At 43.8% G+C, this 124,849-nt stretch overlaps 2 protein-coding genes and 1 long non-coding RNA gene across 5 annotated transcripts; 1 reads left to right on the top strand and 2 right to left on the bottom strand.

Moving 5' to 3' along the window:
• Positions 1-3,320: 3,320 nt before the first annotated feature.
• Positions 3,321-61,619, bottom strand: ZNF652 (zinc finger protein 652). Of its 3 annotated transcripts, none has more exons than XM_074320612.1 (6): positions 61,347-61,619; positions 23,152-24,303; positions 20,576-20,723; positions 20,094-20,209; positions 19,518-19,662; positions 3,321-11,578 (listed from the first exon to the last, which is right to left on the bottom strand). In XM_074320612.1, exons 2-6 carry the CDS (start codon positions 24,049-24,051, stop codon positions 11,067-11,069), a joined length of 1,821 nt encoding a protein of 606 aa, XP_074176713.1. In that variant the 5' UTR covers positions 24,052-24,303; positions 61,347-61,619; the 3' UTR covers positions 3,321-11,066. The 3 variants fall into 3 exon arrangements, with proteins under 3 accessions (XP_074176713.1, XP_074176714.1, XP_019596193.1); XM_074320613.1 differs by lacking the exon at positions 61,347-61,619 and adding an exon at positions 60,415-60,534; XM_019740634.2 differs by lacking the exon at positions 61,347-61,619 and adding an exon at positions 27,301-27,377.
• A 200-nt stretch (positions 61,620-61,819) lies between these two features.
• Positions 61,820-65,520, top strand: LOC109451951 (uncharacterized). Its single transcript, XR_002138065.2, has 3 exons — positions 61,820-61,942; positions 63,785-64,179; positions 65,285-65,520. It is a non-coding gene; the product is annotated as an uncharacterized LOC109451951 (long non-coding RNA).
• A 24,575-nt stretch (positions 65,521-90,095) lies between these two features.
• PHB1 (prohibitin 1) lies at positions 90,096-99,986 on the bottom strand. The gene is made up of 7 exons (XM_019740669.2): positions 99,895-99,986; positions 98,675-98,789; positions 97,171-97,332; positions 94,861-95,003; positions 94,594-94,710; positions 92,239-92,334; positions 90,096-90,453 (listed from the first exon to the last, which is right to left on the bottom strand). Exons 2-7 carry the CDS (start codon positions 98,760-98,762, stop codon positions 90,241-90,243), a joined length of 819 nt encoding a protein of 272 aa, XP_019596228.1. The 5' UTR covers positions 98,763-98,789; positions 99,895-99,986; the 3' UTR covers positions 90,096-90,240.
• Between the last annotated feature and the right edge of the window lie 24,863 nt (positions 99,987-124,849).

Genomic DNA, 124,849 nt, shown 5'->3' with positions numbered 1-124,849 from the left:
ACATCTTGAGGCCTAGACTCCAGAACTTGCACATCATTTCTGCCGCATTCTCTTGGTCAGAGAAGCCACAAGCCCAGCCCAGATTCTAGGGAATGGAGAAGGGCAAACCTCTTACTGGAAACTCATGGGGGGAGGGGCAAGGGCGTTCTGCAAAAGGGTGTGGACACAAAGAGGTCTGACTCATCCAGGGTCATTATTATTACCATTTACAGTGGAGATCTTGGGAAGGAAGTTTATTATGACTTTGGTACTGGCAGTGGGTTACCGGTCTATGAGAAAGGGCTGCAATGGGCCTGAGATTTGAACTGTCCCTACTGAAGGTGTTGGAATCAGCAATGGTTAGTCTGTGCCGAGGGCTGCAGAGCTCAGACCCAGTCAGCAACAGAAACACATAAGACTTCAGATGTTGGAAGATCCAGTTCAAACAACCTGATTCTATACAAAAGGGAATTCAGGCTGCTGTTGGAATTCAGTAATACACGTATGAGGTTTGACAATTAAGTTCGTGAACTTGTTGCAACGATGTTGCTAACCTTTTTTGACATCAGAGGGATTATTCATTATGAATTTGTACCAACTGGACAAACAGTTAACCAAGTTCACTATTTGGAAGTGCTGAAAAGGCTGCATGAAAAAGTTAGACAACCTGAACTTTTCGCCAACAATTCATGGCTCTTGCATCACGACAATGCACCAGCTCACGCAGCACTGTCTGTGAGGGGAGTTTTTAGCCAGTAAACAAATACCTGTATTGGAACAGCCTTCATACTCACCTGATCTGGCCCCCAGTGACTTCCTTCTTTCGCCAAAGATAAAGGAAATATTGAAAAGGAAGACATTTTGATGACATTCAGGACACCAAGGGTAATACGATGACAGCTCTGATGGCCATTCCAGAAAAAGAGTTCCAAAATTGCTTTGAAGGGCGGACTAGGTGCTGGCGTCAGTGCGTAGCTTCCCAAGGGGAGTACTTCGAAGGTGGCCATAGTGATATTCAGCAATGAGGTAGGTAGCACTTTTCTAAGATGAATTCGCGAACTTAATTCTCAGACCTCGTATGCACTGCTTTAGAACAGGTTTCCTCTAACTGCAGGCAGGACTTCTTAGCGGGTCTTTAAATTAATTTGGAAGTTCATGATCAGCAATTTAAAAATAGGATAGTAAAGGATAAAGGGGGTCAAATATGAGATGACAGAAGGGGATTTGACTTTGGGTGAACACACAATGCAATACACAGATGTATTATAGAATTGTACACTTGAAACCGATATAATTTAGTTAACCAATGCACCCCAATAAATTTAATAAAAATTTCAAAAAAGAATAGGAAACATCAAGTGTAGCACACACAAAGGTATTTTTCTTGACTCTTTAATTCACTTATATAAATAAGCTCATAGGTGTGCATATCGGATAGCCGAATAATGGAAAAATACCTATCTTACTATGGGTCATGGTCAAAGTTTAAAAGCTACTGATATGTTGAGGTGGGAGGAGTATCTACTTTAATCAATAAAAAAAATGTGTTAACATCAGTGTCGAGTCAGAGTTACAGGATGATCGAGAGTAAGAATGGTAATTCTGTGATTTGGGCAGCTTCATTCTGTTCTGAGAGGTTTTAAACAAAGGGAACCCTGAACAGTAAGATTTCCTTTCTATATGCTTACCTCCTTCATTGGAATCAGACAGAACAAGACGGGGCGGGTCCTGAGCCCGAAAGGCTTGTGACGGAAAACAAGCAGTCTTCCGGTTGGCTGCCATAATGGCTCTGCCGGAAAGCCTCACGCGGGTCTCGCCACCTGACATTTTATCAGATAATTACTTGTTCATTGTCCCACTGGAACATGAAACATGTGCTTCCTGACAGCAGGGCTCTGTCTGGTTCACTGCTGAATCCAGGGGCTAGCTCAGTGCCCAGCACACAGTAGGCAGGCAATAAACATTGGTGCCATGAACAAACGGGCGGAGGAATAGATGGCGGTTGGGCAGGAGGAGGAAGCTCATCCTAAACGCCTCATTTTATGGTCATCGCTTTTCACTGAATGTACTTCGTAAGCTGTTTCCATCTGTGCTTATTTTTCTTCAAACCAGTTCAGAATGCAATCATGCTGCTTTTTTCAAATACTGTTTTCTCGGATATGTTCGGATTATTGCTCAGCCGGACTGAGTGGTGTTACTAAAACCAATCAGCACGGAGCCAGGCAGCACCAGAAAAAGAGAGAACTAATCACTTTGGCCAGCAGCCTTGAAAACACGTTCTCCTTCATAAAGAGGTCAGCAGGGTTTGTGGGCGGGGCAGCCTATTAGCAGGACGGAGACAACTGTTAATAGGAGATCCGGCTTGTTCATTTTACAGATAAAAAGGCAAGTAATTGAGCAAGGAGACCTCAGAATGTTGTCAACAGAGAATGAGGAAGAAATGAAGTGAAGAAAGACACAACGGATATGACTACTTTTTTTTTTTTTTTTTACTTTGACCATTAGCATTAAGTTGGTTACCGTACACATCCAAAGGCCCAGCATCTTGGAAATATCATGAAGTGGCACACTTTGTACCAGAGTCTCACAAGAATAAAATAGACAATGCTACATCAAGTGGTTAAAAATACACAAAAAAGTAGTTTTAACAGTCTATAAATTTTTTATACTTAAAATCATGATTGAGTTGAAATAAAAAAGTGCATTTCAATTGCTAAAAAAATAATATTGGTATAGTTAACACAAGGGGGAAAATCAGTACACTGAGGGATCTGACAGGATGCTAGAAAAAAGATGACTCAGGGAAGCGAGGCTAGTTTGGAGATTCAGGAGGGGAGCTGTTCTACCTCACTGCGCTTCCTTGGGGCCAGGCAGCTCTCCTCTCCCTAGTATCTTTCCCATCCGAAGGGATCCTGTCCTACCTACCTGTCACATCCCCAACTGAAAGACTCTTCTAAACTTCTTTGCAGCATGAAAAGTACCTGCCCTACATGAGTCAATTTGACCTTCAATCACGTCTTGGCAGAGGTAGGAGAGGGACACTGCCCCCTTCTGGACTTGACACAAGTACCCCAGCCACACGGCCTCAATCCTTAGGACTTGGCAGGCAGAACAGGGACCAAGCAGCTTCTGTTTTGTCAAACTCCTTTGGACAAATGTTCAACATTCAACAACAAGCTTTGTAAACCTAACACTAAACAATTCCTGGCAAGCAAACTGGATATTCTTTTCTATAAGAAATGAGGAAAAGTGCAAATGATTTCAGTACTACTGGGGAAAACAAAAACAAAACAAACAAGTTACACCTGGCCACCTGTTACCTAAACCACTCACAGCTTTAGTTTCTTTTTTTTTTTTTTTGTCAAGTGTTGGAGTTACAGGTGGACACATCTATCTATCCGTATTGCTCAGGGTCAGACTTGGCTGGGAAAAGGAGCCAGGCAGATATCTGTTAGGAAGGCCATTCCAGGTGCAAATGCCTCCTGGCTCTACAGGAAAATGGTTACGGGCTGGTGTTTCCCTTTAGTTGATGACCTGCTTATTGTGAAGGTGATGCTGCAAGGAGCACAAACAAGACTCATGGTCAGAGAGCTGATGAGGGTTAGGAGGGAGCCCTAACACAAGTGACAAACTGAATTCTAACTGGGAGGGGGACTGGCTGCTGCAGGGGACCTCCCTGACCCCAGGATTTGCTTCCGGTGTAACAGACCTCCACTGGAGCAGAGCAGTGAGAAGCGCGTCCTCCTTCACACTCCAGAGTTACCCCCACTGCTCTTGTCCTACTCAGAGATGTGATGTCCTGCGCTGGTGGTAGGATTTGGAAGAGAAGTAAGGAGGGTGGCCTTCCTGCTCTGTATTTAGCACACAGCGGATTCCCCGGTGGGAAGGTCCGGGCTTTCAGTCTCAGGACACCATTAGTTTAAAAGAATAATGAAGGTGCCTGATCCACAAGGACCTATAACTGACACATCAAACGTTGCATCATGAAGGCTGAGCAACTACTGGACTTAGTAATAAGGGAAAATGTCTTAAAAGGCAAGATCTACAAATAAGCATTGAGCCAAGAGAGGATATTCTATAAGAGACTTAAAAGCGGGATCTTTCTTTAGAAGACTTAGAATCAAGAAGCTAAAGTACTTTGTCGCTCCCTTGTGGACAAAGCCAGTACTGCTGATGGAATAGAACAGAGCCTACATCAATAAATGAGTAAAATGCATATTCCAACTTCCAGAAGATTGAGATGGACTCATCTGATTTTCAGAGGCTGCACACATATCTACGGGGATACAACTTTAGAAGTTAACACCAAAATGATGCGACACGGTTTCTTTCTTTCTTTTGAAAAACCTAATGAGTTGAATAATCAAGCTGACATTTATTTCTAGGAGGGTTTGAGATTCTAAAAGAATAAGATATCTCCCACTGACTTTCAAATGCAATTAAACACAGTTTCGAGTCCTTTACAGGGTATGAGTTGGCATCTCTGTCCTTGTGATCACATGGTCCCTTTCACCTGTAAAAGATGGGGAGGAAGCTGTGTTTGTTCAGAAGAGCCGAATATTCAGAAACTACTTGATTCTTTGGCACACCCGGTACAGAGACAGGCTCTTTGGTTGATCAAAACCAACAATGCAAGTATCAGATTTCCTTCTGCAGCAAAGTCCAGCTTCTACCCCTTCTTGCCCCATCCCCATTTCCTACATGTCCCCCAAATCATTTTCAAGTAATCTGTAACACCCTATCCGTCCCCAATCTCACCAGAGAAGCTCCAATAGAGTAAAAGGAATCTGGAACTAGAAAGTAGAGGGGACACTCTCAGGAGCAAGGGCCCTTTGATACTTGCACCAAGTATTTCTTATCACAGAAGACAGGAAACAAGCCAACAGTCTGTCTCTGGGATGTGGCTCCTCCCAGTGTAAACTCAGCACGGTGCTCCCACTTGTTACTACCTGTGACTCTGAAGAGAAAAGCCACATGTTTCAAAGGGGTCACTTTAGGTCGCCAGTTACTACCTAAAAGAGGCAGACTTCTAGGTCAGTAACAGGGAACTATCAAGGCAAATGAAAGCAAAAAGTATTTAAAAGAACAAGGAACACTTGCTACTTATTTCTGTAGGGACCTACCTTTTGCATTTTGTCACTAGTTTTCCCATTGCAAATAGCCAGTGAAGCCCTCCAATGTCTTGAATTTATTCATTAACAAACGTAACCAATTCTCACACTTTTGCACTGTCCCACCAAAACACACCATCGCCAGATAAAAAGGATGAAGAATCGATTAACAGCTGCCTTCTTAGACTCCCACTTCATGTGGTTATTAGTTAAGTCTCGAAAACCTGAGCATTAGTATTATTAACTTTAAGAGGCATGACATTTTACGTCAACAGGAAAGATTTTAACTAAGGCCAAAATACTCAACCTAATAGCTTTCATTCACTTAAAAAAAGAAAAAAGAAAAAAAAAAACCAACACAACTCAATCCAATTTCCTCATTTTAAAGAGTTTTCAGTTTTGGAGAAGAACTGAAAGGGAACAAGAGACGTGTACACAGCCCAGACTTCAGTTCTGACTATGAAAGAGTAGCCAATTGTTAAAAGATGTTTTATTAATAAGGTGCTCACGTCACATGGAGAGCACACTGCAACTCCCTTTTTATTACATCCTTCATATATTATCTATCAATCATATTTTTAAAATTAATTATATGAGAACAAGTAGAACAGAAAGTATCTGGAAATTTAAAAACAAAAGGATGTCAGAGGCAGGTCAAAATTCAATAAAGGACTTTTGATAAACCCAGAGAGCACTTTTCAATTATTTGACTACAATGAAATTGTGGGTTCAACCTTGCAGAATGTTTCTGGAAGAGAGAGGGCACACAGGAACAGGGCACAGCCACAGCAGCATTAATCAGAAAGGGGAGGCATTCAGGACCAAGATGAGAAAAAGAGGCTCAAACGAGATACTCAATGACCTTCATTTTAAAGGAACATCTAGTTTCTGGTGAAAGAAAAGAAAATGAAGAGTAAGAGAGGGATAAAATCTTTCATCATGAGAGATGCAATAAGTGAATAAAACATAAATAAAAGTTAAAAATGTAACCTAACCATTGTATGAGGGAACAGAACAGAAATATGTTCAGAATCCTCATCCAAGGTTTGAGCTGTTTTGTTGAGCCAAACCAATCGGAACAGGGTGAGTTCCAACAGTCACGGAGAAGGAAACAATCAGAGGTAGGATTCAGACCAGGAACAGAATGTTTCAGGATGCTGGCTTTTTGAAGGCACTCAGGAACAGAGTGAGAGAGACTGAAGCTGCAGTGAGATAATGGAGGCTTAGAGAGAGGTGTATACTCACAGATCTGTCATATGAAAATAAAACAACTCCAGGAACATTGTGACAATACATGTATTATCGAGTAATAAGAGTAACAAGGTAGAAATCCACTTTGTAAGTAGTTTCTTACAACAATATAGCTTCTACTTAGGGAGTAAGAAAGACAAGTTTGTTTTCCAAATAGGCAACTCTGCAAAATAGTTTTACCTTAAATGAAGAATTTGTTAAATGGTACATTATCTGGTTCTCTAAACAAATTTACTGAAGTCAAGCTTCAAAGTTGGGACAACCAAGGAGTTTGATTTTCCTTTGAATCTTGCAAAACCTATCCTCTAAGACAAAAAGATCTGATCATAAAGTCTATAAAAAGGCTACAGAGTATAAAAGTATAGAACTATGAAAGTGGATATATTGATGGCAACTTTTATGGCTTCCATAGAAAGTGTAGAGAGGATCTCTGGTTTGCTTTAACGAGGTAGTGTCCAGGGTTGGAAGGTCATCGTTACCTATTATAAATGCTACAGATGACAGAAGCAGGTTAGCTAGGGCGCTGTTATTGCATAATGCCACTATCTCTAATGGCTAATGACCTCTCATTCCTGAAAAAATGATCTTTTGGGAAATTTCCTATCTTGGCTTAGGCAAAGGAAAATTAAAACCCAATATTTACTTGCTCAATTTTATAGTTTGAAGAATTCCAGGTGAGTTGATTTTCATAATGGTACATAACTGATAAAACTCTTAAATGTAACGTAACCCCTTTTCATTCAATCCTTCCCATCAGTCTAGAACAGCATCGAAATGTGGATCATGTGGATCAGCAATGTAATAAAACCTGTCTCGTCTATACAGTAGCTCAAACAAAAACGTTTCTCTAACTTTAGTTTTCTTTTTTTTTTTTTTTTACAATAAAACCCCACCTACCATCTGTGTTTTACTAACTGAGATCTGCAAGATGGGTAAATATATATACATCTGCAATGGATTCCTATTTTTGCTTGATCGTCTCAAAATTTAAAACTTCCTGTGAAATCAAAATGAAACGAAACATACATATCCATTCAACAAACATGAAAACTGCAAAATTTTTCAAGAAGTAGGAAATTCAAAGTTTACAAGCATCTCTGAGATATTTTGCCTTCAGTTAGTATAGTAGGGACAATCAAATTATAGGGAGCGTCTAACCACAATGAAAAGGTACCTCCAACAAATGTAGCTTTTGAAAAGATGGTACAACCATGGCACTGGCCATGCTCAGTCATTAATTTAGAATGGTTCATGTACATGGTAGACTGTAAAAGCATACGTAACTGATTTGCAAAGGTTTCTTTGAACTACTGTCCAGTTTTATGTGGTGACCTCCCTGCCGGCTAAAAATAAGAATCAAATCACAAATATATGTGGAAATGAAGCCGCAGGCCTTTAAACTGTTCATGTTATTTTCTTCATTCAAATTAAAAAATCTAACTATGAGCTTATCTGACTCAGTTTGAGAAAGCAGCAAGCAGCCTTTCATTAAGGCTAAGAGTTTATATTTGAATGAAAAATCCATGAGAAAAGAATAGGAAAAGAAAAAAAAAAAAAGGCAGTATCAACTCAAGAAAGTCCCTGGGAATTTTCCTCAAGTCTTAACCCTAGCAATGACACAAGCCTTTGGAGACAGTAAAATTAAGTAATGAGAAGCAGCCTCAAGTTGATATCTGTATAATGCTGAGTTGTGGCCCTTGCTGTCTTTAAAAGACTTATTTAAGTACAGATAAGGTCTGAGAACTCAAACTCCACCATAGTTCTTTTTTAATAAACAGATAGCAAGTAGTAAGTTTTGAAGAAGTCATGGGGTGCTGTACTATATGTGGGACAGAACACACCACACAATGTCACTTTTATCTTAGTAAAGGTTCCCAATCAAATTTTTAACCCTGAGTTTGAGTCTCAAGCACGTTAAAAACTGCAGCACACATGTTTAAGGCTTAATCCCGCAGTTCTTACATCCACAAGCATTCAAGTTGTGAATATTCTTAATGCATTTCATTATTCATAGGTAATATGACACTGATGAGGAGCCATTATGTTCTGGCAGATTTTCCTGAAGACCAGAAATCCCGTCAGGAAAGGTATACTTATATAAGGAAAAAAATGGGAAGGTTCCAGATTGTTCCACAGTACATTTAACTAGAACTGTACTGTGTGACAATGGTGATTTAAAAAATAATAATAATAATCCTTTTTTGCTTCTGTTAAGGGTGGTGGTGATTATTTGCTTAATACTGGTTTTCCTATGTAGCAGATACTTTCTTATGGCTATATTCACTTGAGTAAAAAAATGAAAGATGACTACCTGAATTTTCCAGTGTATAATTATAGTACACCTCATAAAACGGTTGATTCAATGGCCTCAAGTCTAGAATTCAGAATTGCTGCCCAATACCTAATTAAATGTAAATTTAATTAGAACAAAATAAGGTAGAGCCAATTAATTAAGCTGCAATTTACATCTTTTTAAAAAAATTCATTTTAATATTATAGGCTTGGTAATGAAATAATGATAGTTACAGCTACGTAAAGGTGTAGATCCACAAACTTATCATGGAATGCAAAGGAGACTGTGGGAGTAACGGGAGGCAGACATTAAAGATACAACAGCCATAAACAAGGAATTAACTTTCCTTATTAGTATGGGTACCTGGGTGTTCAAAGAATGTATACAAAGATTTAAAATAACATTCTTTAGACATGATGTCCGAAAACAGGAAGAAAAGTGTTTGAGATACTTTTCTGCCTCATTCCAAAATTTTTCTACGCTCATTATAGAAGACAAAGGCAATAATCAGAAGGAAAAAAAAAAAAGGAACTGTTACACCAAAAAGCTAGTAGAGAATGCAATGTTTCAAAAATAGGGACTTAACCTCAATGGAAAGAGTTCCATTTTTTCCTACTACAGAGCTAATCAGCCAGAAAAGTGCTTGAAGTATGTCTGCACATTTAATATTAAAAATAAAAATAAATAAAAGCCAGGGTTCTGATTCAGGCAATGATTTAAGAGCCCGAGGAAAGAAAAATGAAGAAATTTCAAGACTGAAAAATCAAGGGAGGGGGAGAGAGAGAAAGTAGACTGAGCTTTGGAACTCTGAGATAAAATAATACAAAATTTTTAGCTACAATTGCATCTAGATAGATTTGATCAGTTAAATACATGTTAACCCTTCTGGTCAGCCTTTCCTATAATAAGCTCTGGATTGTGCTCTTTTGAAGTTTCCCAAAGTTGAAAAAGTCACCTGCCTAAAGGTATTCGGATGCTGCTGTCCTTATCACCTCGGAACACTGCTATCACATAATTATTTGCAGAGGACAGGGCAGCAAAATGTAGGCGTTTTCGTTCCCTCACTGCAATTCAAACTGTGTTGGAATACCTAGCTCAAAGTTGTGGATCTCTCCAGTGATACAACAAACATTTTAAAACTCAGAACCAATTTATGTTCTCATCCAAACTTCTCAGCCACTATCAGCAACATCACATTTGTGATTTTAGCGTGCTGTTTTCTCTTTTCATAACAATTCTGGGAAAATAAAGCAACCTCAAAACGAGAAGTGGATTATGAGACTTCAATTTGTCATCCCATAAAGGTTGAACATGAACACAGTTCACAGGGAAGTGAGAAAGGACGTGACTGGGATGAAACCATCTCCACTACTTCCTCCTCTTAGCAGTGAACAGCTTTACTCAGATGTTCAAGACCTGCCAGCTTCAGGTGACTTCTACGGAAAAGGCCCAATACTCTGCAAATCATCCACTTAATGCACTAACTGAACCGAATGAAACATGGAGGACAGGAACATGTCAGTGAGCCCAACAGACACTTGAGTGTTAAGCAAAGATTTAAAAACTAACAAGAAATTAACGCCAAGTTATGAAAGCAAAAAACCTTATTTTTGCCGTAACCTGGTCTGGAGACCTTCTCAAATCCATCTAGTCTCTGAAGCACCTTTGAGTTGTACGGATGTAAGAATAACTTTGAACTATAGAAGTTATATGCATCTTTAAGAATCACATTTTGATGATTATAAAAATTTTTTTCTATTTTACAACATAGGTCCAGCTACACTGAAAAAATTACACTGCTTATTGAAATACATTTCATTTTAGAAACAGACTACTAAAGAAGTCTATACAAAAACTCTAAAATAATTTCTGTAGTAAAATAAAGGGTGCGTTAGGAGAGCTACACAAAGAAGAAAATTTCCATCTTTCTCTATAATGCTTGATATACTGTGAAACATGGCTAGCTCAACTCTGTAGCCAGCACCAAAAGCTGAAAAGAATTACGATACACAGTGGTACAATTAATGCTCTGGATTAATCTCACAGCCTTCCCGATTAGTACAAAGGAAACCAGGTCTGTCCCCTCTTTGAGGAGAAGTCCAGGATATAAAAGCAAGCATACCTCATCAGCTGATATGAAATTATAAAATTCCACAAGTCTGAGTATCTGAAATTTATAAAAGTCACCAGAAAATGCAAGCAAATCGGGCTTTAGTTTGGTGGTTCCCCTGGTTTAGATGACAGTTCCCTCCGTGAGCTTAAGGTGGGTGGCTTGTTCACCCCCTTGGATGTGCTGACTCACCAAGACATGGACAAAGCTCTTGGCGGAGGCTGAGGAGAGTCTGACAGTGACAGAAACGCTCCCCCACTCCTCTCGGCAAACTCACACGTGGGCACTGCACTCGCGGAGAACGCACGCGAGGAGACGGATGTTAATGAGGCTGTGCGGAAGTGTTCTTCTCCGCCAGGTGCCGCAGGAAGGTGTCCTCCCCCTGGCCTCTGTGGTTTAAAGGCTCGCTCTTAAAGAGAGCTGGAGGTGGGGGCAGGTGAGGGACTGGGGGGATGGGGAGATGGTGAGGGTGGTGAGGGTGTGGGTGGATGTGCAGGTGTGAGAAGGGGTGCGGGATGGGTCGAGGGGGAAGAGTGTTTACAGGATTCATGTTGATGGGAGGGGCAGGGGTTGTGGGTGTGTTCCCCACAGACGGAACTGGGGTGGCTGGGGAAGTTGTCAGTGGGATCTGGACAGCAGGGGGCACGTTCACGGGGCTGGTCACCCGAAAGCACTTCTCCTTGTGGGCCTTAAGCATGTTGGAGAAGCGGAACCGCTGGCCACACACGTCACACGGATAGGGCTTCTCGCCTGTGTGAGTTCTGCGGTGCCTCTTCATGTTGGGGCGGCTGGTGAAGCTTTTGCCACAGATTTCACAGATAAAGGGTTTCTCTCCTGAAATGAACACAGACAGAAAAACATGCTTAACACACTAGGCGGTAATTATGTGCTCCTGTTTTTCCTCATATGAAAAAAGATTAGCGCTCTTCTCCCTGATGGCGTATTATGTTCTAAGCAACAAAGCAAGAGTGTCCCAAAGTTAGGACTTAACAAATAAGAGCAGACACGAGCACGACTTACACACAACCTATCACCTGGGCTTGGTTACAAAGAAAGGGCATCTGTAGCAGTGATCCTGCCCGTCTGTCCTACGGGAAGGACTGTCCACAAGGCTTTCCCGTGCTCAAGGACACTGACATCACAGGTGAATCTCTGCCTCTAAATTTAGGCAAGTTAATCTGTAAGCAATGACATTCCAACCAGAAGTACGACTTTGCTGACAATGTCCTGTGCAGCAAATTAAGTCTCGTGTCCACTCGTACATACTCCTTAGCACTGGGCTTACTCTTTGGTATCGGACTTGGAAAATACTGGCCAGACTCACCCTACAGCGTGAATTTCACACTGCAGTTTTTTTCCCCCAACGGGAGTGCTACTGGCATTTCTTTATTATGTGGGACTACATGGCACATTTGAAGAGCACGCAGCATTCCTGGCGCCAGGCTACTATTACGTTGGTGCAAAGGTGATTGCGGTTTTTGCAATTTTTTTAACCTTTTAAACCGCAATTACTTTTGCACCAACCTAATAAATGCCCCCAAGAGATTCTGATGACAAAAATGTCCTCATACCATTTTCAAATGTCCATGGGTGCGGGGAGAGTTGAGAAGGGGGCTACTGCTCCTGGTTGAGAACCACTGGCCCAGTGAGTCAAAAAGGAAACACAATCCTATAGTTCTAAGGGCACTTAGGGAGAAGTCAGGTTTGGGTTCTAGGCGCTTCCTAACTTTCCTTCGGACTTATTGCTTAGTTCCAAGTTATGTCTGCCTGCTACTCTCCCCAGGCTATAGTGGGGAGATGGCGGCACATGTCCATTAATCACTGTATACAGAATGCTGAGCTGAGGGGAAGACTGCCTGTTACACGTGCTTCAGTGAGCATATGCTTGTACTTCTCAGTTCCTTCATCATTTCTCAGTGCGCCTGGCTTGCGTCTTCACGGTAACTCCTGCTGCAAGAGAGTACCGTCACTTCAATTATTGCTCCCTTTCTTTCCAATAGGTGGCCCTACTCTACTCTATAAGTAATAGCGATTGTGTACCGAGTCTTACTGTGTGCTCGTCACTGGCCTACTCACTTTACACCTATTAACCGTGGTAACCCACCAACAGACCCACAGACCCTATGAGGTAGGTTTCTTATTACCCCTATTCTACTGATAAGGAAACTAAGAAACTCAGCCAAGATTCTATTCTATAGCGAGTGGCGAGCCAGGTTTTAAATCTCTGCAGTCTGGCTCCAGAGTCTATGCTTTTGACGCATAAACCCCAGCCCTTCACACCTCACCCCTCTGCACATCCCTGTGTACCCCAAGCAAAGTTATTTTCTTACTGTTTTCCTCCACTTTGGGACCCCTTCTATACTAGGAGCAAAGACCTCTTTACCTATATTATAGTCCTTATTTCTTCTCTCTGCCTTTAAAAACTGATTATCTCCTGTTGCTCTCCTCCCATGGAAACCAGAATTTTCCTTACTTCCCTGACAAAGAGTCCACTGAACAGTCAGGAGTGACCTGTTTCCTCCATCTCCGTAATCACCAGTACTATTTCCTGACTATTATATTTCTCTTATCTTCCAGCTTTTCATTACTCAATCACTGCCCCTGCTCTTCACTGTGATTTCATGTTCATCTTTCTAGATAAGTTCTGAACCCAGCTTGTTTTTCTTTTTAATCCATTTCGTCCAATCACCTTAAAAACTTCAAATTCTATGTTAAATGGAATGGATTAAATAAATTATGATATGCCCATCTGATGGAATGTACCACTAAAAACAATATTATAAAAGTATAGAAATATAATTTTTAAAATGTTTTAAAGATTTTTATTAAAATATAGCAAACATACAATATGTTAGTTTCAGGTGTACACTATATTTATTCAACAGAAATGCAATTATTAACATGAAAATCTATACTCAGTTAAGATTATCTACAGTCTACTAAGTAAAACAAGCAAGTTATGAAAATGTGTGCATGGCATTATCCACTTTGAATGAAAAATATGTATAGAAAATAAATGGAAAGAAGTACAACCAATGTTACCAGTGATTATTCTCTAGGTAATGGGATTATGAGTGATGCCTTACTTTATTTTTTAAACTTATATGTACTTTCTGTTTTTCTAAACTAAACATGCTTCACTTCTTTAAATGCACACCTGTTTGATAACCTATCGAACTCCTCCCTCCTGGATTCTCCAGAGTAGGTATTCTTCACTCCAAACAGCCATATGAAACAGAGCCAAAGGACCTACTCTGATTATGTGTCTAATGGGAGCAAACACTCGCCACTTGATTCACTAACACTTCTTGGGTACACTGGACACTTCATTCGCAAACAGCATGGATTCGTTGAAAGTTTACTAAATGCTTAGACGTTTAATTTTCTGTTATGTGCTCAAACAACCTGGATCCAATCCTGGCTCTCTCTAATCATCTCTCATTTGTAGTCTTGCAGGCTATAATGGTTTGCCATAGAAACAGCAAAAACTATTAGAACTGGCCTACCATAAATCCATGGATTCAAATTAAAATGGGTCCTTTTTAGTGCTTAATAATCTTTTACTCATTTCTTAATGTCCTACCAAATTGTCCACATTTGTTGTTCCAGACATACGCTCACGATCCCACCTACTTCTAACTCTGATTATTCACCAGGCTCCATCTCCTGACTGTGCTAATGACTGATGTCAAGGTTCCCCTGAAACCTCAAAGTATGATTACAATGAGGCTGAAAGAAGGAAAAATAAAAATGTAATATTTAAAATCAACCACCTGTATAACGTCCCACATTAAGGAAGAGCTAGTAAAGGGATGGCTGGAAGATTTATTAACAGCTAACTTCATCAAGATAACCAGAACAGCCTGTGTATCGATACAGCTAAAGATCTGACCCGTTACATATGACAAAGCGAACCTGATTGTGAGGCACAGTATTGTAATGAGGCTGAAAAAAAGAACATTCTAAATGAAGACAGACAATCTGCAGGGAAGACAGGAAGGAGGAAGAATTTAGTTAGAGGTCTTTTGTACTGTTCCAAGGAAAAGGCAATCTGGCCAATACACGCAAGCAATCCAGTCTGCTTATTATGAGTGTCCTTGAGTAGCATCAGAAGTCCCTATATCGATATATCTAGCCTAAGTCTCTTGCTTGAGCTTTAAACCCATTTTGTAAACTGCCCACTGGATATTTCCACTAGAATATCACATAGACATCTCAAAAGAACAAGTAAAAAAATAAATTCATTATCCTACCTAGCAAACCTGCTCCTCCCTCCACTATTTATCTTGACAAACGGTATATAAGCCCCAAATATGGGACTAACAATTCCCTCTTCCTTCCCACACCACTGATATCCATTCAATCTCCAAAGTTCCTTACACTTTACCTTGCCTATCACTTTAATTTCCTCCACTGCTATCACCACAGTCCTTATTATCACATCATTCACTGCGGGACTACTGGGTACGGGACTACTGCCAGTATCCACCTGACTGGTTTCACCACCTCCATTCTTGCTCCCCACCCTCTAACCCATTCTCCGCACTGTAGCCATAGTGACCTTTCACATGGTTGTGTCACACTCTGCTTAAAATCATTCCAGAACTTCCCACTGTCCCTAGAATAAAGTCCAAATTTTTTTACCAGACTTTTCTTGTTTTTCTCTTTGCGATCTGGTTCCTGCTTACTGCTCTCCAGTATCATGTCTTATCATACTCTCTGCCCCGCACCCCTAATCATCAAACTCTAGCCAACTTCTTTTAAGTTCCACGTACTTACTATGCCTTTATCACCAAACCACTGTTATGCCTTGCTTGTCTATCACCCAACCTGACTATAAGCTCAGTGAACCTAGGGACTATTTCAGTCTTGTTCATTACAGTAGCCCCAGTTAGCAGATTCTTATACATAAATATTTGCTAATTCTAGGACAGGTATTTCCCCCTACTTGGTAATACTCTCTGAAACTGACATATACTTACAATCGATGGCATGCCATTGTTTAATTTGCAGGACTGTTTTAGTGGTACATAAATTACGCTTGTCTTACAAATGATGGCTTCATGGATTCAATGAAGTATGGTACTCACCATTAAGATTATTTAATTACCTTGCTTTGCTGTAATTCCTTGTCCCTGACAATCTTTTGATTATAATTTAGCTTCTAATATAGTTTATTCTTTAGGCAAAGAATATGCTTACCAAAGACTATAAGAGTTCTGAACCACTTGCCACTCAGCCTTTTCACTGTAAATTAATAAATTAGCAATTTTATTTATATATCATTAAGACTATTTAGCACACCCCACTCCCTCTGATCCTGATCTGCTTGAGTACACTGACAAATTCTAGAAGCTGCGAACCAGACTCTGGATGGTGCTTGTTGCCTTTATGATGTCCTGTGTATCCCTCCATTTTATGACTTGCTACATTAAATTTATATCAGAATCATTAAGAATGTAGTTCTGTAGACTGATGTAGACTAATGTAGACTGTCTTGGATAAATTGTGTAATTTCTGAGCCTCAGTTTCCTCATCTGAAAAATGAAGACAATAATAGGTGATTGTGATAAGCTGAAAATACAAGGAAAGTGCTTAGAATAGTATCTGGCACACAGTACACATTCAATGCACTTTAGTGCTATTGTTATTATTGTTATTACCACAATCACTATCATTGAATTGTAAGCTCCTTGGGGGGAAAAACAAGTCTTAATTCATCCTGTGTCCCTAGGCACTTAGCGCTGTGGCTGGTACAAGAAGAATCAGCAATTACTCTATGCGGAACTCACCCTGAGTCCATCCACAACATCCTAGGAAACCCTGCCTGAGGGTTGGTCAGTTTCCCTAGATAAGATCTGCCTCACTTCTCTTTAACTGCAAACAGCCCAATCAATGTCAGTTCCTGCAATGGCCTTAATCCCCATCAAAACATAGTCTAAATGTGGTTTCATCCAGCCTTAAGAGAGCTATCCCTCTTCTTTAAAGCTAACCCTTCTCCTTGTATCTCCTCAGGTACTACTGTCATCCTTATTTAATATCAAGGAACCAGAGGCTGACAGAGGTTGTCACAATGTCACTTAAGGTCACAATGCTAGTAACTGGCAGAGTCAGGTTTGTCCAACTCCACCATATATCTATTTTCCCAATTTGAGTATTACAAACAGTATTACAAGGCAGGTGACAAACCAGGGGAAAGTATTTTAACACTGGTGTTGAACAAGGTCTAGTACATATATTAGGTTGGTACAAAAGTAACTGTGGTTTAAAAGGTTAAAAACAATTGCAAAAACCGCAATTATTTTTGCACCAACCTAATGCATAAAGAGCTATTATAAACAATAAGAAAAAGTCAAACGTTGCAACAGGAAGATAAACACAGAAAAGGTACAAGCAATCCAGAAAAGAAAATATACTGATACTCAATAAACATATGAAAAAATGTTCAATTTTACTTAGTAATTAAGTGCAAGTTAATACAATAGAAACCATTTCTCATCTATCAAATCAGCAAGGATTTTATTTAGCATTGGAGAGGGTTGGGGAAGTAGGTGTTTTCACGCACAGCTGGTACCAGTGTATGTGGATGGCTATTTTGCAACATACCATCAAGTCTTAAAAATGTACATATCCCTTTTCCCTCATAATCCCATTTCTAGGAATTTATCCTAAGTAAATAATCATGAATGCATTTAGCCACAAATTTATCATATATTATTTGTAACAGTAGAAAAATTAGAAACAGAAATCTAAATGTCTAATAGGGAACTGGCTAAATAAAAATGGAGATAACATGCTTTACTTTATAGGACTGTTGTAAAAATTCAATTATATTGATTAAATGAGAATGTATGTAAAGCACTTAAGATAGTGTCTGGAATATATGTGCATAATAAATAATGGCTATTATTACAGCAAATTTACAAGAAGGAATATTATAGAACCATTAAAATGATATTGCTACTAATGACAATATAGTAAAATAAAAAGCAGGTTAAAATAAAGTATAAAGACCCACTTTTGTTTTATTATTAGGTACACGAACACATGAATACTTATGCATAGCATTTATCTATATGAAGAAACTAAAGAATTTTTAAGAAGTGTATGCCAAAATGTTAACAGTAGTGCAGTGATAAGATTATAGACCATTTTTATTTTGTTTCCAATTTTCATATTTTCAAATATAGTTCAATAAGCATGTACTACTCTTTTAATGAGGATAAAAATGTATGTAAGATTATTATTATTATTTAAGTAAATTTAGGTAATTATATTCCTTTAGAAGAAATAGGAAACGTTCACCTTGCCTATCTGGCCAAAGAATGCTTAACATAAAATTTTATTTAGCAAATACATTAATCACAGACATATACACTCTGGATTCATATTATGGACACTTAAGGGTCTGAAGAAAGAATGAAGGACAAAGGGGAAGGAAGAAAGAGAAAAAATGCAGAGAAAAAGAGAGGAAGGAATGGGGAGACAGACGCACAGGGAGAATGGCAGAAAACCGGAAATGAGTGCAGAGGCAGAGGCTTAAATGGCTGGAGGTCCCTTTCAATCTTGTGACAAACATTTACGGGGCACCTACTATGTGCCAAGCACTGTGTATGAATTTCACACAATTTCTTTCTTCAAAAAACACTTATTTTCTGTCAAGTTCATAGTTTCCTGTTGAATAACTAAAAATTGAATCCTAAAACGTGACTCAAAACTTAGAGCCTATCCAAGAGCCACCAAATTAATTATAAGAGAAGTTGTTAAGTACTCCATATATTCTGCTATCCATTTAGGCTTCTAAGTTATTAACTTTTGAGGTGTAATTTACTTAATTCAATTCCTCTCATGGTCTCTTATCTAGTCAAATTCTTAAAATCTGAGTTTGCTCTGCTCCGAATGGGGAAGAAGTCTACCAGGCAGGCATTTTTCTTTGGACTTCCACAGAGAAATGGAAACTAAAGCGATCCAGTCATGGGCAGAATTTCCCCACCATTAGTTAAGCAAAAAGAACAGCAGGCTAAGCAAGATAACTTCTTATGGTTCTTTCTAGCTCTGCTACTCTGTAACAGACTAACAGAACCAAGAATCAATCCTATGATTAGATTTTATTTAGAAACCTGAAAAATGTTTCATACTGTGCAATTTGTGCAAAGACAGCTAATTCTGGTAAGACTGAGATACAATGATGGTGTTTAAAAGGGGAGCTGTTACTTTAGCCAGCTCCTTGGAAGGTGGATAGACAAATGCTTACAAGATTCAAATCCACGCTATGGAGCATATACCCCTGAAAACACAAAGTGGATAAAATACTAAACCTCATTTGATGGGTGTGTCCCTGAAAAGGAGTGAATTTTGGTAAAGCAAAGCCAATCAAGCCTGACGACTACTGAGAGGGTATTCTATTTAAGGCAGTCAGTGTCCTCCATTTTTCAAAGGTCTAGAACCTGTTGCTTAGAAAAATAATATGCATATACACAAAAACAAGTTTTGTACCATTGCAGGAGATCCTGTGCCCCAAAGAAAGAATCCATTTTCTTGAAGGAATGTGCAGGTAAAAGGCCCTAACAAATAATCCTTTTTAAATAAACTGAGTTATGAAAGCCTAATTATTCAGTATGACAAATTGGTATGTTTCTGTATCGGGTTTATTTAAAGTGGAATTCCCACTCAGAACGCAAACCGGTGGTTTAGATTTTTAAACAGACTCACAGGTGATCATCAATCAACAAGTACGTGAGACACAGCTGTGCCCTCCCCCAGAAATTCTTACCAGTGTGTGTTTTCATGTGCTCATCGAAGTACTGCTTCATGTTGAAGTCCTTGCCACACCACTGGCACATGAACTGTTTGTGCCCAATGTGGATGCTCATGTGGGAGCGCAGCTGGTACTTGTACTGAAACCTTTCGTCACAGTTCTGCATTGGACACAGGGGAGATTTCTGAATGCCAAGCACAGCAGCTTTACATGAGCCCACCCTACAGTCTCTGAAACAGGTTTATTTTTCATTTGCAGAACAGAACCTGCTTCTGTCAACTATTTGGCTCTGCTATATTTCTGCAGCTGAGTTATTCATAAAAGGGACATTTCTCATATAATGGTCACTGACGTATACCCAACTTCTCTGAATTACTAAGAAAAATAACTCATGTGTTAGTCCCAAATTTAACTTATCCCAAGAGAGTTCACAATGTGTTAAAAATGACATTTCTCTCAGAGCATGTGTTTGAGGTTCTGTGGAAATGCAGCCTGGCGCCCGGGACTACAGCACACCCTTCTCTCACTGCCTCACTGTCCACACAAAGGAGAGTCCCTAGGCCTGGGCCTGGTGGGTAGCACATTCCTTACCTCACATCTGAAGGGCTTCTCTCCAGAATGCTGCAAGGAGTGCACCTTGAGTGACATACTGCGTTTGAATGATTTTCCACAGGTTTCACATGTAAAAGGCATGTCTTTCGTGTGTGCTGCAACACAGAATGCACTTACACTCAAAATAAGTCCATCCCAAAGCCCGAACTGAAAAAGATAGGTGTCCTACTGTAAGGTCATCATGCCAGCTTCACTTTCTACACGCTAATTTGGGAGGCTTTAATAGCAATGTTCTGAAGAGAAAAATAAATAGCAATGTTGAAAAACCACCTGGGTGTGGAACACTGTATCACCCAATTTGGTGATGCTTCCTGAAGACATGTTGTTGCATTTAGTCTCAACAAGTCAAAAGTGACTAAAGTAAGGCAGGTCCTCATAGCCTGCCCAATCTAGAGCATAAAACACACCAAAGAACAAGGGAAAATTATAGGTGTGAGAGAAAAGCGGCCAACAAAACTTACCAACCATGTGTTTCCGCACATGAGCCATGGTATAGAATTTCTTCTCACAAATTTCACAGGAAAATTTCTTCTCTGCATATCCATGGACAATCTTGATATGTTCATGAAGGGACCAGAGTTTCTTGAATGATTTGTTACAGGAAACACACTGAGCAGGATAAATAGAAATAATCTTTATTTACAGGGCCTCACCAAAAGCCAAACCTGCCTACTGGCAGATGGAATGGGTGTGCTTTCAATTCACGGCACAAGGCCAGAATCCAAACAAACGCTATTCCTCCATGGAGTCCACGTTCCAGCACCATCGGTGTGTTCTAGTTTCTAAGATGCATCTTTTAGGGACACTTTGGGAGTATGAAAACAATGGCAAAAAGACAAGAACAAATGGAAAGTGCCACTAATATCGAAGAATTAACTGCTTTTATCAAATTTGTATTGTACCAAAAAAAAGAACCTTCAAGTTTTTAAAAAATATATGGATTACCAAGAGCAGTTGCCTCCTACACATGGGTCACTATGCAGTATAATAGGTGTTTACCACAGATTACAAACTAATTTAAAATTAGCATAAATAAAAATAAGGTAAAACACATTAATAGTTACAGAGCAGAAGTATAACAATGTTTTTGTACCTCAGAGAATGTATTTAGAGCCTTCATTAATACAAATTACTGAGATTTTGTATTTTCTCAAATCTAACTTGCTCTACTAAATATTTCCCTCGGGCAGAATTTAATGTAACCTCTACAGTGTTAGGATCATCCTCCCTTTCCCCTTAGAGCCCAGCTCCGCGTCTCTCGTATAAGCATCTATAGGAAGCACATGCAACCTTTCCTAGCTCTTTGTAATATGAATTATTAATAGTCTAGTGTATCAGGCATAAAGTGTATCAAACTAAAATGATTCTGGTTAAAGCAGAACAATATAGGAAGTTCTACGTAACCATCAGACCCTGGGATACTTAAAGGAACAAGTTGGTATTCACTGTAAATAAAGATCTCTTAACATTAGTGTCACTTCAAGAAAACAAGGACTCTGAGAAGAGTTAAAAAGATAAGCCTCTGGCTGGCTATTGCTCGAGAAAAGCACAGACAGCTCCTTATGAACCATTTTTTGGGGGCAAGGTTTTAATTTTTATTTGCCATAGGTCATCAGGATTATTAGGATCTATACATAAGAACAAAGCAGGGTTCTTTAGGAAATCTAAAGAGTTCATTTAGCGGCATCCAAAAACCTGAACACAAGTTTAAACGTATAATGGTAAGGAATAGAGAGGAAAATCACAAAAAAGATGTATTAAATGTTTCTGTACCTTAATAAAGCAAATTTAAGTTTTTTTAAAAAAGCTACATAAAGGTCAAGATCAAGATACACCTTTTCAGCAATGAATCACTACCAAGCCTAAGTTCGACCCCTAGGGTGCAGCACTGAATCACACTCCCTTTGGCCCGAACTGTTGGAGAAAGTCACCACCAAGCAGGGCACTGGCAGTTACTGGAGGGTATTGGCATCATGACTCAGTCTTCTTTTATTTACCCAGCGTTTGGGAGATCAAGTCACAACTGGCAAATCAAAAAGCAGTGAATTTTTAGCAAATGTAAATTATATTTTTTAAAAATCTCTTTCAAGTAAAGCAATGATCTCAATTGTTGATCAAAAAAAGCAAGAGGAAATGTGAAAAGTAAGTAGCACTCCAGGAAACAAAGCAAAAAACAATTTCGTCTTTTAAAAGAAATTTAGCTTAAATATGGTACAAAATATGTCTATTTCACATATGGAGACATTAATAGACTTACCTTTTATAAATATTCATTGCTACGCATTCACATGTACAAACCGATAAAGCCCAACATAATATAATTCACTCGCATAATATAATCACCTCTTAACCTATCACAGTACAGTCCTTTCAAGACACCAGGCTGGTTTGCACACCATGTTTTGTTACCTTACCAATATGGTACAGTAGCATTACATAACCCTACTGCCAAGTGGGCAACATTTTCAACCAGCTCAGCCTCTGTTTAAAGTTTGCATATTCCCATGGGCTCAGCCTCTTGACAAATTTAGTGTTGTCATCTCTCCACTGGTAAAAGCAAACTCACTCCTGGAGGTCTTCCATTTCCACGGGTCTCAGTCATTATGGTTTTTGTCAGCTGCTCTAGAATCTGGCATCCTTTTAAGCCTAGAAAGGGACCTTTCTCTACTCCTGAACTTTGCTCAGTATTTCCCACCTTGACAGAGAAGATGCCAGAATGAATATATTACATGTCCTACCACAGTGAATCTCAGTGCCAAGTCGGTGTTGACTCTACCTCCTGGGAATCACCTACAACAGATCCCCCTGCCAGTGTACCTGGGTTCCCACTAGTCCAGCATCAGTTATATTTAATGCTTGTGAAATAAAACGTTAAGCTTGGGTTTTGAAAAGACCAAAGCAGGAGCTTTTAAAAAGAGAAATTGGTGAAATCTGTCCCTTCAGCCTCTATTGTGTTTATTCTCTTGGGCGATACCAGGTGAGTCTGAACAGCCAGGTTCTATCCTGGAAAGTTTGCCCTCTCGGTGATGAAACCTACCTGAATATTTTTTTCACAGTCTGTTTGCTGGTGAAGGGACAGCTCACTTTCCAGGACAAACTTCTTGCCACACTTATCACAAATCTGCATGCGCCTATGAGTAACGTTCATGTGCTTCTCCAGGTACCAGCGAGTATTAAAGACCCTGGGGCACTTCTCACAGGTCAGAGTCTCTTTCTCTTCACACTTAGCTTTCTGGACTGGTGCTTTGGGCTCCTTTGCGGCCCGCTTCTTACGCTTAGGTGGCTCTACACTCTTCCTACGACCTCTTGTAGTTCTGGGAGTAGGGGAAGTGGCAGCTGCGGCAACAGAGGCAGCTCTCCTCGTTCTCCTTTGTGTAACGCTGACTTTCTCCACTATCTTCTCCTTTTTCTTCTGCCTTTCGTTCTCTCCATAGTCATTGCTGTCATCTGTGGCCTCTTCCTCACTCTCTTCCTCTTCCTCCTCACTGCTTGTCTTAAGAACAGGAGTCTCTTTGGACTGAGAAGAGACACCCTTTTCCCCTTTAGATACATTTAATGTTTGATTATTAAGGTTTACCTCCACTATGATCTGCTCCCTTTTGTAAGAGACTTCCTCCTCTTCCTCTTCTGTGTCATCAGAATTCTCCCGGTCTTCTTTAACAGCATGCACGTCAGACACTGCTCTTGTCTCCCTGAAATATGGCTGTTCCTCTGTTTCATGGAGATGCGGTTTGCTCATCTTGGTGTCCACTAACACAGAATAAGGACTTCCTGATTCCCTTTTGTACACTTTGGTGGACAGGTCAAGCTCTTGGTTGGCACCATGATAAAAGGTAGATGGCACTTGACCACGACGGCTATCCTCCTGTGCCATCCCTGCTACATGCACAGCACAGTTTTCAACCAGCTCCTGACAGGAACTGGCTGTGTGGCTCATTGGTAAGTGGCCCAATTTATTAAGCAGTTCAGACTACAGAGAAATAGCTTTAAAACAGGGTAATTATGAAGACTCAAATCTTTTTCCATCCACAAAGAATCAAATGAAAAATAGGTATTCCTGGAACCTGTGTGCAATTCTTCCAGTGTTGCAGCACCAAAGCATAAGTCAAAAGGTTTGGTATTATGGCAAGAGCAGAGCACTAGTGACTTTTCTTTTGAAGAACGCTCCAAGTGACTTGGAGCATTTTATCTACAAAGAAAAACAAAGAGGAAAAAAGGTCAGACACCACTATTTCTTCTTATAGCATGAACTTATATTATAAAACAAACACAGCTTAAAATAATTAAACTATATATATACAAATATGTATATATATTTCTTTATCTTGCTTAAATGGTTCAGTGTGGGCCATTATTTTACTGGGTTACATGAGTCATTATCCACCCAGGGTACTGAGATACCCTTAGCACAGCGCCTAGGTGTTCAGTACATATTTGATGACAGCTAAATGAACAGCTACTATTGCATAGCATCCATTATCCTACATGCTATGGGACATACTGATATGTCAGAATATACACTTGTACATGGTCTCTATCCACAAGGAGTTTACAGTCTTGTTATGTAATATGTGTCACACATGAAACATGCAAGCGCTATATACTGGCTGGCTTTCTTTACATTATTAGTCACTACAACCCACCAAAATGAGAGCTCATAGAACAAAAATGGTTGTGGGCTAACTAACCACTGTGGACCAGGAAAATAAAACAGCTAATTGACCTAACTCCTGTAGAGAGAGAAAATGTCCCTGGCTTTAAATAATTTATAATCTAAGTATAGATACTACTATAGATATTACTGTTTTCAGGTTTATTGGAGTAATTTCAAAGTTGCGAAGTATTTTTAAATTTTTTCTATCCATAGCTCACTAGATCTACTCAATAACTGGGTGATTTTTCATGTGTCAGTTGCACAGAAGTCTAAATTCTAAGAAACAGTAACCATCAGGTTGATATGGTTCCAAGAAAAATAAAACCATCAATAAAAAAAAAAAAAAGATCAGAAGGGCACATAATTTGCTTTGTGATATACCTCACACTGCTGTTTAGCCAATCACCTAAACTCTGGGTCATATGATTATTTCTGCAAGCACATACCCTGTCTCGTTGACGAAAGGAAAAATACTGCTTTGTCCTTTTTGTGCAATGTGCACATGCATTGCAAAGGTCCTTATTAATTATTTCTATTTAATAACTACCACAAAACTTTGGGGTTGATTTTTTTTAATTACAAATTTATTGGGGTGACAATTGTTAGTAAAGTTACATAGATTTCAGGTGTACAATTCTGTATTACATCATCTATAAATCCCATTGTGTGTTCACCACCCAGAGTCAGTTCTCCTTCCATCATCATATATTTGATCCCCTTTACCCTCATCTACCACCCAGGGTTGATTTTTAAACTATTCTTATCTTCCATGTTCTTTCTCTTTATGGATGTCTTCTTTTAAAAAATTATTTTACTTTCGTTTTAGTGAAAGGAGTGGTGATAAATGCCACTATGTTTTACTTGTCATCTGAATAGATATATTTATACTTTTTTTGTACTTATGAATGAGAAAAATTATGCCTCTGAGAGGCTTACTAACTTGTCTAAGATCTATTCAATAATAAAAGCAATGTGTGACCCCAGGCCTGCCTGACTCCAAAGCTCCTGGTCTTCCTATTTCTACTATGACACATAACACTCCAAAAAACAATTTAAAATCAATTATTCCTGTAACCACGTATCTTTTTGCAACAAACAGTTTCATACCTCATATTTTAAGTAGAAAAATCCTGGTAGCTTTATTTTGCATGTGCCAAAACTTCTGACCCATGGAAATAAGGTAAACTACTATAAGTACTGTTAAATAAACTTACTCAGATTAATTATCTCAAATTAAGCAAGGGAGGAGAGACAGTAAAATTCAATTAACCAGCAAAAGCTAGGAATTAAATAAAATGTAGGAAGACAAAGAAAAGTGAATGAAGGGAAATCCCCTGTGGTAGTCATAAATGCATTCTTCCCAAACACTTCTGGGTGCGAGGTAGGGCTGCATTTTTTAACCCTGCCCCCTCCCTGTAGCTGGGTGGGGCCCTCTGACTACTTCTGGCCAGTAAATCATGAGTAAATATGACACACAGAAGGCCAGGGCATTTTCGAACCAATTTGAGACCCTCCAGACCTCTCTTCCCTCTGCCACAGGGACCAGCCATCTTCAAGGTGATCACTTCTATCAAGCTGGTTCAAGGGATTAAAATGACCTACAGGATATGCACAGTACAGTGGATTTTTTAACAATTTAATTGTGTGTGTGTGTGTGTTTGTATGTGTTTCCAGAGTGTGTTTGTTAAAATCACTGAGCTCTTGTGTTGTTTACTCCTGCAGCATCATCTATCCTAGCTGATACAAGTGGGATCCAGAAGTGGGGTGCTGTCTTATCAAAAAAAGTAAAATATATGGAAAGGGCTTAGGAGCTGGGTAGGAGGAGGGAAGGAAACTGTTACTGGAGGCTAAAAGGATAGCAACTCGTACTATGCAGTGGTCAGATTATTGGTAAAACTATCACCTAATTATCTCAGATATAGACATTATGCCACAGAACTTATAGCTCTAGTGGGAAAATGGACTATTCAGAGAAAGTGTTGGTTACTGTGGGCTGCATTGGACAAATTATTACATGAAAAGGATGAATTCAGAAAAAAAATTGATCTGTTTATAATCAGGAATAAAAGGAGTCCAGAAAGTCAGCGATTTGTAGGGTTAGAAGCAAGTGCTTAACATAAAACTAAGAAGGTCTTTGAGCTACAAATGCTAATTAGAATTCAGTCTTGAGGCAAGGGCCCAGTGGAAGATTTGGCCTTCATAACCATTGATAAAATACTCCAATTGATTAAGGTGGGCCCCAATAAAATAGCTTTTCTAAAATGAGACTAAAGATGAGGTTTTCTCACCCAAGCAGTGTCTTAATCTGTATGGCTACAAACCATATTTCCTAACGTGAATTAGTTTAAATGTTATTAGTAAATAGAGAAATTATGTCAGTAACACGAGAGTTACGTTGGTTTACACAAGATTTTTTTCCTGCAAGTTAATGTCTGAAGTGATCAGGAGAAAGCTGTCTCAAAAACAAACAAACAAACAAAACCATAGCAATATATGAAGACCTTAAAAAAGCTAAACATCCTACTTCTGTACCTTCCTTTAATGCAAGTGGTCAGCTGCTTCATGGGCCACTGTACTTTCCACTTTATATCCGGTGAAGCTGAGAGTGTTTCTCCTCCTGTGTTTAGAAACGAAAGTTTCTGATTGCTAAAGCCTCTACCACACCACAGACCAAAATTTTTATTGTAATGAAACTGGTCTCTATTGTAAGCTAATAGCTTCAAGACCCAATCTCAGAGGAGGAAATAACCAACCACGGATTAACTCTATAGAGGTTCAACTGACTGATGCTGATTTAATACGCTGCTATTTTTATTACACTTATTATAGTTTTTGTTAGCGCACAGGTTAGTGTTCCACAGATTTTGAGCGTTCTGTCCCAATGCATAAGCTCTGTTTATTTCAGTGTATAATTTTGCAGAATTCGGGAACGCATACATGGAATTATAGCAGAAGTATCTGTTCTCAAAATGAAGTCAAGGAAGAATTACGGGACCAATAAGGCAGAGCTATGCAGCAAATCTAAGAAATATGGTTAGAAAAGAACTATGGATGTGGCTAAGGAACGTGGAGCTGACCGGAAACAAATAAAAAGCCAAGGAAGTTTCTGAGAGTTACACTGCCAGAAGAACAGCAGCCTGGGCTAAAAGGGGCTGTGACTATTCAATACTTAAAACGGTCTTTGGGTTCCCAAGCATCTACGGCAGGAAGTGCCTAAGAAAGCTGTTCATCCCCTTCAGGGGGCATATTCCTCAGTGCCCATTTTGGATATAGCCAAGGACGAGAATAGAAAAAAAAGAAGATCCAAAAGGATGAAGCTAGGGAGCAAAGAAAAAACAGACAAGTGAGCTACTGCTAAGAAGCCAAATCAGCATCTATTCAAGAATATTCCCCACCCCTGGAGGGGGCCCATTTAATGACTGCTCAGGATTCCAGAATCTGCGGCAGTCCATTGACTGCTATGTCGCCTATTCCCCCGCGGCCTTTAAAATGGGAAGGTTTTTTGTTGTTTTTAATTATCCTGCCGTTAGTCCCAATTGTACATTGTATGTGGGGGCAGATCATTTGTCAATTGCTTTCATGGGTCTCTGGATCAAAAAGAGCAACATCTGGACCTGATGTAGAAACCACTCCGCATCATCTCCTCGTAAGTAGGCAACCAATCATCACACCCTTGCTTTACTCAGAAATCCTAGACTTCTACTTTGATGCCAAGATTGGATAAGACCTTGGGGTTCCCTACCTTGGGAAGGAAGAGAGTGTATTTTGTCTGTGAGACAGAATAGAGTGGATATCTGATGACCAAAAGGATGGTGCTGTTTACCAAGTATTTTCAGCTCTCTGTCCCCCTGGCACAGGCAGTGCTGTGCTTCCTGGTCCCCCATAGTTTCGTGGGACAGGACTGGTTCTGGCCATCATGTTGCGAAATAAGTGATGTGAGTCACTTCTAAGCTACTGTGTTTAATTGCTAATGAGAGACCTCTGGACCTAGCATGGCAACCAGTGGTGTGCAAGATGTGTGTTCCCGCAGCCTGAATCACTGAGCCATAGGAGCAGAGCTCTCCTGCTGACCTATCATGGCCACACAGTGGGAAAGAAATCCTTCATTTTTTCAAATAAAAAAGTTTTTTTCAATTACAGTTGATATGCAATATATTAGTTTCAGATATATAGCATAGTGGTTAGACATTTATGTTAAGTTACGAAGTTATCCCCCCAGTAGGTCTAGTACCCACCTGATAGCACTCACAGCTATTATATTATTGATTATATTCCAAATGCTGTACTCTACATCCCCAGAAATCCTTATTGTTTTAAGCGACCAAGATTAGACAGTGGTTTGTGACTGCAGCATAACCTCGCTAATGTAGCTCTTTATGAATATGTAGATCTATACACACTACATATCTCAATTGTCTCAGTCTTAAGCTAGACAGCAGAGACAGAATCTAAGTGAAAAAGTTAAAAAAAATCAAAGACAAGCGGCTGAATTCACAAGGAATTCTCTACTTAATAAATTAGCAAATAAGACTATTCTTTCTTTTAAAAATTAGAAATAAAATGCTTTATTCTATTTTAAATGAGGTGCGAATATATGCATTCCCATGTGAACCTGAAAGTGACATCTCGCCACTATTAAAATCAGGAATACTCCCAGAAACATCAATAAATCTCACTGTCACAAAAGAAGATGCAGTCTAATCGTTCACTTTGAAACACACATGGGCTGTCTGCCCACATTTTACTTTCGTCATTTAATTTTGGCACCTTTCCCCTGTTTGAGTTTTGGTAATAATCTTCCTTTATTTTCTTTCCAGAAAACTTAAAATAGCTCCTAAGGGCAAAATAAAGTAACCTTTACAAAACCAAAAACACATTAGGGAAATTAGAACCTTCCATGTTCCATTATCCAACTCTTAATATGTATCCTTAGTTCTAACTTATTATAAACCATCTTAACTTAGTTTTTCAGAAGCATCTCTAGGTGAATACATTGAGTTCTAAGAACCTGAAAGTAGATAGAAAAAGCAAACAAGAAATAACCCTCATTGGTATTTAAAGCTGTTTACATTCACCTCTCTATGGTATTAAAATAACACAAGTTCATCTGTTCTTAGAGATCATTTTCTACTGTTTCATAAAATAAATTCCAAAAGAAAGTGGGTCAGTCCTAAGTGTCTTGCTATAATTAATGTATGCAACTTAGGAAAAAATGTGGTGTTTATGTTAGAGGGTATACAAATTGAGAAGCAACGAGTCCTGGTACTCTAATAGCTTGACCAGCTACTGGGGAGAAAATACAATTTTAGGAAAAACAGTTAGAGAACATGACAGTATATTATAGCTAGCAAAGTACAGCTTCCAGAATGTGCCTTTTTCAATGCCATTTTTTTCCAAGTGGACTACGAAATAAGTTTACAATCTTCAAGAGTGTTTATTTAAATTGAGTTTTAAAAGGAAAACAATTAATTTTGTTCCACGAAAAGTTTTAATAGTTTTTGACAAATTCAACAGGTTTTTTTTTCTATTAAAGTATGTACCTATGCACCCTCCTCATACATTAAAAAGGTTACATCTGGGATGAGTCTTTTCAAGTTGAAAGGGCAACCTTGTAAGGTACATCAATGCTACCTCTGCTTACTCCACTTCCTTCAGAAGCACTTCCACAGACTTCCAAGGCACTGCCTGACCCTGGGCCTGCTTAATGGAGAGCTTTCTAAAGCATACAACTACCTATGAGGATCACGCCAAAACTAAAACTACCAAGAAACGGAAAGGAACAAGGAGGGAAAGATAAATATATATCAGCAAAGTTCTTCCAAAAAAATGATCCACTAGGAAGAATGAACAGGATGAAATTTAGGTCTGTAATCGTGATGGTCTGGCAATTTATTCAGAGCTATGCTACTTTTGCAGAAGGCTACTCACTTCTTTCTCATTTTAGGAAAGGATGCTAATGACTTTTGCCAAATAGCAACTAATCTCACAGTCTTTGGATGGTCAAATCATTATTTAACTATGTGCTTAATATGAGTAAAAAAAAAAAAGTGAAGATCTGAAAACTTAGAAGAGAAAGAAATCCTATCTAGTTGGAGAAATCAGGAAAAGTTTTGCAAAGGATAGTACATTTCAGAAAAGCTTGAAAGACAGGTAGGTTTTAGATTGGTAGAAATGAAGGCCAGTTTTCATGGCAGAAAGTCATTTCTAGTGAAGGAAAATCAGAATGGGGTAATAATGGGGTATATTCCTGAACAAGAGACAATTTAAGTTGTTTAGTTTTACTAGACTATAGGGCTTGTGGAAGGGAGCGATGGTAAAAACTATTGCTATGTTGTAGCCAACCTTGAAGGCTGAGATGAAAAGTTAATATGGATGGCAAAACAGAACCATCAAAAGTTTTTAAAGAAAGAACTCATATGATTAGAGTTGTGCCTTACAGGGGTCAAATTATATGACCGCAGACAACTGTAGGCCTATGTTTATATCTTTGAAATATATAGCTAATGAAACAAATATACAATTAAGCAAGAAAGAAGAAATTTAAAATAAGTAAGGAAACTTAAATGGAAAAAAATAAAAGTAGGAAAGTAAGATATACCAGGAATTAGGATAAAATCAAAAGCACAAACCATTCTATACTAAGTCCTATATCAGTACTGACTAAAATTAAAATTGAAAATATTTGAATTGTAATTTTAAAAACTTTTTTACAAAAATGTGTGCCTTGTGAAATAATTACTTAATTTACCTATCTAGTAAATAAATAGAGTTTAAAATTATGTCTATACTAAAAGCTTTATTTTTTCTTAATACTTGCCTGTAATGAATGAAATCTCACTATGTCCTGTCGTTTCCTTAAAAATAATCTCTAAGAGTAAGAAACCTTTCAGTCTACTTACAGTGTAACATGGAGGTCTGAACTACTTATGATGCTAAACTGCTATGTCATTTTAGCAAGTGTAGTAAGAATCATTTACATCCCTCCGATCTTGTTCTTTTATTATATAAAACAAGCCATAACATTATGGCAAAGAATGTGTGACCAAACAGGCTTAACGATGGGACCAATAACTAGGGTTTATATTTAACCTAATTTTGGTACTGTCAACCCTTAAATTTTACCATTTTATATACCTCAGTCTGCCAACTTGAAAACCAGGAGCTAAGAAAAGAAACTGCAAAACTGAAAACCTTGGTAAATTCTACATTCTGATCTACAAAATGCATATAGTGGTTGAGATAATAATTTGCATTTATATGATGCTGTATAGTTTACATAAAGCACATCCATCATATATTTGTTACACAGTTATTAAGTGCCTGCTGTGTGTTAGGCACTGTAAGAACTGGAGCCATCAAGATGTTGAAAGGTCTAACTGGGGAGACAGACATGAAAACCAGTAATCACAACACAGGGATAAAAGGTAATCACAAAAGACAGCTTAGCACAGTGGTGAGGAGTACAATCTGTGAAACCAGAATGCCTGCATTAAAACCTGGGGCTGGCCTGGTGGCTCAGGTGGTTGGGGGGCGCTGTGCTCCATGCTCCTAACGCCGAGGTTGCTGGTTCGATTCCCACATGGGCCAGTGAGCTGCGCCCTCTACAGCTAAGATTGTGAACACCAGCTCTCCCGGGAGCTGGGCTGCCATGAGCAGAGGGAGCGCAAGGCTCATAATACCAGCAGGGGCCAAGGAGCTGTGTCCTACACAACTAGACTGAGAAACAACGACTTGAACTGTAGTGGTGGTGGTGAGGGGAGGCAGAAGAAGGGGCAAAAAATAAAATAAAATAAATAAAAAATAAAACAGCCAATTACTTAAAAAAAAAAAAAAAAATCTGGCTCTCGCACATACTAGCCAGGTGGCCTTAGGCACGTTATTTAACCTCTCTATGCCTCATATTCTGCATCTGTAAAAATGGAGAGAATAGTGCCTACCTCATGGGACTATTACTGGAATTAAATGCTTACAAGAGTACTTAGCAACAGTAAGCACTATTATTAGTGTTTCTTGAACACACTCATCAATATATACAATGTATAGTGGCAGTGTGGAAAAGGAGGTAAGTCAAAGAAAGTTTCAGAGATGAGCTAACGCTGGAGCTGGTCTTGAAGGACAAGCAGAAGTCAGAGATGGAGAAGGGAGGTAGGCAAGTTGCACACAAGAACCACTATATGAAAAAGGCAGGAATGAAACCACCTAGGTTGTTCCTCTTATTTAAGCATCAATGCCCTACAATGACTTGGAGTGTTGTTCCTATTTCACAGCTGAGGCTCAGTTGAATAACCTTCCCATTGTCACTGCTGGTAAGTGCTGAAGCAGGGACTAGAACTCTGGTTTTCTAACTCCTAGTCCCAGTTCACCCACTGTCTCCTATTGAGTCAAATGATAAACAACAATTATCTCAAAGATGCACTTAGGCCTTGAACAAAAAATACCTACACAGCACAAAGTAGAACAATAAATTTTTTTTGTTTTTATTTAAAGGTCTAAATTTTATCCTTGGCTAGTGGAATTCACACCTCCCTTCAGAATGCCCTGTTATATTAATTCACACCAGTACATTTCAATTTGATCACCTGCAGTTTGTTTCACAGTAACCACTTCTGACAAACAAAAGATTGAAAATTTAAATTATATTTTAGTTAAATTTGTTGCAAAAAAAATTGTTCAGTTTTCAATGGATAAAACCTAAAGTAACTTAAATTTGCTGTGTAAAGTGGAAGACACAGATATAAAATTTACAGTGAAAAGGGTTCTCTATCATAGGATCTGTTTAGTCACATACTTACAAATGCCCTTCGTTTCCAAAGCTGCTCACAAAATCCACCTGGGATACTCTAGAAAAGCTACCAACACCAACATGTAAGTCAACTTTACAACAAACAAAACCTCAAATGACATACGAGTATATCACTGGGCCGTATTTTATTTTATTTATTTTGTTAAGGAGGGTGCAGCTCACAGTGGCCCATGTGGGGATCGAACCGGCAACCTTGGCGTCATCAGCACCATGCTCTAACCAACTGAGCTAACTGGCTGCCCCTCACTGGGCCATACTGTAGATAAACATTATAAAGAGTTCTCAGATGCCTATATTTTATATCATTGAAAAAATATAATTAATTTTAGTGCAATCTCATCTAATAAATTTTAATGTCAGAACCATATGAAACAATTATTTTTTAAGCAGTCCATCTAATCCACTACATTGAGAAATACATAGCTGGCACCTTTGGTTTTAGACAAAGCTTTTATAAAAATAAAAATTCACTGTCGCTTTTTACATATGCATTTAAATCATACTGACATTGTGTTTCCTCAATAACATGCAAGTAAAGCTAGCAGGAGAGGACAAAGGAGAGGTACTCCTCCTAGATACTACCTAATTACCTTCAAGCATCAACAACCTCACGTTTCCATATAAGACAGTAAAACTACTGTGCATTACTCATCACACAGCTGCTTAAGCAACCTTAACTTGCACCAATAACCCCCAAGGGCCAAAGAAGAAATCAAACACTAAGCAGGCTACAGCCGTGCCTGGATGATCAATGTATACTCAAAACATCTTTCCATCCTTCAATTCAATTAACAAATATCGTCTCAACAAAGAAGTTATTTTTAAAAGCAGGGTAAGAATTTTACATTACTGTTACCTTTTCCACTAAAATCTGACCATTAAAACCCTGACTACGTGAGTGCTTGAATAACACTCAGTGTCCTTAAAAGCAAGCAGAAGAACATATCCACAATATACACAACCTTGGAAGGTCTCAGTCTTAAACACCTAAGGTAACACCTTCGGTTAGCACTGAGACAGATTTAGAAGGTACCGATGCTCACACTACGGCTGCCTGTAATGTAAGCCATGATAAGAGGCCTGTGTACATGTCAATTTGACTAGATCACCGTGAACTTGAATTAAAAACTCATTTAGAAAATGAAAATAACTAAGGAATGCCCTTATTACATTCCCATATTTTACAAAAATTAAAATCACAAATATTTTAGATGTGCGAACATCAGGAAATATTGGAATTTGATTTATATATTTGACCTACCAAAAGACAAAGGACTGTTATTGTTTCATCATTAACAAAAATTTTTTTGACACTTCAAAAATTAATACTTGGGTGGGGCAGACGGGTGGCTCAGTTGGTTAAAGCATGAGCTCTGGGCAACAGGGCTGTGGTTCGATTCCCACATGGGCCAGCGAGCTGCGCCCTCCGCAACTAGAATGAAGTCAATGAGCTGCCGCTCAGCTCCCAGATGGCTCAGTTGGTTGGAGTGTGGGCTCTCAACCACAGGGTTGCTGGTTTGACTCCCACAAGGGAGGGTGGGCAGCGCCCCCTGCAACTAACAACAGCAACTGGACCTGGAGCTGAGCTGCGCCCTCCACAACAAAGATTGAAAGGACAACAACTTGATTTGGAAAAAATCCTGGAATTACACACTGTTCCCCAATAAAAATCCTGTTCCCATTCCCCCAAAAAATAAAAATTAAACAAATAAAAAATTCATTGATGGAATTAAATGGTATTCATTCATTACTTTTAAAAAAATTAACACATGGGGGAAAAAGTTTAACTGAACTAGTCTTAAACCAACAGGTATAAACAAACAGTCTAAGACACAAATATATGAAACCAGATGGGAAGGTTTAACCCAAACCATGACATACCCAAATCATGGCTCGTGGAAAAAGACAAATTGCTAATATACCGTCTGCCTTTTCTTTCCCATAAGTCTGTATGTTGCTCTCCTTAGCAGCAATTCTTAAACTTTAGAAAATCTTTGGAAAACTACAAATCTTTTCTCCCAGAAAAATGAACAGACAAAATTTTACATGCAGTTTCAAGGAGTTGGCCCATTCCCTGGATCCCATTCCCTTAGAGGGGTCCAAAAACCCGTCTAAGGACTTCTGTTACAGGGCAGAGTTAACTTTTTCATATTTGTAATGTACATTTAGATTAGGTTTGTACATTAAATTTTTCTTTACCTTCTTTGCTCTTCTTCCTACCCCCTTTTCACCCAATATCTCCAGCATATCCATAGTCATTAATGAATTAACAGTTGAATGAAAGAACATCATTAAAATGTAGAAACAAAAGATCTTAGCATGAACCCCTTATGGCACCAAACCAGGTATACGACCCTGGACAAACCAATTAATCTCACTCAATCTCAGTGTGTGCCCTGTAAAGCTAGAACAACAGTACTCAGACCTATCTAATCTGATAACACAGGCAAAGTTCCTAGTACATGGGGCTTTCAGTTCTGGCTCCTCCCTATTTGAGAAGATTTTTCCTTAAGAAGTTACAGATTATGGATGGCAGAGCAGAGATTTATGTAATTTTAGAGTTTGTTGCATGCATTTTTCCATAGTAAACCTGAGGTAGTGAAAATGGGAAAAAGGAAAAGATTGGGAAGAGAAAGCTGAAAAAAATAAAATAGGCTACAAACAACCAAAGAAAGAATATAAACTGAACGTTATCAAATTAAAAATGTCTGTGAGTCAAAGGGCACCATCAAGAAAGTAAAGAGACAGAATAGGAAAAAATACTTGCAAATCACAGATCTGATAAGGGTTTGTATCCAGAATATATAAAGAACTACAATTCAACAATAAAAAGACAAATAGCCCAATTTGGGCAAAGCATTGACTAGACATTTCTCCAAAGATGATATACAAATAGCCAACAGGTACAGGAAAAAATGCTCAATATTTTTAGTTATTAGAAAAATGCAAACCAAAATCACAATATACTACTTCACACCTACGAGGATGGCTATAATCAAAAGCTGGGGAGTAGCAAATGTTTGCTGGGATGTAGAAACATTACTGATGGGAATATAAACTGGTACAGCTACTTTTGAAAACAGTCTGGCAGTTCCTCAAATGTTTTAACCATATGACCCAGCAAATTCCTCCCCTAGGCATGCACTCAAGAGAACTGAAAATATATATTCAAACAAAAACTTGTGCATAAATGTTCACAGCAGCATTACTCATAATAACCAAAAAATGGAAACAATCCAAATATACATCAACTGATGAATATATAAATAAAATGTATGTCCAAACGATGGAATATTAGTCATAAAAAGGAATGAAGCACTGGTAATGTTGTACAACCCAGATGAATCCTGAAAATGTTATGCTAAGTGAAAGAAGCCAGACACAAAAGAAGTCAATCACAAACTGTATGATTCCATTTATATGAAATGGTCAGAATAAGCAAATCTATGGAAACAGAATGTGACTGACAGAAGCTGGGGGTAGGAAGAAAGCAGGGCGTGACTGCTAATGGGTTCCAGGTTTCTTTTTAGGGTGATGAAAATGTTTTGGAACTAGACAATGGTGATGGTTGTTACTTCTGAATATACGAAGAACCACTGAATTGTACGCTTGAAAATGATGAATTATATGGTAGATGAAAGTATATCTCAATAAAAAATAAATAAAATGAAACAGACTATCAGGACACTAATAGTCCAAAGGTGATATTTTATATTAAAATGACATTACTGATGTACTGAATAGGTCATAAACTACAAACTGCGCTCTAACAGCAGTGATGCAATGAGACTGAGTGCTGAGAGTCAGAGCATCTGGACAGGCTCTACTTGGGACTCTTCCCTACAGCTGGGCAGGTAACTGCATTTCGAGCCCTCAGTTTTCTCCACTATACACTTAAGTGATTCCCTTCCATCACTGACATTTACTGTTTGTGCTGAGCATTTGTTTCCATTCTCCTGCCTAATTCATCTGGTCGTCTACTTCCATACAGTAATTCCCAACTTTTTCAACATTAAGGGCTACCATATATTCCCCTCTCCTGCCCCCCTCCCTGCCCGTACCCGTTTGCCATGTTCCCACAGAGCACTGATTCAAAAACTTGTAAGAATTTGCATTCAGGTCATACTTTTTATTTTTTTACCAACCAAATATAAAAATAGCCTAGCATAGCTTTTTGGTTAGACTGTCCAGCTTTGCCATAATTTCCATTTGACTTTTCGAACATGAAAATTAGTTTATGACTCTCAGATTGGGGACAGACACCTGGATTATCTACAGCCTTGAAATAAGTATGACACTAAGTTGGATTGAGACCACAACCTTACCCATGGTATAAACACAAGTTTTCCCAAAGACAACACTGGGTCCAACCGCACTTTCTCAGGGTGGAGAGCGACATCACTACATTTAATATTGTTCCTCGGATGATTCTATTCAATCATCTGCCTTCATCAGAAAGCATTTAACGCAACCTGCCAAATGGGATGCAAAAGAAATCCACGAAGCCTCAGATACCTGCCGTATCCACTGCTACCTTTGCTTTTTTATTTTTTATTTTATTTATTTATTTATTTTTTAGATTTTATTGGGGAAGGGGAACAGGACTGTATTGGGGAACAGTGTGTACTTCCAGGACTTTTTTCCAAGTCAAGTTGTTGTTCTTTCAGTCTTAGTTGTGGAGGGCGCAGCTCGGCTCGAGGTCCAGTTGCCGTTGCTAGTTGCAGGGGCACAGCCCACCATCCCTTGCGGGAGTCGAGGAATCAAACTGCCAACCTTGTGGTTGAGAGTATGCATTCCAACCAACTGAGCCATTCGGGAGGCAGCTCAGCTCAAGGTGCCGTGTTCAATCTTAGTTGCAGGGGGCGGAGCCCATCATCCCTTGCCGGGCTCGAGGAATTGAACTGGCAACCTTGTGGTTCAGAGCCCACTGGCCCATGTGGGAATCGAACCGGCAGCCTTCGGAGGTAGGAGCATGGAGCTCTAACCGCCTGAGCCACTGGGCTGGCCCCGACCTTTGTTTTTTTTAAATGTCCCTCCTCCTTTTTTCTAAAACATGAGTTGTAGGCTGAGCAAAACAAAACCAGATAACAATGCCACAACTGTATCAAAATTCAAGGCAAAAGTGCCCAACTACTCTGTAGGTGGCGAAGAGCAGACCTTTACTCAACAGCCTGTTCTGTGTTGGATGCTGGCAAACTGACCGATGGCTCCGCCCCCTTGGTTGGGAAATACAGTGGGACACAGAGAAGAGGGGTCACTGGGGTTTGGGTTGGTACCCCAACCACACTGAGCTACAGTTAACGAGTCTTCACTGGACACCCAGGGTATCAGTCTTGGAAGTGGTGGGGCTGTGCTACAAGTGCTGCTACTCATACATGGCGGTTTTCTGCGAACGCCCACATCTCCTTTTTCCCTCCAAAGAGAAACAGACTTTCAATTTTTTTCTGATTGTAAAGGTGAAGCTTATAGGTCAAAAGGGTTTATACACTAAGTGTTTTCTGTCTAATTCCCATACTCCACGCTTTATTCACAAGCTTTGACTATCAACTACATGCAAAGGACCAGGGTCTAATATACGTATAAGGAGACGATATTTATTCATTTATTCCTTCAAATAATTGTTGTATAGGCCCTAACCATTACAAGCGTAAAATTTGTTTGGGAAGCAAGAACTATACACCAAAATAAGTCACAATTGTCAAACAAAACAAATGGTATTTAAAAGGTGCCATATAATTATTTAAAAGGGCAAGAAAGATGGAGAGTGGACAGGGTGTGGGAGGCCCTGCGCAGACAGAGCATGAGATCTGTGCTAAGTTCTGAAGAGTGGGAGGGAGCTGCAAAGGCCGAGAGGAAATTAGAAGACAGGCTGAGGAGAGGGCGATGTGAGTAAAGCTGTCACCATGAATAAGCACAGTATATTCAAGGGGTGGCAAAGATACAGGCCTAGCCAAAGGAATCTCACAGGAGATTAGAAGGTGATATAGTTATAAATGTAGAGAGTACGGAGGGACAGAACATGGAGGTTTTGATTGGAGGGCTGAGAAATACAGGCTTTACTGAAGATGGCAGAGAGAGCCAAAAAAGGAGAAATCAACAGAACATACTCATTAGATGTAAAGGATGAAGAAAGAAAAGGATCAAAGAAGATTCAGACAACTTCAATTTCCATTCCTATGTCTAACAGGAAAATACAGCTGGGAGATATCAAATTCAGAGATCACATCTAATTCTATCTTTTGCACAGTGTCTAGATGAGCTTTTCACTAAATATTACTAAGATTCCTTTATAATGACAACCACTGCCAAAAAATGAAGTCCAAACCTCCTTCAAGATTAGACCCTTCAACCTTATCTTGTAACCTCATTTCCCTCCTCATCCCTCCAAAAACCCTTTGCTATGCCCCAGATTTAGGGTCTACAGAATGTTCCCTGAGCATGCCACATAATTTCTCTGTGTCAGTCATTCGTGTATTCTGTCCCTTCCAGCTGAGCATGTATGCCCTTGTCTTCTTCCCTAACAACTGAATCTCACTAATATTTAGTTCAAATACCACTTACTCCTTTTGAAATTCCCTAGCCCCTAGCACTTCTCCTGTTTGTATTTCCACTCTAATGCTCCTGCCTCTATTATACTTATTTCATTCTATATTGTATGAGAATCGTTCATATTCCCATTGCCAGTGATTGATTTAGAAGTGGGCCCATGACCAAGTTTCGGACCATGAGATTTAAGTGGAAGTCAGCTGGAAGGCTTCTGAGAAAGATTTCCAAACTCTTAATAAGCATAAGAAGGCAATATCCACCACCTTCTGCTGGATTTCATCTTGCCCAGAAATGATGCCTGGAACTGTGGTCCCCTTCTTGCATCCCTGATGGGAGTTGGCCACAGGACAAAGCAGATATGTCCAAGATGGCAAAGCAGAAAGGTGGATAGAACATGGTTCTTGATGACATTGCTAAACCTACAGATTTAAAGGCATCATGTTACTTATAATGATAAATTTTCCTCCTTTTCAAATTATTTTGAATTGAATTTTCTATCATTTTTGCCCAAAGCATCTTAATTTACACAGTAATGTTTGAGATGCAAATCAGGCATCTAAGTAGAGATGTCAAGTAGTCAACTGGATAGATACAGAAAGAATTTAAATTTGGGGGCTGGAAAGACAGAATAAATAGAGCTATAGGGAACCCTAAAGGCAGGGGAAAAAGAGCCAACAAAAAAGAGAGAAGAAATGAACTCTGAGGTAAAACGAAAACACTAAACTACAATGCACAGAAGCCAAGAGATAAAATTTAAAATTTCTTTCAAGAAAGAAGAACCCATCAACTTTACAAAATGCTGCTAAAAAACTAAGACAGAGAAAAGTGACCACTAGATTTACTGACTGAATAATTCCAGAACATGAAGGCTCCCTTGTCCTTCCACAAGGCTCCAACTCCCTGGAAAAACAGGAGTCTTGAGTTAGTGTAATGGTTACAGGACCAGACTTGGGCTGAGTTCGGGAGCTCACACTAGCTCTGGGGCCTCCTCAACCAGCAGGCTGCAGTGTGATGAGGAGGGAATGGACGCTGAGGAACAAGCTGGAGTGGGACTCAAACCAGAGAAAAGGTCTGAGTATGGTTTTTAAAGATGGGCGAGATTTGAGTATGCTTAAACGCTGATGGCGGAAGGAGCACCTCTTACCATAAAAGAACTCCATTACAAAAAAACATTTTGGAATTCATTACAACAGGAAGTTAGTTTATTAAGCTTTAAAAAAATTATATATAGAAGAAAAAGCATGATAAAACCACAATCTTAAGCTCCACCTCATTTTAGAACATATCAACCTAAAGAACAGATACGTTACAAAAGGTAGTAATAGTAAATAGTAAATGGAAAGTGCTTCATTTTCTCTGGGTTATACTGTGTTTCCCCGAAAATAAGACCTACCCGAACCATCAGCTCTAATGAGTCTTTTGGAGCAAAAATTAATATAAGACCTGGTACCGGGTATAATATAATATAATATAATACATACCAGGTCTTATATTAATTTTTGCTCCAAAAGACTCACTAGAGCTGATGGTCGGGCTAGGTCTTATTTTCGGGGAAACACGGTATCATAAAGATGATTCCAATAGTAAAACACAAACTCAAAGTCCTAAACCACAAAAGCCCAGATATTTTCAAAGCCCAGGAAATCTATAACATAACTACCTAAGACCATGTGGAATACCCTCCTAAAAACACTTTCAGTCTTCAACATGTTCTCAAACCTGAAGTATTTTTCCCTTTGGTTTTACTGAAGAAATATATTGTCTGGAAATAAGCTTTCTATAAACTAGTGTACAACAACCACATAAGAAAATATTAAGACATTTTTATGTTCACATCAGGAAATTCAAAAATTTAAAACCACTCCAAATTAAAATATGACCACTTCAAAGAAAAGGGGCTAATTTCAAAGTCAAGACCAGAACAGCTTTTGAGACAAACCACTGCATGTTGCAGAAACAGTAACCTAGTTTCATTTTGAGTACTGTGTTTGTTGCCCTCAAGGGATCTACAACTTTCGAGCAAGATTGTTTTATTAAATGCCAGATAACAGGTAAAGCAAAGAGGGGGGAAAAAAACAAAAAACAATACATCTTCATGCTACAACACATCTCAACTCTTTAAGGGAAGAAAAGCACAGTCCTGATGAATACATACACAAATATATGCATCCTATCGACAAGCATCTGTTATTGTGAGATAACACTAAAATTTTAACTCAAAGCTGAACTACAGAACATGTGGCAATTTAACAATGTGCTTGTGAGGAGAAAAGAACCCTCAGCCATCACCAAAATCATTCTTGGCTATTTGGTCCCTGGCACAACAATTAGTCAGTAATAACCTGAGCACGGAAAGCCAATAGATGTTTAAATACCCAAGTGTTTACCACATAGGATTCTTAATTATCTTTTCCCAAAACATGGTTCTCTATATGGACTTGTGAATGACTATAGTTCAGCAAGATAAAAATCCCGAATCGCCACATTTCTGAATGAACAACCTGTTTCAAAACACTATCCCCTCATAAACTCCTGAGAAGTTACTTGTAGGGTATAAACTAAATTAGTAACAATACACACTTTAGATATTTATATTTTACCGGCAATGGAATATCTAAAAAATATAAGCCTATGAACAGCAAAGGCACTAAGCCCAAGAGGAAGTGAACAGACTCCTGGCTTGCAGACAAATGAGTAGGTGGAGGAAACGCTTATGTGGGGAGATGTTTTATACAGTGCTTTTCTTAATCTAAAGAAAACCACAGCTCTTCACAATATATGTGCTATAAATAGATGTAATCAGTCAAAAACCTGAACAATTTGTTTGCTTGCTTGTTCGGTTTTTTTGTTTGTTTTTTGTTTTTTAACAACTTTTGTCATAACCCAAATGCAATGAGTGGTCAAGATAAGCAAGCCAACATAACCTAGCAGGTTGCCCAGTCAGAGAGGCCTGGGGACATATGACAAAGTCTAATTCCCCGTTATCTATTTATGTTGAAGAAAAGATTTTAATTAGTAATATAGGTTTTTATTGTAATATCTTTAAATATACTTCCCATTCCAAAGTCAAAGAATTTTCACACTTTTTCTATCATCACTTTGGCAATATATTTAAGAAACGTGGCTAGAGAAACCAAAGATAGTTTCAATCATAGAAACATTGTTCAACTAATTGCTCCCTCCCTCCCTAGCTTCTCCCTGCCAAAAAATCTAAGAATCACAAAGTTCCTGTCAAAGAAGTATTAGTCTCTCTTCTAAAAGGAGGAAATTTAGGCCCACTGTCTAAAAAGTGAGTCAGAGGAACTCTGAGCGAGCAAGAGCTCGCTGAATACATACCAGCAATGCTCTTTCCTTCCTTAACATAAAATCCAACCAGAGGATAACTGTGTTTTGGACGTGGAGGAGAGGGCTGGTGATAAGGAAGTTATCTAAATTTTCTAATGTTTTCACAATAAACATGTATTATTTCTTCAATAAACAAAACAACTAATCCTAAACTTAAAAAATAAATGAATTCATCAAACCCCTTCAGATTCAACATATGAGATCATTTAGATGCAAGTGTGGGTGAAAGAACATTTTTTTTAAAGTGCAAACATAGTGTAACTAAGCTAAAAAAACACTTAAAATCTACACCAAGCCTCAAATTATCAGCCGACTTTCAGTAACATTCAACAAATATTTATTGAGCACCTATTATGTGTGAAGTGCTACAGCTATAACTGTAGACATGATAGATACGATCCCTCGCTTCAGGAAGCTTACAATATTGCCAATTAGTTTATAAGTAGGGTGACCATATGTCCTACTTTGCTGGGCAAAGTTATGGTTTACACCCATTTCTCCCAGAGTAATTATTAATAATGTCCCTCTCACACATCTCCCAGTCTAGACAATAAATATACTGTTACCCATTGATGCAAAAACAAACTATTGTTCCTACAGGGCTACATGTTTGTAAAATGTATATCATTTCAAGGTTTTATCTCTTCTTTTATTCATTTTTATTACACATTAAACTTTCTTAAATTATAAAAACTAACATTTTAGACATTCATCTCATTTTGTATATGTTATATAATGAAATCAAAGATTTGCCTTCATCAAATAAAAGGAAATCAAAATCTGATTTTATCACATCCAAATGTATACTAAGTAAATAAATCAAATGAATAAAAAATAAAATCTTTAAAGACTGTAAGTCCCTTGAGGGCAGGTAGTTCTTTTTAAAATACTACATCAACATTCTAGTCTGTCTACCTCAGTAATGAGAACATAATGTGGTTTCCAGATATTTCCCACGAAAAGAAAACTGGACAGCAAATGTGTAAGAAGAGTCTGTAACTATCTGTCACAATGGAAAGCAGGAAGCTGTCAAAGACTACTGGAGCTGTGTCGAAAAGACTCAAGAGCCAGACTGATACACGCCTATGGACAAAGATAAGACAACTGAGGATCAACAGGATTAATAACAGTGGTGAATGGAAACACATCAAGTATGTTTAAATCCACTGGTCACCTTTAAAGGATGCTAGAAGAACCAATTCATTCTTTTGAAAACTGGTAAGTGAAGGGCAAGAATCAAGCATTTAGTTTGTCATTCCAATCAGATCTGTGCCATAAGGAAACTAAATACTTGTGGAGGGGAAATTTCTTTTATAGAAGTATTCCAGCTAATAAATGAAGAAGAAACTATAGCATTAGACATCATTTTGCAAACCCAATGAATAGACACAGGCAAGCTCATCAATGGCTGATAACCGTACCAAAAAAGAAACCAGCACTATATGTCTCCTGGTAGAATTATATGTCACCAGCTATTAAACAGTCTTGTCCCACACTCACCAGAAAAATTAAACTTTAATCTGATCAAGGCTGTAGATCTAAAAACCAAATTACAGGAAATAAAAGGGATTGAGGAACATGTTAAATGATACCACATAGACTCAATCAGCAAAACCCAGACTATGGGAAAGTATACAACAAATGATCTGGATTCTTCAACAAAAACTGCAAGGAGAGGGAGAGAGGGAGAGAGAGGGGGAGAGAGGGGGACAGAGTGGGAGAGAGGGGGACAGAGGGGGAGAGGGGAGAGAGGGGGAGAGGGGAGAGAGGGGAGAGAGGGAGAGGGGAGAGAGGGGGAGAGAGGGGAGAGAGGGGAGAGAGAGGGGAGAGAGGGGGAGACAGGGAGGGGGGAGAGAGGCAGAGAGAGGGAGAGAGGGGGGAGAGAGAAAGGGAGAGAGGAGGAGAGGGGGAGAGGGGGGAGAGGGGGGAAAGGGAGGGAGAGGGAGGAAGAGAGAGGGAGAGAGAGGGAGCGGGGGAGAGAGAGAAAGAGAGAGGAAGGAGAACCAACAGATTTTTTAAAGAGACTTAACAGACATATTAGCCAATCACTCTTCTTTGGACCCTAATTTGACATTCTAGCCTGTTTCTGAATGTTTAAAAAACAAATATGAGTCAACTGGGAAATACGAACACTGACTGAACACTTAAAGATGTCCAGTAAGTGTTTTAGTGTAATGATACTGTAGTTTTTTAATTGTGTGTATACAGAATTTTGAGTTTTCCATAAAGGTTATGTAACCTTTTTGAGCTATGGATTCCTTTGGCTCTCTGGTGAAACTTATGAAACTCTTCTCAGAAAAATAAAATTAATAAGGAAATCAAGCATATTGTATATTAAAATACAGCTGTCAAAATAATAAATGAGTTATGATATGGTAAAAAAAAAAATTCTTATATTTATAAATAATATGTCTAGAATTGCTTCAAAATAATTGGAAGGAGGGGAGTGTAGTGAGGGTGGATATAAATGAAACAAGATTGGCCATGTCTTAATAATTGTTGAAGCTGGGAAATGGATATATTAGGCTCATCGTACCTTTTCTTTATTTTTTAATATTTGAGAATTTCTCTAATACAGAAAGGTTTTTTTCAAAAGCAGTATTTCCTCTTTTGAAAGACCAATAGTAATATCATAATTTAGAAACAAAATAGGACACTATAGCCTAACGAAGAAAAGTTTATAACTACAATTATCCTTTTGATATGACAGATGAATGACAGATGAATTACAGATGAAACAAGTGTGAAAATCCTCCCCATATTATGACTATATTTAACTCTCTTTATACAACTTAAATTTCACATCTCTGAAGACTATAATGTAAGCAATATGGTATATTTCTGATTTAATAAAACTTGAATCCCAAATACGCTAACTTGTTAGAAAACAATTTGCCTAGTTAAGATCCTCACTGTCAAGATTAGAACCCAACCTTCTAGACAGTAGCCACTACTCTATTCCAGACACTAATTTAGCTTTTAATTTTTCAAGGACAGAATAAAACTGAACCAAAAACTTCGTTTGTCTTCATGTGGAACTTACTATGTAGACCCGCCTACAGGTAAGGTTTTAGATCTATGTGGCCCAAATGTTTAGTAGCAGCTGGTATTAAAGCTGCTTTGTATGTGTTCTCCAGCTGACATACTACATACCATGTTCTGCCACCTGTGTATGTATAGGTCCAACTAACAGACCGTTATCCAAACAAAGTACATGCATGTTTACTGTGAGGCTTAAGGGGGAGCAGAAGACTGTTTTAGATGCCTTTCTAAATTTGCTGTGCTATGAAATAGCCAGGATTCTCCGCTTATTCAGTCAGGATTATGGTCGTCTTGTTACTGTGAGTACAATGGGCTGAAGCATTTCGCTGTATAAAAATCAGATGTAAGCACAGGCCATGACCATGGCTCTCATTGTTAAATGAAAACCCACCTTCTTCCTTCCCTGGATTGCTCCCTCCATCCTGGGTCAGCAAATGTCATGTGTCCTCAATGCTAAGCTGCACATTTTGTTTCTAAACCAAGAATGCTACATACTTTTCCTCAGTTCTAGGATGTTAATCATTTTAAGTTCTTGTTTTATGGTCTAGTTTGCGGAAGATCCAAACGAAGCAGCTAGTCTCTGACTGAGGCTCCAAACCTCATGTTCCATTTTGGCTATTTTTTCTACCTTACTCTACTCACTATCTAAAGAACCAACAAGTCCTACTTTTAAAAATTGCCCTGTTCCAACTGCTAACATAACTTCCCAGTTCAGGCCCTAATCACTTCATACCCAGATTATAACAGCTTTTCAAACGACAGAGATCTTCTAAACTACATTTTCCTAAAGAATTAGGATCAGGTAACTCCCTAGCTACAAAACGCTTTATTGGTTTCTACTGACTTGGAATAAAGCACAACTCCTCAGCGAAGCATTCAAAAGCCCCTCACCATCTGAGCCCAACTGACTTTTCAGTCTTGGCCCCCGAAGTCCTCCCCTCCCCCCAAACAGCCTCACGCGATTTCTCAAATGCACCCTGACTTCTTCCACCTCTGAACCTTTGATTATGTCACTTTCCTTCTACCTAGAACACCACCACCACCCCAAGACAATTATAAAATAAATCCTGGCTTTTTTCTTCTTCAAGAACCACTTAATACTTAAATTCTCTCAGAGCAAGATATTATAGAGAAACCATTGGCATAGTAGACTCTTGACTATCACTTTCTTTTTTTTAACTTTTTTTTTTTTATTGGGAAACAGTGTGTGGTGTTTTTTTTTTCCAGGACCCATCAGCTCCAAGTCAAGTCGTTTTTGTTTTATTTTTAATCTAGTTGTGGAGGGCACAGCTCGGCTTCAAGTCAAATGGTTGTTTTCAATCTAGTTGTGGAGGGCGCAGCTCACTGGCCCATGTGGGAATCGAACCGGCGACCTGGGTGTTATGAGCACTGCGCTCTAACCAACTGAGCTAACCGGCTGCTCTTGACTATTACTTTCAATTAACAGACAAGTTATTATCATAGTAAACAAAAGGTGGCTGCTTTCCATGTGCTCCTGGAGATAGGGACTTGTAACTGTACTGAAAAGGGTACCACTGTGCAAGAGCTACACTCACTGATGTTACAAATCGTGTTTCCGCAAAGACTACAAAAAAGGGTAGAGACAAATATCTTCAACACTACCCTAAAATGGCCTCGGGCAGAACTGTCTGTGAATGTCAAAAGATAACTTTCAAAGGTACTGATGTCAAAGGTAACTTTGTTTAAACAAATACAGAGCTCTAGGTGCGTTATATATGGTACATACATTTGTATGACTAAAATTTATCTATGAGCAGATATTCAAACTTATTCAAGTATAGAGTTTAAAAGCTTGATTTAAGATGTTTCCAAATAGAAGAATATTAGTTGAAAAACTAGTGAAATCTGAATCAAATCTGGGTTAACACTAATATACCAATGTTGGTTTTAGTTTATGTAAGGCTTTACCATGGTTATGTCAGACTTTAACAACAAGGGGAGCCACATGAGGGGTATAAAGGTACTCTCTCTGCAACTTTTCTATAAATCTATAAGTATCTCTAATTTTTAAATTTATTTAAAAACCGAAAAAGGAGAAATTATTGGGATAACACAACTTGAGTTATAATCACTTTAATTAAAAGATTTTCTTTGAATTAAAAAACCAGGTTGCTTTATCAGTCTATTTTTCTCAAAACTGAAGTTTTAAAAACTGACTGTTTAAGCTTTGAAGTTTTTAAACATTCGCAGATTTACTTGGTAAAGACTAGCAATTAGCAAACAGGCTGGGTTTTTTTCAGCAGGATCCAGGTCCAAACATGTGTAGATATGTGTTATGGCTTAAATTCCAAACTGGCTAATGCCAAGATAACCTGACTGACTTCTGACATTAAATGGCATGGCCAACTATAGCCCATAATGCTATGTGAATACGGAAGAACCTTCCTTAGAGCAGTTCAGCACTATTTTCCTAAGTGTGAAGTGTGCTTATTTTTGGACCCAGAATTCACCAGTAGAAGATAATGCCATAAATATAAAAAGATGTGTATACAGGGTATTCATTATAGGATTTATTAATTGGGATATTTTTAGAATAATTGGTATCCCCTTCTTAATTAAAACACCTTTGCTTTCATTTTTGTTGAAAGCAAGCAACATTTTCATTTTGTTTTATATGCCAAAGTAAAACAAATATAATTATTGCCTTTTTCTTCCAAATCCTTAAAGAGATTACTATCTAGCACTACTTATTATAAAAACTTGAAACATAAATAATAAGTACAGACACTGACATACTACATAGCCATCTAAATTATGATATAAATTTATACAAACTAACAAAGAAATATGTCCATATTGAAAAAAAAAGGACTAAAGAACACGTGGGAATGGGATCATGCAATCGCATAATGTAAGACCATGTACACTCACTCGCATGTATGCATACACCGTGTTTCCTGAAAATCAGACCTCACCGGAAAATAAGCCCAGCATGACTTTTCAGGATGACATCCCCTGAACATAAGCCCTAATATGTCTTTTGGAGCAAAAATTAATATAAGACCTGGTCTTATTTTTGGGGAAACACGGTATGAGGTCGGACCATTAAGTTTGCAAACTCATCCTAGAAAAAGTGCTACACACCTCATTGCTGAATATCACTACAGTCAGCTTCGAAGTACTCCCCTTGGGAAGCTACACACTGATGCCAGCTTTCTGGAACTCTTTTTCTGGAATGGCCATCAAAGCTGTCATCATATTACCCTTGATGTCCTGAATGTCATCAAAATGTCTTCCTTTCAATATTTCCTTTATCTTCAGAAGTAAGTCTTTGGGGGCCAGATCAGGGAGTAAGGAGGATGTTCTAATACAGTTGTTTCCTCGCTAAAAACTTCCTCACAGACAGTGCCATGTGAGCTGGTGCATTGCCGTGATGCAAGAGCCACGAATTATTGCTGAAAAGTTCAGTTGCTGAAAAGTTCAGGTCGTCTAACTTTTTCATGCAGCACTTCCAAATAGTATACTTGGTGAACTGTTTTTCCAGTTGATACAAATTTATAATGAATAATCCCTCTGGTATCAAAAAAAGTTAGCAACATTGTTGCAACAAGTTCGCAAACTTAACTGTCATACCTCATATACACTCCTGTTGGGAGCTATCTCAGGACACGGTGGGGTGTGGGTGAAGAAGGACATTCTTTTGTTTTTTTCTTTATATCTTTCTCTAGTCCTTAGTTTTAAATAAGCATAATTATTTTAGAAAATAATAAAAGCTGTTATTTTTAATGCTATTATAGAAGCAATTTAATCTCACATGCAAATACAGACATTAAGGACAAGTACCTAAATACGTCATTTTTTAAAAAAGTGTCCCCAATTCATGACAGAAAATGGCAAAATATTTGTTATTAAACTTACTGTAAATGATAACCCCAGAAAGCGAAGAAATATTATAAAAACATCAGATATTAGCCAGACTATAGGTTGTCAATGTTAACTGCAACATTAGCTATATAATTTTAGCATATAGATATGACACATGCTATCACAGTATTACTATGTTTAGCTCCAAAGGATAAATTATAGTTATAAATATCAAGTTATTCCATATGGATTCTCTCTCTCTCTCTCTCTCTCTCTCTCCTCTCTCTCTCTCTCTCTCTCTCTCTCTCTCTCTATATATATATATATATATATACACTGCTTAAAATGTTTGTACGTTAGCTGAGATCAGTCAATAGATTTTTTTCTACAAGCAAACACAAATGTGTCCTCTTGCCAAGGATATCTTTCCCCTTCAAAGAATTTGGGGGCTGCAAGAGAACTTATATTCAATATTCTCTATCATATGAGAGATGAGGAAACTGAGAGATGAGGAAACAAGAAGCTCAGAAAAGTTAAACGGCTCCTCTAAGGTCAACAGCTAGGTCAATGGCAGAGCTGGGCCTGTCACTCATATTTTGGTCATAAAGCTCAAAATGAATTATTCCTATTTACCTATTAGAATGACTAAAGTAACATACTGACAATATCAAGTACTGACAAAGATCCAGAACAACTGGAACTTTCATATGTTTCTGGTGGTGATGCAAAAGAGTACACTCACTCTGTTTATAATCACCCAAAACTAGAAACAATTCAAATGTTCTTCAACTGGTGAGTGGATAAATTTGTGGTACAGCCATATAATGGAATATTACTTGTCAATAAAAAGGAACAAACTGCTGATACACACAAAAACTTGGCTGAATCTCAAAGGCATTATGCTGAGTAAAAGAAGCCAGTCTCAAAAGGTTACATAATGCATGATGCTATTTACATAACAGTCTCCAAAAGACAAAAGTATAGCGATGGACCCCAGGTCAGTGGTTGCCAGTGGTGGAGGGTGGGGGAGAGTATGAATGCAAAGGGATGATGGAGGGAGTTTGTTTGGGTGATGGAGCAGTTCTGTATCCTGATTGTGGTGGTGGTTACAGGAATCTACCCATGTACTGATGTTCACAGAACTGTATGCACACCAAAATGTCATTTTTGTTGCACACTAATTTAAAAATTCAAACAACTGACTTACTCAGTTTCTGGTTTCTAAAAGCCAGAAATATTTATGGATTTTAAATTCTGGTTTTTGAAATGAATTTTTCAACTAGCAAAATGATTTAATGGGTATTTGCTTTAAAAAAATCTCAATGTCAAGAAAAGTACATACTCAGCTTGGCAAGTTACATAACCTCACTTTGTCTCAATTTCCCTGTTGGCAAAATGGGGGTAATAATATGTACCTCAAAGGGTTACATAAGGATTTAAGTGGTAAATGCTATGTAAAAGGTTACATAAATAAATAAAATATAGGCATGTACACAGGATATATAACTTTGGGTACAGAAATGAAAGAAAACTCCAACGAAGCAACTTTTAAATTTTGTCCTTCTGGAGAACCAGGTTCTGAGGACTGCTTTTCTGATAGGGCCATCTCTGAAATATAGTCCAAGCCAGAGTCTGATTCAGTTCACACAGAACTAAACATTCCCTACTGAATTCTTGCTGTATTTTTATTCTGTAACCTCTCTACACAAGTAAACTATTGTTTGAGCCAGGCTTTGTGTTAAAGGAAGTTATACTGTAGTGTTTAAAAACTCTCTATGTGTTTATTAATCGTCTCAGTTCTGCCTAACTTAATGAATCAACAGGCAGGCTGTGTGCATAGTAGCAGAAAGTGTACTGCCTCCTGGAAGACCACAGCTTAAATGCGAGGCAAAACAAGGACCTGACCATAAAACCCTGCCCGCGTTCTAGGCAGGCTAGAATTAAGAATTATTCTTCTATGAAGCAAGTAAGTTCATAAATATAAGGATTTTCTTAATGACACATTTCTTAGCGTTCTACTTGAAACTCATACTTCTAAGCATAGATTTTATCCCTCCTGCCTACCCCCATTTCATCTACTTCAAGAAAATACATTTTGTGAAGCACTGTACAGGTCAGTGATTTTCAAGCTGCCTGTCCCAACCCAATTTTTAAAAATGAAATGGAATAGAACAAAAAAATAACAGACTGCCTCACATAGTAAGGAAGTGCTGTTTCATGAAGCTATGGTTTCAGATGTGGTGAGAGTGTGAATATGAGTGAACAAAGGTGGGCATGCGTGCACTGCTTCTTACCATGGATCATGGTCAAAAAGTTTGAGAAATTGTGCTATATAGGGAATCAAATAAACAACAGTTCTAGATTTAGAACAGTCCCACCCTGCAACAGTTGGCACCTGTGGACATGTCTTTTAGCGCTCAGTGCAGCACCTGGCCTTAGAGACATAAATCATTTTTAAAGAAAAGCAAAAACCTAACTTTCAATTTGAGGTGATGAAAAGGTTGAAGAGGGACTGGAAGGCAGAACAAACTACCTTTTGGATTTTGTTATAATACCTGACAAGTTAGGAGAGACACAGAAGTGTAAATATTCTTTACCACAACCTCACAGGAAAAAATTATCATTTGAAATTAGATCATTTTTCTGCTATGCATGTATTTTCCAAATTTAAGTTAAACATTTTCTTACTTAGCAATATTAAGTTTTTCTAAGTTACCATAGTATACAAGATTAAAAAAAAAAAGATTAAAATATATTTTATGTCAAACAGCCAATATTTTCTTTTAGAAGAGAGCAAGATATACATTAGGATAATAAAAGTAAAAATGTCTCTGCTTTTGAAAAAAATTATACCTCTAAAAGTCTTTGCTATGTAATATATGTAAAGACTTTTTCTCTTTGTGAATAACCTTTTAGATAATAGCTATATTCCAAGATAATCTGGCTTTACCCACTAGGAGACTGTAAATAGCCTATCAAAAAGATGAGTGGTCCACTAAAACTTATACTAAAATCAGTCTTCACATTTAAAACCCTCTTACTATTTTAAAATTACCTAGCTTATTTCTTCTCTAGACTAGCTAAACTAAGTGAGTTTCATATGCTAACTCTAACAAGGTCAGTGCTAAAATTGCTATTTGCCTAGTAGCATCAGTTTAGTGACTAGTTACTTCGCAGCAGGGTTTCTCAAACTCAGCATAGTTGACATTTTAGACCAGATAATTCTTTGTTATGGGGGGCTGTCCTGTGTACTGTTGGATATTGAGCAGCATACCTGGCCTCTACTCAGGAGATGCCAACAGCACACCCCCAGCCATGCTCGTGACAAAGATGAGTCCAGACATGGCCAAATGTCCCTCGGAGGCAAAATCACTCTTAGGTGAAAACCACTGGTTTACAGGTATAAACTTTAATCAATATTTTCATGTTTGGGCAAAAAGGAGGGGAAAATGGCATTACTGCAATTAAAACAAAAAATTTGATCAAATTCAGTTTTTAATAGAAATAATGCTTCAGCAATTATTAAAGTGCATGGAGTATATACAAATGCATGCCACCAACCAACTGGTTGACGGGTCCACCAAATTTCTAAATATTCAAAACAAGGTAAACTACATTTAAGTAAGTTTTTCATGTTGCTATTTGTTTAAAACCTTGGGTTTCCAAAAAGTTTAAATATATAGCAGTTATAAAAATTATATTAAATAAAAAATATTTTAATAATTAACAATACAGGAAGGATTGTGATTTCAATATTATGAAATGATATAGTAAAATAAATAGCAGTTACAGAAACAAATCTTTCAAAAGTTGTAATTATTTTTAAGACATTTTCTATCATACTTAACCCCTCTATTTCAGGATAAAAGAATACAGGGTTTTCTGTTAGGTTGGCTTGGGAACTCTCTTAATATTGTGAAAATTCAAGCCGGGTTTTTGAGAATGTAAAAAAGAAATAGTTTGAAATTATTGTGCCCCATTAAATATCTTAATATTTAATTTAAAATATGACATTACGGTTTTCCTATGGATCAGTTGGGGGATACTTTTAAAATAAAAAAACTATTTAATAGGTATACATTCACATGGACCAAAAATGTTAAGTACAGAAAAGTATGTAGTAAATAGAGCATCATTACTCATGCTAGCCAAAACCAAGAGCAACCCAAACGTCCATCAGTGGTAGAATGGACAAATAAATTATAATATATGCATACAATGGACCAGTATATGAGAATAAACTATTGCTCACACAACATGGGTAAATCTTACAAACATAATTCTGAGATAAGGAAACCATACACAAATGAGTACATACTGTATTCCACTTACGTGAAGCTGGAAAAAACAAGCAAAACTAATCTATGATGCCAGAACTCAGAATAGTGGCAACCTTTGGGAGAGCGTTAACCGGCAGAGGACAGGAAAGGCTTCTGGGATGTTAACCTATTTTTCGTTCTAGAAATAATCTGTGTAATCTGCTGATTACACAGAGAAAAGTCTGTGATTTTTCTGGGTACTCCTATGCTTTCCCTACTTTTCTGTTACTGTCTACTTTAATTAAAATTTTACTCTAAAAAATAATACAGTGAAGCATTTCCCTCGAACTCAGTTCCTTCATTCATCCAGTTCACTCCCCCGACTGACAACCAATATTATTAGTTTCTTATGACACTGATGATTCATTTCTTGGAGTTATTTTATGATATGTAGGAAAATCCCCAAATATAATCACTCTCCCATCCAAGCTTTTATACAAACAGTAACACATTATATTCCTGTTATTTTCATTAACAATATAGCTTAGAAATTTTCCATAGCTATATATAAAGTTTACTCATTCTTTTCTGTAGCTATGTGAAATTTGTTCATTTCATGAATATACCCTAATTTATCTAACCAATTCTATACTGATGGACATTTAGTTTTTTTCCCAAACTTCCGCGGAATTAATTTAAATGAATTTGTATGAAAAGGAAGGAAGGAAGGGACTGTAGGGTTCTCTACAAGGAGGACCTTTAACCTCAAACTCCAGCTCTAATAGTACGTTAATACAGGAAACGTCACTGGGCATCTGGGTCACAGTCTTAAGAGGAATTGGGGAAAAATACAGATTTATCCATATAACTGAAATCACAAACACCCCTCACAACAAAACAAAAAACCCCCACACTTTACCATATGTTTCAATGTTCACAGGCCACTGGTACTACTTTAGATATATTAAAATGGTTATTCAAAAGGGTGAAAACAATTCATAAGGGCCTAGTCTTAAATCTCATTTTGTAAGTCACACAGTGTAATTAAGAAGTTATGTTCCAGGCGCAGCAGCCGGATGGCTCAATTGGTTAGAGCCAGAGCTCTCAACAACAAGGTTGCCAGTTCGATTCCCGCATGAGATGGTGGGCTGCGCCCCCTGCAACTAAAGATTGAAAATGGCAACTGGACTTGGAGCTGAGCTGCACCCTCCACAACTAGACTGAAGGACAACGACTTGAAGCTGATGGGCCCTGGAGAAACACACTGTTCACCAATATTCCCCAATTAAAAAAAAAAATTTTTTTTAAGTTATGTTCCATTGAATCCCAAAAACTGAATCAAACTTCAAAACTGAACCAAAATTCCAAAGCATAAATATGTTAAAGACTATATTCTTCACTAGCATCAAAGACAAAAGGAATCACCCAGTGCTGTATATCTTTGTGAAATCTAGCTAAGAGTCATAACCCTCTGATGCTACATGCATAGTAAAGACCATAAAATCAGGCTACGCAGTCATTCTTTGCATCCTTCCGATGTCTGTTCTCTTCCAACAATCCCATCTCACCACACACTGATTGACTGGTTTTAGCAAACCAGAAAAAAACAATAAAGAGAATAGCAACCCCTCCCAAGAAAAAATTTACTTACAAAATGTATTACAGTTGAGAAAAAAATATTTAACTCCATCATCTAAATTGTATTTGTTTAGTTAGTCTGGGCTCGCAAAGCATGAGTGCTGTTATCATTAAACATTCTGGCCAAGATTAAGTTCTTTCAAGTGTTCTGCAAAATCTAAGGTGAGGCTAAGACCATTATTTGCCAATCTCTATCAGCAATCCAATACTACTGACTGCTTCCCGTGGTGGGCAAGCCCCTAGAGATGGCTCAGTACCAACAGAAAATAAGGATTAGCAGATTCCCTTGAGGTAAATCCTGGTGCACTACTGATGTACTTATCTGAAAAGTTTCTAGGTAACTCTTGTCGGCTCACAGACTCGTCACAATGACACCCTTAAAAAAATGATAGAATAACTTAATTCTGGAGAACCCAAGAAATCCTATTTTAACAGTTCTATGCACTGAATAAAACTCTAACCATTTACTTTTCAAAGTAATCAATCTCTTAAACTGTTTTTAAAAGGGGGGGGGGAAATGGCATCATAGTTTATCATAAAACTGCCCTTTTGGGCTAAAAAAACAAGGTTAGGAACTACACACAGAATCTGTAGATACACACCTAAAGTGGACAGTTCATAGTATTTGACAGGTAAAGAGATCTTACCTTTCTTTCCTTCTCCAACCAAAGCAAAAATGCCTAAGGCACTCAAACCTATAGCTCTAATAAGAGTTTATCATCAAAACTTTAGAAGAGCAATGGGAATTCTTTAAGAGAAAATGTTCGTAAGTGTAAAAATCAAAGCTAACTGCTATATAAACAAACAGGTTAACTAAAATAAGCATCTGACGTCCTCACTGATTCTACCGAGCGCTTTATAGCTTGCACTAACCATGAAAATTTACACAAGGCTTTGCATGTGACTCAACTCTGGACACTGAACTCATTGAGATAAGTTAATGTCCTAAAACACCCCTTTCACCACCATAAGCTCTGAATAGGCTTAAAACAAGCACAGCCTGTGGGTAACTCTGTAGAATTTGGAGCTAAGTTTAGTCTCCACCAAGTTCAGCCAGCCAGAGAGCAACAAATCAAAGTTCCACACTGCACCTGCAAGACTTAGGTATGCTCCAAGACAAATATTTGCAATTTTTTTCATCCCAAATCTGCACAAATGAAAGTATGCAGATTGCAGCGCCAGACTTCTAAAGCTTGTAAGCCAAAAAGATCTGTAGTTATACTCCCCTGTCACCTGTGTCCTATCATTTATTGAGTCTTTACATGTACTTGTGCCAGGAACTGTGCTAGAAGCTTGGATACATTACCTCTAATTCTCATAACAAATCTCATTCTGCTGATGAGGAAACTGAGGCCAGACAGGTCGGGGTGACTTGCCCAATGCCATAAAGTTAATACATGGTGGAGCTGGGATTCAAACCGAGTTCTGCCTGGCTCCAAAGGAGCATCTCCCAGACCCTCCTTCAGCTAAAGGCACTCACTGCAACACCAATTCACCTCAATCAAAGTAAATTCAAGGGCTAACTGTCTGAAACAATGACGATAGCTGAGAAAAATACTATATTTAAAACCGTAGCACAAGACCCAAGAATTCCCAGTGAGGAAATGCAGACACCTCCTTTAGGATAACTAGTTCCAAAGGTGATGGTTCAAAATACAAGAGATCCACAGGTTATTTTTGTTGTTGTTGTTGCTGTTGGCTGTCTCGCAACTGACTTTTTAGAACAAGGGAAATGAAACTCAAGAGTATCTTCACATTTCTGGTGAAATTATCTAAAACCCTTGAGAGAAGGGGTTTTTTTTATTGTTTTGTTTTGTTTTTTTAACCGTTCACTTTTACAGTTTACTTCTTCAACAGGCTTCAGACATGCAAAAACAAAAATCACATCAGTAGCATTACTAATCAACTTTTTTGCTACAGACTTGAAAAGTATTTTCTTACCACACTACGAGATTACTTCCCATACTCAGAGCAGAAATGGAAACAGCTCTGGGTGTCACGAATCAGATCTGGAGGCCACAGTTGCAGAAAGTAGGTGTTGTTTCCCCTGAGTGGGAGCTGCAGATCTGAAACCTCCTAAGGGAAGGGAATCTGAAGAAGAGTGTTGAAGAAACTAAAGCAAGCTGTTCGTATGAAGTCAGGAGTGAGTTCCTGGCACCACTACTCCTGAAGTGTTCCACTGCTATGCAATTGTTTTCCAGCTTCCAAGCTCTGAATCTGGCAGAGAGAATGCTCTTCTCACAGCCATACGTGTTATATGATCAGCTGCTCTGTGGTGTGTGGGTGTTTAACTAGGTAAGTGACTGGTTGGAAGAGGTTCTACAATATTAAAAACCAAGGAGGCACCCTGGCCCGAGATTTTAATGATCTGTCACTATACTATGCTGACAAAGGAAAGTGACATATTTGCAACTCTGAAATGGTTTGGGTTTAGGATAGGCAAATAATTTCCGACAGTAAAACTTCAGGCATGACATGAACAAAAAATGTAACCTGTAATATAAACCACTTCAAGCATGTTTATTAGATAATAAAAAAATGCAATATATGTAATCTCAGCATGCTTCCAAACTTCTTAGGGTATACTGCACAATTATTAGACTAAATGCTATTCTTCAGGTGTGTGGAAGATTCCAAGGCTCCCTTGCCTTCCAAAAAGCTGTTAATACCATGAATTCCTTAGCCTCTCAGAACCCCCAAAATGCAAAAAATATGAATGTCTCAAAGGATTACGCGAAAAATAGTCAGAACTGTAAGCTCCTGGAGAGCTGAGGACTGTACTTCTTTAATGTCCTGCCCATCAAAACACAATCACAAGCTAGAATAAATGTCTCTTGATTAAAATATGATCAAAAGGCAAAGTCTGGGTGCAGAGCGATTTAAACAAGAGTAGATGATAGTTACCCCCTGCTTAATCATAGAATGGTACAACGTTCATCCCTAGTTCTAGGTTTTAAACATGGAGACTGAACTCCCTAACTACAATTAAAATCCTTCCATTAAAACAAATTTTAAAATGGATGATTCTGATGGTAACATTGCCCTGAATAAAGACATGAAATCATATTTAATAAAGTTGAAAAAAACTTCACTGAGCAGGTGCTCTACTATGGGAATGATAAAGCCTTCTTTTAAGAGATCAGATCAACCTCAACCAACACATAAAGATTCCAGATAGGCATCATAAAACAGACCACTGGCTTTGCTGTTGAAATTTGCTACATTTAAAATACAGTGAAAGGAACATACATTATCGACTGGTCAAATTTAAACAAATTTTGACTCCAGTTGTAACTTTTCCTGCAACTCTCACATACATCTCCTTTTTCACAGGAAGACTGGGAAATGATACAAGTATCTAACTCATTGTAATCAAATAAAACACAAGGATACACATATAGCCTACTTTGTTGCTTATTGCTCAGGACCAAAGTAAAGCTAATCCCTAAGGGAAAAAAAAAAAAAAAAAGCAAAACACAAAACTGAAGTTCCTTTCACTTTTGCATAATATAGATCTTAACCTGAGGTCCCAGGACCAGTTTCAAGATGACCGTAATTACATGCAAAATTATGTGTGTCTATTTCACTGAGAAGAGGACCCTAAAAGATTCGATGACCCCAAAGAAAGGTCAAGAACCACTGAAGCAGACATTTCCAGATTTACTAAAACTCAGCAGTGAACATTTTAAACAAAAGTATACTAAAGATAGTACCTATTTGAATACATGTGCACAGTCCTGATACAAACAAACAAGCTGCCTGCCTGCTCTGAGGATCACAGTGCAGCTCGCCCCTCTCAAATCAGCTTTACATGGGAACATCACCTGCATGCAGCACACACACGCGCGCACGCACGCACACTCACAAGCCAGCCACAGCAGCTCTTCATTCCCTAAACATACACGTTGTCAACAAAGCAGATACTAGTTGCCATTCCCAGAACAATACGGGCCCAACCGTCTCTGGAAAAAAATACACATTCTTCCAAAATATTACCCTATTTATTTACTATGCCCTGATGATAGGTGCTAAACATTACAACAAAATAAATTCCCACAGACCGTATGGATCTAATTAACTGGGAAAATGCATCACTCAGGTATTACTGAGGGTCCACGGGAGATGCATAATAAGGGAAACAGTATAATAATGAAGCTTGAACATGGGGACAATCAAAGACAGACTCACGCAGGAATATCCTGAGAACATGGTTGTGGAAAGCACCCTTCTCCAAAGGCAAAAGCACACTCCTTTGATTGGCACAAACCATTCCTGACAATGGATCGCGATGACAGGGGCTGCTCAGCAATCAGGAAGTGTGTGTGTGTGTGTGTGTGTGTGCGTGTGTGTGTGTGTGTGTGTGTGTGTGTGTACGCGCGCGGGCGCTGTGGGGGAGGGATGTACTAGATGTGATCAAACACTGGACCTCTTCAAAGAGCATATGGGAGCTTAAATCGTAAAGACAGACTTCGAGGGTGAGGCAGGGGCATTTATCATTTCTACAGGAGACATCCTTCGACAATGAACATGTTACGTGCCGATGTAAAGGGGGTGCCACTACCTTTAGTGTCTCCCATCTGAGAATCTTAAGTAGCACCTGATTGGAGGGGAGGAGAAGGTGGGGGTGGAGAAAGGTCTGCATTACCCGTGGGGGTGAGTGTTGGGCGGCTGTACACTAGATGCATTTTATCTTGGGCGGCACAATACTCCCAGGGGTTGGAGGTTTAGGCGCAACCGCAGGGCGGGGGAGGCAGTGGGTGCAAGCCACCAGCTGCAGGGCAGGAGAATGCTCGCAGGAGGACCGGTGCAAACCTCCCCTTGGCCCGCTAACCCATGCAGCTCCAGCCTTCCCTTGGGTCTCGGAGCAAGCAGACTCTGCAAAACTGGAGCCCGGGTCCGTGAGGGAGGGGGCGAAGGGGCAAAAGCGGGCACCCCCGGCCAAAGCGCGGCGCAGCGCCCCGGGCCTCCCAGCCGGATGGGAGCTGCTCCGGCCTAGTGCACGCAGCTGCCTGGGCGAAGGGTTAACCCGGCTCCCAGAGCCCCGGCCGGCCAGGCGGGCAGTTGCAAGGGGTGCAGCCGCGACTGTAGCTTGTGCTTGGGGGGCAGGGGCCCCTACTCACCCGGGCCGGCCGCCTCCGCCTCCGCCGCCCCGACCGCCGCCTCGGCGGTCCATCCTGCGGCGGGGGGCCTGTAGCCGCGGCGCTCGAGTAACAACCGCCGGCCGGGCCGGCCCCTCCCCCCCGCCCAACGTCTGTCCTCAGGGCCGCCCCGCAGACCCGGCCTCGGCCGCCGCAGCGCTACGTGGCCGCCGCTCCGACGTCTCGCGACTCCCTTCCGAGCGCGCGAGGCCGAGCGGGGCCCGCTGGGCGGGCGGCGCGCGGGGAGGGAGCAGGGGAGGGGGTGTGCGCGTGTGGATGTGTGTGCAGAGAGGGGGGCAGGGAGGGAGGGAGAGCGGCGGCGAGAGCGCGCGCGCGCGCGCCCGCGGCCCCTTCCCTCTCCGGCCCCCCCGCCCAACCGGGATCCCGACACCTCCCTCCGCCCGCCCCCTTGGCATCCCGGCCGCTGGGAGCGGCGGCGCGCATGCGCAGCCCCTGGGTCCGGCCCTAGTGCACCTTTTCTCCCTCCTGCCACATTGTGAGCGCTCCGCCGCCCAGATAACTGCCGACTACCGCTCCACCCCCGCCCTCCCCCACTCCGCCCACTCCCGAGCGCCCAGGTAAACGCGTGGACTGCGCGTGCGCACCGTTCTCCCGGGGTCTGGGGGCGTGGTTGCTGAAAGGAAGCCAAAACGTAGAGTGGAAGGGAGTTTTGGGCAGAAGGTGTGGGACTACACGAAATAGGGGGCGGGTTAGTATTAGGCAAAGGTAAAGTGAAGCAGGGGCCAAAGTAGAAAAGTAGGCCCAAGTGAGATTTAGAAGTACAAGAGCCTTTGGTTGATGAAATAAAGTAAAAAAAAACTCTTGACTGTGGCCTCCTGGTTACAGGAGGGCAGCGTGAGTGACAGAGGACAGAAATAAAGGAGGCAAAATATAAGCAGCGGCATTGGACAGTTGAATGAGACAGCTAACAAAAACTGGAGAAATATATAGAGATTGCCAGAGTGGTCAGAAAAACAAATTGAGAGCCGCTCTGGTTCTGTGGCCAGGAATAGGGACGGGGAAATGTGTGTGCTTGAGCCATAGAGCTGCTGCAAGAAAGGAGGCCTCCACTGTAAGTATTACAGCATTATGACTAATTAGCTATTAATCATTAATATAATTAATGGTACTGTTAGCTAACAAGGTAGCATTTATCCAAGTTCAGAGCCAAGAAAGGGTATCCATAACGAAAGTGCTTGGAGTACAGAGAGGGAAAATGAACAAGGCAAGGTGAATGCCTAAGGTGGAGAAGACCCAAGACAGCAACTTGGAGGATTTGGATGACATTTTCCCACCATAAAACAAACTTCCCTGATGTTTTCCAAATCTTATCCTAATTGCAACCTATCCTCCTTCTGTTACTAAAATCACACTTAGCAAATGTTCCTGCACTAAGGCTGACCTCTCTACACATTTTTAATACAGATGCGGGTTACTTCTCTCCAAAATAGCACACCCCCCCCACACACACACACACACAAATTCTTGTTCAATGCAAAATGATCTGAGCCTGGAACAAGGTTAGGGAAGAGATTGAAACATTATAAATAAAGGGGTTCAAGGGCTAACTTTGTCCTTGTTCCTTTCCAAAAGCAGACACTTGGTTTTTATTACACTTGGACTCTATACTCCAGAGATCGTAATTCGGCAACTTAGGGTCGTGTTCTTCAATAGAGGATAAATACTAAAAATGATATCATATTTCAGCAGATAGAGAAAATCTTTAGGCAGAACAGGAGGAAATAAGCATTAGTAGTAGAAGGAAAGACTTAGATCTAATGCAAGAAAGAACTTGGCATCGGTGGGGACTGGTGAGCCCAGAACACCTGACTTAGATGTCTAGCTTTTCCTTCTAGGACACTTGATCCCTTCCACCACCACCTCCCCACCCCCCCTGCCTGTCAGGGCTATCCTGCTTGGAAGAGGGGTGTGCAGAGTGATGGCTAAAGAAACAAGGTGACCTTCCAGTCTCTATGACTCTCCACCCACACAGGCCAACCTGCTGAAGGGCTCCTAGTAATTAAAATAGTAATATTCTTACCTTCCATTTGAGGAGTGCTTTATGGTTTTTTTCAGGGAGGTTAGGTCCATTATCTCATCAGATCTTCCAGCAACCCTGTGAGACAGGAAGGACAGGTATTATTCCCAATGAAGGAAATTCAGGCCAAGGAATGTTTAATAGCTCAGCGAAAGTCGCCCAGCCCAGTAAACAATGGAGCCAGAACAAGACCTGGGTTTGTGACTTCCAGTGTGCTGTTCTTTTAGAGGGTTTGACAGGCCCACTGTGAAAAACTGCTACATATTCCTGTGGAGTCAAAACAAGTAACCTTGGCATGTGATGGAGAATAATTCTAATACTCAGTTCCACGTCCGCATCTCCTTTATTTATTACAATTGTTTCTCTTTTTTTCTCTCTCCAGGATCCTGGGACTTGCCCCTGTGTATCTGAAGCTTTGGTGACTGATATTTTGGCAGGCTTCAGGCCTCAGGGCTAGCAATGAGATCCCAGTTCCTCTGCTCTCCCTTCACTCCTCCCCTTCACAAACCTACCAAAAGAAGGGTCTTCGCTCAACACAGCTGGCAACATTTAGCACCCACACCTGGCATTATTGGACCATCAGGCTTCTGTTATACTGGTTTCCTGGCCTTGGATAAAGTTCTTCACTAACGTTCTCCTTAAGGCAGTGGGCAGACACAAGCAGAACCCATTTTTTTAAATTACAAAGTTTAAGTAAAAAGTTCTGTACACTTTGACAGTTCTGACAACCTTCAAGATTTAATTTAAACAGCAGCAGAGCTCTCTGGTTTCTGTAAGGTGAGCTGGATGGCCTGGTACAAGCTCCGTGTTCACTGCATTTCCTTGCTTCCCAAGTTTCCAGAGATGTACCCCTAGTCACAGTTTTTACCGCCTGGAGGGGCAGTAGCCGTGGTCTCCTGCCCACCTATTAACTAACGTCCTACCTTATCAGACGTGGAACCAGAGCCGTGGTCATGGTCTCCTAGGCTCTCATACTTTAGTGCTGTGACCTTTGCTCAATCACTTCACCTTTTAAGCTTTGTAAAACAAAAAGGGGGATTATATGGCTCTTAGAGTCTTCCAGATCTGATACCCAGGATTCTACAGTAGAAAGCTGACCGTGTTTCTTAATACCTTGTAATTCCATTCGTTTCCTAAGAATTACTATCCAATTCTCATCTGTAAGCCCTTCTTACAGGAAACTGCCCCTTTTATAGCATCGATAGGGCTGTCCTGGATGCCCCTCTTTTGTTCACTTTTTCTCATATTTCTAAGTGACGGTGTTTAGAGATAGCTCAGAAAACTGGACTTTTGACTTTTCTGTCATGGGGCTTGGATGTCTACGTGCACGCATGCGTATATGTCCAATTTTAAAGAGATACGGGCCGTGGGCACCTTCACTCTGTGCTCCCTTACCTCCCACCACCCCCACCTGAATTCTGGTGAAAAGTTACAAATAAATACCAGGATGCCCTAGAAGGGAAAAGGAGGATGCACTAAAAGGCCAGCTTTGTGACTGCAGCTGTTTCACCATGGGGACAGAGCCGAGGGAGGCTACTGCGATAGCCAGTGTCCCTGGGTCTCAGGCTTGGTTTTAGCTGTAGCATGGCCTGGAACCATCATGTGGTTCACAGTTCCCTACAGCTGTGGTCTCTGTACATCAGCTTCTCAGTTTGAAGCATCTCAGAGTTTGGATTTTGATTACTCTTCGGCGTTTTATAATTTTTTAGAAACCATATATATGTGACAATTTCTACAAATCTTTCTTTTGCATTGCCTCACTTAATCCTTCCCTCACCCTGGGAAGTAGGAAGGGCAGAAAATGTTGTTCCCACTGTTTGTTTGTTTTGTTTTGTTTTGTTTTGTTTTAAACACTGAATAAAAATGAGGTCTGTATTTTAAGGGTCACAAGGCCAGACCTAAAACCCGGGTCACCAGGGTCCAAGTCCAGGACTTTTCTGTGACACTGGACTGCAGCCCTTTGCTGGACACCATACAAAGCAAATCGAACAGATGTGGTCTCTGCTCTCTGGAAGTTTGGACTCAAATGGACAGCCAGAATTTCAGCAAACATAAAAGGACAGAGTGAATCACAGTCAACTCACGCCAATAAATAAATGAGTTAAATAGATAAGGAAATCCATGTTGACCTGGTCTACTAATGCTGTTTATTTCCAGTTGGGTAGCGAGGATGATGTTGATGAGACTAGTGTTTTAGGCCAGTCCCATCTCTGCCTGCTTGCTTTACACATAGAAAAATATTTGTGGCTGCACTGCACGCTCTCTCCTCTCTTTAGCTTTAACGTTCTATCAGCTTTCCTGAAGCATCTACCAAATGTCACACAAGGTGGGAATCGAGGACCATTAAGAAATCATCTCTGCCCTCAAGCAACATCTTCAACCATTTTCCTAATTCAAACCACTGTGAAAGCATCAGTTAACCCTGCATATACCATCTCTGCTGATGGACAAAGGGACGGATCAAGTCAGTCCCCGTCCTATTGTTAGAGGGCCTGAGATCCATCTTTATCCATACAAATTAGGACAATGGGGAGGTGGACTTTAGAATTTGAGGGACATTGGTATTAGTGAAGCGAGGCCACCACACCATCCGCAACAGGTCAGCTTCCTGGCTATCTAAGGAAAGGCAAGGAGGAACCCTGGGGTCAGGGAGTATGGGCAACTGAGGGCAGGGACCCAGCAGGAAACATCCTCCTATCTCTAAGTGGACCCGTTACAGCCTAATTCCTACCTTGGAGGGTTCTGTCTCAAGGTCTGTCTACAGCAGAGTGCTTTAAAGCAGTTAGGCCCAAATTATGTTTGAATCTTTAAAAAGCTCACAGATTCTTTTAGGCAGCACGCTTCATTGTTGTCTGTAATTGATGTGACATATGCCCCAGAGGCATGTGCTGAGGTCCAATTGGAGAGATAGTTTTGTAAAAATTGGAATTAATTAATTAAAGAAGGCAGCTGCCCGGGCTGTGAGTTAGTGCCAAACTTCGTAACCCTAAACCAGCCAACCCACCCAACCGGCCTCACCACCTGAAGAACAGCCCTGAAGTTCTCACTGAGGTGGGATGGGAGACCTGGGATGCAGTACAGGAAGTGGGGACTGCAAGGGGGAAGGGTGGGCTCAGGGAACCCTCTCTTAGCTTTCGTGACCCCCAAAAGGCTTGGCTCTTGAGAACTGTTTGTGCACCAAAAGAAATACGTTGGGGAACTAGGAAACTGCAGAAAAGGGAAGCTAGATCAAAGGAGGTATGTGAGATTATGGGGACGGGCTAGTAAAGGGAGGAGGATGGTGCAGAGTTGGGGGACCCTGTGGGCGGAGCTCAGAGGGGGTGGGGCCGGAGGTAGGGGGCGGCAACAGCGTGCCTGGGGCCTCTGGCATTCAGAAGAGGTATTAATTAAACCCCTGACCTGAGGTCATTAAGGAGCTGTAGCAGCTTTTCGTGGGAGTTGGGTTAAGAATAACAACAATAATAATAACAATTAAGGATAATGAGACTTTATCTACAGTAAGTTGTTCCTAGAGCTTTGTAGGCATTAAGTCATTAATTCTCCTGGCCCTGAGGGCCACCTTTTTCTAGAAGTAATGGAAGTACAGGAGGATGCAGGCAAACCTCAGTTCGGCCGGTTGCCATTGGCTGGATGGGTTTGTTCACTTACAGAGCGATAAAATGCAGGGTTCCTATAAACTGTTATCATCTTTTGCATTTATTTAGCGGCTCTGAAATGGTGCTTAAAGGCGGTAAGTTCAGCAGTGTAGAAATTGACCACCACAAGATAGCTAAACAACTTTGATGTGAAAACTCAAGTCCTACCTGAGAGCACCGGGCTGAACAATATGCTGCAGCGGAGAGTGGCCTGAAGATAACCACGAAGTGACCATCCGGGTAAAGCCCAAACTGCAAGGCTTGAGCCTTGGCCTGTAAACAAGGTAAATTGGAGGACTTCAGGTGTCTAACCCCCACAGACCAAGGAGGGAAATATAGAGTAAGGGCTCGAGGAAAGGGAAAAAGAGAAGGGTCATCCTAGAATGGGGGAGGCACATGGGATGGAGCCTGGAAGCCAAAGTCTTGAACAAATGTTAGTGCCAACACTGACTAGCCTTGCAGATTTCAACTGTTCTTTCATTTGTGTTTTACGTAACAGTGGTTACTACGAATTTTACACATTCAATCCCAAAACACTGGCATTTGCATCCCAAAGATGAGAGAGTCTTTATCATTATCCTAGCTAAGATTAAAAACAGCAAATGGAGTGTGCATTATATAGCACTTTTTTTTTTTTAAACAAAAACAGATGGGTACCCTGGTGATCCTTAGGTCATGGAGTAGCAGGGATGATGCTCCCCATTAATGAAGGAGGCAGGTGAGATCCAGAGCAGGAGCTGAGCTTGTCCAAAGCTCAGAGCTGGGCAGTAGAAGAATCTGTATCACAGCTGAAAAGCCACCACCATTTATGACAGTGAAATTAGAGGGACCAGTCCTCACTACACTGACCCATGCCATCCCTCTAGAACCTCAGCCTGCCTTCCTTTCTTGTGTTATTACTGTACAAACAAAGTCACCCGTAAGAAGGTACTAGAACTTTTAGGGCTTGAATACCAATCTCCTTTGTAGATGGCATCAAAGAACACAGTCAAGTGTTACAGGATGAAGCTGGGGAATGAAGCGGTCAGGTTCATCAAATCATCTGGTTAACAAAATAGTATTAAACACAGAGTAACATTTGAGACATACTTATCCTAAAGTTATTTATTGTTTACCTGAAACTCAAATTTAACTGGATGTCCTGTATTTTATCTGGCAACCCTACTTGCAGGTAAAGCACGAGGAGATCCATAGCCACACCTTTGGAGTTGCTTAGAGACAAAAGCAATAGGAAGGGGAGATACTTTGATAGCTTTAGGTTCATTGGTACTAGGAAATGGGGACAGAGAAGATGGCTGAAGATCTATCAGGGAAGCAAGGGACCCGGAACCAGGTGCCCATGGGTAAGATGTCACCAAGTCTTTAACTGGCCCCCTGTCAAATAAGTTTGTCTCAGAGATTTTAGAGGAGAAAGCTTACGACAAAACATTGCCTATTCTTTAATATTATCCAACACCCAGACAGAATCTCGACCATAAAATGGGAACAGATAGGGGCAGTTTCTATCCCTCATTTCTTTATGCCAACAGAGAGGAAGGAGGTGAGTGCTTCAATGGCAACGTGGTGCCATTCTGGGGGGGCATGTTTCCTCTGTGCCAGGAAATCCCCTGGTGCCTGGCTCCCTCCTTCCCCATGTGCTGATGGTCCTTTGGAAATGGGTCCCCTAGGAAGCTAGGTTCTGCTTTGCACGGCATCGACTGTGAGTGTCTTCTTCCTGACCAGGTCACTGTTCTTAGCACATACTGAGTACAAAGGTGTCCCCAATTTATTGTAAAGGGGGTCAACTATATGGCAATGAAAGGAAACTTGACTTTTGGTGCTGAGCATATAATAGAGTATACAGATATTAAATGATAATGTTGTACACCTGAAATTTATATAATGTTATTAATCAATGTTACCTCAATACATTTAATTTAAAAAAAGATGTCCCAATTTATTGCGTCCTTTCTGCTGTTCTAAGTGTTTCACCTCTATTATCTCATATAATCCTTCCAACTACTCTTTGAGGTAGATATTCCTATTTTACAGATGAGAAAAACCAAGGCAGAGAGAAATGATACAAGGTCTCATCACTCTCATGTGGCAGACTCAGGACTGAACCCAGATAGTCAGACTCCTAAGCCTGCTCTTTTAACCACAAATGCTATAGTGCAGAACCCTCCAATTCAGTCACACCACTCTCCTGGGCAGAATTCTCAGTGGCTCCTGTGGTAGGCAAAATACCCCCCACATCCTAATCCCTGGAACCTGTGAATATGTTACTTTACATGGCAAAAAGGGATTTTGCAGATGGGATAAAGTTAAGCATCTTGAGATGCAGATTTTATCCTGGGTTATCTGGCAGGTACAATGTCATCACAAAAGTCCTTAGAAGAGGGAGGCAGGAGTGTTAGAGTCAGAGAAAAAGATGCAGCCACAGAAGCAGAGGTCGGAATGATGTGACCTCATCCCCCACGCTGTGACAATGGGACAGGGACGTGAGCCAAAGCATGCGGCAGCCTCTAGAAATCGGGCTTGTCAAAGAACGGACTCTTCCTCTAGAGCCTCCAGAGAGAATGCAACCTGCCGACACCTTGAAACTCTGGCCTCCAGAACTGTGAGAGAATAAATCTGTGTTGTTTTAAGCCCCTCAGTTTGTGGTGATTTGTCACAGCAGCATTAGGAAACTAACATGGCTCCACGTTGCCTGCAGGGAAATCTGAACTGCTTTGCAAGGCATTCAAGGGTCTAATGTTAGCTGCCGATCTGCACCCTCCCCCTTTGCTTTACATACTGAATTTCTCCAGGATTCTCAACAGGTCACGCCCTCACGTATTTCCAGGCCTTGGCATGTGCTGTTTCTTCCACCTGAACACCCGCTCCCCGCTTGTTTATAGGGCACAATCCTCATCCTTTGCCTCTCAGCTCAAAGAATACCTCCTCTGTGAAGCCTTTCCTACTTTCTCCCAAGGAATTTAGGGCTCCTTTCCTGTGCCTCTGCTGCATTTCATTTGCATTCATGTTAAAGTAGTTTTGCTATTTTGAGGACCCCTCTGTTCCCTCCCTGGACTATAAGCCGTTGGAGGGCACGGAACCTCTCTTCTCACCTTTGGTCTCCCTTAGCACGAGCACGGTGGCTGCCACATCAAATAAAGGTCCCCAGAGACTAGAGCTCGTATCCCGACTGCCACTGCACCCTGGACCAATGACACAGCCCATCCAGCCGATTTTTCCATCCATAGCAAGCACTGGGGGAATCATCCCTTCCCTTCTCTAGTGAGAGATGAAGACAAAGGAAATCAGACATGGAAGTGTTTCAAGTCCAAAGAAGAAAAAGGTGCGACTCAAAGTTTTGTAATATTCCCATTATATCCACGGCATAGCTTGCTTCCTCTCCAAGTCTCACTTTCTTCAACTGGAAATGCATTTTCATAGGCTTCCCGAAGACAGGAGTCATGTCTGCTTCACACCCCATTGTATCCTTGTGTCTAAACTGCTCTTTAGGGTGAATTCTCTGGTGTTGGTTGGGGGAGATCTTGGGGGAGGCTTTCCCACGTTCTTCGGACTTGTGGTTTCTCTCTAATGTGCACGCTGATGTGGGGATCATCTTGAGCAAAGGTTCCCCCAGTCACCGCACTCATGGAATGAGCTCCACGATATTGAGTTAGATGTGCCTTCCCAGCCTCCAACTCACCCGAGGGCTCACCCACAGACACCTCAGATACAGGGTTCTTTCCCGTAGAAATGACCCCATGTTGTATAAGGTGGTTACTCCACCCAAAAAAAGGTTTACACGTCTATTATACTTATGAATGTTTGAATATGTGTTTTTTATGTGAATTCTCTGATGTTTAATGAGAAATGAAAGGCCAATGAAGGTCTCTATAAAGGCCTATTATGTACCCAGCCCTGTGCCCAGTGTGTGGAGGGACTCCAAAATGTAGGGAAAGGCCTCTGTCTTCTGAAAGTTTATAACCTGGCTGAGGAGACAAGATTCATGTACATGAAACAGCTGGGGAACACAAGACATGGTGTAATCATGCCAAGCTGCATAGTTTAGTGGCATTAAATGGGAATTCAGAGAAAGGAGGGTTCACTGAGAGGTTGACTAGATGGGAAGGGTAGCATGAAAGCTCAACCTGAAAGGATGGCAGAATTGAGGCTGGAAGAGAAAAGAAAAAGGTGTTCAGGAGGTGGCTTTACAGCAGAGATAGACACTCTTCTGTAGGGACTTGCTGTGTTAGATTCTGGATAAGAGAGAGAGAGGGAGAGAGGGACGGAGGGATAGAGGAGGAGGAGAAGGGGGAAGGGGGAGGGAGGAGAGGAAGGAAGGACAGGGAGAAACTTTCTGATGTAGTGATTTGTCCCCTTGATTTAGGAAACTCCCACAAACTTAGGGCAGCAGCCTTTGGAAATTGTATTCCTCTAATGCTGTTCTCACATTAGAGCTCAGGCCACTTTCACTTTTACCAGGACTACCTGAAAAGGAAGGCTTTACAGCTGCACTTCAGAAGCACAGACCTCCCCATGGCTCCCAGCATTCTTGGGGCCCATCCCAGTTTCCTGCCCAGGAGTGTCACCATTCCCAGGGGACAGCGGAACCAAGTGGGGAGAGAACTCCTAGGAGAGGGCCCCAGGAAAGCACCCAGGGGGCTATATTTCAGCGCCCTCTTCTCTCCCCCACATCACATCCTCTTTAAAAAATTCCACGTGGGATGTTGACATTTAGAGAGAATGAGGGGCATCCGATCCAAAGGCTTTTCTTATGTCAGTTTTATAGAAGTTTTTCCGGAGCTTTCGTCGTAGGGAATACTTGATAACTTTTCCTGGTTTTCTCCATTCTGCAGAGGGTGGCAGACAAATAAGAGGGTGGCGGACAAATAAGAGGGTGGAATATGCAGCGTCTAGTCTTGGTTAGACAGTTGGAAGACGTTTCTACCAATTATAGTGGTTATTAAACCCTGACTCAACAACGGCATGAGGTGTTGGAGCCTTCATTCATAGACAAGTTTCAAACTGAGACACTGGAGGACAATGGACCTGTCATGGGCAACGTTGACAGAGGAGTGGATTTCACACCCAACACCGCGGCTGCTTCTGGAGAGGTTGCAGGACCTGATATTTTCAACACAGTGAAATTGTGAAGTGCCTTTTGTCAATGTCATTGCCCAAAGGGGTTGTTCATATGTGGAATTATTAGGCTCTTAATCCTGTCCCTGCTTCCTGTGTCACTTCCCTAGGAGACTGAATTCGGGAAGGGAAGGACCTCACCCCTGGGGAAGAACAGATTGGGGGCTGGTGCCTTTTGGGCAAACATCCTGTTGGAACAGTCTCCGTTCCTCTCCAGTAAGGCCCGCTCTGCTCTGTGAAGAATGCAGGCAGGAAGTGAGAGAGACCTGTGTAGCTTCAGTGGAAGTGCCCAGACTCTCAGGAGCTCCTGGTGGTCACCCAGTCTGACCACGCACCCCATGCTATTTTTGTTATTAGTGTCTGTCCTGCCTGCTACTTCATGGGCTTCCCCAGGGCAAGGGGCATGTCTGTTCTTGTCACCATCAGAGCCATCTCAGTTCCTGTCACCTGATACACAGCAGCTGTTCATTAAACGTTTCTTGAATAAATCAACTATAAACGTGAAAGTTTACAGTTGAATAACTCATTCCCTTAAAGAGCTCGTTGTTCTTGTTCAGAAGTAGAATTATGTTACATACACGTGTTGGTGTGCTGGGGATGGAAAGGGACATTGTTGGGTAATAATAAGAACTAGAAACGTGTGGGGGGCCCTGGAAAATAGCCCAAAAGTTCAAACGGCACCTGATAAGCAACACAGAGCCACGGCAGTTCTTTGGGTCACCAATAAGAGACAGCAAACGGGCAGAGGCTTTACAGGCTGTATTTCATCCAGAACATGGTGGAGTCACTAAAGAACAGTGTGTCTTGGAGTGGCCTAATCACAGTGGTAAGCTCAAGGGATGATTTCTGTGGCCGAAGGCTGAATGCTTCAGCTGGATGAACGGCAAGAAAGCAGCAAGAATTCTAGTGAGTGTTGCTTCTGTGTGAATTCAGAGAGCTGGAGGTGGAAACAGAAACAAGGGCCAGTACTGTCGTGACCAAACATGGCCAGGGAGAAAGAAGACACCTCAGGAGTCTGGTAATGTATTGTGTGGAGCAGGGGGTGAAACCAAAAAGGAAGGTTTGTTTTTCTCCAGAGAGCGCCTCCTGAGGGCAGAGGCCCTTATGCATCTGTACCCAGAGCTCCCAGCAGAGTTCCTTTCATATAGAAGCTGCTTGATAAACACTCAATAAATGAATGCTTGCTTGCTTGGCCAACTCTGGGAGACATAGAAGATGCGAGAGCTTATGAAGGCTCCCGAAGCTGTTTACTGTTTTGTCTGCTCCCACTCCTCAGCCTGCTCTTGTGTTGTCCCACCTCTGCTTTCCACCAGAAGGTGTTCCCAAAGATTGCTGCTCTCTAAATGGACAGCAAATCGTGGGGAAGGGGACTCTAGCACCTACAGGGTGTGTCTCAGCCTGTAGCCTGTCGGACCACGCTCTTCCTTCTCCGTGGGGTTCCCACTGTCCAACAGGGTCCCTGTGTTTTGTAGGATTCCACTGAGCCCCCCACCCAGTCATCAGGTTGTTGTTCACCTTTCCTTCTGGTCTTTCTCTCTTTGAGCTCATCTAGGCAGGTAGGGACATGTCACTGCTGGAAGCCTGGTGTTAGCAATTACACACACACACACCTTTTTCTGTTTCTGAGCCATTGTCTGGCCCTCTGCCCCTGGGCCGGGCCCATCTTTACAAGACCCAGGCTCTTCCTATCTGAGGGTGCTGAGTGTGGCCTCTGATGCAAGACACCTGGGCACTTGGCACGCCTGCAGCATCGGCCTCCCTTGGGGGCTTGGGGCCGTTCCACCCAGAAGGCAGGACCTTCCAAAGAGACCCGAAACCAGGAGCCTAACCTCGTGATGCCTGCAGCGCCTGGCAAGGAGGGTACCAGCTCTGCTGTCCTGGCCCCAGCCCAGTTCTCTTCTAGAATCCACACCTTCCCTGGCTCCCCTCCAGGCTGACAAGATCTGCCCCAATTGGGGAAGCATAAGCATGGGCTGGTGAATAGGGGATGGCAAGGGAGGGAGCGAGGGGGGAGCTCTCCCACAGGACCTTGCTCAAATCCTTCCCTGGCTCTGTGCCTCAGTTTCCCCCTTGAGAAATTCGGTCCATACTTCCAGGATTAGGGAACTGCTCAGCCCTTAGAAGTTTCCTGAGCAAACTGGGGAAGAAACCCAGTCATGTGGTGTTCCCTTGCGGCCAGGAGCCACCCACCCTGCCCCACCCCACCCCAGGAGGCCTTGCTAGTTGGTGACGCTGGGCTAGCAAGGCAGGGTCCTGCAGGATGAAAGCTCAGCGAAGTCAGAGCAGGAGTAATAATGATAATCATCAGCTGCAGCGTCTTAACCATCCAGGAATGCAAAGCCCCACGCCCTGCGCGCCTCACACCCCAGGACACTCCAAGGGCTCCTCTCCCTTCATTTTATTGCTGTGATCCCACAGTCTGCTATTCCCAGCCCAACCCATTTGGGTTCCCAAGGACTTCAGTCCAGTCACCAGCTCATCCACCACCCAGGTTCCATGGGAAGATTCAGCTTGACAAGGCGCAAGCCAGCAGCAAGGTAGGACGCCCAAGGACTCGGAAACTCAGGTTCCAGGCTTTCCCAGAGAAGCAGTCTGCCCGCCTCTGGCCTGGAGCATTTTCCCACAGACCCATGTCTGTCTGGTCAGTGTGAGGTCCAGGAGCTTGTGTCAATACAAATCCCTATTCAGGTTCTGGCTGGGCCATAAACGAACTCATCATAGGACCCTGAGCAAGTTGTGTTTTGTTTTGAACTTTGGGGTTTACTGCCTCGCCTGCTCCAAAACCTTCCAAGGCTCCTCCTCACTCACTGAAGATAAACTCTGGTCCTCGTCGTCCAGCATGTGGCTGTTTAAAGTCTGTTTCTTATCCACCTTTCCAACCCGATTCTTCCTCTTTACCTTCTAGATGCCAGCAGGAAGTATCTTCTCACTGGTGGTCATACATATCCCACGCATTTCCATTCTGTGACTTCGATCCTTCTTCGGGAATGTCATTTCCTCCATCTACACTTGGCCGCACCCTCCCAGCTGTCAAGGCCCAGGCCAGAGGTCATTGCCTCCATGACTATGCCTGACTCTTGTCCCACCTTGGGACGTTGGCTTCTCTTTGAACGTCTCAGGCCCCTGTGCCCACCCCGTGCTGTGGTTATGTCCATATCGTAACTTGCCCACTGGATCGTCGGCAAGCTGAGGTCTTGTTCATCTTTGTGTCCCCAGAGGGCAAGTATAGCATCTTGCACACGGGGTACTTGCTCAATGAATAAGAGTTGGACATAAATTGTGGCAAATAATCATCCCCATCCTCTTAACTTCTTCACATAGATGGGCTTTGAAAAAGTGAAAATCATGAATGTAAAATTTGATGTGTGAATGTTCTCCCCAGCTCCCTCTGTAGCAGGTGAAGGGAGAAAATCTCCGGTGAAGGTGTCAGCTCTATGGCGTTGGCTCCCGGCTGACATGTGGGATGCCCTCCTCAGCCAGTCACTGGTCCAGTCTGATCTTGGGCTCTGTCCTTCTCAGGGAATGGCAATCCCACCTTTTGGGGGCTTCAGTTCGTCTAAGTCCCAGCAGCCTCCATGCCCATAGGACTCCTACACTAGAAAGCCCCTGGATCCCTGCGGTGTAAGAGATAAATGGCTGGATGTGTTTAGAAACCTCTCACCTGGCTCCTTATGAGAACCCCTTGGAGCAGTGTTCACCGCTGCTGCCTATTAGTGTTTTTAATAATAGTAACAATTACTTCGGCAACGCCTTGTATTTACTTAATGCTTTTCTCCAGGGAGCTCAACGAGTCATTCCCTCATCTCCACAAAGGAAGAGAACGACCAAGACGATGAAAGACAAGTGAGCCACTGCGGCCATGCTCTAGAATACAAGCATCCTTTGTTCTAAGAGGTAAATGCAATACATGGCATTTCAGATGTGTAGAGCTGATAAAATAGGAAACGAGTTCCTTCCCTGGGATCTGAAACCTGTGACTGAAGAATTTTTACCCAAATCAAATCCTATGTGAGACGACAACTCCCATACTGAGAAGTTACATCCCATCAATAATAAAATTTGAGCACGCAACCTTAATATATGTTCAATTATTTACAAGCTGTATACATGGCCTATCATCATCTGTGTCTCAAGCACATGTATGTACTTGGGCTGAGGTTCGTTTTTTGGTTTTGTTTGTTCATTTTGTTCTTTGTATTCTACATATAAGGTCATATAGTATTTGCCTTTCTCAGTTTGATTTATTTCACTTAGCATAATGCCCTCAAGATCCATCCATGTTTTTGCAGAGGTTCGTTTTTTAACGATGGCAGAAGTGTAAGTTCCCATTTCAGATAGTCACCTTGGTCATCACAAATTACAGAAAAAGTCTGTGGCCGTCTTTATGTTAGACCTGATCGGATTGTCATTGTTTTAACCTCAGAATGAGGCTGACAGGGCTGGCCCGGTGGCTCAGGCGGTTAGAGCTCCATGCTCCCAACTCCGAAGGCTGCCCGTTTGATTCCCACATGGGCCAGTGGGCTCTCAACCACAAGGTTGCTGGTTCAACTCCTCGACTCCCGCAAGGGATGGTGGGTTCCGCCCCCTGCAACTAAGATTGAACATGGCACCTTGAGCTGAGCTGCCACTGAGCTCCAGGATGGCTCAGTTGGTTGGAGTGCATCCTCTCAACCACAAGGTTGCCGGTTTGATTCCTCGAATCCCCCAAGGGATGGTGGGCTCCGCCCCCTGCAACTAAGATTGAACACGGCACCTTGAGCTGAGCTGCCTCCCGGATGGCTCAGGAGCGCGTCCTCTCAACCACAAGTTGTCGGTTTGACTCCCGTAAGGGATGGTGGGCTGCGCCCCCTGCAACTAGCAATGGCAACTGGACCTGGAGCTGAGCTGCGCCCTCCACAACTAAGACTGAAAGGACAACAACTTGAAGCTGAATGGCACCCTCCACAACTAAGATTGAAAGGACAACAACTTGACTTGGAAAAAAGTCCTGGAAGTACACACTGTTCCCCAATCAAGTCCTGTTCCCCTTCCCCAATAAAAATATTGGGGAAAAAAAAAAAAAAAAAAGAATGAGGCTGACAAAGAGCTCACGTGAGAAGTGCCAGCATAGCCTTTTGCTCCTGTGCCTCGCATTTGCTGAATTTGGGTGATCTTTAATGTGCATTTTCTGTGCAGGGATCATTTTAACCCCCTTGTCCGTTTTGTGAAGGTGAATTACAGTCCGTAATGTCATTTAACCTGACAAAGCATATTGTGCCACTTTGCAATTTTCTTGCCATGAACTAATGAGCGAGGGAGCACTGTCAACCCCTCTGGTATATTTCTGTGCTTCTCCCAGGAGACTCTGCAGGCCACTTGGGGCCCAGGACTCAGTGTCCATCCATGTGGTACAATAACAGCAACGCTTCCTTGACTCATCTGAGGGAGTCTTTGCAACCTCACCTCATTTTCATCAGCGTATCTACCATTTCTACTATCTCCACGGCCCTCCTGGCTATCTCAGCCACCTGAAGCTCCTTCTAAAACCTTCTTTATAAAGTTCACTTCTCTCTCTTTCTTCCCTGCTTCCATTGAGGACAACACGACATGTTCAGTGACCCGGACTAGAAGGCACAGAGCAGTCTCCCCTCCTTCCGTCTTGCCATCCCTTCCAATTAGTCCACTTTCGAAGGGTCTTCCCCTCTTCGTCTCTGGCCTTGACCATCGCTGGGCCACTTAAACCAGTTGGGCTCCCTGCCACCATTCTCTTGCCCTCTTATTTCCCCTCCTCATTTCTGCCAGAGAAATCTTTCAAATCCACGAGTCTGATTTGAGTCTCCCCCTTCCTAATCTCTCCACTTGCCTCACGCCTATAGGATCAAGTGTGAACTCTAGCACTTGGTACAAAACTCTCTTATATTGAGCTGAAATGTGATTGGTAGTAGTTTGTATCCTCCCTAAGATATCGATTCCTGAACACTTGGGCCCATTCTTATTTCTCTCTATACCCTCTGTTCTCCGCACCCTCCTAGCCTGGTGTGGTGGCAGGTTTCTCTGTGAAAGGCTGTTCCATTGACATGAGGTCTTAGGAACTTCTTTCCCACCCATCCCTTGCACTGCCCCCTGCTCCACCCCCCATAGCTAACACTTAAAAAGCAATCACTAGGTATCAGGGACTGAGTGTACTAGCTCACTTAACCCTCTCCACAAGACCATGAAGTCAGCGCTACCGGCATCTCCATTTTTACAGATGAGGAAACTGAAGGAAAGAGAAGATACGTGATAGTCCAAGGTCATGCAGCTAGTAAGTGAGAGTCAGGAGTCAAACTCAGCATCCTGGGTCCAGAGCCCCGATTATAAGCTCCGTGGCGTAGAGTCAGTGCTATGCGACCTCACTCAGCCTTCTCACTGTTCTCCCTTTTCTCCACGGGAGTCGCTGCTGTTCCCAAGACCAGCTGAACACCCTTCCACCCTGAGAGTCTCTGGCTCAGGCAGCTCTCTCTCCCCAGAGAGAATGACTGACACGGCAGCCTCCCCTCTGGTCACCCTTGCTCCACTGTCCTGGGGGGAGACCGTCTGTCTGTCCACTCCATTCCTGGGCCAAGACTCACTGAGGGGACCTGAATCCTGGCCTCAGCGGGTCCAAGTCAGTTCTGTGGGAGGGCTTACCCGAACTGCGTCCATCGCCCCATCCCCTGCCCACCCGCCCATCAGACACCTGGAGGACGCTCCCCACCTGTTCTCCTGATCAGTTTCCGACCATTGATAACAGCTCATTCTCCTTCTCTGGGGCTTTTGTCTAGTCTGCCTTGCCTCCCCACACTTCCTTCCTGTTCTTCTTTCTCTTTACAACAAGACTGGGTATTTTTAACCTGAGGTTTCCACTCACCTTTCACTGTCCAAGTGAGACTGGGTGGGGCTGCTTGCATGCTGGGAGGGCTGGGAGCATGTGGCTAGCCTCAGAGGCTGCAATTTGTGACCCTCGCTGCAATTTGTGACCCTCGCTGCTGGGCCCAGCCTTGCCCTCGTCCTTACCATCTCTGTTAAGCTCTCCCATCTCTACTTCTGGAGTAAACACCCTAAAGCAGACGTGGGTTGAAGCTTTGGAAACTGCACAGGGCACATAGGGAGCCGAACTCCCCCAGGGGAATGCTGTGAAGACTGGATATAAAGTTAGGTGAAGATCACGGAGCACTGGAACCTCACACGTCCCTGGAACAGCCACCAGGGTCATCTCTCGGTCCACCTGTGTGCCCCACATCATTGATGCTCTCCGGAGCACGAGGGGACTTGCAGAGCTACTGTTTCCTGGTCTGCACCGTCTGCTCTCAGCTTGGAGATGCAGCTCAGAGAACGCAGCTCTCCTTCCCCGCCCTCCTCTCACCTCTGCAAAAGTCTCTGCTACTGGGAAGCCCTTTCTGCTCGTGCTCCACCTCAGCCCCCAGCCTGGCCCACCTGTGGTTCTCCACTCCCCTCACCTGCTGGTCTCCAACCCCCACGAGGCTCACGCTTAACAGAGCGTGACAGAGAAACTTTTGTTTGAAGCCCAAACAACTGCAAAGGGGTGATAACGGGGCTTTTAGGGTTTCGGAGTTAGGATTGTTTGTTTTTAAGTTTCGTTTCTATGCCCAGCTTTCTTAAAAAAGAAAACAGTGGCAACTAAACAAGTAGATATCAGAGATTCTGTTTTTTCAAGCAACTGACAGTGAGTCACTGCAGGCTGCTGGGCCCACGGCTAATGTTCTCTCAAGTAATTGATAGTCCTAATGATTGCCCGAGGCACCGTGATAGCCTACTGCTTGCTCTGAGTCACCGAAAAGGATTAAATAAATATACGCAGCATTGTTTTGATGTTGACTATGTTTTAAAAAATTCTAATTCCTTAAAAATGGGCACTCCCTGTATAACGTGTGCTTGTGTGTATATATACATACATACGAGTATATATATACCAACTGATTACTGATTGAAAAGCAGGGAACTGATTTTCAATGGGCCCCAGGGGACCTTCAGGACATGTTGACTAGATAGAATATTTGCAGTTCTCATCATTGGCCTCCGTCCAAGCCACACCTTTGCTTCACACTCTGGAACCGTCCCCACCACTCCCTCCAGCTCAGCTGCCCCTCAGTCTCAAGTAGCGATGCCCTCTGGCCCCACTGTGAGCTGTGGTTGCAACCCTGTGCTGTCTCCTTTGTCCCCTGCACCTCTTTTGGAATCGGTCAGTCAGTCTACAAACATTTATTGGGTGTCCCCATGAGCAGAGAGCACCCCAGCTGAGTGGGGTCTAGGAAAAACCAGGAGAAAATGTCAGTGCTGCCTCCAGGGAGAAAACAATCTCCCACCACAAACACCCACAGAGCTGCTTATTACAAGTTCAGAACTCCATCTCAGAACCATAGGAGTAAGGGGGCAGGAGGTCCAAACAGGGTGGGGTTTCTCAGAACAGGCTACCCAAAGGGGACAGATCTGAGCCTAACTGTGATTGTCAGGAAGGCTGCCCTAGCTGGGCAAATAGGTGCAGAGCTGGGGAGCCCATCCTGGAAGTGGGACCCAGAATTCCCCCACCACCTCTGCCAGGAAGCTGCCTTGTGAATCCTGGGCTGCCCCTTCCCCTCTGGGATAACTGGGCGATAAAGACAGGGGACCAGCCCCAGCAAGGAGGAAGTGGACTGGCTTCCTGTTTGTTTGTGAATCTCAGAGCAGCACCATGTGGCCATGAACACCAACTAAGCAGAGCCTGAGCCAAGAGCCTCCGGGAACCCCTCCGCCAACCCAGCAAGCCCTCAAGCAGCTGGAAGATACAGGGACTCTATCCCAAAGCAGCCATACCCGGATAGCTAGCCTGGTAGCAGCCATGCCAGCTTGGCAGGGATAGGAGGTGGACTAACAACGTCCCCAAAGGAGTCAGAGTGACACATTCCCAATAGGAAGCCTGTGGGCAGCTCGGGAGACAAGCATTGCCATCCCTCCACCAAAAAGGTTATTTCCTAGGCCCCTGGGCACAACCCTTTTGCCCTGTAGGGAAATCTTGTGCAGAGATCACCGGACCCTTTAAAAAATTGGGCAGCAGGCATTGTGGTTTTGTTTGCAACAGCAAAACACATGAAAACCACCAACGAGTCGTGCAAAAGCCTACCGGTGGCAACAAAACATGAGATAGATCCAAACAGGGGAAAAGGATGGAACCATTAGAAAGAACGCTGTGGCGACATGTCCAAAATGTTTCAATAAGTGAAAACAAGGTGCAGAGCCGTGATTCCTTTGGTGTCTGTAATCAGAACAGCAGAGGGTATGTCTGTGCATGAGGCTTAGAGATATGTGTGCTGCTGAATGCGGGACCTTTTTTTCTGGAAGGAAATTTGAGCAATCTAACAGTGGTGCTTTTGGGGGAGAGGAACTTTGGGAGAAAAGTGGTGGGAAGGGTTTCACTTTTCATTAGTTCTTTCTATACTGTTTGCATTGTTTTTAGTGATGCTTATGTATTTTTAAAAGACTGCCTACGGGTGGTGGCATTATAGTCCATTCTGTTCTATTCTTTACATGTCCCTGTATCATTTGAAAGAAAAAGTGTTCCATCACTAAGTATTATTTTGAAGGCAATTTAAAGAATTGGCCAGCATGCATTTGCAGGATGAAACAGGATAGGGGTAAGATCATAAATTCTCCAGGAAAACAGTGATAGGAAAATGCTTTGCTTTCAGACCTGTACACATCAGTAACAGACAGCACACCAATTTTACACTCCGTTTTGTGGATCCTTCTGGCAAACATTTGAGCTGTCTCTGCCTTCCTTCCAACCCTTCCTTTCCCCTGTTCTTCCCCCATTTCATAGCCTCATCATTTAAGTTTTGACCTGAACCAAACAATAAGGAACAGAAATCTGAAGAAAGAAGGAGAAAAACATAACGTACTTCAATACACATGACCTGATCACCTGTTATTTAGACTAAATAGCATTAGTCTTTCGATAAAGGACTTGTGTCTGATTCATCTTCTAATCCCCTGACACATCTAGCCCAGGACTGCACACAGTAGGTACTCAATAATGGTTGGATGAATGAATGGGCCAACTTGTATACACAACACTTGTCCTTTTCAGGTCTGTTCATTGGAGAACATCCACAAAATGGAAAGTCAGGACTCCCATAAGTACTTGTCAGCCTCTTAGGTTTAATTTTGCTTCTCCTGAGGGTTTTAGGAAATTAGAATGAAACGCCTGGGGCCTAAGAAAGAGACTTTGATGTCCCCTCCGTGTCTCATTAACTCATTAACCACTGGGTTAGCACCCCAACCTGACCTCAGGATGCCGAAGCCTGAGTATCCAGCATCTAGGGAGCTGCCCTGGTTTAAGGAAGAGTTAACACTGAGCTGGGTGGTGATCTCCCACCTGGCAAGGAGAGGCGCTGCACCAGTTTGGCCGGTGGTTGGGACGGAACACTTGGTGTATTTACAGTCACAGATGCCCAGGGGTTCTATATCAGGAAGTCACCCTCAGAGGGTCACCTCGACCTATTTACTTATCTTCAGAGCTGGCACTAACATCCTTCTAGTGCCTTCCCTGGGATCTTTGAACATCTTGTACTTGTCCGCGTAGCCTGGCAGCGGCGGCAGCAGGCAGGTTGCTGCCATCTGGTGGAGAAGAGAGGTGGAGACGAGGGGCTCAGTCTGAAACAGACGTACTTGAGAGAGGAAAGGGACCTTTGAGAACAGCTTGCAGGACAGGATCTCAAACTATTGCAGCCATGGAACCCTTCCTTCAAACAAGAGATGCGACTAAGGACATCAGGTAAGACTGATAAACTCACCACTGCTCCGCCTGTAGGGGGGAAGGAGGGACTCCCCACTGAACCCGCTTGACGCTCCTCTAAGCTCAGATGGCGAACAGCTGACAGACTTATCCCCTCCTTGTAAGGACGGGAAATGGAGACCTAGCGATAGGAAAGGACTTGTGTACGCATAACAAAGAGTACAACACACATTCCTTGTACAAAACACCCTTCAGCACTTGCCCAGCCAACCTGTACCTTCAACGTCACGTAAAGACCGAACACAGCTTTCTGAATACCGGGTCAGGCTCCCTATCCCACGACATCTGGACTCCTGCAGAGGAAGAAGCTGGAACTCAGCCCCTTCTTCAGCTGCTTGTTTGAATCAAACCAGGTTCACACCGATGCTGGTCTCGATGCCCCTTCTCAACAGCTGGCATGGTATCGGGGGCACACAGGTACCCATTGCCATCTCAGGATTCCAAAGACGTGTCCTGGTCCCTGATCTTGTGGAGAGGCAGGCAGTCCCCCTAGGACACAATGGGGAAGGGAACAAGACTGTTTGGAGCATCCGCTCTCTGCTGAGCCCTGCGCTAAGCATTTTCACATCTGTCATCTCATTTACTCCTCAACTGAAAAACTGCACTGTGGATATTCATCTCCTTAGTTTTTTGAGAAGGAAAAACAAAACAGAAAAAAAGACGTTTGAAGTATTCAAGTAATTCACCCAAGGTCTCCCAAGCGAGTAAGTGGCAGGAGGCAGAGTCACAATCCAAACTCAAAATCTCTCTCATTCTAGAACCCGTCTCCTTCCCACTAAACTGCGTTGCCTTCTGGAGCGAGAAATCTGGGTGGTCCAGCCCAGCCTGGAGCTTCACAATGTCAGCAAGGATTGCTGGAGTTCACTGGTGTGAAGGGCCTTCCGAAAGAGAAGACGTTGTCTCTGCCTCCCACCTGTTTGTTACACTCTAGCCGAGGACAAAAGTGGGCTCATGAAAGGAAGGAAAACTACACATGCACTCGCCCACCTGTGGTTGCAAGGGAGGGATTTAGAGAACGAGGCGCCCCAGATACAGAGCATCGTAAAGCTGAGAGATGGGATGGAAACAGCACAAGACAGAGAGTCTGGAGACCAGGATTCCAGCCTTGGCTTTGCCACCTGCATCCTGTGGGGCGCGGGGCAAGTCCCCTCACCCCCCTCACGCAAATGAAGGGCTTATTCCTGCGAATCTGAAAGCCTCCTGCTCAGTTCTGTGCCATTGTGATTTCAGTGGGGTGGAGTGGGGAAAGGAGCCCTGAAGAAAGTGAGTGTGGGACAGCATCTTGAGGAAGGGAGGGTTGTGGACAGAATCAGAAGAGGGAAATGGCATTTCAGGCTGAGGGGTTGGCACAGGCAAGTAAGGAAAACAAGCAGTTGCTAGACAGAGATGGCAAGCTCATCTGTTCTCAAATGCTTGGTAGAGGTTAGATTTGGCACAATCTACAATGAAGAGCATTAGTAAGCTCTTTTAGGGCCTGGTCATCTCCAGGACAGACAAGGTCTTAACCAAGAGATGCTTCTGCTCAGAGGCTAATGCTCCTAGAGGCCCCCGTTTTTGGGGGTCATTCCATCACTATACTCGGCTCCCTTCCTTGGCTGTGGCCTCCCCTGGCTTTGGAGGGGCAGTTCAGTGGCAAACCCTTCCTGGAGGGCAGAGGAGTGGCAAAGAAGTGGTTTTACCCCCAGGCCTGGAAACCCTCACACTTTGGGGGACCACAGGATTCTTCCTTCCCAATTCCCACCTGTCTGCTACCCCCATTCCCATCCTGTGCCAAGTTTGAAAACATGTGCAAGCCTTGGAGAACGGCAGCTGTTATAAATCTGTGTGCCAGGGCCCCAGGGTGACCTTGCTTCCCAGATCACTGCAGCCTTGGACACAATCAAGGACACTGGTGACAACTACATTGCACCTGACTTAAATCCCTCAGCCTCTTGTGGTGCCAGAGGCACCCCATTTCCAGGGTTCTTCCCCTTCTTCTCCAAGGTGATCTAATCCCCTAAATCAGGGGTCGGCAAACTTTGCCTGTAAAGGTACAGACAGTAAATACTTTAGGCTCCGCAGGCCACAGTCTCTGTTGTAACTATTCAACTCTGCTGCTGTAATGCAAAGGGCATAGTTATGTTGCAATAGAACTACTTATGGACACTGAAGTTTGAATTTCATATCATTTTCATGTGTCATGAAAACATATATTTAAAAAAATATTTTTCAATCATTTAAAAGCATAAAAACAATTGTTAGCTCGTGAGCTATACAATAACAAACGGTGGGCTGTATTTGGCCCACAGCTCATATCGTTTGCCAGTCCCTGACCTAAGCATTTGCAGCTTGTTCGACCACATTTGGACAGTCTGAGCTTCTCATTGACATGGTTTTTCTGGCTAATCCAGGTGGTTTGGCCTGTCCTCCAGGGAGGACGGCAGCTTTCAGCTCCTTCAGGGTAGCTGTGCCCTTTCAGCTTTACTCTCTTCCGAAATAGCTAGATTGGAGGGTGCTGGAAAGACACCCTCTTCCCTAACCATCCGGTGTCCTATGCACAGGTATTCTATTTCAACTGGAAACTCGTTTCCCCAGACCCAGTCCATTTCCATTCTCTCTCTCCCAGCTATGTGCATCTTGGCCTTGCCAAAGCACAGCCTCTACTGGCTGGGGCAAGCCTCATCACTCCTTTTTTGTTCAATTCTCAACCCCAATGTTGCCACAGTTTCAGAGTCAATGTCCTTTTTATAAAGGAAGAACTTATATGCAAGGAAAGCTGGGGAGAGTTAAGCCAGAAGTAAATTCCTGGAGAAGAGAGAATTTTATTTTTTAATCTCTTTTTTTTAGATTTTATTGGGGAAGGGGAACAGGACTTTTTATTGGGGAACAGTGTGTACTTCAGGACTTTTTTCCAAGTCAAGTTGTTGTCCTTTCAGTCTTAGTTGTGGAGGGCGCAGCTCAGCTCCAGGTCCAGTTGCTGTTGCTAGTTGCAGGGGGCACAGCCCACCATCCCTTGCGGGAGCTGAACCAGCAACCTTGTGGTTGAGAGGACGTGCTCCAACCAACTGAGCCCTCCGGGAGCTCAGCGGCAGCTCAGCTCAAGGTGCTGTGTTCAATCTTAGTTGCAGGGGGTGGAGCCCACCATCCCTTGCGGGACTAGAGGAATTGAACTGGCAACCTTGTGGTTGAGAGCTCACTGGCCCATGTAGGAATCGAACCGGCAGCCTTCGGAGTTAGGAGCATGGAGCGCTAACCACCTGAGCCACCGGGCCGGCCGAAAAGAGAGATTTTAAATTGGGCTTGGGACAGGGAGAGGGACAAGCACTGAACAAGGGAGGGGAGGAGTGGCGCTGCAGACAGAAGCAGGAGAAGGTGAGCTGTGGGCAGGTGACAGTGAGGGGAGAGTCCGCACACAGAGGCCACATAAAGCAGAAGAGTGAGGAGACTGGGGCATCGGTCAGGGTGGGGCTTCAGTGGACGGGGTGGCCTGCCACTCCCCGATTCAGAGCGCTGGAGGCAACTGAACACATAGTGTGGGAGAACTCAAGGGCCTTAACTTCCAGCCCTCACTTCCAACCTCAGTCCTGCACTCTATTCCTTCATCTAGTCCTTCGACAAAGATTCAGTAATTCGCTCAATCCGGGCATGTTTGGCTTGGGGAAAAGATTAGGAGTGGTTAAGGGAAAGAAACGTTAAGGGAAAGGAACACTGAATCATAGAAGTGTCCTGCCCTCCAGAAATGCAGAGTTGCAGAGAGAACACACCCTACAACCCAATGGAGAAAGTGCTAAATGCCTCATGGGAAGGTGGACAAGGCGTTCAGCCAAGGGGAAGGGAATGGAGAGGGGGAGGCAGGACATCAGCAGCAGTTTTGTGGAAGGCAAAGGGTCTGGGCTAGGACTCAAAGGATAGGGGACATCTGGACCTGTGAAACGTGGGGCAGAGCTGTCCAGGATGAAGTGACACTGTGACCAAAGGGAGTGAGGTGAAAGCATAGGGCGATGGGATGCAGACCAGAGCAAGGTCTGCATGTGGTGCAGTTTTTGTTCAATAGGGGTGTGACTGGCATAACTTTGGGGGCAATTTTTCATTGTACGAATCTGTCCCATACAAAGCAGGTCTTGTAGCTTCCCTGCCACCTTCCCTCCTCCTCACCCAATGCCAGTAGCCACTGCCCCTTTCCATCTGCTCTTTAAAATAACACTCCCAATCCCATGGGAACCACTAGGTGGGTTTGTGAAAGCAAGCAGTAAAACACAAAGTTGGACTAGAAAAGTGACAGCCAGACAATGGAGGTCCTCAAAGGCCAGGCCAAGACACTTGTACTTTATGAAGCAAGGAGTGGCCGCCAGAGGTTTGCAGGAGGGAGGAGATGAGATCTGCTTTAGAAAAATGAAGTTTGGAGCAGTGTGCAGGATGAACGGCGGCCTAGGAAAGGCGGGGAAGTCAGTGACAGCCTCCTGCGACCTCTCACCCAGGCTATTTTCAATCAGGGTGGGCTGCTTACCCACAATTACTGGCGGATGGAAAAGGTCGAGGGAGGGCCTAACGCACATCTCCCTGATGACTGCCGGACTGCCCCATTAGGGTAGCATTTGACAAGTCAGGATGTGACTAATGCTCCATTGTCTCTTTCAAATCAACCCACCTGGGGATGACCACAACACAACTCCCCCACTGGTCCACACTGGCAGAATTTGTGTGACACCAGAAGGAAGGAAAACGGCAACGCTTTGCGGGTTTCTCTCTCCCCTTGCTACCCAGGGTCCACTGTGTTCTTAGTAAGCGACCTCTCCAAGCCTGAACAAGGCAACTATTCAGCCTGACCAAAGGAGAGAGGAAGACCCTCCCTGCCATCCCCCTTCCCTGGCCAGGACAGGACATGGCCTTTGATCCACAACCCAGAGAATCCCAAGCTGATAAAGGCCCATTGTGGTAGCTTCTGGAGAAACCCAGAGGCCATCAGCAGACAGTTAACAGCCCTTGAACATTTGTGAAAAGAATTACTACTTGGCGGAACTCAAGGCAGAAAGAGGATCTCAAGGGAGAAAGAGGCCTTGAGGCCCTCAGGCTGTCACTGGCACCACCCATGCAGGGAGGCTAATGGCAAAAAGGGCTGACCTGAGGCAGAAGGAACACAGGCTCCCCTGCAGACACCTGGAGCGTGAAACCCTGTCTCCCACCAAATGCAAGACACAACTGCTCCTTTAAAATGGGTCTGGAGAAAAGAGGCTTCTTCCTTCACCCCCCAGAAGGGTGTCCAAAGCCACAAATGGCAGGAAAGGAGGACGGCCAGAGTGGAAGCTGGTCTGGAAACTATTTAGGAATTACGCTCTTTCTGCGCCAGTCTGTAACACGTTTTCTGAGTCAGAGATCACATTGTTTGCAGGTCTCGCTATTCTTACAGCAAAAAACGAAGTAGGAAGAGACATCCTGATAAACAATGCCAGGGAGGTGGTAGGGAGATGGGCTAGATGGGAGGTTGGTGGAAGCACACAGCAGAATGAAGCTTCGGTGGGAGGTCTGAGGTTCTGCCGAGGGTCAGGAGCCCAGTGTACACTTGTCCATGGGGGCATGGGAAGCTTGATTCCTGCTGAGAGGCCCTGAGAGGAGACGGGGTGTAGGGATGGGAGAACGCAGCTCCCAGGTCCAAACTCTGCACATCAGTGCCTGACTTTCTCAGCTGACAGCTGGCCCTATCACTCCAGAGAGATGTGGAACCCAGGTCAGAGATGGCCGGCCTTGGCCAGGTGCTGCGCTCAGGGATTAAACTGCGAGCAGAGGTTACAGCGCGGTCAATGTGAGCACTCACTGCTTGCTGCTGTTTCCGTCGTGTCCCTAACAGAATTGATTTGAGGTGGGTGATTGGGATGGCTCATATCTCAATTGTAGGTCTGCTTTCCCTCACCACCATCCCAAATGCATAAACTTGGCCCTCTCAAATGTCAAGTCATTCCCACATCAAAGCAAAGCACAAGCAGTAACATAAATCCACAGCAGAGCCCCTGAAGCTCTAATGTATATAAAAATCAAACTAGAGCACACGGAGGGCTATCGCATTCGTGTTTTGTCAGTCGCTTTTCCCTCCTGTCAGGGTCAAGTGTTGCGGGCAATTGGTGGCCAAGTACAACCCCCCGTTAGTCCTGGTACCAAGAGCTAACGACCCTCCACTCACCCGAGCCCATCTCCTGACAAATCTCACCTGATACCACTGAGAAGCACTCCGGTGGGGGGTGGATCTGGAACACAGCACAAAGTGTTTTCTGAAACTCAAGCATTTTCTGCCTTGCTGGAGATTCTGTCCCAGCTGGTGATAAAAACATGTGCACACAAAAACTGCTAGAACGCTCTGTTCTGAGCCCAGGGCTCCCACAAACAAACAAACAATCCCAGAAGATGGAGCTGGAAGGTCTGGGTGTCATTTATTGACAGCAGTTTTACATACATTTGTTTTCTTCCCGTGGTCGTTTCCTTCCAAGCACAGGCAGAGCCCTTTAGAAAGAAGGGCAGTCTTGGAGCCAGGGAGCCAGGAACGCAGGATGCACGTCTTTGGCAGGCCTGTTTAGCCCCGGCAGGATGCAATCCTTCAAGTTGGAATTCCGCTGGGTATTTGAGACACCAAGGTAGGGGGTGGAGAGGAAGTCTTCCACAGGACTCACATCTGGGTCCAGGCCTGCTCTCTTCCAAGCCCATCCCAGTTTAGAACCCTTGGGGGGCAGCAAATGAGGCCCACCCACCTTCACAGGGACAGATTCTTTAATCCAGGCCCTGCTTGTACACACCTGCTTCCACTGGCCCCACAGTTGGAGAGAATCAGCCTTATAATAAGGGACGCACTACCTCCCTGCGACCCTCCCCAGCACCTCTCTTCAGCTGTGTCTGTGCAGGAACTGCGTTCTCGATTCAGCTGTGAATACCATCTCCTTCAGATCTTGAATAAATGATGGATGGAGACTACAAGTTTATTCAGGCTGACAACAGTGCTCCCCAGCCCATCACACACACGTGGCCCTGCTTTTCTTCTGCCAACTGCCAGTGTCCAGGCTGGAACTTCAGCAGGCCCTGAAGAGCCAAGCTGATCGGCGTAGGCACTTGGCAATGTTTGGTAGGGACATGGATAAAAAGTGGGTGGAAATGAGAAGAATGAAAGGGTTCATTTGATAGAGTAATTAGAGATCTGAAGTGATTTTACTTTTATTTCCTTCACTTTAAGCCAATCATGAAATTTCACAGTGATTCTGGGGTGGGGACGGAAGGAAGGCGGTGTCAAGGATCCTCGGGCTGTGGCCCAGATGGCCCAAGGAGGTGCAAGCAGGGCAGGCCTCACTGGGGCAGCTGGAGGAGCACCGACTGCCCGGCCGGCAGGTAGGTGATATTCCGAGACCGTGAGAGCTGGTATGCAATGTCCTCTGCGGCTTCCAGCTTGCGCAGCTCAATGAGGCCGTCGCCTGCAGTGGCAAGTGAGTTGGCGATCAGCTCAGCGGCCTTGGAATCGCCCTCGGCAGAGATGATGGCCGCCTTCTTCTGCTGCTCGGCCTAGGGCAGTGGAAGTGGAGAGAGACCAAGATCACACCTCAGGGCCCTGGAAGGCAGGCTACAGCCTGAAGGTCCAGGTTAGGCACCTTCACTGGTTCCTGGAGGAACTCTGGGGATCTGCCTCCTCCGCTCAGTGGGGTCTAAAGCACTGTCCATCCGATCGCCCCGTCCTGTACCGCCCACTTCTCAGCACGGTAGGAATACATTTCTATCGGCTGCGTAAATATCTGTCTTATTTCAAAATCTTCATTAACATTAATAGCATCGTAGTCTGACTGCCCTACTCTGAGCATCCCAGGCCAAGAAAAACAGGAGAGAAAGAAAGGTGGAACCAATCCTCACATTCATCTTTCCCTCCAGTCCCAAGTCAAACTGACTTTCACCAAACCTAGTGCAGCTGCGCAGGAGCAGCGGGCACGTGTGACACATGCGTGGTGCTAGAGCTGCCTGTGAGCGAAACTGCTTCCCCACCAGGAACTCGGAATAAGATCTCCTAGGTCTTCCCTACACATTATCAGTAGCAGGACATCTACCTACATGTATGACCTTCAGAAGCGTGGGAGGAGCACAGCACCAAGCCTCTCTGAAATTAACACAATTTCCCTGCCCCCTTTTTTCCGCCTCCCCTCCCACTCCGGTTCAAGCCGTTGTTTCTCAGTCTAGTTGTGTAGGACAGTCCCTGGCCCCTGCTGTTATTATGAGCCTTGCGCTTCCCCCGGCTGAGGAAGTCGGTCACCAGTCACGGGTTGGCTGCTTACAGCAGTTCTTGCCGGCTGCCGTCCGTTCTTGGCAGCACACGGTAGCCCACAGCAGCACACGGTAGCCCACAGCAGCACTAAGCAGCTCATGCCCAACCTCCAGCTGCTCACAGCAGCCCAGCTCCAGGGAGAGCTGTTGTTCACAATCTTAGCTGTAGAGGGCGCAGCTCACTGGCCCACGTGGGAATCGAACTGGCGACCTCGGCGTTAGGAGCACGATGCTCCAACCATCTGAGCCACCAGGCCGGCCCCAACACACAATTTTGAAACTGCTGAACTGCTAGGCTCTGTGACTATTCACTCAACAAACGTTTATTGAGCATCTAGTAACCCAAGGCACAGTCGTAGACATGTTCTAGGCTCTGGAGACAGGCAGATACAAAGAAAAAAATAAAGTCCCTGCTTGCAGAGTTTACATTCTCTAAAATTAAATGCCGGCCACCCATATAATCCCATTTTCCCTGATTTTAAGTACTAAGGGGTCTTGGGTTAGAATACCAACCCGATAGAATCAGTGGTGGAGAGAAGGGGACAGCAAGAAATAAATACACCTTTATAAACAGACCAGGAAGACTAGGCTGCTATGCAAATATACTGTGTCCCATCGCACTCTGACACATCTGGATGGATTTAGCTCTTGAAAAAAACCCAGTGACGATAGTGCATCTGGCGCAACGTTTGATCCTTTCTGCTGTCAGCTTTCACTGTGTAACTACAGTTAAAAATGACTTCTCAGCGAAGCTGAAAATATTCCAGGAGAAACATTTTTATTTGTAGGAGTGTTTTTGATCTTAGGGAAGTGGAAAAAAAACGACCCTTCAGTGATTTAGAAACATAACTTTACATATCCCTGACTAGACCCCAAAGACTCTGGAACCAATTGCAATAGTCCAGTCCCTTCAATCCCCTTCCAATGATCCCGGAAGAAGAGATGACAGATGATGAATTTCCAGGCCACCCAGCAAACAGGGAGCCTGAGCATAGGAGAAAGGGAAGAGAGGCTCCTGCCATCTGGTCGAACACTCACCTTTTCCACCACAAATCTGGCCCTCTCCGCTTCCTGCTGGGCCACCTGTTTGGCTTCTACTGCTTCTGTGAACTCCTTCCCGAAGGTCAAATGCGTCTAAGGGGAGAGTGAGCACAAGATGAGGCAGTGTAATTGCTTAGACAGCGCGCTGCAAGGCCCCCATGGCTGCTGGAAGGAAGAGGGCAGCAATGGCTCCAGCAGCTGGAGGCACTGTGAGGCCAGAACACCCTTCCACCTCCATATCCGTGTCCAAACTGAGTTTACACCCCAGAACCCTCAGCTGCCAAAACTGCTCCTGTACATCATTCTGTCACCTTCAGTGCAATGATCTGAAGTAGAAAACAGCCCACGGGCACTGAAGGTATCTACTCAATTGACCACCTCCCTAGGTGGGGAGACCTGTGGATTCTAGGGCCCCCTCCACTCACTAGTGCTCTTCCAAGGTCCTTTGATGGTCTGTTTGAAGCCCCCAGAGAGGCCAGATGGAAAACTGAGCCCCTGAGAGTGAGGGATGCAGCTGGTTCTCAGGGATTCAAGCGCCTGAAGCTCCGTGCTTATGGATTAACCAGGCCACTGTTTCTCACAGCACCTCCACCACAAAACAGGAAGAGGACGAGAGAACGTGGAACGCAACTCATGGTATTCTCTATGTGTGAGTACTTCTGGTAAAGAGTTTAAAAGAAAGAGAAGGCAGGTAAAGCTATTGCTCAGGGAGAGGGTTTAACATTTTGATTATCCACAGACCTTGCCTGATAACATAAATAACTGAGACTTGGCTGAAGTGTCTTTAATGATCATGCAAACAGTCGGAACGGATCTCAGAACTCCTAAGGCCGCGTCACAATGATTTACTTATTTATCCCACTTTTTACTAAAAGGAAGAAAGAAAAGGGAAGAACAGCAATGGTTTTGCTATCAAATTCTATTTGTTTCATTTCTTCCTCTACCCTCCCAACCTCTGCTTTTCTTTCTTCTTCGTCTTCTTCTTTTTGATTTAAGTAGCTCAAAATTTCTCCTGAAGAGTAAATCCTAGTCCCACCGCCTTCCAGAATGTTTAACACTCCTGACCATTAAATTGCAGCTGTTCTCCTTTGCCTGATCTGTTTCTGGCCTCTTGTTCAAAGTTTGGGGAAGAAAATACAATCCTGAGAGATGAAAAATGAAATGTGCAATTAAGGAATAAAGTTTCTTTCTACAAGCGCCAGCTGAGGGCAGCAAATTCCCCATGAAATCTAATTTTCTTCTCACACCTCTCAGATACGGTTTCTTGTGGTCAGCCCACATTTCCCCAGAATGGACTACGTGGTTCAAGTTCAGCAAAATGCCAAGCTTCTCCTTAGGTTTTTGCTTAGCATTTTCTCACAGCCGAGGTGCTCAGGTTAACAGCAAGTGGGAGAGCCGGAGGCAAGTGGGAGAGCCGGAGGAATTGCTGTCAGAGGAGCCAAATGGCTGCAGTCTGGCATCTTGCCAGTAGAGGGAGCCCACAAGCCCTTCCACTGCCAGCCAAGGATGCAAGGTGGTGCGGCTAGCACTGGGTGTTGTAGAGTGTGACTGTTGAAACAGCTGCACAGATGCTGAGGGGGAAATAGTGCCTTTCCCTAGCGATGCACAGGAGAACTGAACAGGAAACATTCTACCTCACCACCTGAACAAATCACTCCAAATGACTTTTCCCAGAGAATCTAGAAACATGACCCTGCCCCTCACCTCCTCCATCTGAAATGCTATCCCGCCTGTATTGCTTTCCATCTGAGTTATGGCATTCAGTGTCATATAAATACACAGATATGCAGTCTCAAGAGGATAGCTTACGCCTCAGAGATGTCCCTTGCCCCCCATACCAGGCTTTGGGGAACAGAACCATTCATTTACACTCTATCACCTTTCACTGGGGTTCCCAGAGCTCACTTCACTGAGTTTCAGACCCTAAGAGCTAGGAAATTCCCAGGGGTCAGGCTGGGAGGTCTGCGCTAGGGAGAAAGACTATCTGAGCGATTCTCTGGTCTCACCAGGCAGTTTCTTCCTGTGTCAAACAGTTAACAAGATACCACTTTCTGGGAAGCGCTGGGGAACACTCACCAATTGGGGAAAATGAAAAAATCTCATGGTTAGGTTACCCCCATGGGTAGGGGCATTAGTCAAAAGAAAAGTGTGGGTGGCAGAGGTGAGATAAAAGAACGCTCGTCTGAAAACAAACCCAAGGAGACGGCCTCAATCCATCAAGAAGTTACCATGTTTTCAAGTCTCACATCTAGGCAAGGGAAAGGCAGGAACTAGCAGTATCTACCCAGAAATGGTGCCAGGTACCTCAACAAGCAATAAAACCCCTCCCTGCAGGGTCCCCAAGGATCTTACCAAGGACACGTCATCCAGGATGAGCCCGAAGGTTGCGGCTCGCTCTGTAAGGTCGTCGCTCACCTGCCTGGAAACCAGCTCTCTCTGGGTGATGAGTTCTCCAGCATCAAAGCGAGCCTGGTTCCAAGGGAGAGCAGAGGATCCGGTCAGGATGATGAGGAAGCAGAGGGAGCCAGGAAACTACCAGCCACATCCCAACCCACCCACTGCCAAGCTCTCCCTGCTGCCCAGCGTTCTGGGCTTGGGGCTGAGGCCCTGCCCACTCACCACCACCGACTTGAGGATCTCTGTAGTGATAGAGGGCAGCACGCGCTCGTCATAGTCCTCTCCGATGCTGGTGAAGATGCGGGGAAGCTGGCTAGTGACTGGCCGGAAAAGTATGCGCAGGGTGATGTTGACATTCTGTAAATCTGAGGGCAGAAGACAAACACTGCAGTTAAAAACAAAAATCACAGTGGCCTTCTGTACGACTGCTCCTACCCCAAAGGTGCTATAATTTCTAAGTCAAGTCGCGGATTATAAGATCCTAGAAGGCAAGGAGCACATATGCATGGTTTCCTTGGTAGGGAAGTCAGCAGAGCACCAGTTAGAACTTCGTAAAGGTTTCTGGTGATAACGGCTTTCCAGTATATCCTGAATGCCCTCTGATATAAGCAATGAAGATTGTATGTCCAGTAGGTGCTGTGGGTTATTTCAACCAAATACTGAGCATCTTAAGAAAACTGGCCAATGCCAAGAATTCCAGGGTGAGGCCTTCCCAAGGCCTGGTGAACGTGGCCCAAGACAGGAGCTTGCCTCAGTGAGGTTTCCATGGGTCCTGAGGAAACACTCTACTTTGGACTCGACCCGCAGTCCAAAGGCCTGGGCTATCGTCCCTCTCTGCTGTTTACTAATTATGTGACCTCACTAAGCCGTAGCCAATTTCAGCTTAGTTCCTTGTCTACAAGAATAGGGATGATTTCATCTGCCTTCCAGACACGTCGGGGGGAAACTGACAGAGAAAACAGATATAAAAGCACTCTATTAATGCCCAACAGATGTAAGAGGCTATCAGAAACTTATCTAGAGTTTGCTTCTCATTCCTTGGACCAGTCAAAGGACCCAGGGAGGGAAATACAACTTCCCCTGACAATTCAGGCCTGCTCAGAGCTAAAATACTGTCACAGCTGCCCGCGGTCATCAATAATATGGACCAATAGTCCATGAGATAAGAGTCCTGAACCAGGCACCAAGAAACGTGGAAATGTATACACACAAGTCCCTGGTCTCTGGAAGTCCCTATGAACAGTTCTGAAGATAGGAACGTAATGCATCCTTAAAACAACTGCAAAGCAGTAGAGAAAGAAAGCCCAAAGAGGTGGGAAGTCCAGACGTAGGCTTTTAAGTTCAATTGTTATGTTTCTCGAAGAACCCCACCCCACCTCTGATTTCCTCTTTTGTAGCAGGCAGGCCAGACCCTTCCCAGGAGGCTCCTTCCTCTCGCTGGCCAGGAGATACAGGACAGGTTATACAATACCAATTTAGCCTCCACTCCTCTGCCACATACACTGCTCACTCTCTAGTTCCAGCTTAGACCTAAGTTCCTTGCAGGAGCCCACCCAGCCACACTGTGGGAGCTGGCTTTCTGTTTTTATCAAGTCTCCCCTCTCCTGCTCCGTCTTCCCTGTACTTGTAGTCTCCAGAGGCTTTTAAATAGCTACAAAACTGAGCAATCACTTCCTGTTCCATGTGTCTTTCCAAGGACTCTCCTTTCTGCTCCCTGAGAGTCCATGCAACCTTGACTCCAGTACTCACCACACTCCACTGTACCTACTTGTTCACCTGTCCGTCTTTCTAGCCAGACTGAGCTCCTGAAGACCCCTGCTTTACTCATCTCTGAACTGCCCCCACCCTCCGACCCAGCACAGAGCCTGGCACAGTCACGGTAAGCAAACACCTGCCGAGGAACAGCACGGAAGACAGTGCCTGTTATTGAGATGACAGACCCACGTCCATGTGACCCTCTCCTCTTGCTGTGTGGAAATGTCACTGCTAAGCCAGCCTCTGCTATTCCATTTACTGCCTGTGCACCTCGCTGTGTAGGATGGGGGAGAACAGTGAGAGCAATTCACGTTAGGCTCCAGCTGGAAATCCAGTGGTGTGCGGACATCAGGAGACTGCTCTCAGGGCTGTGGGCCTCCGCCTGTGAGATAACAATGTGAGGGCAGCGCTGCTGCAAGCAGAGGCCTTAGAAAGCAAGGCCACGGGTAAGGCAGCTGTGAAGGCAAATGGCACAGCTAGAGATCGCTTTATACAGTCACTCAAGGGACAAAGAACTGATGGGAAGGTCAACTGAGCGAGCAAAGGCACTTAGATTTCTTTAAAATTGGACCACAATGTAACTCTTGAAATAGATCTTTGTGTATTTCTCTAAATTTATACCGTTGTCTGTGTGTATCTAAAGTGTATTTCTTTCTGTGAGTCCCTATAAAACTCTCCAGAGAAAACATGCTAGGAATTCTTACGTGAAGTTCAACCTCTTCCCAATCTCACAGCACTCCTTCCACCCTCTCTACCCTACCCACAGCCAAGACTCACCTTTGCTACCAGTGATTACTGGCACATTCCGTGGTCGAGAGCGGCAGTCAAAAATAATTGGTTTCTGTACCCAAGGGATGAGAAAGTGAGTCCCTTCCCCTACCACGATGTCCTGCACTCCACGGAACCGGTCAAAGATGACAGCTCTGTGCCCAGCGTCCACTAGGAATGAAGGATGACAGGTCAGAAAATCCCCTCACTCTTTAACCAGAAGAATTACACCTTTGGCAGATCCCTGATGCTTTCTGTTTTTATCAAGTCTCCCCTCTCCTGCTCCATCTTCCCTGTACTTGTGGTCTCTAGAGGCTTTTAAATAGCTGCAAAACTAAGCAATCACTTCCTGTTCCATGTGTCTTTCCAAGGACTTTGGTAATAGGATCTATTCCTCAGTATCCTTTCTTCTGGAAACAACTGACTGCTGATTTTCTGATTAACCACCCCATCCCCAAACTCCCACCAACACATTTCCATAAATCGTCTCCCAAAACTTCTAAAACTCCCCAAATCTTCACTGTTACCACATTGCAGTCCAGTTGCAATTTAACCCAGTGTTCCCAGCAGCAGCACCCTCACTATGGGAATCCTAAAATTTGGAAGGTCCCACAACTCCTTCCAATAGCTTGTTTTCTCTAAGATTTCAAGGGGCTATAGAGCTGTCTTGTTGATTCAGAGAGAAATTGATGGTGATTACTGTCCAGTTGTGCAGCGGTGGCCAAAAAGATCAGAGCATAATCTGTGCCATATAAGCCAAGCCACCTTTTCTGATCAGCTGCTTTCTGTCTCTGCCTTTCTGGACATTTCAGTTGGTCCAATACCTTCACTCTGAAATTAATCGTCCTCTTGTTGGACATCACACACGTCACACCCGAGGTGGGTCAATCCACTACTGCTTTCCAACAATGAAAGTTCGAGAATACCACAATTGGCAGGGTCTTAGAGATAACGAGTTCAATCCCATTGCTTGATCAACGAGGAAGCTGTGACTTGCATAAGGTCAGACAGCAAAATGGAAGAAAAACCAGCTTCAACGCTTACCAAAAAGCTGGGCAATGCATCACAAAGATCTTTTCTGTGCAACAACTCAACTGCAGCAGAACAAAAGCTCCTGCTCAGGACAAGGTCACCACAGGTCTACAGCCCTTGCTGAGTTAGTTATTCCACACACCAGGCAGAAGAGAACAAATGAGATCTCCATTTCTGCTAGCTAGTGAAATCCCAACACTCTGCTGCAGCATTTGAGTGGGGAAGCATCCCTTCAAACGAAGAAGAGCAGCTGGAAACATGCAACCAGCAGAGAGGCTCTTTGTGAATAAAGGCTCTGAGAGAACCCACTGCTAAAAGAACAGGGGCTCTGATGACAGTGCAACCATATGGTGTGGGATGGCAGCAGGGGAATCTTCTTGGTCAGACTGCAGCACTACCATCAGAAGTGTCCCATGGGCTGTGCAGACCTATAGAAATCCTCCCGCAAAAGGCAGTGACCCACTACCCCTTGGTGCCTCACCATTATACAAGGCAGAGTTCACCACGCCTCCTGCAACGGCTAAGGCCAGGCCGAACTTGCCAATGGACTCAAACACTTTGGCAGCCATGTCTCCTTCTGCTGGACCCACTCACACCTAAGAGGGTAAAAACAAAACAAAACAACTTGATTCCAAAATCCTCAGAGAAAGCCCTCTCCGCTTCACAATATTCACTTCTCAAGCTGGCTATTTATTTCCCCATTCCTGAGAGCTCTGAATCATCCAGTGAAAGACACCTAATAAATAACACTCTATAGCTTGAAAAACTGTAGTATCAATTCCTCTGCTTTTTTTCTCTCTATCACTTAAGAAAAGGGGTCTGAGCACTTAATTCAATAATGGGAACAAGGCATGGGCTCAATACCCATAGGGAACTTAGCACCACCTTAAATCGCCGTCCCATTTTATGGACAAAAGAAGGCCCCAAAGAGAAAGGCTGTGTGGCTGGTTCTGTGCAATTTTGGTTCAGAAAAATAACCCAAAGAATGCACTACATGGTGATTCCCACAGCAAAAATTACAATAGCTAACCTTTGTATCAGTCTTCTAATGGTAATTTATTTAATCCTCATTCAAACCCCTATGAAGTAGATTATTACAGATGAGGAAACTGAGGCACACAGAGAGGTTACATGAGGAGCCCACGATCACGCAGCTATATTAAGTGGCAGAACCAGGATTAGAACCAAGAGGTCTAATTCTAGAACGCACAGCTTAACTCCTCATCATACGGCTTCTCAACATCAGGTATTAAGAATGACCTGTTATTATGGTAGCAAGAGCTGGATGACATTCTGGGACCAAGATAACAAAGAACAAGTGGGAGAGGAGCTGAGGCGGGAGCACGCTTTAACTTCTTAATGCCCCGCCCCTTGGTCTTCGTTAACTTCAGCCTCAAATCCTCCCTCCTTCCTTCCCAGACTACCTTGGTGCATTTAAATATTCCTTTCCCAAGGCCAGGACGCCCAACCCTTACCACTCAGCATTTCCATTTCTAATAGCTTCTGGATTATTCCTCACCCTGCCCCCATACACACCTCCCTTACTAACGCAACTCCTGGATCGTCCTGGGCTCACACTCTTTCCCCTTTCCCACGAGGAAGACCCACGCATGCACGCCCGTAGCCCAAACTGCGAATGAGATTGCAGAGGGACTGCAGAGCTGGCCAGACACGTACGCAGCCATTCCCCAACATTCTCACCTGCTTCCAGTCTGACCTCCACATGAATTCCACAGCCACACATACTGCGCACGCGCCTGGCAGCTCCTCCTCTTCCCCTCCGTCCTTCCAAGATCCGCGCCTCTGATTGGTCTGGAGGAGCGCTGTGCATTCTGGGAAGGGTGTCTTGCAGCAGTACCCTGGTTGCTCGGCAATTCGCAGATGAACTACAATTCCCAAAGAGTCATGCAGCTGCGGGCCCACGCTAAAAAGCCTTTTCTCTTTGGTGGTAAACGCCGAGAGTTTCCCGCAAAGCCTTTTGGGGGCTGTAGTTCGTTGGGGATAAATGCACGTGCCTATCTTGAACTGATGCTAGATCCTCCCCGAAGATACGCACTCGGGTGTTCCGAAAGAGCGGCTGGGCCTGCGGCTGGTGGCAGAGATGGGCTGGGGCAGATTTACAGCTGATTAAAGAGCATGCGTGCGCACCTTGGAGAAAGCTGTGGTAAAATAATTGGTGGGTTGAGAGACCTTGAAGGAAACCGCGGGGGCAGTCTTCATTCACAGACCGGCCTGGAAACGTCCTCAGAGTCCTGGGACATTCATTGTCATAGCCCGAGAGAATCTTAGAAAGCAGCTGGACTAGAAAACGAGGCCCAGAGAGAGGAAGGGATTCATTCAGGGTCAAGCACCCTTTTAGCAAAGGGGCTTGGCTTAGAGTCCAGGTCTCATGGACACATTTTTTTTTTTTTAAAGTCTTATTTGGAAGAGTTGCAACAATAGTACAAAGAACTCATGTGTATAACATTTCATCTATTGCTAACGATTTGTTCCATTTGCTTTATAATTTGTTCCCTCCTCTCTCTCTCTCTCTCTCTCTCTCTCTCTGTATTTTCTAATAAGGACATCCTCTTATATAACTTGAGTAACTTTAATTTACCTGCTGCTTTCCAGTTTTGTCGATTGACCCAATAATGAGCCTTATAGACCGCACCCCCCATACAGGATGCAGTCTAACATTAGGTATTGTATTTATTTCTCATGTCTCTTTAGTCTCCTTTAATCCGAAAAATTTCCTCAGCCTTCCTGTCTTTTATTGCATTAAAGAAAAAGAAGAAGAATGTTTTTCATTTTGGGTTTGTCTGATGTTTCCTCATGATTAGATTCAGGTTTTGCATTCTAAGTTGTGTATGGACACTTAATTTTGATGAAACCTGGCCCATTTTTGGATTCTAGTAGGATTGGATTCTTTCAACTTCTTTTTCTTGCATTTCTGTCCTCTCTGACCACCTTCTTTGTTCCCACTTGGAACCATCAACTGACCTGATATAGTCATGGCAGCACTCTCCAGGTGGTATGAGTTTGCCCTAACCAATCACAATTTTTTCCTCAGACTACTAAAATGCAAGCTCTATGAGAACTGAAAGTTTAGTTCTAGTCCCAGAACATAAAGTAGTGCCTGGTACACAGTGGGCGAACTTGATAAGTATTTGCTGAATGAATGAATAATGAAGGGTGTTGAAGTGGCTGGTTAGGCAGGCTGTGGCCAGGAAACACAAACAGGATGCTCCAGAATCCTGCAGGAATAGCCTTAGTATTGTTTGCTTCGATTCTAATCTCACTAGCAGGAATGCTGAAAATATTTTTTTTTAAACTAATTTTTGTATAATGTTTTATAATTTTCAAGTCTGTGTATCTAGAATATCCCACTGGGCCTCATTACAACTCATTGTCCCTATTGTACAGATGAGGAAGTTGAGGGTCATAGGCTAAATGACTTACTCACGGTCATTCATCTAGTTAGAGCCAGACTGGGCTGGAACACAGGTCTTCTAGGTTTAAGCCCTATATTCGTTTCACTTTCCCAGCAAAGGCAATGTGAAAGCCCATGGGACACAAAAGCATTGTGTAGACCTGGGCTAGTTGTAGGTAGAGAGATGGTGAGGATGAAGGGTAAGGATACTAAGGAGGGTATTTGGGAATAATTTGATTGTAATGAGACAAAGATTAGGGATAGAGCAGCACTGGTGCATCAGCTCTATGAGTGAGTCCAATTCATTGTTACATACAGCATTTTCCCCTTCAGTCCCTTTTCCCAGTCAGGTGTGCAGACTAGGGATAAAAACAAATACATCTTGAACACTGAGTGTGGGCCAGTTGCTTCATAAATACTTAACCCTGTTTTCATATCACTATTTTTAGAAATGAAGAAATGGACATTCAGAGAAGTCAAGTAATTTGCTAATAGTCACACAGCTCATAAGTGGCAGATAGGTTTGATACCATGGCCTGTGCTCTTCCAAGATATGGGAATGGGTGCCATATAAGTAATACCCAAACAAAGGTTGATTCTACTCCCTAGCTCAATGCCAACATGGGAGGGTGGTAATTAAACAATGGTAGAACATCTCTTTTCTTCATTCATTTAACACACATATATTGGAGCCCTATCATGTCCCAGACAACATGTTAGATGACTGGGGATATGAGCGAATTAGTAAGGGAGCCTTGATGGCAAGTAACAGAGAAGTGGACTCAATTGGCTTAAGCAATAAGGAAATACATTATATGCAATAACAAGTCCCAGGTTAGAGCAGTTCTAGGGTTTTGGTTAATTTAGTACTCACGAAGGCCATCCATGAAGCAGAGTCATTCCATCTTTTAGCTCTGCCATTTTCAGGTGTTGCCTTTTGTCCTCGTGCTTGTACCCTCAGGGGCACAAGGTGACTGCAGAAGGTCCAAGCTCAATGTTCTCACACAACAACAACCAAAGGCCAGAAGGCAGGAAAAGGGCTTGTTACATTTTTGGGTCCCCTTATAAGAGTGAGGTTTCCCAGAAGCACCCACCAGACATCCCCTTATGTGGTATTGCACAGAATTTTATCATCTGCCCATTTCTAGACCAGTCGTTGGCAAAGGAATGACACTGCCATGTTGGAACTTAAATCAAGAGTCAACCTCTGAGACTGGGTAGGGCCTGGCTTCTCCTAAACCACGTGGCCACCTAAACCTTAACAAATCAAAATTGGGGTTCTTGTTAACAAGGAACAGGATGGAAAGGAGAATGGATGTTAGAATTGCAATCAACAGTGTGTCTGCCACAAGGGGTCTATTTTGGACAAGCTGGTCAAGAGGCCTCTATGAGGAGATGACGTTTAAGGTAAGATCTAAAGAAATGAGATGTGGAAAATGGTGGTGAGGTGGGAGGAGAGCATTCCAGCAGAAGGAATAGCATGGACACGTCAGGCACGGGTAAGGCACAACTGCTAGAGATGGCTGGTAAAGAGACAAGGAGCCCTTTTTAGATTCATTTAGTTTGTTACTTACGTAGACACTGAAACAGGAAGAGTAGCCAAAGTGCCAGCTCCTAGTGCCCCTTGTGTGGGACGACACTGAAACAAATGGGCCAAATGGCTGAGACACAGATGTTAGGATACCCTGTTGCTGAGGAGCCAATGGCCTGCTGCTGCTAAGCAGTATTAGTTTGCAGCTGTGGCCTTAGGGGACTGAGACAGAAAGCTACAGACCCCATGAGAACCCAGGGGCTATGAGAAACTATCTCATGGCAAGTCTCCCGGTAGATAGGGAAATGAATGAGAAATGTCCTTGCAGCAGCTCTTCACAAGCCTTCCTTGTGTTCAAGAAGGATCACAGACATTCTGCCAAGACTTAGATTCAGCTGAGGTTCCAGCCTTGCCTACGTGGACTATGTGGAGATGTGTAAGTTTGCAGGGCATCATGGTGGAGCCATTTCCCTACGGTACAAAGACCCTGAGGCAGGTAGGAACTTGGTCCATCAAAGAAACCGAATGAAGATTAATATGGCCAACGCATAATGAGTGAATGGGAGAGTGACACAAGATAGCAATAGTGAAATAAGATTTTGTAGGTTTTGCTGAAAAGTTTTGTTTTGGGGGTTGGGGGGTGGGAGATGAGGGTAAGGCGGATCAAATATATGGTGATGGAAGGAGAACTGACTCTGGGTGGTGAACACACAATGGGATTTATAAATGATGTAATACAGAATTGTACACCTGAAATCAATGTGATTTTACTAACAATTGTCACCCCAATAAATTTAAAAAATAAATTTAAAAAAAAATTTGGTTTTAAGTGCACTGAAAAGTCCTGAAAGTTTCTACGCAGGAGAGTAGATAATTCCTCTGGGGGGGAAAACAACCAACCCGAGAGAAAAACCTATACATTCTGATGTTTGGATATCTCCACTGAAAAGCCCAAGCAGGTCACCCTAGCACAATGATTCTTCAACTTTTTGATCTTATGACCCCTTTACATTCTGAAAAGTTATTAAGTACCACAAAGAGCATTTAAAACATGAATTATATATGCATATATTAAAAATTAATGAGAAATTTAAAAATACTCATTTAAAATAACAATAACAAACTCATTATGTGTTAACATAGTTTTATGAAAAACAACTATCGTTTCCCAAATATAAATATTTGATGAGAAGAGTAGCATTGTTTTACACTTTCACAAATCTTAGGTTCTTCATTTGTTTTGTTGTTCTATCACAGGTCATGTAACCTCTGGAAGACTACTGGACACTCAAAAGAAAAGAGAATAAGAGTGAAAAGGGTAAGTCATGATTTAGTATTAGCATGAAAATATTTTTGATTTCAGGTAACCCCTGAAAGAGTCTCAAGGACCTTTAGGGTTACCTGGACCACATGTAGAGAGCCGCTACCTGAGAGTGAAACCTACCACTAGACAAGCACTCAGGCACTCATGCATGCAAAGCTTCCAACCAGTTTTTCAGTGGTTGTATTGCTTGGGATGTTAGTTAGAGCAAAGTCTAAGATGCTGTACTGAGATTCCAAAATACAGAAAGACAAAAAGATGCAAGTTAATTTCTCTTTGTTCCACAGGTCACTTACAGACTTAGTTTCCTTTCATTTCATTGGTTTGCCAGCCCTTAAAAGATTGTTTTCATCTAACCATGGGCCATCTGTGTTCCAGCAGGAAGGGAAAAGGGAGGAAACTCAGGGCAGCAATTTTGTTTTAAGCAAACAAGGCAGAAGCAGCACATATAAATTCTATTTTATTGGTTAAAACTTGGTTAGGTGACCTCATCTAGTCACAAAAGAGGCTGGAAAATGTATTGTTTAGCTGGGCAGCCAATTAGCCAGAAAGAACAGATTTGGGGACTAACCAGCAGTCTGCAGTACCTCACTCTCACATATGAACAATCAGACAAGTGACATAAGTTCATTTGAGAAAAGCCACAAGAAAAAAACAAAACAAACCAAAACAACTAAGCAAAAAAAAAACAAAGGCAACACACACACACACACACACACACACACACACACACACAAAACTTGGCAGAATCAGCAAGGCAAGGAACATGGAAAATCTAAACAAACCACCCAACCGTATAATTGATATTCTCAAATAAAGAGAAAGATCCTACCATCCATGAAACTGGAACTAGATGCTATTAAGAAAAATAGGTAAAGATGAAAGAGTGAATGTTTTCCCCTAAAATCAAGAACATGCAAAAATGCCCACTCGCATCACTTTTATTTAACATAAGGAGGTCTTAGCCAGTACAATAGCCTACAGTAGTCAAGAAAAATAGACAGGAGGCATACAGACTGAAAAAGAAGACAAAACTGCCTTTATCTATTGTGGATGTAGACAATCCTAAAAAATAATATTTAGAAAACCTATTAGAACCAATAAATGAGTTTCGTAAGGATGTAAAAATGTAAAGTCAATGTATAAAAATCAGCAATAAACATTTAGAAATTTAAAGTTAAAAATACTATTTACAATAGCATCAAAAACATGAAATACTTAGGAATAAGTTTAATAACACCTGTATGATAAACACCACAAGCATTGTTAAGAGAAATTAAAGAAGACCTAAGCAACTTGAGAGATATACCATATTCCCTGAAGAGAAAATTCAATGTTGTTAAAATATCAATTCTCCTCACAGTGGTCTATAGATTTAAAACAATCCCAAACAAAATTCCACAAGCCTTTTTTTTTGGTAGAAATTGACAAACTAGTTTTAAAATTTATATGGAATTGCAAAGGACCTAGAATTGGCAAAACCATTTTGAAAATGAGAACAAGGTTGCAAGGTTTAGTGTACATGGAGGATATAGTGTCCGTTCATCCATAAAGCTACAGTAATCTAGAAGGTGTGGCATTTGTTCTCAATGGAACAGAATAGAGAATTCAGAAATAAACCCACACATCTGTGATCAATTGGTTTTTGACAAAGATGACAATACTATTTAATTATTCAATAGTCTCATCAAAAAAATGGCACAAGAACAATTGGATATGTATATGAAAAAACAAAAGTACTTGACCCTTACCTTACTCCATACACAAAAATTAACCTGAAATGGATGATGGACCCAAGCATAGAAGCTAAAACTATAAAACTTCTAGAAGAAAAGCAGGAGAAAATCTTTATGACCATGGTAAGGATTTCTTAAAGAGGACACAAAAAGCACAAGCCATAGAAGAAGAAAAATTGATAAATTGGACTTCATTAAAATTAAAACTTCTGCTATTTGGAACACATTATTAAGAAGAAAACAATTTAAAGCCACAAGCTAGGAGAAAAATATCTTCAATGTATTTATATGACAAAGGACTTGCATCTAGTATATATAAAGAACTCTTAAAACTCAATAACAAGAATACAAACCCAATTTAAAAAGTTTTTTAAATAGACAGAAAATTTGAACAGACGCTTCATCAAAGAATGGCTAACAAAAGAAGGTGCTCCTTATCAATAGTCATCAAGGGAACACAGATGAAAGCCCCAATGAGATACTACTATACATCCACTAAAATGATTAAAATGAAAAAGACTAACAGACAATACCTGGTGGGAATGTACAATAGCATGACCACTTTAGGAAACCGTTTGGCAGTTTCTTATAAAATTAGGCATATATTTATTATACAATTCATCAATTTCATTCCTAGACATTTACCCCAGAGAAATAAAAACCGATGTCCACGCCAAGACTTGTATACACATGTTCACATCAGCTTTCTTCCTAATAATTCCCAACTGGAAGTAACCCAAATGTCTACCAAGAGGTGAATGGACAGAAGTCTGTGGTATGTAATGGAATACTCTTCAACAATGAGAAGAAATTACTGACACAAGCGGCAGTGTGAAGGAATCTCAAAGTCACCACTGGAGTGAAAGAAGCCAGGCACAAAGAGGGCAAGTTATATGATTCCAATAGGAAACGCTAGAAAAGAAACCTAGTCTGTAGTGTTAGAAGGCAGGTTGGTGGGTGCTTGGGACCGGGATAAGAGGGTGATTGACTCAAAGGGGCTCAAGGGAACTTTTTAGGGGGGCAGCAATTTTCTACATCTTGATTGTGGTGGTTACATGGGTGTATTAATTTATCAAGTTTCATCTAAATGCACACTTAAGTAGGTTCATGTTATTACATGTAAACTATACCACAATGAAGTTGATTTTTTTTTTAAAGGGAGGTGTTTTTCTTTTTAGAAGGAAGCTCCTAAGAGTAGAGGTTTTTGTCTTTATTCACTGCTATATTTCTATCACCTAGAACAGTGCCTGGCATACAGTAGATTCTTCATAAATATTCATTGAACGAATTATTGACAACATAAGGAGCTCTAAGAGATTAAAATTTTGAGATAAAATTTAAGATAAAAATTTCAATAGAGGGATTAGGAGATAAAATTACTCCCAGAAAATAAAACAGAAAGATACAGAGATCGATAATAGGGGGGAAAAGATAAGAGAATCAATTCAGGTCTGACATCCTACTAATAGGAGTTGCAGAAAATAAGAACAGATGAAACAGAGGAGGAAGGTGTGAGTAAATAGATAGTATCATGAACTGAAGAACATGAGTTTCAGGTGAAAAGATCGTACCAAGTAGAGCAAAACAAATGAGAAAGACTGACACCAAGACCCATCATCAGGAACTTGCAGAACAGTGAAGACAAAAAGAAGATTCTGAATGTTCCCAGAGGGAAAAGAAATAGAATCAGGATGGCACGGACATCTCAGTAGCCCCACTGGAACTTAGAATACAACGGCAAAATGCTTTCAAATTCTAAGGGAAACCGATTTGTTACCTAGTATTCTATACCCAGCCAAGTGATCAAGTGAAGTGCGAGAATCAAGACATTTTCAGAATACAAGGTCTCAAAAATTTTTACCTCTAATGGACCACTTCTCAGGAAGCTACTTAAGGATGAGCTGCCGCAAGAAAAGTGAGAAAAAACTTTAAAGATAAGACATAGGATTCAGGAAACAGGAGGTCCAACCATAAGAGAGGCAAAAGGAATCTCTAGAATGACGGTCAAGGGAACTTACAAGAGCTCAGAAAGCACCCAGACGAGATGGGAGCAGGAGGGAGCCGAAGTCTGGAAAGCATGTTGCACAAAAAATTTCTTGTTGTTGTTTGAATGTACTGAAAGATTTTAATGTCTGTCTCTGTCAGAGAATGCAGGGATCAGTTAGCAATAAGTACCTAGAAAACTAAGCAAAATTTTTTTTTTAAGTGACAAGTTTAATTCCAGGGGAAATGAAGTTATTCAAACTAGGAAATAGTGTCATAGTGTACAATGTGGCTCAGCTGTGAACAATAGTTCCACCGTCATAATAATATAAGTACTTAATGATCTCATAAAAGATGACAGAGGAGCTGTATTGGGAGGATGAGGGAGGAGAAAGCTGATGTGTGTACGTATGAGCTGAAGCTCTAGTTTCCAGACCAGGAAGACAGTAAGCACTATTTACAGCCGAACATTCCGTGAATAGTTGTATAAGCATGTGGTTTACAAACATGAAGGGAAATACCAAAAAATTTAGAATTGAAAGTGTTGGTCTCTGGGGCCAGGAATTAGAGTGAGAAGAGAAGGGGCAGGGATTTCCGATTGTCTTTATAAGCTGGCTGGACCTCTTTGAGGTCTATAACTATGTACATATATATTTTTGATAAGAGAAGAAAGCAAGAGGGTACAAAGGAAAGAACATACACATGACTATACAACAAAAGTCTCCCTGAATTGCTAACAAACAATTCCAAGGGGGGAAAGCCATGACAATTAGGCAGTGTAAGAAGACATACATTCTTCTTCGACAGAAACACAACTGACTTTTCGTTAGAGGGACATTTCTCATCTTTTGTGTAATATATATTTTTTGGATTGTAAAATCCAAATTGTGTTCACTGTAGGAAATAGGAAAAGAGAAAAGCATACGAAAGCAAATAAAAATCATCTCTACCCAACATTCAGGAATAATCACTGTTAGAAATGTGGTCTTTCCTTTGTTTTTAATGTAGAAATAATCGGAATCAGACAATATACAGCTTCATATCCTGCCATTTTTTTCACTTTACATTCTCGTGTGAGAATTTTCCTGTCATTAAATATTCTTTGTAAGCGTGGGGGAAGAAAAATAGAATAGGAAGTGAGGAAGTGGAAATTGAGCGGATCAACAATTCTTCGGGGAAGGGGAGAAATGAGGTGGGAGCTGAAGGACGATGTGGGAAAAGGGGGGGTCTCCCCACCCATGGGAGATACTCAGTCCTGTTTGAAGACCACTGGGAATGATCTGGTGGTGAGAATGATGGTTCAAAGTGGGGTGAGGGTTCACTGAAGGAGCAGTCTTTGGAAAGGTGAGGGGTGTGGGCTTTGGAGCGTAAGTGGAGGCATCGCCCTGTGAGAAGAGAGGAGGAAGAGGAAGGGCTGGTGCAAATGCAGGAGGGGTTCGGGTTTGGTGGTGGGGATGGCAGAGCCATGTCAGTGGAGAGGAGGAGGGGTGGCAGGTTGGAGGGAAGATGAGAAGGCTTGAGATGTCTGTCGAGTGGAAGCGAGACCAGCAGAGAAACCCAGCAGGACTGCTGGACAGAATGGAGCTCATGTGAGGTTTGTGAGCATAAATACCAAGTGAGTCCAGTCAGCTGCGTTGCCTCTCCAGCAATAGGCAGCCACTAGGCCGGGCCTGGAGAATGTACGGTCGATGGCATCCAGGGTTGGTGTTTCGCCAGGTGGGTTATGACAGCAGGAAGCGGGGACGAGGGGGGCTAGGTAGAGGGATTGCAAGGGATGGACCTTAGAGTCTAGTTGGGGCAAGAAGGGGGGAGTCAGGAAGGGCTGATGGCTAGTGAGAAAGTGGTACCTGACCAGGACGTCTCAACAAGCTTGCACACGTGTGGCCACAGGAGAACCCAAGCAAGAGACCTGGAAGGACAGGAGGTCGTGGCCAGGAAGTGGGGTTTGAAATTAGAGGTTTCCGAGGAGTTTCTGTGGAAGATAAGTTTCAGGGAGGTGGGGTAGGAACAGGTAGTAACAAGGTGGGGAGAAAGTGCGTGGGTCACAGGAGCTTCAAAGGTCTGGGATTTTTAAAGAAGGGAAGAAGGAAGAAAGAAATAGGAAGCAAGGAGGACTCTTGTCTTCCATCCAAGCCCTAAGGTATTCAGGGTGTGAAAGAAGAAAAGCCTTCGATTAAAAAGGCTGCAGGAGAGGCTGCCAGCAGGTGAGGGGTATTTTGGAGGTGACCACAGTGGCTTGGACTTCTGGTGGGAATGGAGGTGGAGAGGGAGTGAAGCCTGGGGAGACTGGTCTGGGGGTCTTTGGGTGGGTTTGGGCCCGGGTCTCTTCCTGTCCTGCTGCTTCCTTTCCTCCATGGCTTGGCCTTCCGCTGTCACTGACGAGAGTGCCCAGACTCTGTCTCCTGCTCCTTCTCTTCCTCTCATCTGTCTTCTTTGCTGCAACAAAATCTGGAAGTGCCGGGCTTTCCCCACCGAAGGGCACTGCCTTACCTCAGATCACTCATGTCTTAACTTGTTTGTCTCCCTCGTCCCTAAAGGCCTGGAGGCCAAGACCACGTAGATTGAGCTCTGTGTCCCTGTACTTGGATCCTGTCGTGCTCAAGGCAGGTGCTCCCCAGGCATGTGCTTGATTCACCTGAATTCGTTCAGGACAAGAAAGGGGACGACGGGATCATGGTCAATGAGGGCCTTCCACATCCAGGCGTATGTTAGACCACATTAAATCATGCCTGTGTTTGCCCTGGCGGAGCACTGGCGCTGAGCAATTATTAGGGGTTATTGTTTACTTCTCCAAACACCTCATTGGATAGATATTATTACCTATTTTATTCTATGTGTCTATTTAACAAGTATCTGTTGAGTGTCCACTGTGTATCAAACGCCGTGTTACACCCGGGGAATACTAAGCATATATGAGTGTGCCAGTCCCTCTTGGTGTAACCCCAAATCCCCAGATCCATTCTGTGTCCTGCCTGTAGGCAGGGAGGCCTGTCTTTTTGGCCTACATCACCCCAGCACACTTGCCAGCTCCTTCCAAGTGGGTTAGGCCAGTGGGAGGCACTGGTAGAAGATAGGGTGGGAGAGAAATTGGAGCGTTTCTTCTTTGTTCCCTCCTTGCTCTGGGCTGTGCTGCTGGCAGTGGCATGACTGCAGCCTTAAAGGTCCACCCCTCCTTATGGTTCTAGCTCTCAAGTGACCTCGGTGATGATACTCCCCTGTGCCCTCCCTCCCCTGCCACCCAACACCCATGGACCTGGGGACACTGTTCTGAGCATCCCAGGGCCTCAAACCTTGGTTCAGTCCACAGGGGCCTCCTTGGCAGTGGCCTAAGGAGACAGTCGTTTGTGTGTTGACTCCTCCCTTCCTTCAACACAGCTTCCGCCCAGCTGCTCTGTGCCCAGCACCGGGCTGGGGCAGGGCTCAGAGAGGAGTGACAAATGCACGGCCCCTTGCCTTCCAGGACCTCCTGGACTTCAGGGCCTAATGCCTGACACACAGAAGGCAGAATTTGTTGGAAGGAAGAAAAGGACGGAAGGAAGGGAGGGAAGGAGAGTGGGAGGAAGGACGAACCTTGTGTCTGAGTCAGTCCTGTGAATTCATTCTCTCCAGGTCACCAAGCCTGAGGTCATAAACAAACAGGTCTCTGAAAGGTCACAGATCATGTAAAGGGGGTACCTCTGTTGTGGGGAAAAGACCTAAACTTGAGAATCAGTAGGGTTAAGCCCCAGCGTTGTCACTTTTGCCAATTCTATGACCCTCGATCAACACATTTCCTTCAGTTTCCTCCTCTGGTAGATGGGGATGAGAGAACACACCTGTCATGTTCAAAAGTGGCGCACAGAAGCCCCTCCAGGCTTGTGCAAATGTTCATTGCTGTTATAGTCACATCAGCCCTGGCCCCAGGCTGGATGCCTTCCTCACACAGGAGCCTTTCCTTCTTGCTCCCTCAGAATCGCAGTCATAGCTAGGAGTGAGGAAAGTGTTTCACCCAAATTGAATGCCGCACACAACTAACTCTTCGCATGAAAAATAGAAGAAAAGTCATGAAAATTGCACCATGTCCCCTGCCCCAGGATGGATGAATAAGCAAAAATCTTCAGCTTCTAGAAGACCACGTGGAAAAAGAAACAGACGAGCTCTGGGAAGTGTTGAGGAAGCCTCAGGCCTCTGGCTCTCTTCTGACTTCCAAGAAGGAAGGGGTGGAGGGGCTGGGAAGGAGATGAAGACACTGGGAGCAGGAGAGATGGCAGCTAGGTGGGGACCCCAACAGAAAGCTGGATGTGGTTCTGGGAGGTGCTTCTCCATGTCGGAGGAAGCCTGGAGGGACCTGGCACCAGCCACACAGAGTAATCTGGATATTTTTCCAAAAGGGAGAACTTCATGAAGAGCTGAAACTGAGAAATGCAAGGGGTGTAGATGCCCTGTCCTGAGAGTGCGTGGGAGTGGGGAGGGCATCTTTAAGCTCTCAGGATGGCAGAGTGGTGATGGGCTGTTAGTTCCAGCAGACATTTATTGAGCCCCCAGGACATATACATGTGAGGCGTCCTGTCAGACCATAAGGAAACAAAGGTGAAGGGAGCATGGTTCTTTCCCTCAAACAGCACTCAGCCTGGTGAAGGACATTTGCATATGACAGGGTGGAATATGGGTCCCACCCTCATCCTAAGCCTTGGAGACACATTAGTCACAGCCTGGGAGTCTGACCTGGAGAAGAAAGCATCTTACTGGGGCAAGGCCTCAGCTCTGATGAGAGCGAATATCTCCTACAGAGGCAAGTGGAGAGTCTATTGGGATAACTGGGAATCAGCCAATTTTGGAGACTGGTCCGAGGGAAGTGAAGTCTCCAGGGATTTGGACTCGAAGCAGACCTGGGAGCAAGAGCAATGCTCCTTATCACCACTAGGAGGAGCCAGTGGACGTCTCGAGTGGACGGCAGGGTGGTGCTCTCTAGGGAGAGGGAGCATTCAACAGACGCAACACACAGAGAATGTCAAGGCCTCCGGGACTCTTGGCCTCCCCCAAACACCTGCTCTTTGATGCTGGGCTGTGTCCTCTGTCACACACATGGTGATGGTGTGGAGTGAGTTCCAAGTTCCACGGAAAGAAGCGGATTGTACATAAATCTAAAGCAAATTACACTCACGTGCCCAACCCATAGCATGAGCAACTTAGGGGGGCAGGTTTGGCCCCTAAGTTTTGGTCATTCTACACATCTAAGCCTCAGTTTCCCACATGTAAGATGATGTCTGAGCCCTCTGCTACAGTTAAAGCAAGGATTCCATAGCCCTGAGGGGCCTGCAGTCCCCAGGCCCTGGCATTGTCTTTTCTCCTCTCCCCTTGGCCCCGTACTGATTTCTGCAGGCGCACACCTGCCTTCCACACTGTAGAGCTTTCTGCCCCTGCTTACCCCTCCCCTGTCCCCAATGCAGAAACATTCCTGGGGGGGGGGCGGGCTTGGGTGCTTTGTAAGAGGCAGAATCTCTGGGCGACGGGGACCTCTGTCAAGACCCATGCAGTTGGCATCACCTAGGCCTCTCTCTCATTCACAGTTCACTCCCAAGCACAGACTGAGTTCCCAGCTCTCAACCAGACCTCTCTACCTGCACATCTCTCAGGCACCTGCAGCCTAACACACCCTAGGCTGAACCCCCCACCCTGGTTCCAGGTTGCTCTTCTTCTTGGTGGTCCATCTCCGGGGTGGCCCCACCACCCACCCAATCACCCAAGCCTGAAGTCTAGGTATTAACATCAATCCCTCTCTCCTTATACTTTCCTTTTCCATATCCACATGGCCAGAAAGTCCAGACAGGCTTACTTACCTCTCACTCCCTCTCGCCATTCCTGGCCTGGTTCAGGCCTGTATTATTTCTTTCCGGAACCAGTTGGTCTCTCTGACTCCAGTCTGTCCTCTCTCTAATCTATCATCTATCTGTGCTGCTGCCAGAGAGCTCTTTCTAAAACACAAATCTGATTATGCACATGTCTGCTTTAAAATCTTGGCCGTAGCCTTGTGGCCTAAAGATAAATCCAAAGTCCTAATAAGGCTTCCAAGTCCATTCATGGTCTTACCCTTGCTTTCCAGCCCAAGCTCATTTCCCAGCATGCTTCTTGATCCATCCATACCATGCTTCTTCCCTCCCCCCATCAGCCCATGTGCTTTTAGGGTCATTGCCTTTGCCAACATTGTCTCCTCAGCGGAGAATTCTGACCTGAGTTTTGCTTAGTGAACTTGGACTCCTCCTTGGGCTCAAGGCTGTGAAGCCTTTCCCAAGTACCCCAGGAAGGGTTCCCATCACACTTCTTCTATGTCTCTGTTATCTGTCTGCCGTCCCCACTATCTGTCTGCATCTATTTAGTGCTGTATCTCCGTATCTAATCGGTGCATGATGTGTGCAAGGTTTCAATACAGGGGTTTGAATGAATGAATAAATATGTGAACGGCATGGGAAATTGCATGCTGGGTTGAAATCCTCCCTTTTCCTCTGCTGGAGCCCACTGAGCAAAGGAAAGACAAGAGTGGTAGAGAAGAGGTGGGGAAGGTGGGGGAGGTAGGGGAGGCCAGACCAGCCAGGGCCTTGGGGACCAAAATAAGGAATTTGGATTTTTCTTTATTGGAGCTCACATACACAAATTTCATCAATTAACTCATGCTTTTCAGAGTGACGTACTATAATCACCCTCATTGTCACTATCATATCACTTGCTTTGTTTTTTGGTCTCTCTCCTCACACACCAATATTTATCTCATGTGAATCTTCCATCCTCTCCACTTCTATTTACAGAGAATTTGAGTTTCATTCTCAAAGCAATGAGAAGTCTTTGGAGGCTTTTAAGGAAGGGAGTGACATGATGTGATTTCCATTTTATAAAGATTACTCTGTCTGCTCTGTGAAGAATGCACTGTAGGGGACAACATGGAACTGGGAGACCAGACAGAGGCTGCTGAAGTGGCACAAATGAGAGATGGCGTTGGCTGGGGGGTGGCAGTGGAGAAAGAGAAACTGGACAGGTGGCCCTAGGTTTTGGATGGAGAGCAAAGCAGACTGACTAGTGTACGAGATGTGACGAGCAGGAGAGAAAAATACCTCAGCAGTGAATGTTCCAGAATTTCTAAATGGAACGTTTCGGGGGCAGTCATTTGGTTGGACGGGGGCCAGAGAACTTGCCTAGCAGTCACACTGTTCTTATTTAGACTATATTTCTTCGGGGTAGGTGAAGAGGGATGCTTAGGGCGATAATGGAGGGGGACGGGTCACCTTACCAAATCACTGCTTATCACTACCACAGGCCACAGGGCTTTTGCATGGAAGGCTCCTGCGGGAGCCTCACTGGAGAGATGACTTTCCCCACCCCCGTCACTTTCTACCATACTCCTGCTTTCTTTGTGGCACTTATTAAAGCGTTGGCAGAGTTCTCAGCTGCAGCCCCCATTTGGAGTTTTTGGTGCACTTTTGAGCATCCCTCCTGCTTCCTGGACCTTGGCAGGTTTTGATGGAGAGAGCTGAGAACGGAGAGAGGTCCAGGCCTTTGTGAGAGGCTGGAACAGGGGCTGCACCCCAGGGAGGAGAAAAAACAAATGCCTTAAACTTCCAGCTGGAAGAAGTCTCAGCCCCAGAAGGTGGTAACTGTCCCCCTAGCCCTCCTCTTATCCCCCTCCCCCAGCTCAGCCAGCTGCTGGAGAGGGAAGCTGGGGAGGAAGGAGGCCGGGTGATTAAGAGCTCCGGTTGTCAGGGCTGGGGCCAAGGGGCACGCCCCCTGGGTGACATTTTCTCGCATTGTGTCTTCAGAACAAAAACGAGTCTTATTTGAGGAGTTGGAGGGAGGTGGGGGCAGGGGGCCCAGGCGGCCGAGTGGAATCGTGGCTCCGGGGAACAGCGATTACTCATCAAAGGCCAGGGCAGCCCGCGTCTTTGTGTGCCCTCCGCAGCCCGCCCGTGCCTGGCCACAGGCCCCCAGCCCTAGACTACTCCCGCCCCCCAAGGGGAAGGCTAGGGTGGGGGAGGGCTTGGGGATCGTGTGTGGGCAAAGAGCTGCTGCAGGCACAATGGGGAAAGGAGGTGACCAGGGCTGGCTTCCTGGAGGAGGGGAGTGTGGAGATGAGCTGGACAGAGGGGGAGACACGAGAAGGAGAATGGCTATGGGCTAAGGGAAGAAAAAATGCAGTAGGTCTCCGGAGACAAGGGGCTGAGTGCAGGGGAGGGGGAGGGGGCAGAACCTGTAAGGTGTCAATTCAACCCCCAGTTGGAGAGTCCTGGAGGGGCTGGGAGAGGGGGGCCACTTCCTGCTACGAGGGCTATTTTGGGGCCTGAATCAAATCAAATCCGCCGCAGCCCCCAGAGCCCCCAACAGCTGCGTAGAACAGCTGTCCCTCCGAGGGAGGGCGCACAGCGCTGGAACCTCGCTTCCTGCCCCCCACTGATCCCGCTGGGTGCCGAGGGGTGTGGGCTGCAGGGGAACAGGAAGGGGATAGGAAAAGGCTTTGGGCAAGTCAGAAACCTGGGCTGACATCTTGTGCCTTTCCTCCTCCTGTGCTGTGCTGCCTTGAGTCTGACACCCACCTCTGTGCCAATTTTGGGGGTGCTGCTGATAACGGGGAGGGGATCACCCCAGGAGCTCCTCCTTGCATCTTACCCTCCTCTGAGCCCCTACCAGGCGTCTCCCTAGGCCCAGACACTGCCTGAGCTGCCTGCCCAGCTCCAAACCCCAGCCTCCCAAGCCTCCTAGTCTTCTCTTGATGGGACGGGTCCTTTCATCCTGCTCTCAAAGGCTCTTCACCCACACTTACCTCCTTGGGTTGCCTTTATCTCTGTTCTTGGGATGTGTGTGGATGCAAACTCCCCCATCAGTGAGGGGTGGGAGGCTCTGAGAGTGGGGTGGACTTAGCCAGGGAGGGGGCAGGGGCCAAGCTGCTTGGGCGGGAGACGCAGCGCCTTCCCCCAGACTTCAGGTCCCAAGGGCAGGGCAGCGTCTCCCCCATCAGACCTGGATTTGATTCTTCCTCTACCTGAATCTCCCAGCCCTCCACTTGGGGTTAACCCACAAGGCACTTGACTATTGGCACTCTGGGAGATAGGTCAGCTGGAGGGCAGGTGCCTGGTCAACTTCCTGTGTGTCCCATGCATGCATGCCCACCGGAAGCCTGGCGTGGGAGGGCCAGGAAGCTTGGTGGCGCTCTGACCCCTCCTCCAGGAGCCTTCCTGGGACAGGCGGGAAGGAGGGCCTCTCCTCTTTGGTCCACCCTGGCTTAAGGCCAGTCAGTGTCCACAAGTGCCCTGGGGCAGCCCTGTTCCTCAGGTCACAAGTCCATGACAGGGTCCCTCGTGCCCATCTTGTGCAGAAAGAGCCCCATTGTCCAGGGGGCATAGCTGAGGGGTGAGTTCAGAGCCCAGAGACGTCGACCACTGGGCTGCTCCCCAGCTTTCTGGCCGCAGCAGTAGGGAGTCAGGGACAATCGCCAGGCTGCTCGCTGGGGAAAGGGGCCGGCACACAAGTACATGCACAGTGCCCTAAGCCCAGACACTGCCATCCTCATACCTGCCACGCCCTCTGAGCGCTCCCCAACACACACACACACACACACACCTGCCCTCGGAATAGCCCAGCAGAATTGATAACAGCGTCTCCTCTCCTCTCCGCATTCCTGCGGGCAGATGCTCCCTTCTTTCCTTCCAGGAGCTCAGAGCTTGGGAGGCAGAATCTCCTCACCTTCCGGGGGCTCCGGACATAGAGACAGCAAGGGTGATGTGATGTGGCAGTGATGTGGCACCTGTCCCTGGGGGCAGGAGCAGCCCCTGGAGCCCCACCCCCACTGAGATGAGAGCCCAGGGTGCTTGGATCTTCTGTGCGGGCTGCGCTGGTGGAGTGGGCTGCCAAGATGGACGGAGATGAGCAAACCAGGTCTTGGGGCCAGTTCTGCATTCCTAAGCTAATTTCCAGATCCGAGCCCTCCTCTTCTTCCAGAGCCCCCTCCCCTAATGAAATTCTCTCCTCCTCACTGAGCCCCTGGCCTTCGGGATCCCCTCCCTCTGCTCCCTGAATGATCTTTCCTCACTGAATTCCTCCCCCAATTCTGAGTGCCCCCCTCTCTGGGAGAGCAGCACCCTTAGCTTCGAATCTCTGTAAGTACCAGAGGGTCTGCTCTACAGCACAGATCCCATAATGGTGGCTGAGACAAATCACACACACAGCACCCACCACCTTCCCGGCCTGGGAAGGCTCATCTGAGCTTGTAAGGTGGGCAGACTTGGGCACCAGACATTCCAGCAGGTTAGGCCTCCTGGCTCAGCCTGCCAGGCTTCAAGCAGACCAGGGTCTACAGAGAAGAGACTGGCCAGGGGGTAGCCTAGAAACCAAACTCTGGGTTGAAGCTTGATTATGAATTTGTATGACAGGGGTTCTTCAATCCAGCCTCCTTGTGGGATCAGTCACTCAAATCACTATTTTCCCTCCATTCTAAAGTGACAGGCCCATTCCCCATTCCCACCCTCTCTGACCCAGGGACAGCTCATCCCTGAGTGGCCTGACCTTGGTTGTCAGGCAATCAATGTATCTTTCCAATCTCTGTTCTTCCTGTGCAGGTGGAGGCCCCACCCTAAGTGAAGCAGGGATGGTGGGGGGGGTGGAGGTCAGGGATGGAGGGAGAGTGAGACCCTGAGAGAAACAAAGACAGAAAAAGCCCACGAGGTAAGCAATGGAGAGACAGAGGGGATGAGAAGGAGGGGGAAAGAAAGAAGGAGAGGAAGGGTGGGGGGAGGGAGAGGGAGCTGGAAGAGACGGAGAGTATAGAAGTGCTGAGCCAAGAGACGTGGAGAGGAAGCTATCAGCCCCCTCCCTCCTTCAGCCCGGCCATGCCAGGCAAACTTCCAGACGCAAATGCATCCCATTGAGTGTAGACTCCAAACTGCGCCGAGGTCCTCCTGGGCTCACCTGGCCAAGGGTATTAAAGCACTCATCACCCATCACCCTGACACTACCTAGAAACAGAGGCCAAACAGAGGCCGTGAGCCCCACTCTGCAGATGATTCTGGGAACCCAAAAGAAGAAGGCAGATCTGCCCAAGTCGCCCTAGGAAGTTAGGCCTCCATTGCTGGAAAGCCTCTCCCAATACCAGCGCTGCGCTAACCACTAGACGGCCAGGCCTGTTAGCAGAAACAGACCCTCCAATCCCCGCCCCCCCATCTTCCACTTTGCCACGCCAGCGACTATTTGCTGACTGTCTCTTTCATGTTGCTAATCGCCCAGCCCCATCTAATTGGTAATTAGCCTTGAGAGCCCAGCCTGTGCCTGGCTAATTGCTGTTTGTCTCACCCTCATCTCCGGCGGCGGAGCCGTGCCAACACCACTGCCTAGGCTCTCTCCGGGCGGTTGCTGGTGTCCATGCCAGGCTCTGTGGAGGTTTCTGCAGCCCCACCCTGCTCCTTCTGTTCCAGGGGGCTGTGGGGTAGAGCCTCTCTCAGCAGCGATCTCTGCCCCCAGGGTGGTCCCCAACAGTCCTTTTGGGCAGCTGCACAGTGTGGCCCAGCTTTCAACCATATTCCACACCCAGTTATAGAAGGAGACAGCCATAAGCAAGCCATGGTCCCTGCTGGGGAACAGAGTCTGGGAGGGCTCCAGAGAGGAGGAGATGTCTGAGCTGGGCCTTGAAGTATGTGTAGGATTTAACCATCAGTGGACAAAGGGTGTTCCAGGCAGAGGGAAAGGAAGGGCTGCTTGTAAAAAGAAGGCTATAAGGAAGGGCTGTACAAGGCTGTTCAGGGACCTGGAGGGGACTGGCCCAGTGTGAGTGGAGGCTCCAGTGTGTGGGTGATGGGAGAGGAGGTTGGAAAGGCAGGCAGGGGCCAGATTGGCTTTGGGTGCCAGGCTATGGAGTTGGGTTCCAGTCTCTGGATAGTGGAAGCCATGGGAGGTTTCTGAGCTGGGGAGACATCATCTGATCTGCTCGGGGGGCCATGAGAGGATGAGGTTTGGTGCGAGAAAAGACTAGGACGGGTGTGCATTTAAGGAGGCTACTGCTTTGGTGTTGGAGGTAGAGAGAGAGAAGAAGAGGGGGACAATTCTTTTAGAAGAATCCATAGGATCTGATAACTGGTCAGAAGCAGGAATCATCCATGGGGACGATGTGCTTAGGGTGGAACCCATAAGGGGTCATCCCTTTCCTCAATGGCCCTGCTGGGAAACAGGGTAATGGGGAATCTCACATGTTTCCCATGACTTACAGCAGCTTGGGGACCCCTTTCTGAGAACTAACCCTTCTAGTCCCTTTAGGAGCCTCTTAAGAAGATGGTACCATTGTCATAAGAACTGACACTGGTTGAGCCCTTACCATGCATGGGCCATTCACCGAGGACCCGCTTCTCAGAACTTATCTGGTTTCATGCTCAAATAATCTTATGAGGAAGCCACTATTATTATCTTCATTTTTCAGATGACAAAACTGAAGCTGGGAGAGATTAAGTCACTTGTCCAAGGTCACACGGCCAGTACATGACTGAGGCTGCATGCAAACTCAGGTCTAACTTCTCAGCCAGAACTTTAAATGTGACTTAAGAGTACCTCCCGGGCCGGCCCGGTGGCTCAGGTGGTTAGAGCTCCGTGCTCCTAACTCCAAAGGCTGCCGGTTCGATTCCCACATGGGCCAGTGGGCTCCCACCACAAGGTTGCCAGTTCAATTCCTCGAGTCCCGCAAGGGATGGTGGGCTCTGCCCCCTGCAACTAAGGTTGAACACGGCACCTTGAGCTGAGCTGCCTCCCGGATGGCTCAGTTGGTTGGAGCGTGGGCTCCCTCCACAAGGTTGCCAGTTCAATTCCTCGAGTCCCGCAAGGGATGGTGGGCAGCGCCCCCTGCAACTAAAATTGAACACGGCACCTTGAGCTGAGCTGCCGCTGAGCTCCCAGATGGCTCAGTTGGTTGGAGCGCATCCTCTCAACCACAAGGTTGCCGGTTCGACTCCCGCAAGGGATGGTGGGCTGTGCCCCCTGCAACTAGCAACAGCAACTGGACCTGGAGCTGAGCTGCGCCCTCCACAACTAAGACTGAAAGAACAACAACTTGAAGCTGAACAGAACCCTCCACAACTATGATTGAAAGAACAACTTGACTTGGAGAAAAATCCTGAAAGTGCACACTGTTCCTCAATAAAGTCCTGTTCCCCTTCCCCAATAAAATCTTTAAAAAAAAAAAAAAAAAAAAAAAAAAAGAGTACCTCCCACCCTCCTGTGGCAACTATTCCAGGCTAGGGTTTGTTTTATCTTTTGATTTATTTTAATAAAAATAACACCAACTAACTTGTCCCCTCTACCTGAAATCCCATTCCTATTTAACTCTGTTCAAATCCTACCCATCCTTTTAAGCCCAGGGCAAAGGCTTCCTCCTCCAGGAAGCCATCCTGGATTCTGTAAGCCCCTCTCCAGACACTGGAAATAATCGCTCGGGTGTACTTGATTTTGAATCCCATGGCGGCACTTCCACTCTTCGCCCTGTCCTGGAGCCCCTTATACAGATGAGGCCTGCCCTGAGAGAGGCCTCACACGTGTTGCCCACATTGCCCTGGGCTGCTTGGGGTGGGTTTTTTCCTCCCCACCAAATGATGAGTGTCCTGGATTCCTTGTTCATCTTGGGGCCACCCCCACTACACCCAGCCTGGCCCCACGCCCCAGGTGAATGCCTGCTCCACAGCTGTGTGCTGAACGATGCTTACCTACCCAAACGGCGGAGGCAGCTCTTGCTCACCACACGACTCTGGTGGCTCCTGGCTGTCCCCAAGTTCACCCCTCAGAGCAGGAAGCTTTGCCTTTGTCCAGGAAAGCCAGAGGCCTGAGCGGCTAGCTCTAAGGTTGGCCCACGGTAGGAGTTTCCCAAAATGTTAGGGGCCTCCTAGGAAGATCGCTTTGAAAAGGACCACACTTGGTCGATGAGTGAGTCCTGGTGCTTTTATCAAAACCATCAGTGACATCTTGTGCATTCCTTTCAGGGCCTTTATTTCCTCCAGCAGTGCTGGCTACATGCCCCAGGGAAAAAATGCACTAGTACTTTCCACCCAGCTTGGAGGGGCCTTTGGTGGAAGCTGGTGGAGCTGCAGTAAAGGGGGATGGGTGGGCAGATACACCCCTTGTCCCTCGACCCCAGTAGACCCTGGACCAAAGCAATCAAAGCCATGGGTTAGAAACCCCACTGAGGGCAGCATCCCAGAAAATTTAAAACAGTGTTTTCAGCTGTGATTGGGAGAACTCTGGGGTCCTTGGAGGTGACGGGGGCTGGCTCCAGGCACAAAAGGGCATCGTCTACCCTCTGCATAACTCTTACCCATAAGTGTTCTTCTTCCCTGGTAAAACTTTGCAAAATCAGTTTGTAGTGTTTTATCTGCCTGCTTGCTTGTTTGTTTTTCATCCTCCCTAGCCTGTCTGCCAGCCTTGGGAAACAGCGCCGCATAAGGCCGGCAAACGCAGAGGATGCCCAGTAACTGTCCCACTTCCTGGGAAGCCTTCCTTCTGGCCAGTGTGGGCTCTGGGCAGAGACCAGAGAAGAGCCAGGTGTCCCATAGCCTAGTCCTTCCGGGAGGCCCCTAGGCCTCCCTACCTCTGAGAACATTAGGTCTTTGAGGCATACCCCCAGCCTGTCCCCAACCCCCCTGGCCTGACAATGGGGGCTTCAGAGGGGTTGGGTGGCAGGACACAGCCCCCTCTGTGAACTGGAGCCTACCACCAAGCTGGTGAGCCTCCGAGGACACATTCCTCAAGGGGCAGGGAAGGACGAAGGGAGGGGGCTGTGCATTGGCCCCATGGCCTGGCCCTGACCCGAGGAGTGGTTGTCGCTGGGGGCTTGGACAAAGGTCTCCTCTTCCCGCTCTCTGTCCTCTTGTCCCCCACCCACCCAGGGAATGGTGCCAACAAGGCTCTGTCCCAGGGCCAAGAAGGAAGGCATGAGGCTGGGATGCAGTAGGGGTCACCTCCAGGTTTTAATTGAGCACCACTACACTGCAGGGGAGGGGGAGAGCAGGGCAGGCGGTCCTCCAGGGGAGAGTCTGCAGGAGCTTGTGGTGGCCTCCCAGGCCAGGCACCCTTGCGTCCTTCCCTGTGTCCTTAATCCTCAGTCCACGGGACCATCTCGCAGACACTATCTCCATCATTCTGAAAGTTCTCCTCTCCCCCTCTGGAGGTCTTCCTGGAGTAATCAGGGAGAGGGCATGGCTTCACTCAACTCGGTTTGAGTAAAAGAATTCCACACCGTGTGACCACCCTGTCCCTCTATCAAGGTCAGCCACCAAGTCATCAGGTCCTGGCTCTCTGGCGGGATGAAGAGAGGTCTGAATCAGGAAACTCACCTTCCCCTAATAACACCGTCTCCCCATGGCCTTCGCTCACTAGCTAACACGAACTGAGCTGTTACTATTGGCCAGGCCTTTACAGACATACCCCACTGTCTCCTCCAGCAGTTCTCCGTGGCAGGCACCGTTCCTAGCCCCAGTATATAAAACCATGGTTTAGAGAGATTAAAGAACTTGCTCAAAGACTCCCAGAGGTTAAGTGACACACCCTGAGGTTAAGTGACAGGCAGGAAGTGGCAGGATTTAGACACAAGCAGTCTGACCCCCAAGATTCATTCAACTAAAGCAGAAGCCGGGGACTGATGGCATCCTAATCCCTGAGACAGGCCAACTGTGCCAGGTCAATAGTTGCAGGACTTCTGCAAAGAATGCTTGTTAATGCAGGTAACAAAGAGGATAGAAAGATGAGATCGCCCCTGAGGAAGAAGAAGAAGGTGTTGACAGAGTGGTGATTCTAGGCAATTCCCACCGGGAGTCATTGAGTTGTTCATTTGTTAATTCTGTCACCCATTTAAGGAGCTCGATAGAGGGGAGTGATAAAGACCATGAACTCTGGAGCCTGACAGACTGAGTCCGAATCCCATCTGCCATGACCCACTGTGTGACCCTAGGCAAGTTGCTTTACCACTCTGAGCCTCAGGTTCCGCATCAATAAAATGGGAACAATAAATGTACTTGTCTTGTAGGGTTATTGTGAATAATACATGACACAATACGTAGAAGTGGTTTGTATGCTGCCTACTGTGGCATGAACAACTCAATAAATGTGAGCTATTGGTCTTCTACTTCTTACCAGGTGCTGGGCTAAGACACCGGAGTTACAAAGATATGGGACGGGACTGCCTCTTCCCTTGAAGAGACTAGGGGAAGAGATAGACATAGACAGACAATGTAATAGGTGCTAGGGGAGGGGCCTGTACAGCCACAGGAATACGTACTGTGCCTGGAGGGTTAAGGAAAGCTTCCCGGAGTAGGTGACCTGCTCTGGGACTTGAAGGATAAATAAGATCCTGTCAGGGAGATAGGCAAAGAAGAAATAAAAAGCCACTCCAGCTGGGGAAGAGCAAATGCAAAGCGCTCTAGTGCAAAGGGAACAGTGTGTGTTGTGCAGGCAGGAGGAGCTGGGTCTGGCTTTATTATTGGGTGTGGGGCTGGGCGGGCGGGGGCATTAACAAGAGGTGAGGCTCTGTACAGGGGCAGGATCTCATAGATCCTGCAGGACCTTCATGCTCCTCCAAGGACTTTACGTTTTGTCTTAGAGACGCGGGGAGGGCAGTGAAGGGTTTTAAGTAGACAAGACATGAGTCACATATAAGACCCTCTCAGTGAAGTGGATTCTGAGAATTTAGG

The sequence above is a fragment of the Rhinolophus sinicus genome, linkage group LG15 (genome assembly GCF_036562045.2).
Source record: "Rhinolophus sinicus isolate RSC01 linkage group LG15, ASM3656204v1, whole genome shotgun sequence".
Classification (NCBI taxonomy): Eukaryota; Metazoa; Chordata; class Mammalia; order Chiroptera; family Rhinolophidae; genus Rhinolophus; species Rhinolophus sinicus.
Note: the sequence above shows the minus strand (reverse complement) of the source record. Positions and strands in the feature narration are given on the sequence as shown.

Bases quoted from the DNA above. Each gene is read 5' to 3' on its own strand.
- PHB1 (XM_019740669.2), bottom strand. From the start codon at position 98,762: ATGGCTGCCAAAGTGTTTGAGTCCATTGGCAAGTTCGGCCTGGCCTTA. The intron at 92,335-94,593 runs GTAAGATCCTTG...CTCTCCCCTTAG, and splicing joins TCCTGGATGACGTGTCCTTG to ACGCATTTGACCTTCGGGAA. The intron at 90,454-92,238 runs GTGAGTGTTCGA...CCACTGCCCTAG, and splicing joins CCAGATTTGTGGTGGAAAAG to GCCGAGCAGCAGAAGAAGGC.
- ZNF652 (XM_074320612.1), bottom strand. From the start codon at position 24,051: ATGAGCCACACAGCCAGTTCCTGTCAGGAGCTGGTTGAAAACTGTGCT. The intron at 20,724-23,151 runs GTAGGTTTCATC...TATCCTGCTCAG, and splicing joins ACTGTGAAAAAAATATTCAG to TGTGTTTCCTGTAACAAATC. The intron at 19,663-20,093 runs GTAAGGAATGTG...TGTCCAATGCAG, and splicing joins AGAAGCCCTTCAGATGTGAG to AACTGTGACGAAAGGTTTCA.